This window comes from Phlebotomus papatasi, chromosome 1 (assembly GCF_024763615.1).
Source record: "Phlebotomus papatasi isolate M1 chromosome 1, Ppap_2.1, whole genome shotgun sequence".
In the NCBI taxonomy this organism is placed as follows: Eukaryota; Metazoa; Arthropoda; class Insecta; order Diptera; family Psychodidae; genus Phlebotomus; species Phlebotomus papatasi.
Window position 1 is genome coordinate 25,093,125 of NC_077222.1, and position 111,404 is coordinate 25,204,528.

General features: G+C 34.3%; 1 protein-coding gene across 1 annotated transcript; it reads right to left on the bottom strand.

Moving 5' to 3' along the window:
* Nucleotides 1-3,755: 3,755 nt before the first annotated feature.
* LOC129798293 (uncharacterized) lies at nucleotides 3,756-69,436 on the bottom strand. Its single transcript, XM_055841353.1, has 15 exons — nucleotides 69,181-69,436; nucleotides 37,844-38,204; nucleotides 30,344-31,107; nucleotides 29,329-30,271; nucleotides 28,155-28,824; nucleotides 24,834-25,521; nucleotides 13,381-13,595; nucleotides 13,032-13,169; nucleotides 10,680-10,985; nucleotides 10,392-10,622; nucleotides 9,980-10,166; nucleotides 8,775-9,910; nucleotides 8,277-8,555; nucleotides 8,088-8,205; nucleotides 3,756-4,555 (listed from the first exon to the last, which is right to left on the bottom strand). The coding sequence occupies exons 2-15, from the start codon at nucleotides 37,873-37,875 to the stop codon at nucleotides 4,431-4,433; spliced, it is 5,832 nt and encodes a 1,943-aa protein (XP_055697328.1). The 5' UTR covers nucleotides 37,876-38,204; nucleotides 69,181-69,436; the 3' UTR covers nucleotides 3,756-4,430.
* Between the last annotated feature and the right edge of the window lie 41,968 nt (nucleotides 69,437-111,404).

A 111,404-nucleotide genomic window follows, 5' to 3' on the forward strand; every position in this document is an offset into this window, starting at 1 on the left:
AAGAGCAGAATATTTTAATAGAATTTTCTGACACCTTCATGGAATGTCTATTGACTGGGAAATTGACTTAATGGCATTGATTTTGCCGTAATTTATAAAGTTCGTGCTGAAAATAGTGATTCATTCTTCACAGTGAACTTATGTAACCTATGCAGAAAAGACTTCAATCAACATAAAGCCATTATCATCAATATGGCGGAATTCTTTTTAGATTTGGGAACCCCATTGCAAAACAAAGCGGAAAAGGAATAACAAGCGAAAAATTCCTTGGAATTTTCCACTATTTTTCCTTAAAAAATTCCATAGGAATTTTCCATAATAGGTTCCAAGGAAAATTTCATGGATTTATGCTGGATTTTTCTATAGAATACATCCATGGAAATGCTCGTGGAATTTATGTGGATTTTTCCACCAAAATAAAATGGAGAAAAAATGAAGCTGTCACATGCACTTCATGATTTTACTTCCGAATTTTATAGAAACGGCAAAGATTACGAGGATTATAATATGTTTTTATAAACCAGCAATAACGAATTGACACTTTGAGCAATAAAAAAATATTTTATTAAAAAAAAAATTTTTTCCTAAAATATATATTAATTAACATAAAAACAGCATTATTTTAGGTTGGCGACCTATTTAATGTAATCACTTCATTATTATCTACACGAAACGCAGCATCGCATAATTAATTATATTATAATTGCCACATGAATCACTAGAAATGTTTGCGGAATGTTTGGAAACAAATTCTAAAAGTTGTCGCAACACCATTTTATTTGTTTGACATTTCAGAAAACTAGTGGAAAAATCCATATAAAACACTATGGAAAGATAGTGGAAATTTCCATATGTTTTTTCCAGCTTATCCCGCGGACGTTTCACGTGTGAGTTTCCATATAAATCTTCCGCGGAATACCGCGGAATTTAACGCTGGAATTCCAGCATGTCGTACTAGTAAATTCCATGGAGCACTATGATTTCCATGGAATTTCCGGCTTTAAATTCCATAGGAAAACTTAGTGGAATTTTAGCGTCAAATTCCAGCGAATTTAGCCATTTGGACGCAAGTTTTCCATTGGAATTTTTGCGGAATTTTGCTATGGGGAATAATCGATTAATCGATTGACTGAAGTTTGCTGAGTTTGCTTCAATAGCGAATTCTCAACTGCCCCATAGCAAAATTCCGCAAAAATTCCAATGGAAAACTTGCGTCCAAATGGCTAAATTCGCTGGAATTTGACGCTAAAATTCCACTAAGTTTTCCTATGGAATTTAAAGCCGGAAATTCCATGGAAATCATAGTGCTCCATGGAATTTACTAGTACGACATGCTGGAATTCCAGCGTTAAATTCCGCGGTATTCCGCGGAAGATTTATATGGAAACTCACACGTGAAACGTCCGCGGGATAAGCTGGAAAAAACATATGGAAATTTCCACTATCTTTCCATAGTGTTTTATATGGATTTTTCCACTAGTTTTCTGAAATGTCAAACAAATAAAATGGTGTTGCGACAACTTTTAGAATTTGTTTCCAAACCTTCCGCAAACATTTCTAGTGATTCATGTGGCAATTATAATATAATTAATTATGCGATGCTGCGTTTCGTGTAGATAATAATGAAGTGATTACATTAAATAGGTCGCCAACCTAAAATAATGCTGTTTTTATGTTAATTAATATATATTTTAGGAAAAAAAAATTTTTTCAATAAAATATTTTTTTATTGCTCAAAGTGTCAATTCGTTATTGCTGGTTTATAAAAACATATTATAATCCTCGTAATCTTTGCCGTTTCTATAAAATTCGGAAGTAAAATCATGAAGTGCATGTGACAGCTTCATTTTTTCTCCATTTTATTTTGGTGGAAAAATCCACATAAATTCCACGAGCATTTCCATGGATGTATTCTATAGAAAAAATCCAGCATAAATCCATTAAATTTTCCTTGGAACCTATTATGGAAAATTCCTATGGAATTTTTTAAGGAAAAATAGTGGAAAATTCCAAGGAATTTTTCGCTTGTTATTCCTATTCCGCTTTCTTTTGCAATGGGGTGAGCAAATTTAGCTACAAGCCTTGCGCAGCTAACTTCAAGTCCTGAGAGCAGGTGAAAGGAGGAAGGATTCTTGTGACAGTGACGCTAGTTCAATTAAACAATTTCTGTGAGACAGTGAATTTTAGATATTAGACTCACTTATAAAAATACTTAATACGGTCCAAGTATCCGGGTTATCGAAGGAAATCTGTTGGTTTCTTATAGATTTTTGTGTTGTCTAAGGGCGTGAACCTTATGCGCTTCTTAGTCTGATTGATTCGAATTCCCAATAAGAAAATCCCACGATAAGAAATATTATAAATAAAACTAAGTATAATCTTGTCTTGAATCGTCATGGATTCGAATCCGAACATCTTCCTAAGTGCCAGTGGATCGATGGACATGGTTCAAGTTCAAGTTAAATGATAACTTCGATAGTATGATCATGTGCGGCGCATGAATGAAGAAAGATTCCCCAGAAAATCTACGCAAGCCCGCGCAAGCCATTGTGAAGAAGCGTTGACCTCGGGACGACCTAGAACAAGGTGGCTGAAACAACTTCAAGATTTTGCCTTGAAGCACCTTGGAATCGACTGCGAATAACTTCTAGAGGCGTGTGCTGCTAACACGGGTGTCCTAAATATAGGATCATGATGATGATAATCGGTTGAAAATTAATTGAAGGAACGATTGTTTCGGACTGTAATAGGAGAATTTGGAATGACGAATGAGGGATTGGCAAATTTATGAAGTGCCTCACTGAAAGTACAGCATATATCGCTGTAGTTGTTGGAAATGGCGCCACATTTTTGGCGCTTGGTGGCGCTAGTAAAAAAACTATGTTTTTCGATGAAGTTCGATGTAATGGGATGCCGTGACAGAAGGGAAAAAAACGTGAAAGAATAAATGGTGAAAAGTGAGAAAATTCTGAATTTTATTTGACAGTAGTCGTCCCCCTTCGCCTTCAATTTAAAGGTCACCGGGCCAAAAGTAACCGAGAAATCTGGCCACCATACCAAATTACTGTCAAAGAGAGATCAAATATCGAATATCACTGTCAAAGAAGATTTTCGCAGAAGCAATGTAGATTAAAGACTCCTAAGATCAATTCAGCTTCCCGAATGGTTAATTTTTCTTCAAGAATTATTGGAGTCTTCAGATTTGATCCGACAAATTCACCTTCTTGAAATTGATGGAATTGTGTTGATTGAAGACATTTTCTCGTATAATCCAGGGTTTTTGTATTTTGAGTTCGAAATCTAAGTATCTTTCGAATTCGAAATTCTCATAGTTTGAACCATTAAAGTCCCTCACTATCTTCAGGGTTGTGCTGTTCTTTGTTGTTAAAGGATTGTTGTTTAAGTTCAAATGATAGAGAAAAATATTATTTTCTTCAATTGATGTCATAGTAACAGTATAGCACCGAAAAAATATGTTTACAATGTCATAGAGCATGGGAGATTGAGACTACTCGTAAAGAGAGAGCACTCGGCATCTACATTCTGTCATAGAATGCTCAAAAGCTCATCTAAGAAGCTTCAATGAAGAATTATTGTGTCTGAAAGTTTTAAATTTGAATTTTTCAGTCTGATATACAACAACTTCATCTGGCAAATTTTAGCCGTTTAATTCTGCTTTTAACTTGCAATGGCCTTATCGATATTGATAAATATTTTGTCCAATAACTTTTTTTTATGTTCTCTTAAGTCAATAATTTTGTAAAGCTGTATATTCTTTTATGTGATAAGATTATGTATAGGTTGATATGCTGGGTAAGAGGGGATTTTTTTTTAATCTTATTTTTTTCATCTAAATTTCTCTATCGAAAGCCCTTATTTTGTGTTTTTCTTCTTCTTCAAGAGTAACACTTTCAAATTGCACGGTTTTTTCGTTTTACTAAAGCAAAAGCTTCTCGTCTAAATAAGAAATAAGATGTTTTGAAGTTATAAATGGTCAAAAAAGTTGTCGGAAAGATGTTTTTAGGAAAAAGACTAAATAACGATGGACGGAGAATAATATTGATCAAAAAATCAGGAGTTAAGGAATTGTTAGAATAATCGTTTGAAGGATTCTTGGTATCTCTGCTGATAATTTCTTAAGCACAGAACTTAATGCCTGTTTTGTTTGTCTAGATTAAAATTTGCACGAGATTCGGATTTAAATATTGATAAATTGTCACAATTTCTTATCGTCTAAGTCTCTCTCTAATCACTAAATATTCCTTGTTCCTGGCTAAATACATTTTATGTTGCGAATTTGTTTTTTTTCTGTCGAGTGGATAAAAAGGTTTTTGTTTTGAATAAATACATTTTTGTAAATTCGTTTTTTTTTGTAATTACAGTAAATAGCAATAAAATCTCGTAGAAATATTGTTGGTGTCTTATTACAATTAAGTGAAATAATTATCCCGTTGTTGATACAATGGCAGTGGTTCTGGTGGAGATGGTTGGTCATCTTCAGGAATATTCTTTGTGAATTCAGCTACTTTCGATGGTAACGTGGCCATGGCTTTTTCTATACCATTTTTTCCGGATTTCAACAAAGAAAAGCAAAGTTTTAATTTAAAGTATTCATATTTAAAAACAATTCTTCATTTTAAAAAAGAAATCCTAATGGAAAAAGTTAATAAATTAATTAGACCGAAAATTAGCATTGTGCAAATTTTTAAGACCGAAAATTTTTCTAATTTAAAAAATAAAGGTAAAAGTGAAATTTTGGAAATAAAATATAGAAATAAATAACATAATCGGTGCAGCCAATACAAAAAAAAACATAGAAAACATAGAAAAGTCCCGAAGAGCAATTCCAATTAAAAAAAAGCACCTCAAAGTAATTTTTGAGCCACTTTTCCTCACTCAAAAGTGCATCACACAAAAGAACCATACAAATGATAGAAGATGAGGTAGAAAATGTGATTATACATACCTGCTAATATCTGTCATTTCTTCAATATGGCGCATTTTCTAGCTTTCGCCATCTGGCCATTTTTTTTTCTATGTATTGTCTTTAATAAAAGCAATCAATACACATCCATCAACAATATTTCTTACTTGGAACTAGACTGGCTAGGGTTTCCTAAATTGGGAAAAAGAACAACAAACACAAGCCAAATAACACAACATCGAAATAAATGGATCAAAAAAATACTCAAAAAATGGCAATTATTGAAGGAAAAGAACATTTAAAGAAATTGTATTTGATGATATTGCAATTATACTATGAATCTAAATTTACTCTCTGATTTTTATTAAGTTTAGCAATTTAATTTTTAGCTCAAAAACACTCTCAAATGGCGCAAAAATCTACTGGCAAAAATAAGAGAGCAAAAGACATCTAAATGACCTCTATGAATCTCAATGGAGGTGTGGCTTTCGACTAAAAAATTTTTAATGAAAGATAATTTCTTTTGAATGAAAAATTAAATACAACTTTCGAGAATGAACATTAACTAGGTATGCACAAGTGTTTTTGCTTTGTAAACGTATTTTCGAAACTGTTTGGAAAATAGAGTGAAGGAGAACTGGAAGTTTTGGTCAGTTTAAAAGAAGTGATATTCACATTTTCTGATGTTTGGATAATTGGATTGATCGATTTTCGGATATTTGGATAATCGGATATTCGAATAGTCGAATAATATAAGAATTTTAGGGAACTCGGATATTTAAGTATTCGGATTTTCAGGTATTCCAATATTCGAATAGACTGATTTGCGGATATTTTAATAATCGGATTTTCGGATATTTAGGTCTTCGGATATTTGGATATTCAAATGCTCGAACGACCAAGTATATTCGGATAATAGGATATTTGGATACGCAGATATTTGGATATGAGAACCGTTAAATTTTTCAAATATTTGGATATTAGGATTTTTGGATATTCCAATATTCGTATATTCGAATATTCATGTTGTGGACAGAACGCCATCTGACGGAAATTTTATGAATTAATTTTATTTTGGCATTATAATTTAGGCCCTACCGGCATTCTGTCTTTTCATTTTGTGACTTCAATGGCGAGACACGCGTGACGACGACTATAGGATTTGCTTATTTTCTCGAATAAGTTATGAAAATGGTGTAAAATTATGCTATCTATTAAATCTAAGAGGGTACTTCTTTTCTTTGCGATAGGTTGATTAAATAGAGACAGACGGATTTAATAGATATTAAGCGATATCCAGAACAAGATTGAAGTCTTATTATGTAAAGACAAAGACGATTTATTTAGTAATTAAGACGACTTTTAATCAATTTACTTATTAGCTCTACTAGATCTGCTCAGAAATTGGCCGTGTCTCGCCGGCTGTAAAGACGACGGCAAATAAAAAGTATTTACAAAAAATACAGTACACTCGATTTGACGACGACCACAATAATCCGATTATAGTTAAATTTTCGGATATTTGGATATTCGAATTTTTCAGGCATTTTCATATTTGAATTTGGGAGTATTCGGATGTTCGGATATTCCAATGTTCAGATATTCGAATATTCTGTTAGTTAGATTTTGGGATGTTTTGAAATTCCGATATTCGGACATTCGAATATTCGGATTTTTGAATATACGGTTATTTTAATATCCGTATTTTCAGATACTGGAATATTCGGGTAGTTGGATATTTTAATAATCCGATTTTCGGATTATTCGGATCTTCGGATATTTGAATATGCAGATATTCAGATACACGGATTTTCGTACATTTTAATGATCAGATATTTGGATACTCTCAGTTACTTCGAAATGTGAACAGTAAAATTTTTAGATACTTGCACATTCGGTTCTTTGGGTATCTCAATATTCGGATTTCAAATATTCGTTTGGTTGGATTTTCGGATATTTGGATATTATAATTTTTCGGACATTCGCTTATTTGGATTTTCGACTATTCGGATATTCGAATATTTCAATATTCATATAACCGAATATCCGATTAGTTGGATTTTCGGATATTTTGATTATTAGAATTTTTTATATTTGGATTTTGAAGTTTTCGGATCTTCGAACATTCAAATATTCAGATATTCGAATATTCTGTTAGTTAGATTTTCGGATATTTGGAAATTCCGATATCCGGACATACGGATTTTTAGGTATTCGGTTTTTTGATTATTCGGATTTTCAGATACTCAAATATATTCGGATAGTTGGATTTTCAGATTATTCGCATCTTCGGATATTTGAATATTCAGATATTCAGATACACGGATATTCATACATTTTAATAATCAGATATTTGGATACTCAGTTACTTCGATATGTGAACAGTAAAATTTTCAGATAGCTGGCCATTCGGTTCTTTGGGTATCTCAATATTCCGATGATCAAGTAGTCGGTTGGTTGGATTTCCGGATATTTCGATATTACAATTTTTCGGACATTCGCTTATTTGTATTTTCGACTATTCGGTTGTTCGAATATTTCTATATTCATATAACCGAATATTCGGTTAGTTGCATTTTCGGATATTTGGATAACCGGATATTCAGATATTTAGATTTTTGGGTATTGAGAGATACTTGAATATTCGCATTTTCAGATATTCGAATATTCGGATAATTGGATTTCCAGATATTTTAGCAATCGGATTTTTGGATATTCGGATATTCTAATAGTTAAATTTTCAGATACTTGGGTGTTCGAATATTTCAATATTCGGATATTCGAAATTTCAATATTCATATATTCGAATATTTGGATATTCAGATTTTCGGATATCGAAGAACCCCGAACTACAATAAGAAATCCAAATCCGTTAACCTAAAGCCAATTAACTCCAGGTTTACAAAACAATAGTAATTGTGCATACCCCATAAGATGAAGAAACACCACACATTGAATCACGCAAAATGCGCATCAAAACATCAAGAAAATTGAAGTATTGTGAAAACAACAAAATTCATAGTGAATTAAACTCTCGCAATTCTTTGCAATTTAGTCAAAGTCTCTCAATTTGGAGCGAGTTATAGAAAAAATTAATCCATCAATAAAAAAACTCCAAGTTATGTAAGAGGAAAATAATAGAGAACATTTTAGTGGAATTTACCCGCAACAATTTTGCTCATCTGCATCACTTGCTGGGCCAGGATTTGGTTTAGTTGCAACAAATGTTCGCGTTGCTTCTTCTCAGCACTAATTTGACTCGGAGGAGCGGAAACGTTGTCCTGAAAACAAAATTAGAAGGGATGGAATTTGATGAAAATTCATTTGTTGGGGGATTAAATAGTTGAGTTACATTTGAAGGATTGAGAGGTGCTTCAGAGAGCATCTTCTTGATGGCCTCCACTTTCTCCTGGCGCCTCTTCTTTTCCTCTGGTGACAATTCTGGTGGTTGTTCGGGAATATAGCGTTCTGGGATGAGAATTTTGCTAGGGGCTGCCAAAAGCTTATCAATTGTGTTTTCTGAGATCTTTTCCCGCGGTCCAAGAGCTGACCGCACAACATCAGGTGCATTGCTTCGTGGTCGAAGAGCAACTTCCATGTCAAGATCATCTCGAGCTCGCCAATTTGTGTTCTGAAATTGAAAGGAAGTTTAGCACAAACGGTATTTAGGATATTTCTTCTTAGATTCGAAGCCAACTTCAGAGGAATGGGAAACCTTTCAACAGTGCTGTCAAAGCACAGTTGTGAGTGTTGTCAAATCAAAAACTAAGTGTGAAGTGAGTTAAGTGAAATTGAGTTCTTCAATTTGGTTACTTTGAGCCGGTTACCACACTAAAGTGTTTCAACTTACATTGCGATTCATGTCGTTCTCCGATTGAATTTGTTGCATGGTCTTGACGATGACATTGCTGGGCGCTGTGTTGTGCCTCCTCTTCTCTTTAGGAACTGCTCTCCTGTGCTTGCTAGCCAGGGGAACTTTCTCCCCATTCTCTTCTGATGCACTACCAGACATTTCGTATATTATCTGCCTGGCTGCTTCACTCTGAAATACCGGACTGAGTTCCCCGATAGATTTTGTCAGGCTCTGGATAGACTCTGTCTTATTTTTCAGTCCAGAGAGTTCCCCTGTGCTCCCAAAAGAAGCTTTGTAGGTCTTGTCTGACGTCGACTGATTGTAATACTTTGATGAATCATCTATTCTCTCTGTCATGGACACCGGGTAATGGTTGGAGATCGGAGTATGGTTGTAGAAGTCTGAGTATTTGCTAGTGTTTCCAGGAATTGTAGGTCCGGCAGCATAAATAGTGTTCCCTTTACTGGTGACGCGTGGGGATTTGAGAGATTCGCCTCCCTTGAAGGGATCATACCCGGTTTCGTACCCTCGTGGCAGAGACTTGCTACGGGCATAGTTGAGATAGTCGTCCGGATGGTGGGTTTCTTCCTCGAGCACCTGATCGAGATTCTGACTAGATGAATTTGTGCGTTCCCGGTCACGCTGTCTCCTTTCACTCTCACGCTTTACAATTCGCACCGTTTTGATCTCCTGTTTGTCCTGTACGGAAAACTCGTTGACTTGATTCCCCTCCAGCAAATCATCACTCTCCATTCCGCTGGATTCTACACAATCCGATGATTCTTGGTGATTGTTGAAGTTCTTAGACGTTCTGGTACCATTCTCGATCATCTTCCCCGTTGAGTTTGTGTCCACGTAGAGACTGTGATTGAGGAAGGGATTCGTCGAGACGTGCTCAATATGAGCCATCTGGTTCGCTGAGTGATCTGAACTGATCATAGAATCCAAATCGGTTTCCATCCATGAACTATTTTGAGGGCGCTTCTTTGAATTTCCCGGATGATCATTTGGACGAATTTGCTGGTAGAGACTGTTGGAATTTTCAGTAAGTTGTCTAACTGCTTGACTCAGTTCCTGCCTCTGCCTCTGCATGTCACCAACCAGTTGTTGCACACGCCTCAATTCTAGAATATCTACAAGAGTGCATTTCTCAGTTCTTTGCATCAAAATCTGCCGATGTTCTCCCTATGGGAGATACTTACCAGACTCGAGGACAGTTGTAGCACCTCCCGCGTAAGTAATACTATCCGGAGCACCAGTATTGCTTCCACTTCCTGTACTAAGTGCAGTTTGAGAACCACGAGAATCCCTGGAAGCTTGCAATTTCTGCCTAAGTACTAGCAACTCCTGCTCTAATCTCGCATTTCCAGCCACTGTCTGTTCCAGCTTCTGTTGAGTAGGTAAGTTCTTGAAGATGTGGGGATTTGAAATGGACTTTGTTATGCAATGGAAATGAGACTCTACTTCGAAAAACTCGTGTTCAAAACCAAAAAAAATTCACTGTGATTAGGATGATCGTGATGTACTAGTCTATGTTTTACTTTACTGTGTTATGATTGGTCAAAAGCAAAATTTTGTCAAAGAAAAGTCACAACAACTAGGCACCTGGTCTACCTTGGAATTTTCAGCTAGTAGCTGATGAACCCGAGACAGTTCTCGCTCAAGAGCATGTTGCTGCTTCCTGGCAGCTTCGATGGCAATTGGAGGACCTACACCATTTTGCATTCTGGCTCTGAGTCCACCCAGAGCTCGTTCCAAATCTTCCTTGTCGCGCTGCAAGCTTTGAAGTGTTCCAGACTCCTCCTGAAGCAACTGATCGAGTTGGTAGAGTTGCTGTACCTTTGTCTGAGGGACAGATTTCTTAGTATCTGAAGAAGTGGGCTTGTAATTTAGTAAACTTACCTGCAGTTCTGTATGATTAGGACTCAGCCTATCCCAATGCCTTCGTTCTTCCTGCAGCAAACGCCGTTCCTGAACCCGCTGATTGAACTCTAACCTATCTAGGGTTACGGACTCGTTTCCTTGATGGCGATTTGCGCTAGGTGCACCACGATAAAGTGAACCTAGCTTCACCATGTTGTCCACGAGATTCACGAGTGGTTTACTTTTTTCGTACTGCTTTTCCAGGTCTACAAGTTGCTGCTTAAGCGAATCCAAGCGAGCAATATTGTCCATCTTCGTCTGACCATCCGATGTTCGGATACGATTCTGTAGGATTAAGGACTTAAATCAAGAAGTGATATTTAGTATATTAGTATTTTAGTAAGTAGCCCAAGAAATTGTTAAAGCTTTTCAAACTGAGTTGTTATAGATGAAGTAAGAATTAAGAAAATTTACATGTAAGGGATATAGGCCTAAGTCAGAATGTTTGAAAAAGAAGCTTAGTGTAAATTCAAAGCCTTATACAGGGCTTTCCCAGGTTAATCATTAGGCTTACTTCTGAGATATCTTGTTTTATAATTTTAAATAATGTTTAATAATTTTAAAATCTTGTGTGTAAATTTAATGCAAAATTCATATTTTTGCATAGATTGTAGCTCTTTCCTTTGGGATTGTTAAAATGATGTGTTAAATTTAAGCTTATTTGGAATATTCCTTTTATTTTATATTCTATGAACGAACTTAATATTGAATAGGCAACCGAAAACTATAAATTGGCAACCCACATAGTTTTGGAGATATCTTGTGAACTGTGTACGAAAACAGGGAAAAATTTACACTAAAATCAGTCGCATTTTTCAGAGCTAATGTCATCCCCTGCTATGAACGATATTCTAATAATTCTGAATATAAGACGGAAAGTGATATAGTTTGATAAACTTGAGGGCTTCCCCGTCTTTTTACTGCTCGAACTCAAAGAGAGAGGCAATTATAATCGTTTTTTTTTCTACTTTTCACTGTTCTGGAGCTTAAACGGTGAGAAATATCGACTTCCAGTCGTAGATGACCCCCAATAAAAAAAACAATATCTCTCGACGTTTTTCCCCCTCCCAAACCCCCTCTAACCCCTCCAAAACCAGGTTTTTCTCAAAATTGGCCCAAGCTGATTTACGGCTTCAATGATTTACGGATATGTTTTAGAGGTAGTCCAGGCGAACATTTCGCCCAGACATACTTATAACCGGAAAAATCGCCATTTTGAATTATTGAAGGTCAAAGGTCAACTACTTTGGAGGGCTCATTTTTCAACCGATTTGGTTAAATTTGGATTTTTTGGAAAGGTCTTGAACTTCTAAACCCGGATGTATCGGTCTTCATACTGTAATGAACCGGTTAAGTACCGATTTTGAATAATTTTTCGGAATTTTTTTTACTTGACCTTAAATTTATTCTCGAGCAAGAGGTCAAACGGTAAGAGATATCGACTTCTGGTCGTCGATGACGCCCAATAAAAATATAATATCTCTAGACGTATTTCGCCTTTTTCCCCTGTTCCCCTCCCATCCCTTAAAAACATGTTTTTTCGGTTTTTCTCAAAATTGGCCCAAGCTTTATCAATGATTTTTGGATATGTTTTAGAGCTAGTCCAGGCGCACATTTCGCCCAAACATACCTATGACCGGAAAATTCGCCATTTTGAATTATTGAAGATCAAAAGTCAACCACTTTGGAAGGGTAATTTTTCACCCCATTTGGTTAAATTTGGATTTCTTGGAGATGTATTGAAATTTCGAACCCGGCTGCATCGGTCTTCATCGGTAATGAATCAGTTAAGTACCGATTTTTTGATTTTCAAATGCTTTTGTGATTTATAGTAGATCAGTATAATACCAAAAGATCATGCAAAAAAACTAATTCACGGTGAGCTCTATCTCGTGAGTTCGAGCATTCCGCAAAGCTGGGACGCTTTGCCATCTCTATTTTTATGAGAAAACACAAGATTAAAATTCTACAGATAGAATGCAGTGGCAAAGATAAATTGAGTTTCAGAAGTACCAATTGAGCCTTGAAAGCTGCTGAAAGAGAGATTGGATTTATCGCAAAGTGAATTGGGAGCATGGAATACATCAAATCAATCCCTGAAGATGAGTTAGAGGGTGAGAATTGCATGTAGGGTGAATGGTAGATAAAAAAAAAAACGGAAAACATGTGCGAGAAATGTGAATTAGTGGAGCTGAGAATTGAATAATTCGTGTTAACATGTGAAATGCAAATGTTATGGCAGAAGCAATTGCATGAGACTCCCCAACACCATTAGACGGGTGGTGTGATAGCTATTTAACACCCCCTATGAAACTTCTCACGCTACACCACCTGAACATCATGGATATCCGTGCAGCACTGTTCAATGGCGCGGGCTGTAGCACTGTTCTGTCTTCTCAGCTGAATGAGCAGGAGCACCAATTCTTCATGGGTTCGACTCAGTAAATCACCCGCCGACATATCCAAACTCTGAATAGTGAATTCGTGTGTTTGTGTTTTTTTTTTGGTGTGGAGGGTGTCACAGAAAAAAAAGATATAAAAAAACGAACATTCGTGATAAGAAAAAATAACGAAAAAAATGGTGTCTCGTGATAGCACACTCGCAAAATGATGGAGATAAAATCGTGGGAAACACATCTGGTGGTGGAGAATTTTTGAGTATCAATATTGAGACACATACCCTAATGGCATTCTCTCGCTCCAGCTGGTCAATCTCCCTCTGACTCGTACTCTTCTTCATGGGCCACTGATGCTCATACCCACGTACCAAATTCGCTGGGAATCTCTCTTCGTGATTATTGCTCATGTGACTGCGTTGGATGTCAATTGAGTCATCTGGTTTCACAGTCAGCCCCGATGATTGCACATTCTTCACATTCTGCACTGAGAGCGATGCTATAAGAATCAATCGAAATCAGAAGTTAAAGCTAAAGGCATTAGCTGCAAGGGGTTGGGGTTAGAGATATTGTTTCCGGTCATGGCATTGATAAAGATATTTCTATTTGCTTACTGGTTGATTCTCTTCCTTTCTTTCATACCGTTCCTTCCTTAGGACGATTGATAAATTTATTTAAGAACCATGTCGAAATTTCCGTGTTTTCTCTATTACCTTTAAAATGTTTACTGTTTGTCTTGTTACAAAACTAAAGCTTCGCCCAATTACAAAAACCCTATACAGCTTGAAGATAAATCCGGATTCATAAGTTCGAAAGGCTTCAAACGAAGAACTTGATTTTTAATCTAAGAACAGACTCTGTATCATAGAGTCAGACTCAGACCATTGCACTTACTTTAAGAACTTTAAGTTACTTTAAGAACCTAAGCCCTGAGTTGTCGTAGATAAAACTGGATTTAAAACCTGAAACAATTTCAATTCGATCCAAAACGTTTATAAAAATACCCGTTTAGAAAGATTTAATCTTTAAATTCGAACTATAACCCTGTTCGTTTCGCAACTAAGACCTTATGAAGTCCTAGTCAAAACCGAATTTTTAAGTTTAAACAATTGACATTTTATCCAAATCAATCTAGGTAATACTGATTTAGAGGTGTTTCACCTACAAATTAGAAAATAAACTCCTTGTCGCAAGGCTAGAGCTTTCTTCGTTTAGAAATTAAGAAATTAAGTCGTCAATGAAACCGAATTTATAAGTTCGGTTACAATTGAAGAAAATCTACTTGAAAGACATTCTAAATAACTAAACTGTATAAGCGGTATGCTCGGAAATATTGAGCTAAGATCCCTGTTTTCCCTGTTCTTGAAGTAAGGAAAGCCCTATTAAGTCGTTAATAAAAGCGAACTTATAAATTCGAACCATTACGATCTTAGTCAAAACTATTTTCAGAAATCCGACTCAAAGAAATTCAAGCCTAAATAATACTTTAACGGAATAATAGACTAAATACCAATTAGTTTAGACCCCTGTACTTGAAGTAAGAAAAGCCCTATTAAGTCGTTAATATAAGCGAATTTTTAAATTCAAACCATTACGATCTTAGTCAAAACAATTTTAATAAATCTGACGAAAAGAAATTCAAGCCTAAATATTGCTTTAACGGAACAATAGACTTAATACCATTAAGCTAAGACCCCTGTTATTGACGTAAGCAAAGCCCTGTTAAGATTGAAACTACATAAGAAAATTTGAAACTGTTACAACCGTCAGGGAAATGAAGGCTAATAGCCCAAAGACAACACGCGGGGATGTGTGCCTTCGTCACTAGAGATTCTCCCAGAACCCTCAGCGCTCCTCCTAGCCTGCGTTTTCAACTCCTGATGATCTAACACGAACTGAACTCTCATCGGCTAACCTCGCTACGATACTCCTCGCCGAGGAGTAGATGTCTTTCTAACACTAGGAGCGCTCTTAGGGAAAACCAGTACCACACTGGGGACATCTATGATCTCAATTTGAATACCAACGGGGGTTTAACCGTTGGGGAGAAGCTAGTGCTAACAAAACTAATAAATTAGATCTTTCGATCCTGAATACCCAAACTGAACAAAAAACTCTCGGTGATAGCCAGTCAACTCCAAGACGCTTCAAGAAGAAAAATACTTCGTTAATCTTACCCAGAACTTCCGTTCCTGAATGTGGACCTTTTTGAAAGGTCGACTAAAGTATGTTTTTTTTACCTTTAATCGACCTCTGAAAAGGGTCCACATCCAGAATCGAAAGCCCTGGGAAAGATCGAAGAAGTGTTTTTATTCTTGAAGTCACTTGAAATAAACTTTCTACCACCGGGCCTTACTTATCCGACTCATCCACTTATTGCACAATTACTGCTTTATTCAAAGCCGTAAGAAAGATACTAAAGTCAGTAAACCTTTTATTAGAATCTCTTTATCAACCCTGTTTTATCGTGTTTTATACTTAGTCCATATGACGTTAATCTTAATGCTAAGACTAGGAGACTGACAAGGAATGACATGTTAAGGAAACCTCTTCATGCAGAAAGAGGTAACAATGCATTTAACACATAAGGCTTGGTGGGCTAATTTTTAAAAATAGGCATTAAAATAAAAATAAAACGTTGCCTTGAACGAAAAAGTTAAAAATTAAATTTACAATGTGTCTTACCGTTTTTTTCTATCATGCGAGGAATCGGAAGTAATTTAGGATGGGATATCACTCAATGAGGGATGGGATGAATCAAGGGTTAAATGTACAGTGTCTCAGTAATGTTTTTTTTTGCTCTTGCCAGTTCCTTAGGAACTGTCATGTGCACGATCACAGAAAGTGTGCTGCTGAGTGTGAACCTCTATGAGGGTAGCACTCGGTGGTGGTGGTACGTTTTGGTGTTGGTGCTGATGGTTGTATTGGGCGTAAAAGTGCGACTACAACCTGACGATGTGCTACCTTGAACGTCAGTCGCATCGGATCCACTACTCAGTTGCCCTCGTGTGCCCTTCGTGTCGCTCAAATGGCCCAAAACACCCCCAGCTGTACCACTCGACATTGCATCCCACTGTCTGATCTTCTCGCGATCTACGTCACTTGGTCGAGCAACCCGGTCATCCCTAAGTGTTTCGTACACATCGCCACTCTGCTCATCTACGGCCAATTGGACGTAGACGTCATTTTCGTCACTTTCAGTGGGAATCACCGCTGAGGGTGGCTGTTTGGAAATACCCTTTCGATCGGATGCTTTCTTTCGATAGACCTTCTTGCGCAAGCTAGATCGACTTTGTGTACTCGAAGCTACATTGTCATTTACATAAGTGACATCACGCGTTAGCTGAACACGGGACTTGGTGTCCTGAATGAGTCTCTTAGCATGGCATATCCTATCGAGATCATCGAGTGATCTGGCATGACGATGCGATACTCGTCTCAGACTTTCACGCCACAGTGTGTCCTCTTCCCACAGCTGATCACCCGCCGACACATCTGGCGATTGCAAAGGAGTCATATTACAAAATGTACCATCAATTGTGTTAGAATTGCTTGATGAGTCATTGTGTGTGTTATTGTTGTTAGCTTTGTGCACCCGTGAAGCATTTTCGTGCTCACCACTAATGACCCGACTATGGAATTCATTGGAATTGAGTTTGGTGGGGAAGGAACCATCCTTGCATATATTTTTTTCAATCTTCCGACTCTCGTATTGCTCCACCCCAAATAAATTGCGTCTGTCGATAAATTGTTCTTTTGTAGCCACATTGAGGATCTCTGCCGAAATTGACCTGCCATCTTCCGTAACTAGACCATGTTGTTGCTTATCCTTCATCATCCCACCGGATGGTGATCGTTGGTGAATGGGATTGTGAATGTGAGATATTCCGGTCTTCCTCATAACCCCAACATCGCGTTGGTTATTGAGCTTCTGCCCAATCGATATGTCCTGATTTGATCTGGACACAAGGTCCGAGTAGTAGTACGGTGCCGATCCATCTGAAACATTGCTGTTTCCACGACTGTGAACTGGAGATCTTCTAGTTAAATCGAAAGCCGTACATGTGCTTTGCTGATCAACATCAGCCGAAGACAAAGTTACGCTATTACTGAGATCAATACTAAACTCAGACTTCAAATCTTCCGAAGCGCATTTAGCATTATGGATACTTAGATTCTTCTCCTTGAGCGGAGAAACATTAGCATCAGTCGTAACAACAGGAAGTTCTTCTCCTTGAGGTTTGTCCTCCAAGGAGTCATAGTACGTTCCATTTGTGTTTGACAGCGCACTATCAGGTCTCAAAGGTACGGCGATTGAAGATGGGGACACTAGTTGACCAATTTGGAAAGAGTCACCAGGTTTATCTAATCCTTCCTTCCTCATTGCATTGAGGTTTTCGTAGAATGTATCGTTTTCTGAGCAAAATACCTCCGGAGGCTTAATGTAGTGAATATCACCAATCTTACTAAGGCTCTCATGCATCCAATTAGTCTGTTCAGAACTGTTGTAAATGTAGGGGTTGTTTGTAGTCAACTTATTGAGGTACTGATCCAAATCAGTATTGATAGCCTCTCTGAAATCATTCTCTATCGATTCAATCTCACTGAAAGAATCTTCCGACAAAGGTCTGCGCTTGAGCCTTCGTTCCATTTCTAGGTCTACTATTCCACTTCCTGAATGCCTAAGCTCAACGGATTCCGTCTCACTCTCACTGTTTCTCTGACGTGGTCCTTGGTGGTACTTTGAAGGTAGGGATGTGTCTGAATTGTAAAGGACATCGCTGCTAAAGGACGGAGATTCCAGCTTGAGTTTGTTGTAGAGATCATAGTCAGAAGATGTGTTGGATCCGTCATCAGTGTTACAGCTGTTGACAGATCCTGCATACATCTTCCCTTCGACGTTGTAAGTGCTGAGTGAAATGTAATCCGGCATAGCAATGTCTATCTTTTGCTTCTTCCCACTGAACTGATCAGGCAAGCTTAGGCGACTGGTCTTGTGACCTTCAGTTTTGTTCAGATGGAAATCCGAACTACTAAGTTTAGGGATCTGATCGTATGAGTTATTGAGCGTTTGTTTCTCCTTGCGTTTCACTGTATCGTAATTTTCTGACGAGAATATCTCTTCTGTATTGAGTTCTTCCATGGGCGGGGGAGATGTCGGGATGGGAGGAGGACTTGCAATCTCACTGTCTGAGCTATCTGCACACTCGGCTAATGGTGTACTAGCTCCTAGGTAGTACGAAGCTGGTCTGAAGGTGTCAGACAAGCTGAATCTAGTTCTGGATTTCATTTCTAGGGCATCGAAGTCTTTGGAAGCCTCATCGTCGGCATCAGAACTATCGCTTTTGAGGACATTCTGGGAAGCTTTGAGGATGTCAGGAAGGTCCATTCGATTGGAGAACTTCTTCCCATCGTTCTGATACTTCCTTAAGGTACTCTTTTTTGCACTTATGTCTGGTTTTGATTCTTCAGGATCATGTGAACCTGTCTTGAGCTGAGACAACTCCATGTAGACAGGTTCGGATTCTAGTTTGGGATTGCTTGTTAAGCACATCAGTTCGTAGTTGGATTTGCAGTCGTCAGCTAGGATGGAGTCAATTTTGCCCTTGGTCATTTCGACGTAGGTGTTTTCGTCGGAATTGTCGGAGACGGAAGTTAGGGTTTTGACAATACTACTTTCTGAAGCACTTGAACTTAGGAGGGACTTCTTCGGGGTCATTGGGAGGTAGTGACCTTCACCGAAGTCTTCAGTATCGGGAATTGGGTTTGTAGGTGTTTTAGGTTCATCCAGTTCGAGTGGTTTCGGATCGGTTGGATCAGTTTCAGCCAGGAGAGCCTCATCTAAATCATCATCTGTGTATTCAAAGGCCTTGTCTGTGTCACTCGGCACAGTTTCGTCAGTTTGGTTGACTGGGTCAGGAACGGTGGGTGGTTGGTTTGACAATGGTGTCAAGTGGTCTAGCGTGGTGTCGCTTTCATCTTTTTCGGTGCTTTCGGTGTTGGGGCTATTGTCTCCCTGTTGGCGTTTGAGGGTGAAGGACCCTCCAAAGGTGGGATCGGTTCGGGTGCTAAAAAGTGTATCAGTGACAGATTTCTGGGCATATACGGGCGTATATGTGATTGGTGATTGACATGTGTCGGCATTGAGTGGCAATATTCTACTATTATTGCAACTATTTGGCTGTGCCACCGCAACCGGGGGATTTTGGACATTTTGCGACACGAGTGCAGAAGAAGAGGACAAGGTTCGAGGGGATGACGACCTTCCTGCCGGCGAAAAGTGAGCCCCATCTGGACGGATATAATATACAAAGTTTTTGTGTCATATTTATTAACAGAGGACCTTATTAGTAATTTTCATTCTTTTCACGTATTCTCTTTTATTTTCCTTGAAAAATATCCATATTTCTTCGAGAAGATAAATCACTTGTCCATTTTGTTTGAAAATAGTTTTGATTTTGATTTTTAAAATGGATTTGTGATGGCATTTCTCAAAGTTTTCTTACTTATTCCTTGAGTTTCAAAGCTAAGGATTCCCTTAAACCTGGTTTTTCAAATAAAATTACTTTCAAATAAAAACTATCCTCATGCAATTGTAATAAGTTAACTACTTCTGTTTTCACTTCAAATCCACTAAACCCTCAAAACTAGTTTTAATTCCCATTTTTCCAATTTTTGTGTTAAATGTGCAGATTTTCCTGAGTGTATATTCCACAAAATATACACCCAAGGTGTTAGTAGGTATTATTAAAAAAAAAAAACAGGAACACAAATATAGAAATTATCGTGAATATTTCTGTTTAGTGATCATACAGGGAAGACACACAATTAATAAACCCCACCTTGAAGAATTTTATTAACAAGTTAATTGTCCAATTTCGTGTTATACTGGTGAGAGGCAAAAAGGTGAGAGAATTTGTTTCTTTTTCTAACTTTGGTATTTTTTTACGCTCGGCAGGAAGGTATTACCGACTGATTTTCATTCTCAATATTTTTTTTTATTATTAAAAATAGAAGTTTCTACACTCACAAAACACCTCCAAGAAAACATACGAAAATTCGTATGTACAAAGAAAAAAAATCAATAAATGAAATAGACGAAAAATTCCTCATGTTAAAGCAAAATTTCGCGTATTACTTTTTTTTTGTCCATTTGGTTATCAACGATGATGACACAGGAAAAAAGATATTTTTCTTTGGTATTAATCTGGAAAGAAGTTTTTGTGATTTCTTGTCTAACATACACGTACATACAAATTTTCATATGTCCAAAAAGCATACAAGAACAACACTAAAAAGAACATAAAACAGTTGCAGGATTAATTAATGCAAAACTAATCTATGCTCTAGACTAGATGATTACAAGAAAATACACACAATTACGGATAGATTCATAGGTTCTTACTAAATCGATAGAAGAAGCAAAATACAAGCCACAACCTGCAAAAAAACCGACTCTAAATCTCTCTGAATATTCCCACAAATACTCTTCTAAAAGTTTCAGGGCGCAAATTGAGGTGAAAAATGACTTCTAAAGTTTCATTGAATTTTCCATAAATTTAAATTCACCAGACTCATTTGCAAATAGTAATATTTTCAGTGCAACAGCCAGAGTTCCAAATGGTAACCTAAATATATATTTTTCCCCATTAAAACTTGCAGATGAATTTATTCTTGACAATTTCCAAATGAAGAAAATGGAATTTTTATTCAATTTTGTGTTACACAGAGAAGCTGAATATTCAATAAACGATAGAGATAATTACAGGAAAACTTTATAATTTGTCGCTCAAAAGTCTAATTTTTCAAAGTTTGAAGTGAATTAGAAAGATATTGTGGTAGCATCGAAAACTTTGTGAAATTGAAATTAAAGTTAACTAATGAAAACTAAAAGAGGAAAACTTTTATGCTAGAACTCTGCTAAAGCCTCAGTTTAATGAGTTTTTTTTGCGATTTAATTGCAGAATATTCTGAGAAAAGTCTTAAGCTTCAAAATTGAATGAGAAATAATCAATGTATTAAACTTTTTTAACAGAGAAGAAATGGAGATGGAAAGTTAGACATTCTTTCACTGAGAAAAAAAAAGAGGGTGCGATTAACTTTTTTTCCTCGTAACTTTAACACTCTTTAGGTGTAAAAATATATCAACATTTTTTAATGTTAATTTTACACCTTTTTAAGTGTAAAATTAACATGAAAAATGGTAACTTTAACCCATAATACCCCTAAAAAACATAATATTTACAACGATTTCGCATCAATAATGCAGGGTAAAATTAACATTTCCGGAATGTTATTTTAACTTTTTCGGATTTCTCTCAGTGTAAGTGAGCGACCGGACGGACTTACAGCATGATACTTAAACCAATAGACGGCTTAACGTAATTATAATGAAAATAATGATAAGGTTATATTCTCAACAGTTTCTGACTAAACCGTGTCTCTGCCTAAGCCGACAAACGGCTTAGTTAGTGAGTAACTGATGAGGATTTAGTCAAATTATTATTTTAATTATAATTATGTTAAGTCGTCTCTCGACTGTGTCATAAAGCGGTCTTCAGACTAATAGAGGCTTAACAGAGTTCCTAAAGGTGTCAAAATCTTAAATAGCAAACAATTATATTGATTTTTGACAGCCTAATTATAGGTCAATTACCTTTAATAGTCTATTACTAAGTAAAATTTTTCCAAATAAATCGTGATGGAAAAGAAATAACAGTAGTTAAGCCATATGGCTATGCCTTAGGTCTGAAGCCCATATAAGTGTGTCTAGGGGATGACGGAGGGATTATATATATTGCTCTCTCTGTGGGCCCTGTGGAGTTTGAGCAATAAAAAAGGTGAAAGGTAAACTGAATTGACACAGCTACCATCCGAAAAACAAATACAGTGCCCGCTTCGTAATCCGGATGATTGGGAGACAATATGACAGATGAACGCTTCGTAATCCGGATGAATTTTTTGAATTTGTTCAACGTCTCGAAAATATAATACAAGTTTTTTTCTCTAAAATTATAATAAAAGTTTTAAAGAAGTTTAAAAGACATAATTATACAATTCTATGCTATTATACTTCATTTATTAAACAAAAACATCACAGGATAATTCATTTTCATTCCTGAATACTCGAGCATACATAACCTCAAAATGATTTTAAATGTAACCGTCGATAACACGTCCGGATTACGGCGATCCGGATTAGAGAGCGGGCACTGTAAATGAAATAACGTTCTTTTCGAAAATCATTCGATAGAGGCCATTTACATTGTTGCATTAGGTTGAAATTCATTTTAATTTTGTCGATATAAACGGCAAATCCAATGCGACTCTTCATACCGAATTCGTGTGAATTTAACCTGTCCCAGTTGTCCCAAAAAATTTCGGAGCGCGCGTAAAGGAATTCGGAGTAGCATTCGACGTTCAATCTAACCTCATTTTATGGTTTTTGGTGACAAGGCGGCGACATAAACAAATTATTTTTATGCATTTTTTCAGCTTGTTTAAAAAAAATGATAATTTCAAAGAAATACGAGCCAAAGAGACTAAAAAAAATAGAAAAGATAAAACTTTAGCTCTTTTTCAAATATAATATTACAATATATAGTGATAAATTAGGTGATAGACTATTAAAGTGATAAGATACAGTATAAAATTTTATTTTTGATAATAATTGAGAATAATGTAGAATAAATTTTAGACTTAAGTTACTAGAAATTAAGAAAAAAGGTACATTTCGAAGTTTAGAACAATATTTGCATCGTTTCTAACCTCATCTAAAAGTTATCCCTCTAAAAATATAAACCAGTCTCCACATTACGATGTAAACCCATAAAATTAGATTCGGACTTTGGGAAAATTCATTCTCAATCAACTAATATTTTCGATAATAATCCAGGTTCTGCTGGTTAGAATTTGCAATGAGTTGCGTTAATTTTTGTAAAACACACGAATTTCGGAAAATAACCGCAAGATGGCACGAAAATTATGTGTCACTCAAATTCTGAAGAGATACTTTCGAGGTGGAATTGGAAATTAATTCACAGGAAACACAAAAAAAATATTGATAAGCTGCAAAAATGTAATTTTTGACGAAAATGTGGTGAATAGTATTAGTGGGGAGTTTATTGTAACGTCAGAGTGACAGTGATGTTTCCGGTCACTTGAGTTCTGGCATCTGAGCGATAGTGACTAAAGGTGCGTGCAAATGTAATCTTAAGTGATCTCTAAATATCCGTGTTTTATTTGGATCATCCATATCCAAATACGACAGAAAACTGATCCCAATGTGTAGGGATCTTTACAGATCGACATTATTTATTATTTTTGGTCCTTCTGTCCAAATTTTAAGTGTAGTGTTCGACGTCGCATATTTGTAAGCTTTTTCAGGCAAACGATTAGCTTAAGTAATTGTAACAGCACTGACGTAAGACGTATCGTGAGAATCAAAGAGATAAGCTCCCTCCGGGTGAGTCAGGGGTGGTTGTACTTACAGGACAGAAAAACACAAATATTTTTGCCAAAGATTTCAACTCTACAACGCGGCTTTCTCAGTGGTAAAAATTGTGAAATTTCTCTAAAATTTGTCTCTCTCAATTGCTGTACTCCTAATGAGCTACTCCTATTGATCGACTGGCCTCAATCCGATGTTTAAAGAAGTGTTCCATCATCAAAATCCCAAGTTTTCCCGAGGCTGCACCGGGAAAACTTGGGATTTTGATGATGGAACACTTCTTTAAACATCGGATTGAGGCCAGCCGATCAATAGGAGTAGCTCATTAGGAGTAGAGCAATTGATAAAGACAAATTTCAGAGACATTTTACAATTTTCACCACTGAAGAAGCCTCGTTGTAGCGTCAAAAGCTTTGGCAAAAATATTCGTGTTTTCCTATCCTGAAAGGATAACCGCCCCTGACGCACCCGGAAAGAGTTTATCTTCTTAATTCTCAAGATTAGTCTAAGGTTTTCTTTTTTTAAGTTAAAGAAAAAGTCAAGAAAAGACAATATTTCCCACCAGAGCTTTTAAGCCACACTGTACTGAAGAAACCATAGTGCAGCGATGAAAGCTTTGTCTTTGTTTTGTTGAACTCTTAAAACTTAAATCATTAGAATCCCTGACGTGTCCGGCAGAAGTTCTTCTCTATATTTTAATCAACGAAATATTTTTTCAAAACTTCCTTTTTGTTAGAAGCTTCAATACGAAAACATCCTTAAAGCATAATGGGAGCTAATATTATAATAACTTGACGAATGCACTTTGTATGTCCCAATTAATATTGCAGACACTTTTAAAAATACAATTTCTCTTCAAATCCCCCCAGAAACACCCTTGAAAATAGCTGGAAACTGTCAAAAATCGATAGAATCATTTTTCAGAATTGCTACCAATTACTAACCTGACTATTTGCCATAAATAACTTTTTGGTGAAAAATTACAATGTAAGTTCCGTGTTTGAAAATTGAATGGTAAACTTTAGAGTCATTTATCACCTCCTTCGTCAGGTTACAGTTGAATATATCTCATGCTACTTGCGCTTCTTGGGTGAGAGATGCTCCTCGGAAGCAAACGACCAATATACAAAAAAAATATGGCCCACATACAGTACGAAATTGACAAAATAATCACAGAGATACACACAAGAAACAAACATAAATCACTTGAGGTGCGACATTTGGTTAAATAGAAGAATGGGAAATGTGTGTTAGGAAGAGAGGGAGGCGGTTGGGTTGGGGACTTACCTTCGTCGTCGGATGAGTAGCTATTGTAGCCGGCATTGGTGTGGGTTTCGGATCGACTTCTCTGGAGGCCGGTATTCATGGGTACCGGAGACTTGGGTTGAGTCATGGTTGAAGTGGCAGACAGAGTGGCACCTTTGCGAGTTAGCGGGGATTGTAGCATACGCTGCTTCCACTCTAGCAGCCTCTTCATTGACTCCTCGCGTCTCCTTTCGCTGTCTCGTCCATTGGCCTCTTCTTCTTTTCGGGGCAGCCTAGCACTTGCCGAACGCAGAAACTGATCCTGCTGCGGACTTATGAAGCTCTTCTGCAGTTGCTGAATCTGCTGCTGCCGGTAAACCCTTTGACCGTACTGCCCGTAGTCCGCTTCTCTGGGCATCGTGCTGACTGCCATTTCGGCAGCGAAGGGATTTGCACTGTACCGCATGGGCATCGTTGAAGGTTTCGTCTGGTACAGAGCACTCTGACGTAATTTCTCAGCATAGCTGGCTTCTGAGTAGTAATAACTGTCGGGAGCACGATTGATATCCAGGCTGGACTTTGGACGAGGTGCCCGGGCTGGTTCAGCCTGCATCTGAGCAGCTTCACTGCGAGCCTCGTACTCCAGGAAGTCAGCTGAGTGCGGCCTTGGCATAAGGGTGGATTGTACAGGGCGGGCACGCATTTGAACATGCTGGGCAGCAGTGTTGGGCTACAAATAGGACGGGGTGAGAATTCAGGAACAATCGTTCACCATTTAACAGCAATATGAGTGTATACCAAAAAGAGTTGATCAGGGAAAAGATACGAGATTTATCGTTAGGGAATTTATATGTTCAAAATGTGACATTTCAAGGGCCTCGAGTGGGTCAGTGGATAGAGTAGTAGCTCTATGACTGCGAGGTCTGGGGTTCAAAGCTGAGCAGCAGCAGAAAAAGATTTCTCATGCCATATCGGCTTTGAATTCGTCCAGCGAATGAATGAATAATAATGTCAATGGTGCTTGGTGCATATTGGCAAAAAAGTGAACCGCCTAAAAACAATAGAGGCTGGTACGAGAACGAGTTTCGACATGAAAGCGGTACTTCAGTCGATACAAGTATTCGCTGTCACTGATCCCAAACACACACCGAGAAGGGATGCTGTGATATAGTAACGGCACTGACTGCTCACAGAGCTGTGATATAGAGCGGCTACCCGTATCGGGAGATAAGATAGTATAGGAGTGGGGAAGCATAAGGGGCCCAATTGGTGGCCTGGATGCATCGGAATATCCGAAATGGAGAACTGACCCCTGGCAAAATCTTATCTTATCGTTAGGGAATTTATATGTTCAAAATGTGACATTTCAATCTGATTCGTTGCCAACTTCATGCTGACAGTGCCGATCAAAATGGCGGAGAGATTTCACAGCGTCTTCTGAAGTGCTAGTGAAAAATTCTCAATAACCCTTGTGAAACTTCTCAATATAGTCTATTAAAGTATCTGAAGTAAGAATAAAAACTGTCAAGTGAAGATTTGTATAAAAAATTTACAAATCTCAAATATGACAGACCTTCTAGAGCCGGAAGAAGACTCAGTCGTTAATAGAGCGGAAAAAGCAGATCAAGAAAGTTCTTTTATCTTCCTTTCATAGAAGTCTCTTATCATTTGAATGAGAAGATAAGCAGACACAGGCAATAGAGTAAATGTCCTAATTCAAAACCATTTTCCAGACGCTTTAACTTTGACAGAAGATTCAACACATTAAATTCATATTTTTTCCGAAGAGAATTACATAAATTTGCTCCTTGACTACTAGAATGCTACTGTTTAGTGAAAAGTCTTTAGATATAATTTGAAAACTTCTTAAATACAAGAAAAATACGCGAGTGTAAAATGCTTCTATTGGAAACAAATTAATCCAAATGGAGACAAGGGAAAGTTTCTAATTGGAGACAAGTGTAAGTGAAACCGCGACGAAAGGCTTCCAAAACCTTGTTGAGGAGCACCTGAGTGCAGGATTTGTTTTTATTCCTGGTCTTTTCTCTTTTTCCATCTAAAGCAATAGGAAAGTCTCTACAAAAAAAAATCATATTTCCGGTGTTTCCAATTGAAGCATTTGCAGACACTTCAGAAAAATCCTTTTTGTTCACGAAATAGGTAATTATTTCATTTGAAAACTTCACGTATCGTTAACAATAACGACTACCACTTAATTTAACTAAAATTAGCCAGAAATATGACATAAATGTTAAACAAAACGAATAAACAACAGTCACCTCATTGTGTTTTTCATTGGAAAACCTGGTCAATCGATGAAAAAATCAATGGTGAAAAGGTACACTTTTAATTTTTCTGAGAAATTAACAAATTAAAATTTGTGAATATGAATGGATTTTTGCTTTATTTAGAGCAAAATTAACTAAATAATGAAACTATGGTGTAGAAAATATATAAATATAATAATTTAGCACTGTATTTATCATGAAAACAATAACGTTTCCATTTAGAGTAGCGAAAAATTTCCATTTGGAGCAGGTTTTGAATTAGCTTAATTTACCCTATTGTCCCCGTTTGGGGTTTTTATCTTCTGTAATTCTTTCTCACTGTAACGTTTTTTGGACAGTACGCATGTTTAGAGAGAATGTCTATTCAGTCAGTTCAGGATTCACTCCAAAAGTTTCCAATGTAAACAAAAAAATCGTTAAATTTCAAACAATTTTATGTGTATCAATCTCAAAATCCGTGTGACATTTCGGTCCCGCTCTCACGGATAAGCGAGAGTCTACTGTAGCCAAAAATTCAGGACAAATAATGTAAGACTGAAAGGACTGTCAGTTAAACATCAAAAAGACGTCATTCAGTCTATCTTTTTCATTTATAAATGACAGGAAAGCTTCCATCGTCCTATCCGTTAAACAATCTCTGTCATGACATAACCTCATCTATAATTCCGATAAAATGACCATATCAACTCTAACATTGAATGGATTATTCCAAATTAAGGTGACCCATTTACCAAAATTATAATTACACCACATCCTCGCTAATTATTCTTTTTGTTTAGCTCATCCAACTCAATTTCTATCCTGGCATAACTATTAATCACCCAAAATAATTGCTTGCATAGGATACTAACACAGATAGATGAGACCTCATTAAAACCGTCATAAAGTTGGTGGAAAAAAAATCTGTGAAAACGAATTGACGGGATTTGTGCATATGAGTGTCAGTTTTCTACCCCAAAAATTCCATCAATCTAATTGGGATAACAGGATGAAAGGTCGAACGAGAGGTTTGTGGTCATGACTGATTGATTGATTGATTGATTTTAATTTTCAGTATGTCAGTAGGTTGTCATACCTCGAGATAGTTTGGCGTGTATCGTCCTGGGACGCTCTTGTTGGTGTTCTGGTAACCAATAGGGCTCATGGGACGGCGGTAGGAGCCTAGGTCCCCAAGAGCCTGTTGTTGTAGGTTGTAGATGTCTTCGTAGTCAGAGAAGTTTCTTCGATCTGTCTGACCAGATCTAGATCGACCGTAGGTGTCAGGTGTTCGTCGTTCGTTGTTAGGGTATAGGGCTTGTTGTCCTGCTACTTGCCCTGCTTGATGGTACTTCTGTTGGGCCATTCTCATCTGCATTTCGCGTTCGTCAGCTTCGCCATAGATCTGTCGCCCGGTGTAGTCATCGAACCTATGTGGTGCTCGGATGATGTTTTCCCTTCCTCCATACACATCCTCAACGTTCTCAACTGGGTGAACGTGTTGACGCATTAGAAGACTCTGATTGAGATCTTGCCCATACCCAGCTTCACCCGGGTACGGCGACCGGACCTGTTGTCCAGGATTCGGAGATTTGCTTCCTTCTAGCCGGACTTGCTGCATCCTTGACGCTAGGGTTGGGTCCGGTGATTTGGCCATCTGTCGACGCACTTCATACAGTGAATCAGGTGATTGATGACTCAGAGGCGACTTTACATCCATTCGCCTCTGATTGGCATCCATGTGATGTGCCTCAAAATTCCCATCATATCTGCAGAGAAATTCAATTGAATTAAATTCAATACATCAAAGGTCCAAACTGATAATCAAAGCATTCAAGAGACGTATGCAATGAAATTCATAGAATGTTTCTCTCAAAACGCCTTCGATACAGTTAATTAAATAGTTTCAAGAAAAACCTTCTTGAGTACATCTAAGAGGAGTTTTTTTTTTCAAGAGTTTTCCCATAACAAGTCTTACGAATCACATAATGAGGGATAATTGCGAAACAAAACAGAGGCGGTGCTCAAAACTAGGTCACTTGCGAGAAAATAGTGAAAACTTTTAATAAGATTCCTCACAGTTCTAATTTCTAAAAGGGGTTGGTAGTATATTAAAATCAAGTTCAGTACCGGTGTTTGGGTAGTTCATTAGTGTTCTTATTTGTATATCATAAACATGTAGTTATTTTTTTTGTTTCAAAATTGATTCATTTGTGAAGTAAGTAAGAATTGTGAAGTTAAGTGAGGCAAGGACTTGATAGGTCGTAGCTTACCTTTCGACTGAATGTTCAGGACTAGGCGAAGAGTATCCTCCATCATTGGCCCTTTTTGGTTTTGGAGGAGCATTTGCATAGAGAGGCTGTGGTCCTCCACCCGTTGCACTTCCTCCAGCACTGCTTCCCCCACCCATGCCATCAGATGCTGGTGTTAGAGGTCCATGGCCGACAGGAACGCTTATCTTACTCTGCTGACTCTGGTAGGTATGGATACCGGAGTCGCTATTTTCACCGCTTGGATTCAGCGATGACGACATGCTAGGCTGGGGTGTTTGATCGGACTCACTACTGCACTGCATCATTGTTGCAGCAGTAAGGGCCCTAACCCACTGCCCCATTGATTCGGCTGTCTCAGCTGACAACCAGTATGTGCGCATATTGACGTGTTCGCATTTAAATGCGTACTTACGGTAGATCTTGTCTTCGGGAGAACAAGCAGCAACACGGTACGATGGCAGAAGTATGGACCCCAGTAACTTTTCCTCCTCAGGACCCTTATAGTAGAACAAACAGTACTCCGACAGAACAAACCATCGCTTCCTCCAAACCTTGAGACCATCCGAACCCTGCTTATAGAGCCACCCTGAAAGGGTTACTGGCGAAGAAGCTGGACGCTTCGTTACAGGAGACTTTAGAGCAATGGGAGTACCTCCGCTCTTTTTCCTGTCCAACGGAGCATGGGAAGGCGATGGTGTTTTGTCAGAATTCTGCTGTTGCTTGGCCTTGGGCACTTGGCCTGAGATCTGAGTCTGACATGCCTGATTCATCACGGAACCCGGATTGTTCTGCTGAATTATTATCTGATCCTGCGGACTCTGCTGCTGTTGCTTCTGTTGCTGCAACTTGTTCTGTATCATTTGCTGCTGAATTAGCTGATTCTGCTGGTATATAGCCTGACTCTGTGCTTTGTGGTTCTGGAGCAAAGCTGCGTTTGTCAAACCTGCAGTGTAATCAGGAAATGTCGGCAGTGTAGATGGGCTCTTGGATCTAACAGAGATCAGTGGTCCCCTACCTGACTGCGGTGACAACTGATTCGCAGTTTGCGTTGTACCATAGTGAGAGTCTGGTGGTAGTTTTCCCGTTCCTGCGGGCTGGAACTGATTAGTGAGATTTAGACTCGAGGGTGGAGCACTTCGATGCATGGACTGTGGTTGAGGTTGAACCTGCACGGGGATCTGATTGAGGGATGTCTGACTCTGCAGATGGTAGTGCGGTATGGGAGGGTTGAGCTGTTGCCGCATGGCAAAGGTACGCTGTTGTTGGATCAGAGCATCACTCTGGGTCTGCAGTTGAGCCTGCAACTTAGCTTGTTGCAGCTGCTGATACTGCTGCTGCAACTGAGCTGATGGACTCATGTGTTGATGGGCCTGAGTGTAGTGCTGCCTAAGTGGAGCCTGCTGATACAGCCGCTCCCGGGTGTTGTTCTGATACAACTGCTCCCCATGGTAGTGATTGAGATGCTGAGATGGCGTCTGAGGTTGACTGAACCCTGTTCCACCGTACTGTGAACCCGGACCAATGGGTTTCACATGCAAGTGGGGCTGCTGATGGGTAGTCATGTTGATCTGAGCGAAATTTGATGACAGACTCTGGTACTGTGGATGATTCTGGAAGACTGGTGAATGCTGCGACCGGTAGTCCCCTGTTGCTGTATGATATGACGGGGCCTTGGTTTGTGGCATCGGTTGTGGCGCCATATGAGTATTGGCCTGTTGAAGTTGTTGCAACTTCTTGCTCTCCATCGTGGCGGTGGTGAAGAGTGGCGGAGGATCCAGCCTAGAAAGAATACAGAAACAACGTTAGGTTGCTTGAGAACAAAAAGGACCTTGTACAGTAGACTCTCTCTCAAATGGGCATTTGGCGCGAAATGTCATCCGGTTCATCAATAGATTTGGGCGTCAAAGCCTTTGTAAATTCCACAAAAAGCGCTCAATTATAAAGAATCACGATAAAATAGGAAGAACTACAGCGAATTTGAGCAAATTAGCTTCATAAGAAAAAGAGCCGATTGAGCGAGAGTCTACTGTAGTAGGATTTACGTTCAAAATCAAAAATCAAAATGCATCAACAAAGTCATCAAAAATCAAGACTAAAATAGTCAAGCAAGTGCAAAAATGAATGAGAATAAACCGGGTCTTCTGTTCGCAATTCACTGTAACAGAAATTATGAAGATGAGGAAGACGGTTGTATACGGCAGAAGTCGTGACCATTCCTACTTCCTGTTTCAACAAAAAAATCAAATAAAATCGAAATTGATCAATCGATTCGATGCATCGAAATATCGAGCTGAAAACTCAACGACTCTTCGTAAACAATCCAGCAACTATAGAGTTTCCTGTTCGACATGCCGCGATGGTAGCGGCCTCCCAAATGTTCAGAAAGTGGTGGCCATCAAAGAGAACTATTGCTTCAACCGCGTTCGCTTTTTCCCAGCCCGTAAGAGTTTACATTGGACCGAATCCTGTTCCGAACGCGTTTGCTGAACGGTGTTCAAACAGGGAACTTTCGTTGCTGGGAATGTAACAGCCAAGACGGCCGACAGGAATTTGTAACTTATCATTATCACTAGAGTTCTGTAAAAAAAATTGCTTCTACTATTAAGGTTTTGACTAAACTAGGTGTCTTTTATGTGTCGAAATTCAAGATGTAGAACTTCGTAATTATCGAATAAGGTTTTATTGCAGAAATTGCTATTTTGTATCAACACCAAACGACTTTAGTTTATGACTTCTGGGCAATAAGCGCGACAAAGCATGACAAAAAGAATAAATTTGAGAGACACTTCCAAACGTGGGAGCTAAAAAAGAAATACTAGAGATATAGTAGAGAGATAAGTCTGTTGTAATTCACGGTGAAAATTCTACTGGAAATAGGTAATTCCCACGACCCACACATTCGATGATTCCCTCATGGATTGCATTTCTTGCTGTTGTCTCCGCGAACGTGTTATGCAATTGAACATTGCGCACCGTTCCTCATGCCCTTTTATTTTATACTTTTATTAATAAAACATAATTTTAGTACAGCGTTCTATATCTTCCATGTGCTTCATTTCCTCTCCAGGGTATCCATCGTGGTACATTGTTGGTGGTGAGGAGCGTTAGGGTCTTTTTTTTTCTTTCCTACAAAAGCCAATAGAGCTGTTCTGTTGTTCTTGTGCGGCAGAATGGTGAATTGCGTGAAATGACGGTATATGGCATAAAAAAGAGGTGCGCATTTGTAGGTAAAAAGATGCTGGAGCATCAAAGAGGTCGAAGAACTAAATACTCGCTATGTTTTTTATGCCCATCCTACATCGCGTTTTTCGCAGCAGCATCCCAACGATATGCGAAAAGAAATGCGATTTATATCCACGGGGCATGAATTTAATGAGATTCAATGATCACAAGAATTACGTGCAATTGTCTCTAAGAGATGGTCCTCCATCCCGCCATCAAGTGCTTTTCACCCAACTTGTTCGCTGCCTTTTTTCACCTATGCCTAATGCATACTCATCAGCCTCATCACAGGGTTTCTTTGCTCTTGATCGTTGTTGAGGCATAAATTAAAATTAAATAAGTTTGAGACTAGTTTTATACTATTATTTCCACGCGCAGCATCCCATTAGGAGGTTTTCTCTTTCATTTTATGTGAGCATCTGCTTTTTTTTTGCACTTTCCTGAGCCATGGAAGAGTGTTCTCACTCTGACCCAAGGCACTGTCTCCGCGATGATGACTCAAAAACATCATCTCTTGCATTCCACTGTGAAATTTATCTGCAGCTTTGTAGATAACATTAAGGATAAGAAACTGCGGAGTATCATCTTGGGAAGTCAGTTTGGGGTTCGTACTTTTTAAAGTGATAGTAGTATGATGTTAAAATAATTAACAAGAATCTCGAGGAATTTCAGACTGAAGGACTAGTCTCCTTCCCGAGAGATGGTCAATTCCCAACAGTGTGCAAGTGAAGTGCCTTTAACGAATAACTTCCTTTATCTGAGATTTATTTCTAGAAGTCAAAACATTTATTAATCCGGAACACAATAATATTTTTCATTGAGTGATCATCTAACCAGGAGCATTTTTATTCGAAACCAACCCACAGGGAGTTCCTGCTTGAAAGAAACGGACTGAAAGAATCCAATACGAATTGCGATACTATTGGGAGCTCATTTATAAAATAATTATTGAATTAAATATATTGACGCCGAAAATATCTTGCATACATCACAGCGTTTCCATAACTTATCCCAAAGATATCTCCTACAGATATGCAATTTTACTGTGTCAATAAAATTAATTCGGGGGCTTTTTTCGGTCCCGAAAAATTCTTTCAAAGCGAAACTCCCTGTATTTTGAAAGAAATCGTCACAGCTGAGCTTTAGTCCGGTGCATTTTTGCCTATCTTACGGAGCACAAAATCTCTTCAAAAACTCCGTTTTATACGTTCGAAAAATTTGACATTCAAGCGATTTAAAATCAGCTGTTTTTTGGTTTTCGAGAGATGTTTCTTTATTTACAGATTTTAGAGAATTTAATGTCTAATTCTAATGTATCAATAAATTGCAAGCGCTATATGACTGGAGTTCGAAACATTTCGAAACAAAATAGAAAACCCACCAGACTTTCTATTATATATTTTAGTCAGGACACATTTGCGAAACTTGTAACAGGGAGTGGAGAAAATGTATCTCAGGAAAGAACCACTAGAGAAGAAACAGATAGTGAACGGATAGACCTCTTTTTATATTCTCACTCTAATTTTTCGTAACGGTTCAAGGATAGTTGTCCTCTTCATCAGGTTTCGAATTTGGAGGAAAAATCATAGCGCTGACACGGCTGACTCGGAATCATCTGTCAATCCACTTAATGGTGAACTCAAAGGAGAATAACAAGGAGAACCAACGTATAATATATTCAATTTTTGAACGATAATCCGGTGTTCGTTGGGTGGGAGCGGACTAGCCCAGAATAAAAGAAGAATAATTATTGTGTTCAAGCCCAAGCGCAACACAGCAGCAAATCTTTCCGCCCATTTCCGCCTGCATGTACGTGATTTTACCTCCAAATTCGAAACAGATAAAAACGATATCCCCATCCTCGAAAGATCATGAAAGACTAAAGAGAAAATATAAAAAGATTTTCCGAGACTCACCGATCTACATGGTACAACGAGGTGTATTTCGAAATTCTCCATCAAAGACACCTGACATATTATTTATAAAATGTATTTTGATTCGAAATAACTTAGGTGCCGCTATGTTCCATTGAGGGATAACGCTTCTTGCATGACCATTCGCCATTCTTTGAAATTGCTTTTTCGAAATTAAAACATCCCACTAAGTTTTTATTTTTATTTCAATTCGCCTAGTCAAAAAAAATTTTTTTTCGATAGCTCAGTAGTATGTAATGTTCGAATTTTCGAACATTTTATTTTAGCCAGGCCACATCTGTAGGGGAATTCTGTAGTATTTGTGGCATTGTAACTCATGAGTTCAAAATCTGGAAATGCCAATCTAGCTTTTATTTGCTATATCACATGAGATCGAAAATGCAATTCGTTAATTTTTTAATGAAAACTTATATAGTGATTTGACGGGGTTTTAATAATACATCCCAATTGTGCTATTCACGAGTGAGTCTTGGAAAATCTCCATTTGCGGTTTGTGTCTGAATAAAATTGCTCAAATGTTGAAATACTCCCACTTGTGTCTTGACTGAAACAGGAAATCTGGCTTTATTTCGAAACATTATGAACTTATTTTTGCGCATTGGAAAACTTGAGAAAACTGCTCTGAAAAAAATTAATGTTTCTATGACAAAAAGATTAGAAAGAGCTGACTCCTTGAGAACTTAGATGTTAGAAGCATCCGAATACTTTTGATTGAGCTTCCAAAGATAGTTTATTTTATACGCCAGAAGGTAGGCAATTGTCACTGACTGAGAGAAAGTTTAGTAAAATATTTTAATTTCGAAAGGATAGTTTCGAATTAAAAGTTTGCTTATTAATGCCGATTGAAAGGAGAAGCTTATAATTTAGTGTTGAAATTCCTATAGCAGCTTTTAGGTCCCTAAGAGTGCGCCTTTTCACATTTAGTAGTCTCAATAACGGAATCAAGAGAGCTAGTTTATTTAGAATTTTGGGTCTATAACATTTAACTGTGAGAATTCTACAAGACTAGGAGACATTGATTCTTTTTTTTGTTCTGTCAGCTAAGATTGCTAAAGTATTTTGAATATACTGGATTGATAACATTTAAAAAATGTTATTGTTATTGAAAAAGTACTTTGCGATTACTTTTTAATATAAGATAAAACTTTGGAAATGAAAGTTTATGTGTCAAAAATTGGCAAAATTGTAACGCGATATAATAGTTTTATTGTAGAAGGGAGTTTTTGAATAAAGGTATCCTAGTTTAAATGTGCTCTTAAAGAATTGTTCCTTCATAGTGGTCCAGAAGCTAGTATAGCAAGGCTAAAGACAGCCATAAACACATTGAAATGGATATTGCACTCTGTTAAATTGAAGCAAAAAATTATCCAATCAATAACGTTTTAATAATCTTTCTCATCAGAATTCCATTACTACCGAAGTCTTAAATCTTCAGGACTTTTAATTCCATGCCTAATTGCGTTATTAATCATTCTTCAGCGAACCCCCTAAATTGCATTTTTATTGCTAAATATGCTAATCGAATGAGTTAAATCAACTTTTCAGGCACTATTTTATAATTCATCAATTAAACCGTTAAATATTCAATGATAATTAATTTTACGTTAGACGACGCCGACGGTTTGTGCACGTTTCAACTAAATTGCCCCAAAAGCTCTCTTCAAAACTTTGCTAGAGAGGCGTGAAGATGTGTAGTTTTTTTTTGTTCTTGTGAAGAGATAAATATACTGAAGCAATTTCTTGAGAGAATCCTTTATTGGACATTTTCATGGTTTGGAATTCAATTAAACTGGCATTTTTCCGGTTGGAATCTCTACAAGACAATCCAGTAAGAGCGACAGTTTCAATTAAACAATTCCTTCTTGCTAGCAAGACACAATTTTTTTACCAACATTAATTTCCAGCTGAAGGAGAATTGATGCACTTTCCTGGAAATTGAGTGTCTGCTTCTGATTTTCCCCTGCTATATACATTATTGTATACATTGCATTCCTGGAAGAGAACGAACCCTCTCGTGACTCATCCTCTTGATATCTAAGCACTCAAGTAGTAGCACAATCGCTACCATCGACCACTTGAGGTTGATGTTTACGCCGGAAATTGCATAATTGCCCACAATGATTCTTTTTTTGCAACACTCTCATGCATCAATTTGCATACTATTGCTAATAGGGATGCTAATGATTTTTCAGCGGGAAATCGATACTTAAAGTTGGACGTTTCATCATCAATGATTTTAAAGAAGGGTAAAAAAAACATGAAGTAAATTGCAATTTACATGGATATCGTCGGCAATATTCTATGTATTACATTGGCAATTCAGGAGCAGAAAAAAAGAAAATGTGTAAATGAAAGTGAGGTGGTAGGTAGGAGACTACATCTTTTGTAGCAATTTGCTCACGATGAATATGAGAAAGTTTTTGTAGAGCAAGTTTTTTCTTCGTAGTTACGCCAGCAATCTTATATAGCGAATTATTTTTTAATGAATCAAGGAAAATGTAGTGAGAAAATCTCAATGAAATTTTACTCTCAAAGGTTTTTTTTTAAAATAATTTATCTGAGTTAAATTTGTATTTTAAAAAGAAACAATTATCCATGGATTATTGTACTTTGAGCAATGAGAGATAGTAGAATCTACTACAAATATAGTCGTATAGATTATAAATTTATGCAAAAACTATTGTTTGTTCGTGAACAATTCTTTCAATCCTACAACAGGATTAAAATGAGTCATCATTCATCTATATATTACCCATAAAATAAATTAAAATAATATCAAAAAAATTATTGATCTTTTTGCATTGAATATTAGTAACTGTCTTATATAGTTATCTTAAATAGTTAAATAGAAAAGAATTAATTTTTTTATATCAACAATACGGTAAATAACTAAACAATTTTGTTGATTTGAGAAAAAAGATAATAGAAATAATTTCTATAATACATATTTTAATTTTACACATTTGTATGGCAAAATCGACTGTTTATATAGTAGAATCAACAATAATACCTTCTACAGGAATTATACCAACTTTCTCTTTTTTATAATAGTAATTTTTATAACTCGTAATAGTAATTTTAATTAACTAACTTTTTTTCTGTGTGCATAGCAAACGAAAATCACATAGCAAAAGAAAGTATATATTTACCAAACATGCAAATAATCTTCAAAATAAATATTCATAAGTAAACCTTCGAAAAAAAAAGAAGAAAACACAGTGCAAAGAGAATCAAATGAATTAATCATTGAGAAAAAGAGGATTTTGGGAGAAAATTTGGTCTCGAGTGATAAGAAAAACACAGTGAAGAAAACCAAACCATGCAACACACAAAATGATTTCTTTGTATATCATTCTTACCAATCCCACAATTGCCAGAGACACGTGAACATCTTGGCAGGTGATTTTGTGCTTCTGCTCTATGGTGGTCTGTTGGGCAGAAAATCTAGATATTTGCCCACGAAATCGTGATTTTCCCGCCTCTTTCTCACTTGTCTGACCAGAGACTTCTTCAGGTGAGAAAACAACCAACAATTTCACTAAATACCGTCCAAGTTATCCACCCCTTTTACTAAGTCTTTGACGCTGAGGAAAATCGTAATATTTCTGCATTGTTCATCTTAGCTTCAAATTGACACAGTTAACCATCTAAAACAGCAGTCTTATGGGCATTTCAGACAATATCATCACTTTCTGCCTCCCCAAGTGCTCTGTGGATTCCCTTAAAGGAGAGATGAGTTGGAAGAAATAGTAATAGTGTTAAGGAAGCACGTACAACTTTCAGCAATATTGTCTCTCACCACCATCATCGGGCCCCTCTCTAATACAGAATAGGAACATATTGATCTCAAGATGAGATTATCCCTCAAAGGAATAAAACTTTTATCCAAAATGGCAATTACAGAACTTTGATTCGCGATTCTGAATTGTCAACAAATTCATATTAATTTGCAAATGGGGAAGATAATGCCTCAAGTCTCTGCTAATTAAGTTGTTAGATACTCAAACTTCTAGTTAAACTTATTTTGCAGATATCAAAAATTACTAATCTCTGCGAAAATTTGTTTTTTAGGGGAAAGTGGGGTAATTCGAAATTATTTCTAATTCGGAATTTTGGATTTTTCTCACAGTTTTAGATAGGCGGAGACAAAAAGAAGATTACGAGGAAATACAAGCTTTAAAGAATACTTTTTGTGTTTTTCTGTCCATTTAAAAAATTATCGGTAGATTTCAAAAATTGGAAATAAGAATGATTCAGAATTACACTATTTTACCCGAGTCCTTAAACCAGTTTACAAAAAAGGGAAAAAAGAAGAGTGAATAGGTAAAATGATTTATTTTGTTTCTTATGCATTGATTTTGTGCCAAAGGCATTTTTTTAAAATTCAACTACTTTTAAAAAAGGTTTTGTCAAATTAACAAAAAAAGTTTATCAAAAGGATGTTCTTTGATACGGAATATGGAAAACTTCTACCAAATAGGCGGACAACCAGGTTTTGCTAAAACTTTGTAAAAAGGATATTTTTCCATATAAAATTTGGCACAAAGGTTTGGAAAATTGGTTAACCTGGTTGGCACCTAAACAAAGGTTTGGAAAATTGGTTAACCTGGTTGGCACCTAAATAAATGGTTCACATCTCTAAGGGTACCAGATTTTTACAAGATGACCTAGTTGTCATCTTGATTTGAGTTTTCTGTCCGTTTATTTTGAATAACTGTCAAAATCAAAACTCGTCCGTTTTGGTTGAAATTTTAGTATGTTATAGCTGATGTCGAAACCTTTTCAGGCCATATATAAAAATCGATCTAGGTCAAACAGCAACGTAGATAATGGGGCTCATAGTTGAAAATTTTGAAATTCTATTCTTTGTAAAGAACAAGATTTTGTGTAATAAAAATCTTATCGGTTTTTTGTGCTTGATCAGACCTTTCTTTTAGGCTTCAGATTATTACTATTAATCGTATTGGAATACTTGTTACAATGTAATCATGTTATATTGCTGTTGATTCCGTAGTGGAAGGATCCGCTAAGTCCGTGGGTAGGCCGCCTAGGAGCGCCTTCCCCATAGTGTGAATACTTCTTCAATACTCACAGAGTGTTTTTGAACAGAAGCGGTGCATTTTATTACATTTTATTACAGTGAAAATGTCTTTTCCTGACATTCAGTTGTTTGCACCGGCCTTAGGTCAACTAATTGAATTGAATTGAAAATTGAGATAAAGTAACCTAAAAGTTTAGATTTCAACAATCTTGTATTTACATCGTAAAAAAAAGATTTACTACGATCATTGTGTGCAGTAATAAATAGTAGTATGATTCTCGTAGAAATATTTCCCAATCTTTATCATAGCAGAGTAACTGTTTCAAACGAAAGCTGAATTTTACAAGGATTATGACATTAGTTGACGTAGTGAAAATGCATTGTAAGAACCTATTTGAATTTCTAAAAATCCAATAACCATACCACAAATAAAAGTAGACTAAAAGTGTATTGAATAATCGTTTTAATATTCTTCAAAAAAGGGTGATTACCAATGCAAGATTATTGCGATTATTCTTTTCATTTTAAGAATTTAACATAAACTTCAATTTATTTTTATTATGTAGACAACAACATGACCTAGTTTGGATTTTCAATTTTATTATTGGTTATTTAAACATATTGAGACAAGAAGGAGATATTATTGTTATGAGTTATGTTTAGATGTATGAAAAAAAATTGTATAAATTTTAAAAGTGCACTGAGAAAAAAAGAGGATGCGATTAACTTTTATCCTCGTAACTTTAACACTTTTTAGGTGTAAAAATATATCAACATTTTTTAATGCTAATTTTACACCTTTTTAAGGGTAAAATTAACATGAAGAAGGGTTAATTTAACCCCTAATACACCTAAAAAGGGTAATATTTACACCGATTTCGGATCAAAAATGCAGGGTAAAATTAACATTTCCGGAATGTTATTTTAACTTTTTCGGATTTCTCTGTCAGTGTACCGAGAAAGAGATGTACACATATTTCTGTAATTCTATTTTTTGATAATTTGTGCTTAATTTGTCTTCTGTATATGGGACAGTAGGGCTCTTCGAAATGGGGCACCTTAAAAATAAGACCTTCCCTCTTATTTTTGAATAGAGCTGATCCTTACCATTATATAACAGAGCTAAACAAATCAATTGTGAAGCTAAATTACATTTTGATAAGGCTGAATTCAATTTAAAACACGAGAAAAACCCTACTTCACAGCTATTCTCACCCCACTTACCCCAATTTGAAGAGGTTTTAACAGAATTTTTAATTGTAATGGTACGAGTGTCAAAACTCAAAACCAAATTGACAGTTACTGTCGAAATAAATCAGAACCGTGCAATATTTGATTTGTTCAAACTTCTACACAGATTTATTTTTTATTTATTTGGTGCAATCCAAAGCAAAAATTTGAAATTATAATGGGGAGTGATAGAAGTAAATTTTCTCTTATTATGCTTAACAGCCTGGTTATCCTCAGAATCAATAGCTAAGTAATTGCAAAGTGAATAGCCACCTCATCCATTTTTCCAGTTGACTGCCGTCTGGTTTTGGCATTAATCCAACGAGATTAGCCCCAGAAAGGCATTCTAATTCCATTTTTCAGTGTCATAATTTAAAATAACACACACACACACGTGATATTTTAGTTCCAAAAATGCATCTAAAAAAATGGAAACGATAGGAATATTAAAAAAGTAAACTTATGCATCGAGTTTAATGGATATGACCAGGCGAAAAAAAATGTAATGAATGCGAGATCGAATGAAGATTTATAGTTTGCCCTATATAAATTTTTATACACACCCTATAAAATATGGGTCCAATGCCCCATTTAATTATTCCCTTCAGTTGGAATCCGCCCACTCACCTCAAACATCACTTTTCCCCTTTTGGATTTGGTTGTTATGAGGGAAAATTCATTCATTCACTCTACGTGCAAATCGACTCCGGATGTGGGTCAGATACAAGAATCTCTGGTCAAGATTGATTGATTTACGCAATGTTGGTGGGTAGGGAAGGGGGCAAGTAGCACCCAGAAAGCAATATGTTCCACTGGGAAATCATGTGCAATTAACAGAGAATTATAGCCACTATTAATAATCAATAGATTCACTCACAGCATATTTTATTCTATATTTAGTCATAGGCAATCTTGTACTTGGTGCTTTCTGGTGCGACAGCGAGAAAACCATTTAATGAGGCAACTTTATGACGATGGGAGCCCTGACTTTTTATGCCCAAATAAAATTCCCACGGAACAATTTGACTCCAACGATGTTCAGTGGTAAAATATCGCGTAAAATGATATGGAAATCACTGCCAAGTTACCGTCTCAGGAAGGGTGATTTTCCTGTTATTTTTTTTTTGCTTTTGCAACCCAACCACTGAGACTAAATCAAATCCATCATATCTCCGTGAGACAGTATCAGAAATTTTGATATCTATTCCCGCGAGGGTTGAAGTTTGGGAAAATGGATGAGGTTTTCACTGGAAAATCCCAGATTTTCACGTCATAGCTCGTTGCACAAATTTACCGACAGTCAAAGTGTCAGATTGGCAATTTAGAGAGATGTAAAACCAGGATTTTCAACCGTTTGATATGCCAATTTCTTTTAGGCTTTGACTAAATGAAAGAATTCTTCATTTTTTAAACGAAAGGAGAGATACTAAATATGATTTTTTAAATTAAAGAAGTAGCAATTTATTGTGTTTTTTGATGAAAATTTATTTAGAGGTATAGGGGAAAGCGCTCAACTATCGGACGACTTCGAAAAATTCATTTTCTTCAATGTGATTTAAATTAATGTGTTTTAAAAATGAGTTGTCTGAATCTTTAATCGTCTGAAGATAATGCGCTTTCCCCTTATATAGAATAAAAATCATGATCACTAGCTTAAGGTTTTAGAAAAGGTTCTGTGTCAAATTTATAAGTTTACAGTTTTTGGGTAATATGGAGTAAATTGGAATCATTTTTAATCTGAACCTTTGAGACTTCCTAATAGGTTTAGATTGCAATACTCTCGAATGTAAGGTTTTGTTCTTCTTCGTGTTTTTTTTCTCTTTGACTATCAGAAGCAATGAGAAAATTTCAAAATTTCTAAATAGATATGGTTCCGAATTACCCCATCTTACCCTATAACCGATTTAAACCGATTTACGAACAAAATTGTCTTGTAGTATATGTTTAAAATATTTTCAGGTAGAGAAAAATATGGTAAATTTGCAGATTATCTCAAAATCTTAAACAATATTATGTTCTCAAAATTTCCTTTACAATTCTTAGTCTGAACTGAACTTCAAGTAAAAATAATTACCCGTTTATTGTTGATCCGGATCGCTTTATGGATAATCAACAACAGTTCCAAATTCTTTAGTCATCAAAGACCTTTCAAATGAATTCAAACTTGCCCCAATCGGTAAAGAATTACACTATCTAGAGCTGATTAATCTTTAACTTTGAAAAATCGAATTAGAAATTATTGTAAAAAATTTTCATGTCCATAACATGGTTTTAAAGGGATTAGAGAAAACTGAATGAGTGTTTATAATTCATGAAACGATTTAAAATGAGATCCCTTGGAGACCCCAAGTCGTCATTTATTACCTTTGGTGTCTAACTATGCTACAAACTAAAAGGCCTGATGAAAAAACAGCGTAATACAATTTTTTTTAGGGGTATTCTGATTCTGAAAGGTATTGTTTTGACGTGAAATTCTCTAAAAAGCTCTCGAGGGAGTATACTAAGGTTTTACCGTCGAAAATCGGTGGATCACATAATTATATAAGGCATTTGTATTCAAGAAAATACTAGTAAAGTTCAAGTCTATCATTAGCATATGGAATGCCCGGATGAATTTTATCCTTAGAAGTAAATATGATATTTAAGTGCCTAATTCAATTCAATTTCAATTCAATTCAATTTATATATTTCTCCTCAATTAATGCTTGGTTGCGTCTGCCGCCGACTTACCACGACCGATAATTATCGGATTTTATGGCTTAAATAGACTCAGGCTGATTTACGATAATATTTAGCCTGTAGAATCTGGCAGTAAAGGATAAGGTTACGCAAAGGAGCTCTAATTGATGATCGGACGCCTTTAGTGTACGATAAATCTGGATTAAATCTTTCCTTCTAAATTTGACCGGCTAAATGTTCACGAGGTTCGGTTTCAGCCTTGAATCTATTTGAGCCTTTAAGAAATTTTGTATCAGCTTTAGGGCAGAATCACATTGCTCACCGTCACCGTCAAAAGCCTAACCGTATTTCGTTAATTTACGCATTTTCTTTGTAATTCTCAATTACCGTGTTACCTTATCTCATACTTGGTGACACAACGAGGTGTCATGACCACTAGACGATCACGGCCATACTTGGTGACACTACTCTGAAAAAAATATCTTGTTAAACGCACAAATGGATTTTGTTGAAATTGTATCAAAAGGATGTTATTTACCAATTTGACAAAACTTTTTCTTTCATTTTATATAGAAAAATACCCTTTTGACAAACTTTTGACAAGATCCAGTTGGCCACCAATTTGACAAAACTATTCCATATTCTGTATGGAAGAATACCCTTTTTACAAAATTATCTTGTTAACTTGAGAAAACATTTTTTCAGAGCAGGTGAAAATAGTATAAGAAAATTGAATAAATAAAACGAAAATGCGATAAACGGTGAGCAAAAAAACTTTACGAAAAACTGTAGCAAAAAAAATCCTACAGTTTTTTTTTGCTCACCATTTATCGCATTTTGCGAGTTCCACCGAGTATGAGATAAGGTAATACGGTAATTGAAAATTTGCGTAAGAATTGCTATGAAAATGCTTAAATCAACGAAATACGGTGAGCATGTTACTGTCAATGTGATTCTGCCCTTAGTGATGATTTGTGAAAAATATGAGAGTGGAAGATACAAAGACTCTAGCAGCTTGGGTAGTGTTTGGGTGGGTAAAATAAACCAATAAAAATGAGAATTAGTAAATAGTGAATTTTTTTCGGAAAAGAAAAATTAAGAAGAATCATTTAAATTTTACACTAACCAAACTGATTCTTTTACTCACCAAAATTGATATTTTTAATGACCGTTTTGCATTATTTACTGACCAAATTTTTTTCACAATTTCGTCTAGCGTCAAATCGAATATCAATTCATGTTTTAGAAATTTTCAATTTTTATTCAATATTATTCAATATTTTATTCAATATTATTCAATTTTATTCAATATTATTTCACATTTCTTGTACCTTTCAGATAAAGAGAATTTCAAGAAATCGAGATTTCATTCCCTTTCTTCCTGAAATGTAATGTATATTACGAAAAAATAGGATAGACATTGCTTTGAAACATTATTACGCGAGTAAGATGGGGGCGTGGCTTATTTTTTGAGAACCTAAAAAATCTGAGTTTTTACCACAAATGGAATTATATGAGTGATACATTGTTGAAAATCCATACAGTATGCAACTTACTTTATATTGAAAGTTATAAAACATAATTTTAGTCAATTATTATTTTTCAAAAAGGCGTGGCCTAAATTTATTTACGGGTGGAGCTTACTTAGTATCTAAAGCATTGATTTTTATCCATAACATGGCATAAAAATGAAAATAGAATAATATTTTTGATCCCATAGTTAGTATATCCACATGATATAATTTTCCTTTCAATTATTTGGTTAATAATAAATCCCAAAACCACAATTTACAGTCCGAAAGTTCTTCATTAGTCACTGAAGGGTTAATGTGTGTCCATTTCCAAGAAGCGCATGTTGAAAAGTTCCCTGTTGAAAGGGATATTTTATTAATTTTCACATCATCAGTCTTCCTCTGTAAGCCTTTCAAATATTGTCAGAGGGCTTACCATGATCCCCAAAAGGGCATGTGGAATACAATATTGGATTTGAGCTAGGAAAATCCACAAAGGATCCACATAGGAAAGCCATTGAGAAATTTAATCCCATAATTTAAACTGTGTCAACTAGGTCTCCACATGTGCTATTATCGGTGAATGAATGGACAATACCTAAGAGAATATAACACCAAAATATCGAATTTGCATGTCGAACCTGAGACATTTCGCCTAATTGCATATTGCATAGCTCTATTCACATGTCCGACCAATTTAATCACACCAAAAGATGTCGATGCCGTTGAGGCAGGAAGTACTACAGAAGATTTAATATTAAAATTGGCTTTTTTTTATATCTTGGAGTTTCAAAAAAAAATAAATAAAGACAAACGCAATTTAGGTTAAAATGAGCGGAAAAAGTTGGTGAATTTGATGATGTGGGACACATTTGTGACTCAAATGGAGATTATCAATGCTTTGAATGTTCCTGGGATGAGGTTTTTCCGTCTTTCAGGATGGCTTTTCACCTCAGTGTTTTACGAGATGTCGCCTGAAAACGACATGAAGTTTGGAACTTTCCACGAACAATAGCAATAAGTTTAGGTTGAGTGACAAATTTATGGATTTCATGCTTTTGAGAAGGAATAAAAGTTACAAAAGCCATCTTTAACGAGCGAAATTTAAGTTAGCGTCCTGGGAAAAATCAATTGAAATTAGTTCGAAAAAAACTACTAAATATAGTTTACGTCGTTCTCAGAAAATTGATATCCTGTAAATTGAATAAAACTACCAAATAATATTCTAAATTGAGTTTAAAAAGTTGGAATGAGAATTTTTGATTTAAAATACTTGTAAAAAACTATAAAGCTGAATTTAGATTTAGTCTGACTGTTACCAATATTCAAAGATGAACAATTAAGTTTTAAGAAGAAAATCAAATTAGTCGTAATTGTCTTTTAGCTGATCTCACTTGAATTTCTACTTACTAAATTTAGTCACGTGTATTTCGCATTTTCATTTTTGAAATTTTTACTCACAAAGACTCACAATTATTTCGAATTTTAATTATTATGGCTCGGGAACACCTTTTAGATCAAGAAAATTTCATGAAGTCGAATTTCGGATCCCTTTCTTTTTCACATGCTTTGCATATGTCTATCTCATTCTCTCGCACTCTTCTTCTTCTCTTGAACATCACTCCAAATTCAATTTAGCTCAATCGAATTTGGTATGCGAAGGAATGAGATAGTCATATGTAAAACATGTGAGAAAGAAAGGGTTTAGAATTTCGAGTTCATTAAATTTTCCTGATCTAAAAGGTGTTCCGGAGCAATTACCAAGAGTTTTACTTGTCAAAGTTGAAATTTTACTGACATAATTTTTCAAATTCCTGATTATTTTGGTTAGCACTATTTGGAATTTTTATCTTTGCTAATCAAAATTGAAATGTTGCTTGTCAAATTTTAAAAATTACTGTACATTTTAATGAGCAATATTTAGTTTTTTTTCTGATCAAAATTGAATTCCTACTGACAAAATTTATTAAATTTTGACCACATTAATCCCAATATTTCGAATCATGGTTTCCGCACACCATTTAGATCAGAAAAATTTCATAAGTACTATATATTGACATCCATTTCTCCCTCAAAAGTTCTTCATTTATCTATCCTACTCCTTCGCGTTCTTCTTCTTGTTTCGAACGTCACAGAAAATGAAATTTAGATCAGTTAAATTTGAGTCGAAAAGAGAAAGATAGACATACATATGCAAAGATGTTCCAGAAAGAGAAGGATGTGAATTTTGATTCCATGAAATTTTCCTAATCCAAAATGTGTACAGCAACTATTACACTTACTCATCAAATTTGAATTGAAATTTTATAGCGCCCGCACAGCTTTTCAATTGAATGAAATTCAATCAATTGAAATTTTACCTCTTACTCTTTTAAACTGAAACAACATATATTTGTCTCTTTCTATTAAATGGAAATTGAAATTGAAATTTGAATTTCAAAATTCCATTTGACAGAAAGAAATAGCTATATATTTGATTTCAGTTTGAAAGAGTAAGAGGTAAATTTTCAATCGATTGAATTTCACTCAATTAAAAAGGTGTGCCAGCGCCATTAGTAACCAAATTAAAAAAAAAATACTGACAATTTTAATCAGAACCATTTTGCATTTTTCTCTTTATGTCCAGCGCACAATGACTTTTGTTTGTAAACATGTTTTTAAAATTGTCCATAAGAGTGAGCGAGATGACTAGATCTATGTTTCATTCATTCTCACTGAAAAGTCAAAAACAAGTTTACTAAACAAAAGTTATTGTGTGTTAGGCATTACTCATTCAATTTGAAACTATCTTGAACAAATTTAATAAAATATTGTAAATTTTAGCCATACTTACACTTAGAAAAAAGGGGGTGCGATTAACTTTTTTTCCTTAGAACTTTAACACATTTTAGGTGTAAAAATATATCAACATATTTTAATGTTAATTTTACACCTTTTTAAGGGTAAAATTAACATGAAAAAGAGTAATTTTGACCCATAATACACCTGAAAAGGATAATATTTACACAGATTTTGTATCAATACTGGAGGGTAAAATTAACATTTCCGGAATTCCGGAATGTTATTTTAACTTTTTCGGATTTCTCTAAGTGTAACTGTTTTGGATTTTATTTTTTGATAATCGAATTTGACTTTCTACTGACAAAACATTAAGAATTAACTGACAATTTAGTGATAACTAATTAAAATTTCACTTATCAAATATAACATTTCTTTGATCTAATTTAATTGAACAATGAGCCTTTACTCAAATATATCAACTTATTTTTGCAAATTAAATTTGACCTTTTGCTGAATAAATTTAATACAATCCAAAGCATTTCGTTCCAGAAATAAATATCTAAATCAGGCTGTCATCCCCGATTGTTTTCAAAGTTTCCATTAAATCCTTTTGAATACTTAAAGCTTTTCTTTTTCTAGGAAAACTGAACGATATTTATGGTAGAGAATATATCCCATTTTCCCCCCTTTTTTCCTTTTAAAATATTTCCACCCGTCCCTGATAATAAAATTCGACATTTTATGCACAAGTTGAAATTTCTCCAGACCGGAAACAGCACAGCAAACAATTCAATTTAAATATATAGGACGGTAGAGAGGAAGGAAAGTATCCTTAAGATTTGCTCCACTTGCTGCGTCCCAAGTCGCTGACTTTGAATTTCAACAATGCCCCAAAAAGAGAAAATCTCCTTCCTAGAAGGAACATTTGAATTTGCTCCAAATCTCCATGGGAATTTGGGAGACTGGAGGGAGATACTAAAGAATAAAATAAATGCAAAATTATACCATTTCCCAACTTGTCTCCGAATTAATGCATTTAGTGGGAATTGCGTCAGTTCCAGAGAAATTTCTATTTATTTAAATTCTCGGATGCAAGAGATTTTCAATGAAGGTCCAAAGCCACTCCAAAGTGAATATCACAAATAATAAATTCCATGGTGTTTGAGTGCGTGAAGGAGATTAGTAATTAAGGGGCACACCTTGTAGTGTTCCAATTGTAAATGTGTGCCCACTAAAAATCAATAACAATCATAATAATACCTTTTGGAGCACAATTTAAATTCATTTGGATTTTTTATCCACCTCACTCCTTTCCCTTTTCCTCAATTTTCTCATCTCGCCATTTTCGTCAAATAAACACAATCATATTAAATATTTTATCGTACAGAGACACAAAATGAAAATTGGTGTACAATTTATATGTCCTCAACAATGGCACTACAGGTATTTTTGAATAAGTGAGAAAAAAGGAGTGGTGACTAACACAGTTGTACAACAAGCAACAGAGTTGAGAAATGCAGGAAGATTGGAAAGATAGATAGGGATTCGAAGGATTTAATTCGACTTGGAACGGATGATGGTGCTATTCTTATTAAAAATGAACATTTCTCTCGTACTTATTCTCAAGCGTTTCTACGTAATCGACTTTTCTTTGTGTTGGTTCCTGTCACGACTGTTTGCTGTTTTAAAACACGGGTAGAACTGGAATAAACAGTCGAGATAGGAACCGATACAAAGAAAAGTCGATAATGCAGAAGCCCTTACGAACAGTCAATTACTAAAAAAAAAAATGTTCAAGAGAAAGATTTCCCCTTTTCAAGTGTATTACCGTGGTATCACACTAGAGAATTTCACATGAAAATTTTCATGTGATTCACATCAATTGTTGCTGATATATGCCCAATTGTGCAATTTTCTTCAAGAACTTTTAGAAATCGATTCATTTAGTGATAAAAAAGTAGACTCGAGTCACAAAAAATGGTTTAAATAGATTAAAATAGCATAAATACGATTGATAACTAATGAGCAAATAATGAGCAAAATTTGCTCATTACATTTGCATCTGGTACTACTTTATTGCAGTCATTCGGGTAGTTTCTGCACCACAACTCTCCCACCAGTTTATTAGTGATGAAATTGTGATTAAAAGTAGTGCCAATTTATCGTAAACGAGATGGAGAAGAAAGGGCAAAAGGCATTGAAAAAGATCGATGAAGAGGATAAGTAAGAAAAAAGCTAAACAAAAATATGTTCGATCTACATTTTATATTCGTTCATAAACTTCTAGGATTTCGTGATCAAATGAGATGGTGGCGGAATTGATTGAGGCTGTACATCAAGAATGCGTCATTTGTTACTACAAATGTCAAGAATACAAAAATAGAGGCAGCCGATCTGATGGTTTTCAGTCCGTTTGCGACAAATTGAGTCACAAATCGACTTCTTTTGTAGATAAGGCCATACGATTTGAAGAAGCTCTTCAAATTCCTCCGAAGTCATCCGGAGAAAATCATTGTGTCCAAAAAAATCTCCACTTGCGATGTTGTCATAAAGATTTTCAACGAAACTATGTGAAGGTCGCGTTAAAAGCTAATCTCTCGCCCACACCCTCCTTCTTTTCGCTTGGCGGGTCCTTTTGCACAACACAAAAGCAGTGTACAGGATGAGAACTTCCTCTTCTTCACTAAAATCACACATTTTTACTCAAACGACTGAAATGCTTCAAAAACAAAATCACTCATCTGACAACCCATATGTCATCGTGACATTGAGCAATTCTAGCAATGTGTCCTGGCTAAATCAGCGATTTCGAGTGGTTCTAGAAGTTTTAATTAGCAACTTTTCAATGAGAAAATTTTCTAGTGTGATAACACCGTTAGGTATAAAATATTTTATATCGAATGATGTAGTTTAAAAAAGGATCTTGTCTACGCTTGAATAGGCTTTTTGTTCTTCAACTCGATTTGTATTCATATTTTGCGCACAATGATAAATTGATGTATTTGTCTTAAGGAAACGTTTTCGTATGCAATAAGTCATTGTAATAAGTAAACTAATTTAAGATTAACTAATTTCAATGAAATCTTATGCCTTCTGGATTATCCAGGACACCCAAGGTTGGATAACCCAAGAAGTCACAAAATTTGATAGAAATTTTAATCTCAATTTAATTTACTTATTGCATTGACTTATTGTACACAGAATTTTTTAAGAAACGTTTCTTTTAAAAAAGCGATATTAATTGCAAAATCGTGTATGTAACTTGAAGTTGTCAGAAAATAATGAATAATTAAAAAATATGGGAAGTAGGGGTAGGTAGGGTTACTTTGAGCTGTGGGGTTACATTTTTATAGGACTTTTGCACATATTTCTAAAGGAAACTGTGCTTTACTTTGATCTAATTCGGATAGACAAAACAATTTTGGATCTTAATAAAATATTTGTGCGGGGCAATCTTCTTTAAAAAAAAAAATTTGTGAAAACCTACTTCATTTAGAAATAGGCAAAAAATCATATAACAATGCAGCCCCACCCCAACTAATCTTTCCTTTTAATTAAGGAATGGATAATTTTATTTCTAGTTTTCTCCGTTCGTAACGTCCAGAAGAATGAGGAAGGCCTATTCAAGCCGAGATACAATCAACTTCAGACTTCGAGGTAAGTCTTATTAGTTTTGATCATTATTAAAATCGAAATGGTAAAATGTGGAAAGATAATTTAAAGCTACGAGTACAAATATAATTTAGAAGGCTACTGATTAATTTTATCAGTAAAAATGCATTTTTAGAAAAATGCATCAGCTTTTTCCAAAGCTTTCGGCTCAGTCTAATCCTTCATCAGTGGTCAAGTCTTTAAGTTCTTCTCTGAGTTTCATTCAACTTGGTCAGACTTATTTGGACTAGAGAATGGTGAACTTCCTTGCTAATTTAACAATTTTTACTAATCTAGGCAATAACAAATTTTATACTAAATTTATTTATTACATATTTATTTAAATTTGTTTTTGCCTAGAGTAGTGAAAACTGTTAAATTAGTAAGGAAGTGTCACCATTCTCTACATATGCCCAGTACAAATATGTCTGACCAAGTTGAACGAAACTCAGAGAAGAACTTAAAGACTTGATCACTGAGACTGAGCCGAAAGCTTTGGAAAAAGTTGATGCATTTTCCCTGAGTGATTTTCCACTTCCAGCGATTTCCGGACCCGCATTGATAAAATTAGTTTCAAGTCAGTTTTTCTTTAAAATGAGTTACTGATTAAATTTTAATTTATCGTCTAATAGCTGCTGAATGGCTGTGACGAAGGGGCAGAATAATGAAAAAAAAAACGTTATATTACTTGCATTCTATGTGATACAAATTTTGAAGAAATTGCCAATAGATATACCCAGTCGAACAAGTATTTCGTAGACCCTAACAACCCTAACTCTATATAAGTGTAACTTGTTACGAAAGGTTGTGTGCGATTTAAAGACCTTTCATTTGCGCCCCAGGTGATTAAAATCGGTTATGTAGAAAGAAAAATATGCTCATTCAAATTCCAAAAATTAGGAAAATGTTTTTGCCTATATCACAGGCGCAAAGGCAATATTTCAAATGCTAATTGGTTTATCTACCCAATTTGCAACTCTAATCCTCACGTCAATCCTCTCTGAGGCAAATTTTATGAACTGCGTGACTTTGAACTGAATTGAAAATCAAGTTGTGCAACAAAACATGTTTTCAGCTCGGTATTACAACTAATTTAGCATCCCTGTAGAATTCCTTTGGCACAGTCTAGGGATGGTCTCAAACAGGGGTCAGTAGTGTTGGAGCAAGAGTACAATGTAAATTAGATAATGTCCTCTCTTCGTATGACAATGCCATTAAGTGTGAGGAGCAGGAACGGTAAAATGGAGAGACATTGGCCTGAGGGTTTGTCTTTATTTATTATGGCTATTGTCACCAAGAGAATGAAATTAGTGGAGTTCTTGCCTTTGTGGCATGCCGATGGAATTGGAGTGCAGGCATTCGTTTGTCAAGTTGTCAGCCTCTAACGAACCAATATCGCCCACAAATTCAGCCACTCACACAAATTTTCCAATGTGACGGTCACTGCCTCGGATTGAGGTGAGAAGTTCAAAAACAGAGCAGAAGAAGACACATAACCGTCTACAATATATTCCAGGAAGTCGCCAATAGCCATTAGAAATGTTCCAAAATGGGAGCAAGGAAGTGTTACAAGTAATTTATGTAACCACCATCTAAATTATTGTATCGAGAAACTTCTCTAAATTTTCCTAAATAATTGTCATTCGATTTTATTGGTATAGAAACTTCGTCAAAGTTTATCGGTGATGCTGCAAAATATCCGCATAAAAGTCATTTGATTCTATTTGCCAGGAAGAATTGGAGAACGCAAATATTGAAAAATCAATAATAAAACGACTATAAAACTTTTCTGAATTTTTCACGATTCCAGCAATTTTTGCTTTTGAAAACTTTTGCAGATATTTTCATGAGTTTAAACGAGATTAACGTGGTTTACATTTCCTCCAGAAGAATTTTCATCAACCTGGCAAAATTGTATAAATACAAGAATACAACCATTTATATAACAAAGTTCTTGGGCAAAGAATTTGAGAAGTTGTGAGAAGGAATAGGAGGGTTGGTAAGAGATCCATTGACACACCCAAGAATTGACAATTGAAGTGAGAATTTTCCACTTTGATACTCAGGGATTGACTTGTAGCATAATTTGAAATTTTCACTGAAAAGACCGTAATGAGCCCAAACAGAAGTAGATTTTGATTCTCCATTAGTATCTGGGATAAAAGGTAAATGGAACTCTATTTGCACAAAAAGTCGTTGAAGTTCGAAGAATTCAAATTCAATTTCGAATTTTCGTACTAAATTTTCGAACAAGGTAGGGAAAATTTAGCAAATATCACACTAAAAAGCTGGCAAAAGGGTTACTCAGTGATTATGAAGTGATTAAATAATGGGACAAGAACAATAAGAGTCGTTGTTCTGTTTTTTCCTTACAACAATGTGAAAACCGTCACAATTTGAAACTTGAGCACTTTGAAATTCGAACGGGATGAAACTTCCGCCGCCTTGTGAAAGTATTAAGAAGTAAGAAAATCCCGTTTTTGTATCTTGAAAATAGATTTTCGGATTTTTCAAGATCTACTTCTGTACGGAAAGACTTCAGTTTGACGTACACTTTTCGGCTGGAAGAAAAGCAGAAATTTTAGTGTGAAAAATAAACTACGAATCTTGTTTTCGATTAATGGTCCGAAAATATTTACCTGAGTATAAAAACCTCATATTCACAAAATACTGCTTGAAATTAGAAAAGTTTTCGAAATTATATTCGAAGATGCGTGACAGTTCGAAACGTAAGTTCACAAATATGCCAGTAAAACTCTATTGATAGTCTTCGAATTTGAGATATTTTTGGCAATAGACTGACTATACAGCTTAACATTTTACTAGTCTTTCTACATTTGCTATATCTCCATTAGTTCTATTGTGAACTTTCGAGTAACAAAAATTTTAAACTTGAAACTGAATCATTTAAAATTTTATAAGAATAAATTTCGAACTGAGCAGGTGAGATATAATCGAAAGGGAATTCGCATAAAGAATATCTTAAATACATCACGAACTTTTTTTAAAGCATTATTTGAATAACTTGACATAAAGCTTAAAACGAAATTTAATTGGCAACCTTCGATATTCGAAAGTTTTAATCTACAAAGCTTGTAAATGTTAAAGAAAATTAAGAATATTTACTAACTATTGTTTTCCTTTCAATGAAAAATATGGAAACTTTTAGAACAATTCAATTCTAGCAAACATCAACAGGGATTACTCCCATTTTCAACAATCTATAAAATTCGAAATTCGAACATGAAATAGAATGAGCTTCCTTACGAAATCACAATAATTCAACATGTCTTCTATATAGTTTCAATATTAATCTCTTTTTCGCTTGAAAAACTATAGTTATATGTTGTCAATATTGCTTCCGAACTTTTCGAAAATATCACATATTCGAATAAATATTACTACATTTAAATATAGCAAGCATATGAATTGTTTTGTAACTTCTAATGTTCTTGTAGATCTTCGATTGAATTTGTTTAATGATTTATTTGTCAATTCCTGAAAAATGCAAGAATTTGCAATTAGAAAACACATTCGAAAAACCTTTTCGAATTAATTTCGAAGAAATAAATTTCAAAATTATACTGCAACAACAGATGTTCATGTAATACTAATTTTAAAGTTACTTTAACTATTTTCTCAAAGATGGATTTTCCTTTTCAAATAAGGAAGCAGAACGTATTCTTAATTTATTATTCAATTATACCATTTAAATTTTCGGACTTAACTCTTTTTTCGAGCGAGCCAATTTTTACGATTTTTTTATCAAAAACATCGTATATCAGGAATAAATATAGCTTCTGAATAAAGTATCCTAGATATGGATATTTGTTTTGTAGTTTGTAATCATCCAAAAGAACCAGATTTTTAACGATTCTAAATAGTTCAAAAATTGTTTTTCCAGTGTATCAATTTTTCCGAAAAAGTCAAGGAATTTTGTTATTTAGGTTCCTATTAATTTTTTCAAAGTAGAAGAATAACAAACTGTGAAATCCTCCTATTTTTCAGGAAAATTTCTCAATTTTAAATGTTTATCAACTGTCCGAAGATTATTTAGAAAAAGAAACCGTTGAATGATCGAAAATTTGAATAAAACAGATTTATTTTGAAATCAGTATGAAGTTGGAATAAGTATTTCGGGGTTTATTATGAATATAAAGCTGGAAATTAAAATAAAAACCACCCTAATTTTCGATTATTCTGGAATGTCGAAAAACTCTTCCACTTCGAATGATGCCTCCTGATTGGAAATATCAGAAAGCTCTCTTAGGAAAGCATGGGATGTTTGGTTTATCTTATCGATTTCCATCCGAATAGACATATACCTTTTTCTTTTGGAAATGAATGCTGTAATAAAAACATTGTGAAGAAATATATCTCATTCTCTATATGGATTTCCGCTCAATCTTGGAAAAGCTCGACGATAGGCATTGTCATAATAAGACAGACAAGCAACAAATTGATAAGAAAATGTTAGCAATAAGACGAATTTCCACCATTCGACTACATTTATCCCCTTCTTACGTATCTCCTGGAGTAATCCCTTGGAGAAATCATCTCAATAACTATTCAGAAATAGAATACAAATCCCCCCAAAATATAGCTCCATGAATCTGGATTATTTGCAAATGCGTCTGAATCCCCAATTTGAGGCTCTCTCTGGTATCCTTTTGGTGTGGGAAATAACAAAAGCATTTTCATTTCATATCCACAAATTTATTTTACTTTTGAAAACTCTCTCTCTACTTCCCACACAGTTCTAAATGAGCTTTTTCAGCAATTACTCCCACCAGTTTTGAGATATCTTTTCAATTATTAATCTTATTGAATGATAATAAGGGCGTTTTTGAGCTCAGTGGGAATAAGGGTATCAAAACGGATTTATTGATAGCCTTTGTTGCAAGATGTCATAAACATTTTTGGTCTATCGGAAATCTCTATTAAAATATCCAATTGAAAACCATTCAGGAAATATTCGAGGATAGGTGGAAAATGCCAATTTCAAATGATGCTCTTAATTGTGAATAATTGAATATTGGTTGGGGGGGGGGGGTTATTGAGTAAATTGAGAGGCTACCCATTTCAATGCTCATCGTAAAATTTACCCTGATCCTCTCACTTTTCCAATTCATTGCTCCCATTTCTTGTGTCGAACAGGATATTCTCATTTTAATTCATTGTTATAGACGGAATTGGATAAAAGTCCATTCAGTGTGCTAATATGAGGTGAAAATCAATAAAAAGTTGAAGTGGAGGTAGAAAGATTAAACAAATAAAGTAGACCGGACCCTCATGTATTTATAAAATTAATTACGTGTTATTTAAAATAAATTTAAAAAATGAAAAATAAATATTTGAAAACATAAAGTAGGATCAATGGCTTGAGCCAGAGTTTTATTGATATGAATATTTTATTGTATTATTTATTTGTTTAAATAAGTTAAATCAATAAAAGTTTTAAAAGTGGATAGAGAGTTTCTGAACTTGACGAAGCATAATTTTATTTCAGAAAAAAATAGAATATTGACATTTAGAGTTTAGGAATCGAAATTACGAATTACGAGTTTTTGTTCAAAATATTTAATTTTGAAAAATTTAAATGTGTACAGACTTGCTGAACTTGATTTATGCTTAATTCTATTAAAAAATATATTTAAAAAACATAAAAAAAAACACTTGTAAATTAAGAAATCAATTTCAAAATTCTGGTTTTCGAGGTTAGGCTCAAAATATTCAAATTTAAGAAAGTTCAACTGTGCGCAGACTTATTCACGAAATCTAATTAAAAAATTAATAAGTAAAACTTTTGGGAGTTAAGAAACCAATTTCAGAATTCTGGTTTTTGAGGTTCTGTTCAAAATACTAAAATCTAAGAAGTTTACAAATGTACAGATACGTTGAACTTGACTAGGCTTAATTCTAATAAAAAAAAACTAATAGAAAATATCATTGGGGACTTAAAAAAACAATTCTCAATTTAAGTTTATGAGGTTATGTTCAAGGGTATTTCAGAGTATTTAAGAGTTCTCAAAATTTTACCTAGAATAACTTAGCTGGACTAGGGGAAGTGCTCATAATTTTGGACAGTCTGCATATAAGCATAGAAGTTCCAAGTTTGAAGTGCGATATTTTCAATACTAATTGACTTTTTTTGTTACTCTCTTTTCAGAAGGATCGTTTAGAAACTTGGCAAGCTATTTATCATCTCATTTGTACTAAAATTAGTTTTAATACGTTTAAAAATGAATTGATATGTAGAGGTGAATTTGACTCTTATTTTGGACAACTTGGTTATTAATTTTTACAACTTGTCTGTAAATTTGGACAGATAATCCGCCTCAACAGGATGCCCATTGTTCTTCATTTTATGAACCAATCTTACCAAGTCCTCTTCCTGTTCATGTAAGGGAAACGTAGAATGTCACAGAAGCCCGGAAACTTTCCATATCATTCATTAAAGTGAGTTGACTTCGATACTCCAAGTACGTGCAGATTCGCTCATTCCCTGACCTTTCCGGGAGCCTTTCAAGGCATTTCTCGCTACATCTCTTTCGTAGAGTTGATGCTCCTTTGTTTCTACAGGCATTTGTCCAACCTAGTCATCACAAAAGCTAAAACTTCACGAAATTTCGTGAGAAAAAGACCTGTCCAAAATAAGAATCATCACCTCACTGGTGAATGTCTTAAAAAAATTCCCATTTTTCACACGAAAAATATAATTCACAAGGCAAATCTCACTTCAGGTCAAATGTACAAATCATCAGTAACGTGAATCAACACAATATTCAATGAATATTCAATAATATCACTCAAAAACAGCGAACAAACTTTGTTAGTACTTCACCAAAACTAAATAAGACTGAAGTAAGCCACGAAGTTCTGTCATATTTCTCGTAAGCAATTGCTCACACTGAATTTTCAACAAAGCAATTTCAACTCAAATCATATTCAAAATTTAACGTATTTAGTGTCAAAATCTTCCAAAAAGAACAAATATTTAGATAGAAATCATTTTTCATCAAATATTGGAATAAAAATCCATCATTTTAATCAATTTATATTTAGTGTCCAATTTTACCCTCAAAGTGTCCAAATTTAGAAACTGTCCAAAATTATGAGCACTTACCCTAAATCTTATTATACTAAAGAAAATTATTTTTAAAAAATCTAACAGGACTAAGAAAACTATTCTTAAAATTATTATTTGATGTTATATTCAAAATGTTTGATTTCAGCACTGTCTAGCGATATGCTAAATAAATTTAAATTACTTTTAATTAGTATTTCTTTTAAACAAAGAACCACAAAAAAATATTATTAATAAAGAAATGTTTAAAATACTTCTGGTGATAAATTCTTAAGCGGTTTTATCGAATTCTAGTTGAAATGCCCCTGAAGTAGTTCGTTCAATGTGGAAATCCTTATAAATACGGTCCTCTTGCGTAACCGACAGAAAAATTCCATTTGGGAAAAGTTGAGAGGAAACCGAAAGGAAATGAGTTTCCCGTACAGTCCATTGTGAGAAACAATAAAACAGTAATGAGGATGAAAAATTTATGGGGAAAACTTTGAAAATGTCCATCCTGCGTGGATTTTCAGTTGGAAAATTTCTCTTTTTTGCGAATGAGGGCATAAACCCTTGGTCAACTGGTGGCCAATTCAATGATATTTTCACCTTAATTGAGCGCGCAAAGGGTTCGGCGTCCTTTTCCAGACACAACAAAAGTGTAGAATCCTTTGCGTGCTTGGAGTAGTCTCTTGTGGACTGAAGAATCCAAAATTTACATTTCTCATTGAATAGTCAAATAACCATCGTCAGCACATTGTATATTGTGAAATATTTTTGGGGTGTGCCTATTTCTTCTTCGTTTGGTTCTCTGCACCCTCGACCTCATCTTCTGGCCAGCAGAGTGGAGCAATGAAAAAAAAACCGTGGTTCGAACAAACAAATTTTCAACTTCCGGACCAGGTGGATATCGACTGTATAGTTGGGGTGTGTGTGTGTTCTAAACCTGGGAATAACCATCATCAACTTTTCCCTCTGACACTTTCCCACCGAGAAAGACTCACTGTAGAACTCCCAACTTGGTCATGTTGAATAGAAAGTTTTGCAAAGTCCTCTGCAAACAACATTTTCAATGATATGAAATTTGAGGGAGGAGATACCAGACTCCCAAATTTACCGCCCATGACTCAGGCAGCCCCAGAGAGAGGACAAAATTTATTAAAATCACACATACAATGTTGGAACTTGGCACATATTCTTCCTCAGTCCTCCCTCATCTTTCGTTTCTCAGGCGAAAGTGATTTCGGAGTTCGATACAACGGAGAAGAAAAGTCATGGGCAAAAGGTCAAAAACATTTTTCGGGGAGAATGACAAAGCCCCAAGAAGCAAAAAAGCTGACTTGAAATTGAAATGTTAATGGAAAATTATGAGATGCAAGCTAAAAGGTCTTGTTGCAAGTGAAATAAATTTTCTTCAAGCAGTGTCTTAAAATTCCAAGTTTATGATATGTTTAAGATATTCATATACGAAGAGATAAGGGTGGCAAATTTATCACAAACTTCACAGAATGCTCAAAATCCTTACTTCACAATCGCACTTATGACTAGAATTTTAATTAAAAATGATTTAGCATACTTCAAAATTGTGCAGCATTCGAAGACCTATCAAATGAATTCAAACTCGTCCCATTCGATTGAGAAATTTTTTAAAAGGCATTTTAACACTTAAAATTGAAAAAAAAAAGATCGTTATAGGTTACGACCTAACAAATCCTCAGGAAACGTATTGCCATATTTAAAATTTTAAAGTAATTTGAACATCTTTATTATCCAGGACCCTCGAAAAAGGTTGTGGCGTTCCTAAATAGTAACGACATTAGAATATAACTTATATTGATAGACTTGATAGATTTTTATTAAGGACATTTGTTTAAATGTTAAGTGTTTTAGTTGTAATAGGATCTTGGTTACAATAAGCCGATAGGCTTCAGGCCAATATCAAGGGTAAGGGGGGGATCAAAAAAATCTTTATCATAATTTAAAATTTTCACAAATTATAAATTCTTTCCAGGAATTCAAAAATTCTGATATGCTGTGAATCCCCCCAGATTCCAAAAATCACAAAAATTTTGGATTTCCGAGAATCCCAGGATTTTGAAAAACTTTTAAAAGATTACTTCTTTGATTTACTTGTGCTTTTGCCATCGTCAATATTCTATCACAGATTCTAAAGAGCCTGGGATACCGAAAATCCGAGAACCTCAAGAATTCCTGACGGGATCCCGGAATATAAGGATTGTAGTACTTCGGAAATCTGGGGTTCGAAACCCTATTTTATATAATGCTTTGATCCTGGGTTTGATCCCAATCCTAAAGCAATCAAAATCCAGGAATTTCCAGGACGATTATAAATTTCAAAATTTGAAAAATAAATCGAGAATTTGCGAATTATAAACTTTTTTTTAACCCCGAATATCCCTGAACGCTAAGAATTCCTTAATATTGCAAATTCCAGGATCCCGAATATCCGGGAATTCTAAAAATTCCTGAATCCAAAAAACCTCAGAATACCGAAAATCTCAAAACTTCGGAAAGTCCGCGCAAGATCCCTGAATTTACAGCCTTATTTTTTTAATGCTTTAATCCTGGTATTGATACCGATCCTAAAACAATCGAAATCCAGGAATTTGCTAGAAAGATAAGAAATAATTTCGTTAATTCTATCTTCTTCTATTTCATTATACTTCTCATCTTAGAATTTTCAGACACTGAAAAATGAATCAAGATTTTCAGAAATTATTAATGTTTTCCAGGACATCGAATATCCTTGAACGTTGATAATCCCGGATTCCCGAAAATTCCGAGAACCTGAAAGTCCGGAAATTCCAAGTATCACACAGTCCTGAAAGTCCCGGAATACGTAAAATCTCGGGAATGGATTCCGAGATTCCAGGATTTTAATACTTCGGAATTCCGGTGTTCGGAACACTATTTTATTTACAGCAATTCCAGGTTTGATTCCGATGATGAAATTCATCGAAATTCAGAAATTTTAGAATCGTACACTAGGAGTTCTAACCGTACTTCCTGAACTTATTACATTCATTGTCTCTTTAGTCCAAAAGCAGTTTGCTTATGAGAATCACGAGTACCTGTAAGGAACTTATGATAAAGTCACATAAGCGTTCACATAAGCATTTGTGCATTACACCCCCTGTGTTCCGAAAAAAGTCGTAATTTTTCTCATATTAAATGTACAAGAAAACGTATGACTTTTTTGAACTGAGAGAGTATATATTTTGTTTTTTCTTTAGAATTCTGCAAGAATATTTTAAGAGAATGTATGATAGTAAAACATTTTGTTCTAGAACCTTTGGTTTTCATTATGGAAAAGTGATATAAGTTGGACATAGTGTTACAAGTTGGACAATTCGCCGGTACAAGTTGGGCATGGTTTTTTTCTTGATAAATACAGTACAAAATTTATTTTTTAGTACGAGAAACCAAATGATAATACTAAAGCAATAAAAATATACAAATAAAAATGAAGTACTAAATTTATAAAGAAAAAAACCCTGTCCAATGTCCAACTTGTACCACTTTACCCTATCAGAATTCCTTGTAGAACTATCTCAGTTTTACAAGAAACCAAGAAGAATTAAATGTTTCTTGGGGGAGATCTTCATACTCCCACATACACTATCCCCAAAGTTTCACCGTTCCGATAACTTATGGAAATTTGCAATTATACATTCCTCAAGGCACATGACCATCGACTCCCTGACACTATGACCTTCTTGAAAATTCAAATTTCTCTCGGAGAAAATAACCATCGCATCGATTTCCAAGCGCTACATTGAAAATGATCCAATAGGGATTGACTTGAATATAAATTATGGTGGTCCTTAATACAAAAATCAATGGGAATATGTGCTGAAATATTACGCGTCAAACTACAATACCCAATATAGGTGAAGTCTCTGGGAAATATTTGATGGGAAAATTCCACTTTTAATCACTAATTCTTTAAGTTTTGTGACCAAATATTGTCACATCACAAAAGCTGTGTATTTAATATGTCTCTCGTTTGGATTAAATTACATTTTTTAACAGCTGTACTAAAATACATCAAACCGAAAGATGGGCTTAATGCTCATGGAGAAGTGTTGAGAAAAATGTCGTAAGTTTCATAAACGTTGATGGCAATATTCTCTCTGCAGAATCCTTTGCAGGGGTAGAGCTTTTTTGGCCAATTTCCAAAACAGGGAGCTTCGTGCCACCCCATTCCATTCTTAACTTATCAAGCAAACACTCGAAAGACGAGCGATAACATCTTGATGATTATTGTAGTTGTGTTGGTGGCATATCGTAAAGACGATAATCAAATTTTCATTAGTAAGATGAAAAATAAAATTAGGCTTTTAGTTACAATGCTTCAGATTTTATTTGAGACGCCCGTTAGTGTTGGTTCAATAAACCTATAACCTTTACGACAATCCTAAGATTGAACTTCCAAGATTGAATTGACAATAAGTACTCTCCGTTCGAACGTTCATACCTTCGAATAATGTGAATTTTCTTTTAGTTTTCCTAAGAGACTTACGCATTTCTATTAAATATTATTTGGCTTATCATAAATTGTTGATAATTTCATGATAATTTAGTATAAATCTCTTACGAAAAACAAAAGAAAATCATATTATTCGAAGGCATGAACGTTCGAAGGGAGAGCACTTTCTCCTACCATATTTTAGTAGGGAAAGGCTAGGCTAGGTTTTGCAGACACTCTGGTTTCGTACACTTGATAATTTTCTCTTATTCCTTTAATGAATCAGTTTAAACCGTACTTTATTATCAAACTCAGAAAACTCGCTTAAGTTTGCCTAGGAATTTCTCTTACGAGAAAGCCTAGGTCCTCTATAAGATTTTTTAATATTCTTACTGTTCAAACTCAAAGATAAAGCAGTATATACAATCCGGTTTTTTTTAAACCTCTCACTGTTCTGTAGCGGAGTTAAACGGTTATAGATATCACCTACCGATGTCCTGTGACCCGCTCGCTAAGTTGGTAACCTCCTCCAACCTGTCCAAAACCATTTTTTGTTTTTCTGAAAATTAGTCCGAACTTTTTCAATTATTTTCGGATGTATTTTCGAAGTCGCTAAGGCAAACATCTCGTTCATACATACCTATGACCGGGAATTTCGCCATTTTGAATTTTTGAAGGAGAAAGTTCAACCCCTAAAGAAGATTAATTTTTCAACCGATTTGCTAAAATTCGGGTTTTTGGAAAAGTTTTTAAATGCCTTACCCGGCTGCATCGGTCTTAACCAGTAATGAATCGGTCAAGTAGGATGAAATGGGGCACCTTTGAATAGGGCGGTGGCAGCCAAAATCCCGAAAGCCAAAATCCCGAAAAGGCCAAAATCCCGAAAGTCAAAATCCCGAATGTTCAAAATCCTGAAAGGGATTAAATTATATGGAGGAAAACGTTTAGAATAATTTCCCAAGACACAGAAGATTTCCCTTTGCCTCCAGCAAGCGCGGATGCAATCGCAGATGTAGCTATGACTTTTAAGAATTCGGGATTTTGGCTTTCGGAATTTTGGCGTTCGGGATTTTGGCTTCCGGGATTTTGGCTTTCGGGATTTTGGCGTTCGGGATTTTGGCTGCCGGGATTTTGGCTTTCGGGATTTTGACCGGGATCCGAATAGGGATTCCTTTGAAATTGGTATTTTCAAAGTCTACTACTAATTCGATTTAAAGGTACTTCAATTCAAAAGTGCCCTACTTCCGCCTAACCATAATTATTGATTTATGTAAGATCCTGCGAAGAGATAGTTCACTGAGACATCTATTTCATAAGTTCGAGCATTTCGCAAAGCTGGGACGCTTAGACATCTCTTTTTTCTATGTTCGATGAAATTAAAGCGTCTTTTTAAAATCAATAAGTAGAATATTGCCTACATCCTTTAAAATGTCGTCAGATCAAATTAATAGTTCTAGAAAATGTTTTAGTGAAACTGAGCTTTTGTGATTAAACAGACCGTAAAGCCCGATCAAGCATCATCTTACAACGCTCTTGACTTGAAGGAGAGTTCTCAATGATCCATAATATAGGGCTGTGATATGATGCCGCACATGACAAGTCTTGAAGGGTTATTGTTTGGGGTGAAAATGAGGATGAAGGTATAATGCTGTGCCCTTAAATTTGTGGTTTGCTGGATGTTTCTCTGTTAATATACTTTATGTACACCTTCATGGTTTCGAATTCCATTTCTGTCTACCAGCTTCAACTTTTCTTTCTTATGGTAGTCCAAAAAGTCCCGAAACGAATAGCAGAATGGACTAAACCATTTCTCTTGAGAGCTTTTTTTTCTGGAGTGGGAACATCACCTCTAAAAGCGCCCTGCCCTAGAATTTAAGCAATGCCAATCTCTCTTTTGCCAGGAAATCGAAGTACAATATATAGGCACGATGGATAGAGAATATATATAGCAAAGATGGCAGGATATTTGAGAAAAATATAGAATAAATCTTTGGACTCTCCTCCCCTCAATGAATTTATATTTGACATTTTGAGTGCCGATGTTTTACTTTTTTTTATTTTCAGCATTGTATCATATTTTGTATGTATCTGGGAAAAGTTGACTCTCAAGCATGAAAAGTGTGACTTTGAGGGGGAGTGTAGGATACGAAGAGTGACAGCCAGAAAAAAAGAAGAAGGAAATTAACACTTCCTATGTACAAACAATTTTTCACTCCCTTATTCTTCATTGTCTTCTGGAGAAGTCCTTGACTTTAAGTTTTCCACCCTTTTTTTTCACACTCTCAATATTGCTCGAACTTTAACTTCCACGAAGAAGCGTGAACTAAATTGTATTAACTATGCATATCAACCTAGATTTACAGACCTACAATTGTCGTCTTCTTTTAATAGGGCAAACCACAAATTCTCATGATAGAGCATCATCTCTTGGCACGCAAAATTGGCACTCGCATCATTCTCGATTGCACTGTAATAAATCTTCTTGGTGGAATTTATAGTAAATTGCATGAGATGACGAGAGGAATTTTGACAAATATTTTTCTCATCCGCGGAGAAAAAAAAGAGAGAAAGATGAATCGGAAAAAGATACAGCAAGGATATCAGAGGGTAAAGCTCTAGTAAAGCTTCAGCGCCTTAGCAAAAAAAATGCGTCAACGCCCGTGTTGTGACCCATTTAAGGATTTCACATGGTTTAGTGTTGTGAAATCCAGTAAGAAGTACCCAAATGGTAGATTCTCAAGTACTCTAAGAAGTATCTCTGTATACTTTTCACTCAAAAACATCTCATAATCTCTTCCATAATCTTACAGCATCATGTAGTCACTTAAATGTCTCATTCTGTATCTTGTTACTTTCTCACCACTCTGCACAATTCCAACCACTTATGCCATTCCTTTGAATCTCAACAGAAAGAAAAATATTAGTTGAAAAAATATCAACTTCATCGATAAAATTCCAGCCAACGAAATTGGATGTGGAAAGAGCACAAACTGAAGATAGTAAAAAATTTATCAGTAATGTGTTATGGGTGGATTTCTCATTTCAACAGTTCTCACGCATCGAAAGTGAAAGCTGAGAATCAATAATCAAAAAATTACTCTCTGCGTTCTGGATTAATCCAATAAAAATATCTGGAAAGATGCGACTTGTTTGGGGAAATAAAAACTTTGATAACAATTTATGAACAAGGGATAGGTTTTTCAATGCCTGCACGTTGTTAATAGGGAAATGTACTCTCATTTCGAAAGTTCATGCCTTCGAATAATGTGAATTTTCTTTTATTTTTCCTAAGAGATTTTACTTAATTATCACATAATTATTAATAATTGATAATAATTTAACAAATATTTAATAGAAATGTGTAAGTCTCCTAGGAAAAGTAAAAGAAAATTCACATTATTCGAAGGCATGAACGTTCGAAGGGACAGTATTTTCCCCTAACTGTTGCCTTATGCTCTTATTACATGGAGTAATATTTTAGGATAGAATAAGTTAATCATAACTGAGCAAGAAATATCCAAAAACTATCAAAAATTTCTATGCAAAACATTTCTTATAAATAAGAGTTTAGTACATGTCTGTACTAAATTTATGATAATGCTTAATATCATTTAGAAATTGGAGAAAAACTCAAATTTCAAATTCGTCCCATTTCAAAGGTACGCCACTTCCCCCTAAATAATTCTAACATAACCTAACAAAACAAATTGTATTATACAACATAACGTAAATCAAACCTTGCCTAGGTTTCTTTTTAGTACATTTTTATTTCACATTGCAATAACATTTCTAATAAAATTGGAATTCAAATTGTCTGAGTGTATATTATTTCTTTATTAAAAGAAATGAAAAAGAACAATAAAAAAATTCAAATGTGTTATAAATGTTTTATTGATAAAGAAGTTAAAAAAAGAATCTAGGGGAAAGTGCGCTAGGTGCGCTACTTTGAGACGGCTCAAGGTTTGGACAATTCAATTTTTTTCGATACTCCTAATGGATTTCCCTTTAGCTCTGTTATGGAAATTTAAGGCATTAGACTTGCTATTAAAATATAACACTAAATGGGTCAAATTCATTTGTAACACGTTAAAAAATGAATTGTTCGAAGCTTGAATTGTTTGAGCTATCTCCTATCTCATTAATTTCTTGATTAACCCTTTAAGGACGATTGGAACACCGGTGTCCCATAAAGAAAATAATTTTTCCTGACTACCTAAAGTTATTTTTTTCTTATGTCTGTACATAATTGTAAAGTAGAAGTTTGAAGGAATCTAGAATATTTTTTGCAAGTCTCTAACTATTTGCTATATAGTAAATATTTAAGCTCAAAAATGGCGAATTTTTAAATTATCAAATTCATAATTGATTTTATTTATTTTTTATACTTCCAATTTTTTTAAGCACACCCTTTTGGCAATAAAAACTACAATACTCATACGTAATATTTTTCATTAAAGTGAAAAATATTATTCATTGATATTGTCAGAAAAAAATACTTAAATTTTCGGGCTATTTTTGTCCCTATCGTTCATAGAAGCACAAAATACACGGAATCAGATTCTATTGGACTTTCCAAGGTTGGATGTAAGACTTCTCATTGATTATGTTTCTCAGTTTAATTTTTATTGTTGATTTTCAGTCCGTAAAATGTGTCTCGTCGTTAAAGGGTTAAAGAATAGCATAAAAAGTGAATTATTTAAAAAAAAAAATACAAAATTTACTTGTTAATAATTATTTCGAATATCAAAATTTATGTGCCACATTATTTAAATTTCATCACAATAAAAGAAAGTGATTAAAGCAACTGAGCTATAAATTTCTTCAATTATATCCAGGATTTAGTACAGATTTTGGGCTAGGTCTCTGATGAAAGTGTCACGATAAAATTACTAAGTAAAATTATTCTTTTTAATAATCATTTATTTGTGTTGCTTTATTATCAATTTACCTTCAAAAGTATATTAAGTAAGAATTTTTATCATAATTTTAGTACAGACTTGATCTTAATTTCCAATTAATTCTGTAAACTAAATTTTGACATGTGTAAGTTTATTTAAATTTCAATAATTCAACTTGGAATAGTCTATATTCCTAAATGAACCGGAAGTAATTGAAACTTTCTGGATCTTGTTATAGATCACAGGTATCAGACCACTATTTTAGTACTAATTTTAGTACAACATAAAAAATAGAGTAAATAGAAAATAGTGTGAAATGTTTGATTTTCAATTTGGGTAAAAATCTTTCTTTATTTTCAAAAAGATATGACTTCTAAAAGTTAGCACATGACTGTACTAAACCGAATTGTAATAAAAATTTTAAGTTTAGAACAAAGTATGATAAAGCTGATAAACAAGGTTAATAAACATGTTTTAGCTCTTCATTTATTTTTATAATTTTTGCGGGGCATAAAAAATATATAGATTAAATTGTTGTACTAAATGTACTAAATCTTAGAGGTGTTCAAGTAAATTCCAGTCGATTTCTATGAACGGAAAATTGAAATATAATGTAAATAAATAATAATATTGCAATAGAGAAAAATTAAACTATTTTAGTACAATTAATAAAGGCATTATATAAACATTTTAAAATGTAATGTCTACATTAGTCGGTAATAACACAAAATCATGACAACAAATTTCCTGTTGTCAAAATGAAATAAGGACCTTTCAGTTCAGAATAATTATAATTAAGAGAGTTAATACCAAAGAGTATTTGTAGAGATTTGATAATAACTAAAATTCATGAAATAATCGTAGTGTAATCCCTTGTTTTCATTCATAACTATCTCCATAAAAGGTTTATTTTGAAATAATTGAACAAAACTTAATTTTGTAGGATCATTTTATCCATTCTTAATACTAGATAATCCTGAATAGTAACACCTGCAATTTTTGGTATAAACCAGAAATTTGAGAATCGATTTTATCGTCTTTTATGGTTTGTTTTTCAACAACAAATTACCCCACACGCAGTTTCCTTCAAGCTGGGTGAGAAATGATTTTTCTTTTTTGCTTTTACTTGAGAATTTTCTTACCCTCACAGTGAAAGTACGTCACGCACACATCTCTTGACAAGAAGTAAAAAAGAAAACCATCAACTTCTGAGAAAAAGCCACAGAAACTTTCCATTTGGCATTTAAATACACGTGCCAAAGCACAAATCCTAATTACAATTCTTCCCTATTTCTCCTGAGTACATTTTCCTGGTGGGAGAGAGACATTCTTTGTAAAACATTGCCATACTTCCTAAGAAAATTGACTCCTACGCGAAAAGTGGTTCAAGTGGTTGGTACACTTTTAGGTATAGTGAAACTTGTTCCATTTAGCACTTTTCTCTGAACTACTTCACACAAAAATAGTCCATGGAGTATAAAAATGTTCATTAAGTAGTATCACTTAAATATTATGCACTTAAAATATTTATTAGGGAAAAAAAGTGAGAGAACATTTTAAACAACACAGTTCCTATATAAATTTTGAGGGTGGATTATTTATAAAATCGCTCGGGGTAACCGGTGTTCGTTTCGAACTCAACTGAGAGTGACGCTTTTCGTGGGAAAAGTCAGAACCCCTCGGTTGACAAACACCAACGAAAAATCCCATTATGTATGTATTGTGGAAAATGGGTCCCAAGTATCCAAATATCAATGGTGCGCATGCCAATATTTTCCCACTTCTACTGAACCAACAACTTTCCCCTCGACACCTTTTGCAGTTCAACTTAAACTGAATTAATTACTAATTAGGTTAAACAGTATCGAACAAGATGAAAATGCTGCGTGAAATACTTCAACTCTGAAGCATTAAAGAAATAGTCATTAGATTGGTTTGGCTTATGGGGATTGTGATTCTTATTTCAAAAAACTGTTTTTAAATACAAAATTTAAAAAAATAATAAATATTAAAAAAAAAACAAGAGTAAATCGATTTTCAAAAAAATCTTTTTTCTTTATATTTGCAGTTTATTTATTTTTTTAATTTCAAAAACCAGACACAAAACTAATTTATTTAAAAATAATTATCTTAATATCGGTTTTGGAATTGAAATTTTAACATACTGTGTACAGCTATTTCTTCTTAAAAAAATAACAAAGACAGTTAGGAACGAAAAAAGAAAAATAGTCAATAAGAATTATACTTCGAAAATATGCTCTTACGGTTTTGCAATATAGCATCATATTGGATAGGTTTTACTCGAATAATCGTAAGAAAAACTTGTCCGTTTCGATTTTGAATAAAGATTATAAAGCTAACAATACTGGTTCAAAATCGTTCTATTGTTTTAATTTTCCTTTCATGAAATCACGGTTTATTTAACGATTTTTGAACGGAATCGCTTTAAATGAGTTTTGAGAAATATTACCGACTGACTCAAGTTATCATCATTGTGTACTATGCTGCAAATTTTTCTTTTTAAAATCTGTATAAAGATCAAGCAAAATAAGATAATTTTATGAAAACTAAATTGAAAAACAAAATTTTACCGTGCTATCACACTAGGATTTTTTCAATTTGCAAATTCAATTTAATTTTCAAATGATTTGTTCCTATGCGTTATTTTGCACTAAAAACCAATTGAATTGATAGATCTTCACTTATTTATTAATAAAAACTATAACTTGCGCCAGAAAAACCTGTTTAAATATGTTAAAATAGTATAAAAATGGTTGCTCAAATAAATATGAATTCAGCAAATTAAAATGTTAAAATTGCTCAATAATTTCAATTTTATTGCAGTTAAATAAGTAGTCCTTTGAAGAAAATTATTCTTATGAAATTTGTTTACTCGCAATTAATATTATTTGTCTACAAATCTTTTTTCTGGCTTTGGTGATCCTTCTGAATAGCAGATAAGTGAATTAAAGACATTTTAAGTACTATCACACATTTTCCGGAGTTATTATTCACAATCAAAAATCTCTCGGCACTATTTAAAATTGAGGAAATTTCTTGCAAATTGTGTCCTTGCTGTGAGAATTTCCAAGTAAATTCTAGAAGTCCTAATGATCAATTGCCTCAATTGAATTTAAAATTAAAACGTGAAAAATCCTAGTGTGATAGCACCGAAAAAAATATATTTTTGTAAATTCTTTTATTAATTTGTTTTAATTTCTAATTCACTTTCTTTATTGTTTATATTATTATTAATATCGTTAATTTGTAGACTATAAAAAAAAGTCAGATAAAGATTTTTGAACCAAGGTTACTGACAGCCTTAAAGATTATACTAAAAGAAACACAAAATCGAAAACACTAATAACAATAATAATAATAGTTTGTTAAATGCTCAATAGTAGGGTCATCCAAGCTCATACAATAGTGTAAAAAGAAAAGTAATAATAAAAACAATTACACAACAACAAAAAAAAGAAAAAATGAGCAAAAAAGAAAAAAGAGTTGAGCTTTGATTTCTCAAAGGTTCAGCCTGAAAAAGGCTCTCGCATAGCATTAGCGCAATTCCGACTATTATTCATAATGGTATTATCGTATTATGAAGCACTATGCCCCTCGCAAACAGCGTACGGTAAAGGCAGTCATTGGTAGATTTTGGTACTATAAGTCCTCGAAACCTTACCGAACCCCGCCTAACCAGAGGATTCGATAGGTATTCAAGATGTCCAGAATCTAATCTCTAAAATCTGTAATATTTTTAAGCATAGGAAAGTTTCTTTTAAGGTCTCTAAATAACCTACATTTACAAAAGTATTTATTCAACGTACAGATTTGCTACTGAAAATGAAAATGAAAAAAAGTAGAAAAAGAGCAGTTACTAACTGGCCTAGTTCAAAATTTTAAATTAATTGTTATGTACTACAAAAAAAGATCGTCAATAAGACGTTAAAAGGCTATACAACTTTAGAACAATCATTTCTGCTCTTTTGGATTTAGAGGTTGGTCACTAAGGCTAAGACGGCAGAGGACACATGTAGAATAGCCCGAACTAACGACATGAAACTGGTTTAGACAGTTGATCAAATTCTAAACCACGGAGATTCAAACACACGCTTCATAAATTATAAGCTTGATCATCTCTAGTTGTGATTATGAAAAAATCTCATCTAAAAAAAAGTCAGAGGAAGTGAAAGTTTTCCGCGGAGAAGATTTCCCGACCCGACTGAAGAATGCGACAATCGAGAAGATAGCGATCTACATTCTTCCGTTCAAGATGGAAAAATTCCGTATTATCTCGATATGGATGAGAATTGATTTTTTCTCTTATTTCTTAACCACTGAACATTATTAAACGGCTCAATTGACTTATTGGAAAAATTAAGCCTGATTTCTCAAGTGACATACTTCAAAGCCAGTTCGGCTGCACCACACGCAATTAGTCATCTTATTAGTTCGACGCGATCATGGCCAAGATCGTACAAAGCGATCGAGCGTTGCCGCAGAAGAAGACAAAAAGGGGACAACACAGCTATTCTTATTCGCTAAATTCATAGTAATTTTCTTGTCTCGGAGAAACCTTTTTATTTTAAGATCTTGTACCTTAGTGCTAAACACCAAAATCCATATGATTGAGTTGAGAGACAGTTGGAAAGGTTAATAAACTGATTTTACGGCGATGAATAATTATAATGTTTCACAGGTAAAACTACACGTGATGGTTTTTTTTGTCTTCAGAGAGACTCCTAACGGCTTATTATTGTTCCGCCTCTCAGCTTCTTTCAATTTTTACCATATTGATATTGTCTTACCATGTCACAGTGTCTCATTTTCAAACCAAGATCACCATTAGTGGCTTTTCCGCCTCAGTTAGCTTCCCTCAAAAACCACGGCACGATATAAAATTTCTCTAATATTCTCCTAACAATTTCCTGTCTAGCTCTCTTTGTGCAATTTATTTGATTGCTTTTCCTATTATAATAAAAGATCTGTCTGGGATGAAGTTCTGTTAGTCACAGGGCTTAAATGGGCTTCTAAATGAATTATTCAATTTAGAATGGAACTCCAATGCACAATGACTTTGGAAAGATTTATATATGTCACTTCCTTTTTAAGAATTACTAAAAGAGCTTAAAGAAAATTTGAGAAAAAAACTTAGGGGAGGGTTTGCCGAAAACCAAAATCGATATCTCAAACCATTTGATTTCAGACTAATAAACTTAAGCACAATCATGCCATTTATTAAGCCATAAGTTTAATTGAAATAAGAAAAATGGAAAATTCCAATATTAAAGATCTTGAAATAATTAATTAATTAATTAACTATTAGAATTTTAATGGATTTGTACAGTAAGTACGCATACATATTGCATTGCAAGGTTTCGAATCTAAGCAAATGTAATGGAAATGAATAAATAAGAGAAGAGCACTACGGATCGGAATGTTAAGAAACATGCTCCATATTTAGTTAAAAATATAAGGCTTAAAACACTTTTTGGTATTTTTGTTTTTGCTTTAGTCTATTAATTGTCCATTTAACTATTTCTGTTCATTTCATTTTTAAATATTTACAATAAAGTAATAAAAAATAGATGTAATTACAAATGTGCACTCTGTACCTCGGATCGTCATGAATTTTATCAGGTGTCTTACTGAAAATTAGTTTTATAAATTAAATCTGAGTTAATGCAGTGTATTTCTATGAGAGTTAAATGGTAAAAAAATAGTTAATAATTTTTAAATATTCATTTTATTTGGAGGAACGATACGGTATTAACCTGACGATCTGAGGAACACTGCCGATCGCTGGTGCTCTTCCCTTATATATATTTTTATTTTTTTTTTATATTTTTGTTTTATTTTTTGTTTGAAGTTTTCGAAATAATCTAACCGAGTACTTAACAAATTTTCTTTTTCATTGTCTAAATATGTCATTTTATTGATCAAAAAGTTTAATACGTTACAAAGCAGATTTCAAACTTTTACAACTTTGACAAATCTCTAATGGTTCTGACGTATTTCAGTCGGTGATGAACTTTAAATTAATTTATTAAATTCAAAAATTCATTTGAATATATTACCATTAATTTTATTTTGGGCATGTACAAAGGATCGAGGTAAGGGACAACAAAGCGACATTCGTAATTAAATTTAGCATAATTTCCTGTATACATAAAGTTATTTATTCAAAATTCTTATATTACTAATTTTTAGAAGGCAATTTAAACCTCAAAGTAGCCCAATAGCACATTCAGTGCTTTAAATACATTTTTTTTTTAATTTTTAAAAAGATCAGTATCTCCATGGAACAAATATCTATATGTTATTGGCTTTTCTTCTTGTTTTTTGACCCATAAGTAGTAAAACCGTAATGTGCTTTCTTCGATAGGATAGGGCCTCTTTTCTCTTCCTATTTTAGGAAGTTGTAGTATAAAACTTTAAATTTTCACAGTGAAAAGCCAATTTCAATAGGTAAATTTTATCGCCAAAGACTAGGTCAATAGGCACGTTTGGATAAATCACTACAAAAGCGTAACGCCAACAAATTCCGGAAGTAGGGCTTTTTGGAAGAACCGTTCAATAAAATCGTATAAACGTGCCTAAAACCAGGAAAAGCCCAACCCCAAAATCTAATCCGGTCAACTCTATTGTTGGAAAAATTGAATAACTTTCAGTTAATGTAAACGTGATAAGGGGTCTAATCTTGGGTTTAAGAGGATGTTGTTCCTCCCCATCCCTAAAACATATACAAACACATTCTGGATTCCTTTTTGTATGCTCCTCTGAATGAGTCATGCAAAATATGCCGAATCTTGCTGGATGCTCTTCGAGAATTTTTCATTCACGGGGATATTTTGCCTCAACAGAATGCGCAGAAATTCCTCTAAGGATTGACGTTGGTATGCTACAACGGACCTGCGTCCCCCGTAGATCGATTGAGGGAGTCAGTGCGCAAAATCTGCAATTATCCTGTGACTGTATACATGCCGAAGGGGTGTAAAATGCCTTATTGGGGGGTATAGTTTCTAAATCACAACTCCAACATACATTGACTTGGATACATAGAGACTTTTCTGCTACATGGTGAAGACTTGGTGGTGTAGGCCAGCTACCTCTTGAAGGTACAGTGGCCGAGGGGTAGTGGCGTAAGACGGAATGGAAGAGCGTATAAGGAAAAATTGGTCAGGATAGAAATGGATTCAATTTCACTTCTCCAACTTCTGACATTCAACCACTCTTTCATAATGCTGAAGATTTGGGGGGGGTAGCAGTACACCTACTAAATATTTGTACATGGAATTGAAGTTGAATGAGGGGTGCAGGGTGGAAAAAAATTCTCGACGCGAGCGGGCGGTAGACCCAAAGAATAATGGCTCGAGAAAACGCACGGAAAAGCGGAAGAATTTTCATGGATTATACCCGTCTGATGGGGATGATGGGAATCAAGAGGAAAAAATGTACGCAGCAAACGACTAAATAAATGCTACCCAATATGTATTGTGCCCTATGTGGAATCACCCTTGAGCAAATATTTATTTCAACTTTATCGTCATAACACTCGCACAACACAAATTGTATTAGTTTCTGAAAGGCGATATGTGAAAGAGAATGCTTCCTTTTATTGCACATTCATGGGATACTTTAACACAGGCTGGAAAAAATTAATAATTGAGGATAAAACCACATTAACCGTCGAAGTCTTTGCGTCAGTACAGCGTCAAAAGCCTTACTGTTTTCCTCGTTTTATTAAATACAAATTCGAGAGTGAACTTTACATCTCAATTTCTTTAATATATTTGACCGTTCTAAGGTTAGATTCCTATACAAAAATTAAAAATATAAAGGACTTTTTTAAAATCTTCAAAACACACTAAATCATAGTTTTCAAAGTCTTTTTACTTGCATTTTGTTTTAGGTCAATATAAAATTTGTCTAGAGATCCAAGGAATATTTCAAGGTTAGGTTTACCATAACCTCACATTCCTGATTAACTTCTTAGCTAAACGAAATGAAGCCCAAATCCTGTTCCAGTTGTGGTGTTATGAATATTTATTTCCAAAGTAAAATTTAAGGTTATGTAGGATTTAATCCAAAAAAAATTTAACATGGAATTCCTTTAAAATGATTCATAAATCTGTTATCATCTTTTTCTTCTGAATTCAACAACATATACTCTGAAGGTATTTAAAATTTAAAATATTTAAGATATCTTAAGTTTTGAGTTTAGGGGAGACTGGGGCAAAATGCCACAAATTGAAAAATTCAAAATTCAATGTCTTCCAAGGTAAAAATTATAACGGCTCAATTTTTTCTATATATAACCTCCATAGACCGTCTTCGAAGTCGTAAGATTCTTAGAATTCGAACAAGGAATTTACAAAATAAAAAATATCGAAATTTTTAGTCCTATTTTTGAAATATTTTCCTTGCAGAAGATAACAATTATTACCTACTTATTTTCCAAAATTGATACACTGGTAAATATTTTCTAAATATTTTGGATTTTTTGAATACGAAACCACTATCTATTTTAGAATTTCACAAGTTCTTTTCTCCAAAAATCCTTTTATTAAAAATGTCCACTTGGGGTAAAAATTAACACAAGGTATAGAGCAAAAAGTAACAAAAAAGCAAAGCAATTTCTGATGTCTCACGGCGAAAAGAACCGTCATTACCATGTCTCGCCGCTTGTTGTTTGCATTGGTCAAACGATTTGCAGTCTTTTGTGTTTTTCTTTTCTAAAATAGCTTGAAAAGCGCTTTTCTCGTTTTCTCACTTTTCTCGTAGAGAAAACGGTGTTTTACAAAGGTGTAGATGAATAATTTTTTATGAAAATATGTCCTCTAGGTATTTTTTTCAAATTTACGGATACCTGTAATAAAGCGAATCAAAATATGATAATATCCAATGTCTGGTACTATTTACCCCAGCATTTTTGAGAATGGTCACAAAATTACCTTTTAGAAACTGGCTCAATAAACGTATTTCCTTACAAAATAGAGGAAAATTACTTTCATAAAGTTGTAGAGCGGTAAATTTCCTAGAAAACTGCGCTAATTAGAAATTTTTGAAACGATCAAGTAGCTTGTAAAAAAATAAAATATCCGTTTTGTGACTTTTTGCCCCAGTCTCCACTACTATTTTAAAATAATATTAATGAATTTTAAACTTATAAACATTTTTTATATGTATTTTATATTATTTCTTTAGTATTATATCATTATTATTTATTTATTTTCGTCTTATTATTTAGGTTATGCATTAGGAATACATAACCTCGCTTTGCAAAACAGTTTATTAGTTAAACAAGAGAATTAAGTACAATATTTATTATTTTTATTTATTTTAGTTTATTTATATTTATTAATAAGCATTCTTAAAAGTTCAGTTTCTATATCATTCTTTTTGTTGTTTATCTTTACACAAATTGGTTGTTATAAAATCTAAAGTTTGTATTAAGTAGAATGGAACTTTATGAATGTTGGCTTTCATATTTAATTCCAGATAATATACGCTGACTCAGGATTCGAACGCAAGACACTTACTATAAAAAGCGAGTGCTCTACCCCATGATAAATAATATACCTAGAGTCTAACTTCTCTTTTTTATATTTTTGTGCTCTTTACTCTTTGAAATTTAATCGAACCATAAGAGAATGCTAGATCTTCTAATTCTTTATTTAAAATAAATATTAATAGTGATATTAATACACTGAGAAAAGTATCAGCTTTATCAGGACACAAAATGAGTGTTGTTACAACTAAAACCCCATACTCGTATCAATCAGCCCTCAGGCGAGGCTTGATATTACGTTCGAGGTTTGTTCCAATACACATGAAGTTAAACTCAAGCCTTATCGAGTGTGAGAATGTCTGAGTCTTGATTCAACCCTTACTGAGTGTTATAAAGCCTTGTCGTGAAAATTGTGTTTTTCTGCCTGTGTTATTATAATTATTAAGTTTTTTTTTTGATAATATGTGATTTACGAGAATTTATTGAAAAGGAAAGTTTAAAATTCTCTTCTTTACAATAATAGAAATTGAAAAATAAATACTTACTATTTTCTTTACTTTTTCATTTTTTCAATTTCTTTATGATTTTTTTCTTTTATATCTTTACTTTTATTAACTTCTTTGATTTAGAAACTTCTTTAATTTAATTTACTTTTCAATTCTTTTCTTTTGAACTCGAAGGCCTTAATTGCAAGATCCTCATGAGTGTTCATGCAACAATCGCGAGTATTTTAAAGAACGCTCGATGAACACTTACTTGAGTGTTGAAGTTAGTCTCATTTTAGAAATAAAAGGCTTGATCCAGCACTCAAATGTTCAAGCATGATTAGAGTTTAGCCAAACCTTAGTCCAATTTGTCGCAACACTTATTTAAAAACAATGAACATTGATTCAATATTAAATGTATAATAGGATTTGAGTGTAATATCAAGTCACATTCTGGGCGGAGTTGTTTCAACACTCATTTATTTAAAGACCTCCTCTCACTCAGTGTTAAAAAAGTTTTTCTAAAATTTATGATTTTCATGGCAATTATTAGTTTACATTGCTATGAAAATTATAAATTTTACACTGAGAGAAATCCAAAAAAGTTAAAATAACATTCCGGAAATGTTAATTTTACCCTGCAGTATTGATCCGAAATCGGTGTAAATATTACCCTTTTTAGGTGTATTAGGGGTTGAAATTACACTTTTCATGTTAATTTTACCGTTCAAAAGGTGTAAAATTAACATTAAAAAATGTTGATATATTTTTACGCCTAAAAACTGTCAAAGTTATGAGGAAAAAAACTTAATCGCACCCATGTTTTTTCTCAGTGTAGAATTTTTTTTTAGAAATTTTGGTTCCAGTAAATATTTGACGGTCAATATGATTCCCCCTTAAGTCAAGTTCTTTTTTTTACCATAAACCCTTTTCTAAATCAGCAACTAATCCAAAAAAAATTACCAAGAATGGGATTAATTTGCCAGATAATTCTCTTATAGTAGATTGTCTACATTTTTCCTGAATCCAAAAAAAGGAATCCACCCAATTGACTTATCAGTAAATTGATTTTTCCACCCAGGAAGCCACTGATTTCATTATTTTCATCACGATGATTCTCGACCAAGTGATCTCACTCATCCTCTCTGTGTCATCTTCCCATTTAATTGCACACGAAGCCCACGAAATTGGGAGGTATTCATTTATCCATCCCATTGAGTTTAAGCAGCTATATATGAAGCAATTGAGTGACGAAAATTCGCGCAATACACAAATAAACTTTGACCTTCTCAATTCGGAGTTAGGCAGGTGTGATAATGCCAATGGGAGTCATTGATAACAAAATTTCACGTATACTCTTCAGGATAATGACTCTGAAGAGCAGCCAAAAAAGTCAAATAAAATTAATCGTGAGTGAATTTTAAATTAGTACACAGTATCATCATGTTTTAATAACATTTTTTAGGTATTTTTTCCAAGAAGTACTCTTAAATAAAATAATATTTAAATAAATAATTTAGTGTACGTAATCAAGACTTCCTTTAAATCTTGAATATTTCATTGCAAAAATAAAGAAATATTACGTAAGCAACTGTAAATACAGGTTATAAGCATTTATTTTAGCATCACCGATCGAAATTGAGAAGCATCCCATGAATTATGCAGTTCGCAAAAATTTAATAAATTTCCGTTTTGTAGGAAGAACATTGTGTTATTCTTTTAATTGTCGTTGTGAAAAATATCACTTGGTGGTTGCATTCAATGCAGAAATCTCATTAAATTTCTCTATTTAATTAAGTATCTCATTTGTGATAAATATTTCACGAGCTGAAGCCTGTAAATATAATCTTAATGCAACTCCACTAATGATAAAACTTTAGAATTGACAGAGTGAAAGGAAATGGCACGAGTCAAGCCATTCTTGCAGAGATGAAGAGGTCAATGTAACTCTCCACAATTCACGTTGGACAAATAAATTTGCTTTGATGAGGAAAGATGGTATAACACGTGAGATAAATTATAATTCTTACCAATAATTTATGTCGTCCTATGATAGTTTTGTCTCCTCTAATCAGTAACGCTCAGCATAGAGTCATTATTGGCTTCCCTCTTTGAAACACGAACATGCACTCCAACTTTACCGCTGGACTCTATCTCTCATGAGAAATCTGCAAGAAGAAAGTAATAGATGAGTTGAGTTGGTTATTATAAATTGCTCAAGAGAATTATTTTATGACACTTTTATGAACATTCAGTTAAGAAAACAAAAATGCAGAAACTTTGACTGGTACCAATGCAAATAGCATTTTATCGCAACACTCCCAGCAAAACCTCACCAAATGACGTTTTTAACTCTCAATAAACACAGTAATTAAATTATCCAAACCCATTCATATCATTCAGGCACGTAACAATGTTATAGCCTAATTTTAGTGAAGTACATTTTGATTTTGAAAGGATTCCATTAGTGGTTGAAAATTAATTTAAATAATATTGAATTAACTGAGCTTTCGTGACGGAAAAATTAATGTTTTTTTTTTGACCTCAAAATGTAACAAATTTAGGATGTAATTAAGTAAAAAATGATTTTTCATAAAATTTAGGTTGTAATAACCTCAAAAGTACATGCAGAAGTTTATTTTTATTTCTCTGAATTGAAAATTTAAAAAGAAATACATTATGCAAGCAATGAGCAGATTAAAAGTAAAACAGATGAGTCGCTTTGATCGTCTGATCAGTGACGATCAGTCGCTTTAATCGGCTAATAAGTGCCGATAAATCGCTTTGATCGACTGATCAATAACGATCAGTCAGTCTGATCGACTGATCGGTATCCAAAGTAAGTCGACATTGAGTGCCGATCTGCCGATCAGAATTAATGATCGTCTCCGATCAGCCGATCAATTTAAATGATCAAAGCTGAAAGCCAAAATTTACAAAAAATATTAATAATTTAAAGTGTGGAGGCACAGAATTCCATGCCTGTAAACTTCTACATCAAATAGGCAAATTAAAGATACGGCTTCTGATGAACACTTGAAGTCCAAGCCGTAATATTTGGGAAAATTCGACTTTTTTTAAGCTGCCCCATCTACCAACGCTCAACGGTTCCCTATAATAATAGTGAGCGATCGTCACTAAACAGCCGATCACAGCGAATTACCGGCGTAGAACAGCCGATCAAAGCGACTTGTCGGACCGTTTAGCTGATCATATAGACTGATCAGTGTGGTCAGCCAATTATGCAAACTGACTGGTGCGATAAACCGATCATATTGACTGATCGGCGCCAATCAACCGGTCAGGATAATTCATCGGTGCGATCAAAGTGACTAATTGTAGCGACAAGCCGCTCACACTAACTAATCGGCGTCGATCACCCAGTCATGCAGAAAAATCGATGCGATCGGCCGATCACCGTGCCTGATTGGCGTTATTATCCGACCATGCAAATAGATCCATGCGATCAACCGATCAGAATTACACATTGACTCGATCAGCCGATCATGCGGGCAGTATGGGGAAATTAGACTTTTTCCAAGCTGCCTCATCCCCGATGCTCAAGGATTCTCTATCATTAAAACGAATGATTGGCACTGAATAGCCGCTCAGAGTGACTTATTGAACCGATCAGCCGATCATACACACTGATCGGTGCAATTCAAAAGCGTAACGATCAGAGTAACTAATTGTAGCGATAAGCAGATCACAGTGACTGATCGGCGCCAATCAGCCGATCATGCAGATTGATCGATACGATCATCTGATCAAACTGACTGATTTACGCCCAAAAACCGATCATATAGATCAGAGGCGTGCAAGAACAGTTGAAATCTAATAAACGTCAATTGAAACATGTATGTCAATGGTCAAAACGCTACCAGAACAAACTTATTTTGACGTTTATTCAGTTTCAACGGTTCTTGCACACCTCTGAGATAGACTGTGAGAATATTAGACTTTTTTTAAGCTACCTTATTCCCCGACACTTAACGGTTTCCTATCATTAAAACGACTGATAGATACTGAACAGGCACTCGGAGTAACCTATCCAACTGATTAACCATTCATACAGACTGGTCGGTGCGATCAGCCGATCAGAGTGACTGATTGTAGCGATAAGCCATTTACAGTGTCTAATCGGCGTCGATCAACCGACCATACAGATGTGATCCGCGGATCACAGTGGCCGATTGATGCGATGAGTCGATCATACAGATAGATCTGTACGATCAGTCGATCAGAGTAACTTATCGGCGCCGATCGGCGATAAGTTCCAAATAAATGCTCTTAAATGGTTAATAGCGCTTAAAATACTTCAGAATATATTTTTTGTGACTTAACTGTCTTTACTGTTCATTTATCGAACTAACAAAGTTCTTTTAAGTTGCATAATTCAGTTTTAAAGATTTATTTTTTAAAATAAACAATCTACTTTACATTTAATTCCCTAATTCGAAACGCATTTCAAAATTTCAAAAATTTAAAGTTCCTTTTAAATCAATATCTACACTGAGAAAAAACGGGGGTGCGATTAACTTTTCTCCTCATAACTTTAACAGTTTTTAGGTGTAAATATATATCAACATTTTTTAATGTAAATTTTACACCTTTTTAAGGGTAAAATTAACATGAAAAAGGGTAACTTTAACCCCTAATACACCTCAAAAGCATAATATTTACACCGATTTCGGATCAATACTGCAGGGTAAAATAAACATTTTCGGAATGTTATTTTAACTTTTTCGGATTTCTTTCAGTGTTGTTTTTAAAAATTTACTTATAGCAGAATAAGCAATTAGTTGCTCTATATTTCAAAAAAAAAAAAAAATTTAATAATAATTTGTTTATCTCAAGCCTGAATTATAACCAAATTGGGAATTTTTACCAAAAAAATTACCATAAATTGTTCACATATTTCCAATCTGGAAAAGGAATAAAAATTGCTATGAACATAAAACAAAATCATAAAAATATAAATATCAATTCAAATTTAATTCAAAAAACTATTTCTTTTAGTCAATTAAACCGTAAAATAGACGTGTCATCATAAATAAATACCTGCAATTCAGTGAAATGCAAAAATAGCAAACAAACGATCCATCAATTAATAAATATTTCCGCAAAAATAATTATGTATACAAATGTTAAAGTAATATTAACACCTTGTTACATGAAGTAATTTTGCAATATAGCAGAAAATTGTAAACAAAAATGCCACCACATTCCCTAAGCAAATAACAAAAAAAAAATTGAATGCAGAAGTTTCAAATGGCTATTGTGAAATATTAAATGAATATTTTATGCAATATTTTCTGTCTGCTGGAATTAAATTATGTTTGAGTTCTATACATCAAAATAGCTCTTTTTTGTATCTCTCTCTTTGTCAATTGTGAGTTAAAACCACAGAACAATTTAAAATAATATTGGGATTTATGATCTACAAATAGCAATGCTTGGTGCAACGTTGAAAAATCACGCATTATAGTGTTTGAGTTAAAAAATTCTTTTATGACAATTTGTAGGATGGAAGATTATATGGGATATTTTGTGCGAGATCAATTGAAAATTGTGGAATTCTTTCGCATATTCCCCTTGACATTTGGGTGTGTCTCGTGAAATTCCATTTGCATAGTCATTTTGAAAAGACAGCGACGTGCAGAAAGGTCCCAATCCTCTCCTAGAGGCCTCTAACAATGGCTAAAAGAGCAATTCACGGGCATATCCATTGTGCACTTCACCAGCATAAATTCTATGCACATTGCATTAGAGATGAATCTCTTTCTCCCTCACTTCTTCCACCTTGCATACAAAACCATGAAAATGGACATCGTGTGTGATTCTTGGGTGGAACAACAATTTGATTGACGTCGAAATTACGGTGGCTATTGGAATCAATTTTGCATTCTTGACATGAGCCATCTCAATATGACACATTCTTCTAAAGTCTCCCAAGTGGAAGATGAAAATCTCTTGAGAATTCTATTCTCAAAGTACTTTTATTCCTCTATTTCTCACTTGCAATTTGCGTTATCTATATGCTCTACACTCAGGAAAAACATGGTAATACGCTTGTTATGGTTTTAAGAAACAAAAAGAGGGGCATAAAAAAATAAACAAGAATGGGAATGGCTTTCTAAAAGCAATTTTTCAGTCTGATAGAACTGATGAAATGGTCTGGGATTTTCGGCGGGAGCAATATATAAAATGGGAGTGGCCTAAAAGGTCAAGTTGAAAGTAATTGTTTTACCTTCCCTCGTTTTTATAGGGTTCATACATGATTAGATACTAAATCAAGGACTTTGAGTACTGCAGTGCACATACTCATAAGTAAGAGTGGCTTCATAATAAGCATGATATCAAAGAGAGCGTGGTAAATTTGACCGCTTTTCATGGCTCAAAACTATCAAAATGCGAATTTAAAAATTAAACGATAATAAGAACGACTTTCTGAAACAATTTCCTATAGTGTAATATAAAACGGTTTGGAAATTTAGACGAGATCAATATAAATAATGGGCGTGGCTTAAAAGGCGAAGTGAAGAATACACTCAGTCTCGGCATTAAGTCCTTCGGGATTATGCACCTGACGGAATTATGCACATACAATTATGCAAGTTTTCCTACCCTTGGGAGTCAATTTATAAAATCATTTTTGAAATACACCTGAATGTATACTATGTTGCGACGCGGGAAATTTGAATACGTTTTGCTACTTTTTCAGAATAAAACTTTAATTTCTTTTATTAAGGTAAATTTTTTAAATATTCTAATTCTAACCAATTATTGAAGAATTCTGGCCAAAAAGTACTGTTTGTTAATGTATTTCTATTAAACAGTTGAATCTTTTTGTTTGAACTACTTTTACTCCGCGCGAAATTCGTTCTACGGTCGATTTATTCAAAAGAAAGCCCCTGCGAGTATGCAAATTTTCTCAATGCTTAATGCCATTTCACGAGTTTTTTCGGTCCCGAAAATGTGCATAATGCCGGGATCTATTGTAATTGCCTCACTTTGCCAAATTTTTACAGGATTCTTTAAGGATTAGAGACAAAATCAGGAATTTTGGGTACGCTGGTGCATATACTCAGAAGTGAAAATGATTTCTTATAAACATGATTTTAATAAGGACGTGGAAAATTTGATCCTTCCTTCCTCTTAAACGCATAACAATCGTTGGAGGAAAAGCTCAGAATTAAACCATTGTATCGATTGTATCGTACTATTTGGATGTATGTAATTGCTGGATACTTCAAAATTCATGTTGTATTTAGCCCCACCCTCACAATTTTTAATAAACTTAACATTTCTAACCTAAAAGTCTCTTGAAATGCATTTCAAAAATTGGCATGACGATTTGCGGTAGATTTATTTCAAAACGCTAATTTAATGAAAAATTTAATACAGTCCAATAAAAGTGTTATAAAATTGCCCTGCAAATTCTGGGCGTGGTTTATTTTTCTTGTAAAAATTATGGGCGTGGCTTGCTCTAGGAGCTTTACATTATTCTTCTAGTAAAATCTTCTAGGGATTGAGCTTACTCAATCAGGAGAATCTACTTAAAAATTAAAATTTAAGTCTCGACAAAGTGAAGAGACTGGGTTTCGACCATTTTCTTTATCAATAAAGTCAAAGGTGAGGTATCGGTTTAAAACATCAAAGCACCAAGAAAAACCAATTGTAAAATTTACAAAAGAAAATACAAATGTTTTTATTTTGTACTTTAAAGCTCTCTGATCCAACAACTGTTGAAGACTCTGTTACAGAGCATAAATTAGACCGCAAACGCTACCTTTGACTTTATTGTAGTACAATAAGGGTAAAATCTAAATTTGGAGAAAATTTGAATAATTTCTAATTTACAGTCAGTTAACGTGTTATCCTATTTTCCGAAAATAGAACGGAATTATTTGCACTTAAAATTTAATTTTATGATTTAGGAGGAAGAGGGGCACCTTTGAAAAGGGGGACCTTTGAAATTGGGATTTTTCACCATCTTCTAAATAAAATTGAGCCTTATTGTGATTTAATTTATCTGCACAAACAGATTGAGAAGCTAAATAACATTATGATATGGCTCACTTCCACTTAAACATACGAGAAAAATCCCAATTTCAAAGGTGACCCACTTTCAAAAGTGCCCCACTTCCCCCTATTGATGTATTTAGGTCTGTCTAAACTTACAATACGAATTAGTGGAAAATGAATGAATATCTTCTTTGACTGCTATTAATATTTCGCTCTTTAAACTTTTAAACGGCTGCCCTTTCAAGAAAAAATAGTCACAAAAATGAGTCCAAACAAATCGCTAAAAATTCACTGATAGTAACAACTTCTTTTCCCGCAAGAGGGCTCTGTTTTTTCCCACTAGAGGTGCTGGCAACAGTTTTTAATTTTATTTTAAAACCTTAGTCAAAAAGTGATACCAAAATATAAATGGAATTGATAAAGGTCTAATATCCCATGGATTTTTAAATAAAATTTCTTCGTCTGTCGTACGCTATTATATGGAAAACGTGTCTTTGCTAATACTTAAAAACACTGTTGCGTCTTCACTAATATACAGAAAGATATTTTGTGTAGAAGTACTTGTGAACTGTATTAAAATACATTTTCTTTTTTATATAAAAATAGAATTTTGGTTCAACACAACGCGTACCAAAATTTCTTAAGGATGCTTATTCTTAAGGATGCTTATCTTCCATTTATATTTCTATTTATAATTTATAGTTTTTGTTATAAAAATATGCATTTAGTATCTACAACAAACGGTCTTTCATTTTCATTCACCTTTAAGTAATTGCTGTATCATTTTTTTTTAATTTTTAAAGCAAGTAAAAATAAATGGGCTGACTTAAGAGGTCTTCAGATTATAGTTTTAGCCCAGGTCTAAACATTTTAAATAGCTAGGTCTGAAACCCGCATTAACCATCAAACAGTTAGCTGAGACACACACTAGATAGTTTAAAAAATTGAAAGATGCTTTAATCAATTAGTTTAGTAAGTTAAAATTATTGTGTTAATTCTTAAACATATTTTCCACAGTGCTTTCGACATTACTTTCAAGTCGATGTAATGTTATTGATCTGCTCACGGAAGTCAACCCCAATAGCACAGACTATAACTTATATGGTATGTGTCTTTGCTGTTTTTCTAAATCTTACTCTTATAATACAGTTAAAATTATTCGAATTTTGTTCGTTCTTGATTTTAACCCTTATGATACGGGATAAATCTACTACAATTTTTCTGAGTGCATATATTTCTTTTAGAGTTTCACAGGCACCTTTCACGTTGTATCTCAATTGAAAGAGATGGCAAAAGTAGTCGGCAAAGGCTATAGAACCTCCTTTGAGAATGCTCAAAGATTGCCATTGAGGAAAATTCAATATTCACCTATGAAGAGGTGATGACCTGAAGAATGTTCCTCTTTCAAGAGCAGAATTGCATGAAAAATAGTCTCTCTAGGGACATTACCCAAAAGGATTTTGCATTTATGGAAATATTCCAGGACAAAATGGGGATATTGTGTGTATAAGTTGAACACGAAATTGTTCGTGGACGAAAGCATAAATGCAATAAATCCCTTGTCTAGGCAATAAATTATTCTAGTACCACTTAAGGGGGTACTCCATGACTATACAAAAAAAATAGAAATGTTGGGCAACAAGGGGGTGTGGCATGTGAAAAAAGAGGCACAATTAAAAAATTCTCAAGCAAATATAGGTCAAAATATTTATAAAATTAAAATTATCACGAGAGGCAATGGAGAAGGAAAAGTTCTTGGTGCTCAAGTGGTACAACATCAAATTGTCTGGCCATGTGCCAACGATAATTTTCTAAAGAGCTGAGGCATTCTGCAGCAAAGTTTTTCGGCTGTTTTAATTAGTTAGCCCACAAATACCACAATAATATGCTTTGACTACAAGGGGGCATTTTTACCACAAAATTTCCTGATAAAAAATTACTCTCTTGGGTTCACTTTGTCTCCCTAAATTCTGGTCATTTTTCACTGAATGTCCAGCAATTCCCTGAGGACACAATTGGCTAGAAGAACCTCTGATCATAGCTAATGGATCATAATTAGCTGGAGTTTTAGGAGACCAAGTGCAAAGGCGTGATTTGAGGCGGTTTGTAAAATTAATTAGATTTCTGTGATTGCCTAGGGCTTCTATAGAGATTGTGGGCATCCCGATCCATTAGGAATACCACGATTTTTGATTTCATGCCGTCAAATTGTGTCATCCATAATTTATTTGGAAAGTTTTTAGCAGTCACGATAATCCACCTAATCTCTACATTTCCTCACACTCCAATCATTCAGACGCTGTTCCGCCTCATTTTCATCTCCAAGAGCATCCTCCCACAATCACAGAAGATTTCTATAAAGGGGATATCAAGTGCTGAATTGGGAGGAATTTTTCCACCTTGTACACACAGAAGTATCTTATTTTATATCCCGTGTCAGAAAGTCTCTAATGACGAAAACAATACTTCTCTTAAGGAAGTGCTTTTCCATCACAATAATGTGCTCATTTTGATGGAAAATTCTCAATTAGTCTTCCCTTTCCAAATTCATTTTGTTTCTGGAAGTTTACTACCCTCCCACCTTTCTGGTTTGATAATTTCTTATAAACATGAATCAGGTATTAAATTGTGATATAATGAAGGTATGGAGTAATTGAATTCAACCCTTAAGATATGATATAAGGTTTCTGTTATATTTATTTTGTATCAAAAATTGTTCTGAAGTAAATGTTACGTTGTAAATAACATTTAACTTTACTCTTGCACCCGTAATGTAGGCAAACGTATTTCTTCTGCTTTTCGTACTTAGATGGCTTATTTCTCGGATCCTACTGAACCGATTAAATTCTTGACAATGAACAAGTTAAAGGCCTTTGAATGTACGTTAATTCTCTAAAACCAGTACAGTTTATAGGAGTAACACCAAAAGCGTTACAGTATAATTATTTCAGAACAGACGGAAACAGTTTAAAAATCGCGAAAAAAAGATCATCTGTATCTTCAGCATTTTCAGTTGAGATTCTTCACAATCTCATCTCACTCTTGTGGTTCGAGGTGAAATCCGATCTCATCAAAACGGGCCCAAGTTTTGGATCGAAACATTTTGACACTCATGGATCACGTATATCATCATATGCGCCAAAAATAAATTTTCGTGGACGTCTCGTTCTATCCTGTCCAGAGTAAAAACGCTTCTGGAGAGATAACGGAAAGAAACATCAACAAGCGGTTTTCGGCAAAGGTTAAATGTCGATCGGCCGCTAAAAAGAGATGATATCAGGATATACTTCCGCCCCCCTTCTGGCATTTTAGAACATCCCCAAATTTTGTTTTCTCAATTACTCAGCCCCTATGGCATCGATCGGGCACAAATTTTAATATCTTATAGCTGAGCCTAAGAGCTTTTGACTAAAAAAAATAAGCCCCCTCCGGCCCGACTGACCCGAGCCATAAGGGGTCAAAAACTTTATTTTGAAACAGTCATATAAGGTAAAGTGCCCTCAAGTCGACCGGTTCCTCAATTCAAACGGTTCCTCAATTCGACCGGTAAAGTTATTTATTCAATTTATTTATATTTGCACTAATATTTGACGTATGATCTAACATTAATAGGTCAATTACTCCGTAAGTAAATACGAATCAGGGACAATTTTATAGAAATTCACCATTAAAATATTCAAATATTGACCCACCGGTCGAGTCGAGGAATCGGTCGACTCGAGGGCACTTTACCTTATCTATTTGCAATTGTCGGAATTTGATCAATGATGGCGTTTTGGAAAGATCTTGTGAAATGCTACAACTCTTCTGAACACGCCAATTTCATCCGGTTTAATAAAGCGTCTGACTCAGGGGCATGACTTTTCCTATGTTTCCCATATGTTTTTAGCGTGCCGAAAAAACTTTTGAGTTTATTCGGTATTTTCTATCATTGTGGAATGAATTAGCAAAAAATACTCATACAAAATAAAAGCCGATTTAATATAGAATGGGCAACCTAAAACCCCAAATTGGCAACCTACGTAGTTTCGGAGATATCTCGTGATATGCGTACGAAAACAGGAAAAAATTTACACTAAAACTGGTTCCATTTTTCAGAGCTAATGTAACCCCCTTGATCTACCTATCGAAAAATCGTTTCGATAGGTTCGAAAGTTTTAAAATTCGATTTCGAATATTTCGAAAACTAGACGATGCTTTTTTTATTTCAGTATGTTGTAAAAAAAATTAATTCGAAGTCGATTTTTTACACATTCCATCCAAGTTGCATTCATTTCGAATCTCAATCACTCTGAGGTTCCTGTAAAAAACCTCAGCTACCATAAGCTGAGCTGGCACTGGTTATTTTTTTAGAAAATGTAACGAGCTATATTTTCCACATTAAACTAAACAAGTTCTTAAAATGTTTAGGGAAATTTTAAAGGTCCATTACTTAAAAATATATTAAGCTATTCTAATCCTCCGTCTCAATTGATTTTTATAAAATATTTTTAAGAATATTAATTATCATAATTTCGATATAAAAAACTGTAATACTTGAAATATTTTTGAGTATTTGACTCAGGCTTGAACTCAGCCTGCAGATATACTATAATTATATTTTTGGCAGACTGTTTTTTTCATTAAACCGACAAATTTTTAATTTTTAATTTTCGACTAAAAAATATTTCTAATTCTTTAGAAATTAATAACGGTAAACGTAATTAATTTTAACGTTTCAGGATCAATAAAAAATCTTGGAATTCAAGCCTTAAATTAAAAAATTTTTGGGACATCTATCAGTCTCAGGAATTTAAAAAAAAAATCCTATTTATAAATATTTATAAAAGTTCCCAGAATATTTGAAAGTGTTGCTTTGAATACTAACAGCTTATAAATTCTCTAAAATATTATTCTCCCGAAGTATATGATAAAATAAAAATATTCTAATAGAGGCTCTTTATCACTTAATATTGTTTTGCTATCCTAGGAATCAAAATAACCAATTATCCACTCTGAAAGACCTAGGATACAGAGAGCAATACTCCATTTGCATGGCTTTTCCAAGGCTGTTATCTTCTTCACGCGAACACTCTAATTTCGGTTTCGCTCTAGTGAAGGCAATTGACCAGCGAATTTCAAATTGTGACTGCGTAGTTTTAAAAGAAAAATTGATATCTACTGTTCTAATTTAAAAAAAAAATATAGGTATTTTCTAGCGGTTTTCCAATAAATGCAAATAAAATTATAAATATTTTCAGCATTTAATTAAAATAATTCTTCATTTTAACACAACCTGTAAAAAAAAGTAATTCTGTGTGAATTAAGAAATCCATTATCAATAGTCCAATACTTAGTTTTCTCCTCTTATTTTTCGATAGATATTCGCTATTAAGAGGTCAAATGAAAATTCCGTTTATCGTTTTATTTATGAGGTTAAATGAAATGCTAAGTCGGCAATGGACGGTCTTGCTAAGCATTCTACCTTCGGACGACTCAACTTTCGGACAACCCATGGCTCTTTTCAGAAAAATTTAGACATTGGACTAGCTGTTAAAATATAATATTATAGTGGATAAAATTTATTTAAAAAAATTTTGTTCTGTGCTTGTGTCGTCTGAATGTAGCTAAAAATGATAAATAATTACAGAATATTAAAATAATAAGAAATCTAGGCTTTACTTTATCTAATAGCTCCCCAGTTTATTACCACAAAATCGCCCATCTTAAAGAAATTGTGAACCTCCGAAAAAGCAGAAAGTTATGAAAGAGATTGATACAAATAGTGAAATGTTGTATGCACCGGATTTCCTGCTTCAATGTCCAATTAGGTTTAGCATTCTACAGTACCCCATAATATTTCCAGTGATGTACGTTACACCTATAGAACCAATAGGACTTGTCACAATCTGTTAAGCTGATATATTAACAACGTATTCATGGTACATTCTGCATTACATTGCAAATTCTATCCACCAGGACAAATGAGCGAATATTAATGGGTGGTTGAATTTGAAAATCTTATGGAGATTTACTGAGTAGCTCTCAAATGTCCCCGTACACCATTAATTTGGCCAATTTTGACGAATGAATGCACTTCAGCAAGTATGATGAAGAAATTAAGGCAATTTCTGGATAAAATTTACTTTTGACACTTGAAATATGTGATGCAATCACTTCGAGTCTGTTGTTTTGAACCACAATATGTGTGCTTAGTGCATTAATCTCAAAAGTTGAAGGGAGAATTTCACGGAGTTGAAAATGAGATTGATTATTGCAGTTGGAGAGATACAACCTTGTGATTTAGCAATACTTAAAGCAATGCTAAATGCAGAAAATTGCCCACTTGGTATACTTTGGCGTAACACGAGGTGTTTCAATTGGTAAGAAATTGGCTACATTTCCCGCCATTTGGCTATCAAATGGCTTTCTCCTGGAAGCTGAAGGAAGGGACATGAGAAGAAAACCGCAGAAAACACGGAAGAAATCACTGATTAGCTTTAAGTTTCTTGTTGAGTGCGATAAATAATATTAGAGGAGAGCAAAAACGTTAAAGTATATCTTAAAGTTGCAGATGTTGCAAACCGATAAATTTATAAATCATAAAAGAAAAATTACACTGGATAAATATTGCTCAATTTTGTGTTGAGAGTTATGAAATAAGCATTTTGATAATTTTCAACTTTGTGTATTTTTGACATTTGTCAAACAAATGTCATTCAGATAGTTGTCATTTGTTATTTTTACAGCTGTCAAAATTGATAAATTAAAATAATAAATACATTATCGATCCTCTGAGATGTTTCAGCACCTGTGAATTACTAGGTCCTTAACTAATTTGTGAATTCCGCTACAAGTGTGACATCTGTCATATGACTTGTCAAAACAGTAAATAAGAATTTTTATTGATGTCAATTAAGGTCATATTAAAATATGAAAGCCACGTAATTTAACTTCTGTTATAATATTATATACAAATAACAAAGGGAAAATAATTCTTTCGATATAATAGTTCACGTCATTTTGACAGCTGTTTTTTTTTAATTTTATCTGGAGCTTATTATTATTAATCGTATCGAGATATATTCATTACAAAGGTAATCATTTTTACAATGTCCATATCCCGTGTTAGAAGAACCTGCTAGTCCGTTTGTAGACTCGCCCAGGAGCGCCTTCCCCGTATTGTGGATGCTTCTTCTATGCTCCCGGAATTGTTGGGCGTAGGCGGTGCATTATATTACGTTATTAACATATGAAAATTGTCTAAATTAGACATTCAGATCTTTGCACCGGGCGGGACTCGAACTCACAACAGTAAGTCGAGCCAGGGAATCGATCCGCCCAAGAGCCAACGGTCTTGCCTATTGCGCCACTGATTCCCCTATCTGGAGCTGTCAATTATTCAATTGGACACGCTTTCATCAATTAGATTGTAAACTAACTTATCTATTTTCTGGCGTCTTTCATTTAAGTTTCCTTAGCTGCTGTCTAGGTAATGAATAGTTTTATTCTATTAAATGAGTAAATTTGGCAGCAGACGTCACTTTTACATCTGTCAATTCTTATTTGGCCTATGGGTAATCCATTTGTCTTATTAATTTATAAAATAAAAAAGGTTGGCAAATGCTCACTGTCATTTCGTTGATAAAGACATTAAACCACATTGTCAAAAAGGGATTTTTATTTTGACAGCTGTCATACGTTATTGGAATGACTGTTATCAATCTTCTTGACAGTAGGGAAACTCATTTTTATGGATATCATTATTAAGCTGTTATTAGGTGAGATTCTTAACAATCTCACCTACTATAATCCTAACAAAATTTCATGTCGTCCGATCGACCTCAAATTTGGCCAAAATGTGTTTCAGCACTTCCTGATCACGAATATATATGTGGCTAATTTACGTTCCCGGCCGGCCGGCCGGCCGCTCTTTGGAGCTTAATAGCTCCTAAACTAAAAAAGATATCGACTTGTGGTTTTCGGCAAAGGTTATATATCGGGTAAAAATTGCAACTTGGTGCATAGACCCCCCACCCCCCACCCCTCCTTCCGCCATTTTGAAGACCCCCCTTTTTTTTGTTTTCTCAATAGCTCCGTCCCTATGGCATTCAGCGGACTCAAATTTTAGTATGTTATAGCTGGGCCTTAGAGCTTTCCATCAATACCAAACTTAAGGTCCCCGACCCCCCTGACCCGAGCTATAAGGGTCCAAAAAAAATTTCTTAAAATGGCCATAACTCCGGTTCTAATTGTCAGAATTTAAAAAGTGAGGGCTTTTTGGAAAGCTCTCGTGAAATGCCACTTCCCCTTCTAACATCGCAAGTTCATAAAACCACCGCTAGGGGCGCTTTTTTTAAAAAGAAAATTTTTAAATCTTAAAAGTTAAATAACTCAAAAATTCCATTGTGCATCGGGCTGAAATTTTAGTATGTTATAGCCGTTGATTATACCTATCAAACAAAAAAAACCTTAAGTCGATCTAAAACCCCTGACCCGAGCTATAAGGGGTCAAAGTTCGAACATTGACCGGCCTCTATCTCCGGTTCTAACTAACATAGCGACCTAAATTTTACCTTTTTGGTTTCGTCTCGATGAGCACTTTCAGATGGAAGTTCAAAAAGTCACCACAGGTGGCGCTGTGATAGCGTCAAAATTCATCGAAATTCAAAGTCACTTTTCTCAAAAACGGCATTGTGCAAGTTAATGAAATTTTAGTATGTTGTAGTCCAGTCTAGGACGTTTCCAAAATGGTGCGTATGCGCGCTGTGGTTTCAATAGAACCGGAGATATGAGGGGTCAAAGTTCACGAAATTCAAAAAATCATATCTCCGGTTCTATGTGACCGATTTTGATGAATGAGGGCTTAAACGAAAGATCTCACCAAATGCTACAACTTTCTTGAATATTTGAACTTCGTGGGACCAACACCAGGGGCGCCACAGTCGAAAAACCAATTTCAATATCACATAACCTCAATTATCTCGACTGTCGCTGAACCGATTTTGATGATTACTTCAACATAATTGTAGAGCACATTTGTCTCTACATTTCGTCCATACATCATTTTCCGTTCAGACTACGCTATCACTCCGATTTTGCCGTTTAAGTGTGAAAAAATTGATTTTTCCCATAATAACGCTTTGAAATCACTCAGATGCCAATTTGACTGCCTCTACTCCACCAAGACACTTAAAATAGGGTTTTAAATGGAAAGTCCCGCAAAATACAACAATTATCTGATTTAGTTGAAGTTCAACAAATGAACACTTGGGGCACTCTGGATGAAAAAACGAGTTAAGAAACAAAAAACCTCGCTTATCTTGGCTTCTGAGTAATCGATGAGTTCAAGTTCTGCGGCAAAATTATAGAGAACATTCTGGTCTACATTTCACCCATATAACACTTTTCTGTCAGTTCATCCAAATCCTTGACATTTTGGTTCAAATACAAAACTTGTATAATTTCACGAATTTGGTTCAAGATAACTGAATGGCGTCTCCCTACTTCAGCATCAAATCGAATTTGCATGCACTCCGAGTTAGCTCACGTTAAGAATCTCACCTACATAAGCCGGTTAGGATTATCTGTCCCTTTATGTAACTACTTTTACCTGTGCCATATTTTAATAATTTTAGACAGTTAATAAAAAAAGAATTTTGACAGTTGAAAGTCATTATAAGTGTTAGTGAACTAATAAATTTTCTGTTTCGAGCTATTATTTGACAGTTGTTTACGTTGTCTATTGTTATTAAAGCAGTTTTAACTATGTCATCCTTAAAATATTTAAGAAGTTGTTTACTGAGTAACTATAAAAACACATAAAATATTCTGACAGTTAAATTATAGTGACAACTGTCACAAGGTTCTTTTCTTTTCTTCTGTATTTTAAAGTGTCTGTCAGAAACACTCAGGTTCATACACTGAGAGAAATCCGAAAAAGTTAAAGTAACATTCAGGAAATGTTAATTTTACCCTGCATTATTGACCCGATATCGGTGTAAATATTACCCTTTTTAGGTGTAATATGTGTTAAAGTTACCCTTCTTTCATGTTGATTTTACCATTAAAAGGTGTAAAATTAACAATAAAAATGTTGATATATTTTTACACCCAAAAAGTGATAAGATTATGACGAAAAAAAGTTAATCGCAGCCTATTTTTTTTTCATCAGTGTATGGATTATATACAAAGTATATAATTTTAGTAGTTGTCAACTATGTCACTTTGACATCTGTCAAATGCCTGTCAATTAGTTCTCAATAACCAGAAACTTATGCAAGAACCTTGGTTGAATTTTAAATATTTAATCCGTTTAAACGAAATTTTAATTTATTTTAAACGAAGTTTATGAAGATTCTGCTGCATTATCGGATAAAGATTTCTCTTGTGGACTTCATACTTAACTGGCGTAACTTCTCTAATTTCTGATCAGTAAAGATTTATTGATAAAATTTGATTCAATGTTGGATTATTAAGGACAAATGATTCATTAGATTTTGAAAATAAAAAAAAATGGTTACCATTTAGGATTATGTTACTTTCAGGAACTGAGCTAAACCTCTAGCCTGAAGACCGCTTTACCGAAAGTTTCCTGCATTGATGAACAATTGTATTCTTGACACTACTCGAAAGACTCATTGTATTGGCAATTTCGTAATGCAATTCGTGCAAGATTTAAAGGGATGACAACTTCACCTACATTCCCAATTCCAAAGGTATATTCCGGTCACGTCCCACGATAAGGATGAAGATGATATAGTTTCACACATTGCCTGAATTGAATCGTCGAAGGTGAAAATGTATACCATCAAATGTTATGCAGTGAGATTGCAATTTAAGGAATTCACATGCCATTCTTAAGCATCTCTGCAAAAGTCCGTTACCAAAAATAAAAGAAACAGATGAAGTAAATGATGAAACTCCGCAACTCATGAAAAATACAATGTTGCCACAAAATGCTGCTGTTTCTTTTCTTGTGATGGTCTTTTTGCCCATATAAAGTTGCAATGTTTGAGATAGCCTCCTATACATACATCACGATATTCTCGCAATTGTGGAAAAGGCCATGGAAAATAATCTCTCACTAGTAATTCGATTTCAATCGTCTTGGAGAACACCAAATACCGCATATTTGCCCATGATCTGCGATCTAAATGTAAAAATTTTCAATCACACTTTTTCGCAATTTTATGCTCTATTGCACCAACTTTGTGATTTACGATACTTTTCGCCATACAATTAATTACCTTTTTCGCTCAAGTGAAAGAATTGGGTGAAAAACAGGAAAATGTCTGTGCTAGAGCAAAATGGGTAAACTACTGTGAGTTTTGCGATAAACAACTTTGTTGTTCGGGTTAAAAGTTGCGAAAAGTATTTCAGAATGCTTTTGGGGCTCAATGCTTATGTATATATAAGCATTATTTGTAACATCAAAGAGTTTTATACAGTTTCAGAGCTATAAACACTGCACACTTTGTAGATTTAGATTGAAATCGATTAAGGAGAATAAATATATTATATCAATATTTATAATGCATATATGATTTAAATTATATTTAAATAGTAATTTAAATAAAATTTAACCCATCTATCCTGATTTTAAAAATATTATCAAGTTTATTGGAAGGGAAATTTGTAGAAAAATATTAAAATCATAATAGGGGGAAGTGGGATACCTTTTAAAATAGGGTTTTTATCCTATTTCTAAGTAGAACTGGACCTTATCATAACATATTATACCAAAAAAATTGTAGAGCTATACTACTCTATCATAAAGCTCAGTTTTATTTAAAAATACGAAAGAAAAGCCCTATTTTAAAAGTTCCCCAATTCAAAGGTAGCTAATTTCTCTTAATTGATTTTAAATTTTTAAATATTTAAAAAAACCTTTTTTTTTAATTCAGTTTTATTATATTAAGTTAAATCATACCTTTAAATTAACTGTTTAATTTTTTGCATATTTGAAAAAAAAGATCAAATAGATTTTTCTAATAAAAAGCACGGAATAAACTGGAAACATCTTTCAAAACTTTGTAAAAACTTAAGTGAAGCATCCAGAAAAAAGAAATAAACCTCAATCGGTCAAGTAGAACTATCAAATACTAAAATACTAAATTTTGATACTCTCATTAGAATTTTACAAATATTTTATTCTTTTATATTTGATAGAAATATTTCCTAAAAGATTAATTTGGTAGAGTGTGTTTTACTTAAATATTAATATAACTAACAGAAATATACTTTTCATTTAGAATAATTTAAAAAAAATCGTGTCTAAATTTAATAAAACACGTAAAAATATTCTTGCAATTTTTCATATTTCAAAATATATCCCATAAATAAAGTCCTATTAAAACTCTGTGAAGAAAATTAGAAATATTAAATAAATTTATTTAAATAAGAATTAATATAAACAATGAAAAAAATATTTGAAAGTGTTGCTTCTCAAAATTAAAAAAAAAGATCAGTAATAACTTTACATGAAATTGAAAAAATAAGAAACATATTAATTAAGATTCAAATCTTTGCAAAACCTGAAAATAATATCACTCAAAAAAAGCGAAGAAACATTGTTAGTAGTTCACCACAGCACAGCTAAATAAGACTGAAGTAAACACGGAGTTCTGTCATATTTCTCGTAAGCAATTGCTCACACTGAATTTTCAACAAAGCAATTTCAACTCAAATCATATTCAAAATTTAACGTATTTACTGTTAAAGTCTTCCAAAAAGAACAAGTATTTAGATGGAATTCATTATTCATCAAGTATTGGAATAAAAGTGTCCAAAATAAGAAACTGGTCAGAATTATGAGCCTTTACCCTATAATCTGAAGAAAAGCTATCTATTTATTGATCCATTTTGAGCTTTAGCTTTTTTTTAAGCAGCAACTTTTACTAAAACAATTTATCATCATTTGTCATGGAATTTGCTGCAGTTGATTGATGCTGAGCACTTCTGCAAAATCTCAAAGACTATTGATTTTTCCAGTGATGCTTCAAATACAAAATTTTTATTTGCTTTTTCCCCCATTCTTCAATATCTGGCTTTCCATTTGAATCTCTTCTATAAATTCCTGCAGAAAAAATTCCTTTGAAATTTTAACAGCACAATTTCGTGCAAAACACGCCTCAATAGCGGAAAAAGGCCAAATTTTCCCAGTGAAAAAAATAAAATAACTTAACTTCCACCTATAATTCCGCTGTGGGAGTTAATTAGGTGAAGAATATCGAATAAAAGAAGCGTAGCATTTTTCTCTCTCAATGGACTTTTTACGAGCGTAATCACCTGTTTTCTGAATGATACCTTTTGTTGTTGCGATGATGTCAATTTTCGTTGTCAGAGACGCGGAAAAAAGAGTTCGGAAAATATGCCAAATACGGTGTGTCTCCCACCTGATGAGTTTCCACCCACTGATTTCGTATTAAAATGACACAGAAATTGTGGCCTGGACAGTGAATTCCAAATGTTATAAGCAACATCCAGTAATCATTTTCACATACATTCCACACCATCCTAAAATTAATCTCTACTTGTTAAATTGAAAATCATTAAAAGTTCATCCAGATGATGTACATGTAGTTTTTGGGGGAGAGAATACATGCAAAGGGGTGAGGGGGAACCAATGTTGCATAGTAGTTTCAGGATTTTAATTAAAATTTTGCAACTTTAAGTAGATAAACCACAAAGTTGTACTATTAGGTGAGATTCTTAACAATCTCACCTACTATAATCCTAACAAAATTTCATGTCGTCCGATCGACCTCAAACTTGGCCAAAATGTGTTTCGCCACTTCCTGATCACGAATATATATGTGGCTATTTTACGTTCCCGGCCGGCCGGCCGGCTGGCCGGCCGGCCGGCCGGCCGGCCGCTCTTTGGAGCTTAATAGCTCCTAAACTAAAAAAGATATCGACTTGCGGTTTTCGGCAAAGGTTATATATCGGGTGAAAATTGCAACTTGGTGCATTGACCCCCCACCCCCCACCCCTCCTTCCGCCATTTTGAAGACCCCCCTTTTTTTGTTTTCTCAATAGCTCCGCCCCTATGGCATCGAGCGGGCTCAAATTTTAGTATGTTATAGCTGGGCCTTAGGGCTTTCCATCAATACCAAACTTAAGGTCCCCCGACCCCCCTGACCCGAGCTATAAGGGTCCAAAAAAAATTTCTTAAAATAGCCATAACTCCGGTTCTAATTATCAGAATTTAAAAAATGAGGGCTTTTTGGAAAGCTCTCGTGAAATGCCACTTCCCCTTCTAATATCGCAAGTTCATAAAACCACCGCTAGGGGCGCTATTATTAAAAAGAAAATTTTTAAATCTTAAAAGTTAAATAACTCAAAAATTCCATTGTGCATCGGGCTGAAATTTTAGTATGTTGTAGCCGTTGATTATACCTATCAAACAAAAAAAACCTTAAGTCGATCTAAAACCCCTGACCCGAGCTATAAGGGGTCAAAGTTCGAACATTGACCGGCCTCTATCTCCGGTTCTAACTAACATAGCGACCTAAATTTTACCTTTTTGGTTTCGTCTCGATGAGCACTTTCAGATGGAAGTTCAAAAAGTCACCACAGGTGGCGCTGTGATAGCGTCAAAATTCATCGAAATTCAAAGTCACTTTTCTCAAAAACGGCATTGTGCAAGTTAATGAAATTTTAGTATGTTGTAGTCCAGTCTAGGACGTTTCCAAAATGGTGCGTATGCGCGCTGTGGTTTCAATAGAACCGGAGATATGAGGGGTCAAAGTTCACGAAATTCAAAAAATCATATCTCCGGTTCTATGTGACCGATTTTGATGAATGAGGGCTTAAACGAAAGATCTCACCAAATGCTACAACTTTCTAGAATATTTGAACTTCGTGGGACCAACACCAGGGGCGCCACAGTCGAAAAACCAATTTCAATATTACATAACCTCAATTATCTCGACTGTCGCTGAACCGATTTTGATGATTACTTTAACATAATTGTAGACCACATTTGTCTCTACATTTCGTCCATACATCATTTTTCGATCAGACTACGCTATCACTCCGATTTTGCCGTTTAAGTGTGAAAAAATTGATTTTTCCAATAATAACGCTTTGAAATCACTCAGATGTCAATTTGACTGCCTCTACTCCACCAAGACACTTAAAATAGGGTTTTAAATGGAAAGTCCCGCAAAATACAACAATTCTTTGATATAGTTGAAGTTCAACAAATGACTACTTGGGGAACTCTGGATGAAAAAACGAGTTAAGAAACAAAAAACCTCGCTTATCTTGGCTTCTGAGTAATCGATGAGTTCAAGTTCTACGGCAAAATTATAGAGAACATTCTGGTCTACATTTCACCCATATAACACTTTTCTGTCAGTTCATCCAAATCCTTGATATTTTGGTTTAAATACAAAATTTGTATAATTTCACGAATTTGATTCAAGATAACTGAATGGCGTCTCCCAACTTCAGCTCCAAATCGAATTTGCATGCACTCCAAGTTAGCTCACGTTAAGAATCTCACCTACATAAGCCGGTTAGGATTATCTGTCCCTTTAGTTTCGATAAACAGATTTTAGTTATGTTTTTGTGAGAGAATCTCATAGATTATTGATACTATACAAAATTTTGTAGTTTATTTCACAAAAATACATTTTAATTTAAACAGTAATACTAAATATTTATATTTTTAATCTGATTTTGCATTTATTTATAGTTTGCAGAAATTTATTTGCCTCCAAAATCATATCAATATGGCTCAATTATACACCAATATGGGACACTGCACAAATTTGTCGGAATGACCTATTAAAATTAATTGATAGGATTATTCAGATTGGTTCAGAGACTTGTATATATATAAACTCGATAATTGACCATATTATACTGATTAATTTGTGTCTTTAATCACTATTTGATGCGTATTATGTCGTACTGATTTGGCATTGTATACGTATTATTCAGCTTTCATATCAAATAATTCGTTTTTGTAATTATTGTTCCAATCAACAATTCAGTGAACAAAATACTCAATTATTTTACAAAATGCAATAATATGTTTTGATTAATTTTTTTTTTACTAAAATCAACGAGTAAAATGAATTAAAATAAGTAGAAGCATTAAAAGCTTTTACCGAAAGTGTCCTATCCGTTCTATCAATGGCTGGAACTTGAAGCCTTTCACTGAAAATTCATTCTGATTCGTTTGAGTTTCAATTTTAAAAGCTATCACAAAAGGTATTCTCTAATTATGTAAAGCTTGAAAGGTTTCAAAAGCTGTAACTTGAAAGCTTTGATTGAATTTTGAGTGCTATGTGATTGCTTCAAGTTTTAGAACTTTAAAAAATTTCACTGACATCTCACTGGCTTGCTAGGGCTTCAAAGCTTTTAATTATTTTATTGAAAATGTTCTCTAATTGGCTCTAAAGCATTTAAAACTTCAACTGAAAGCGTTCTTAATTGTTCTTAATTTGATTAAGTTTCAGAACTTCTATCCAAGTGTCTGCATCTTGAAAGCATTCAAAGCCTTCACTGAAATCGTTCTACAACTGGCTGGATCTTGAAAGATTCCACTGAAAAATTTACTGAATCGCTGGAGCTTGAGAGTTTTTAAAGCTTTTATTAAAAATATACTCTAACTGTCAGGAGCTTTAAAGTATTCACAGTTTTTATAGAACGTACTTTCTTATTAAAGCTTTAAGACATTTAAAATTTGTGCTGAAAGCGTTCTCTAACTGTTTTAAGCTTGAAGGTTTTTGAAAGCCTTAACAAAAAGTGCTCTGTCATTGGCTGGAACTTGATAATTTTTAAAATTTTTAGTGAAAAGTTTCATTTGCTTGCTGGAGTTTGAAAGCGTTAATTGCTTTTACTGAAAATGTTCTCAATATGGCTAATGCTTGAAAGTATTTAAAGCCTTCACTGAAAGCGTTCTACAACTGGATGGATCTTGAAAACTTCCACTCAAAAATTTACTGATCCGCTGGAGCTTGAGAATTTTGAAAGCTTTTATTATAAACGTATTCTAATTGTCTAGAGCTTTAAAGTTTTTTAAAGTTTTTACAGAATATACTTTCTTACTAAAGCTTTGAGGCATTTAAAATTTGTGCCGAAAGCGTTCCCTATCTGTTTAGAGCTTGAAGGCTTGCAACAGCCTACACCAAAAATACTCTATCATTGGCTGGAACTTGGTAACTTATAAAATTTTTAATGAAAAGTTTCATTTACTTGCTGGAGCTTGAAAGCTTTTAATACTTTTACTGAAAATACTTTTTAATTGGCTTTGAAAGTATTTAAAGCTTTCCCTGAAAGCGTTCTTAATTTGTCGAAATTTTATAGGTTTGAAAGCTTCCATTTAATTATCTGGATCTTGAAAGCATTCAAAGCTCTTATTGAAAGCGTTCTGTGATTGGCTGGAGTTTGACAGCTTTTACTGAAAAGTCTTACTGAGTCACTTTTACTAAAAGCGTACTCTAACTGTCTGGAGCTTGAAAGTATTCAAACAGTTTAATGAAAGTATTTTTTTTTACTAAACTTCAATGCATTTAAAATGCGAGTTGAAAGCGTTCTGTAAACGTTTAGAATTTGAATGCTTTCAATGCTTTCACTGAAAATTCTGTGATTAGCTGAAGCTTGAAAGTATTTTAGGCTCTTACTAAAAGCGTTGCATAATTCTACATGAAAATTTTCAAGGATTTCTCCGAAAAATCTTGCTGACTTACTAGTGTTTGAAAGTTTTCAAAACCTTCACTGAAAACGTTTTTTGATTGACTGAAGCTTTAAAGCATTTAAATAATTTATTGAAAGCGTTGTATGAATGGCTTAAGCTTAAAATCTTCAAAGCTTTCACTGAAAAGTCTCGCTGATTTTCTTGAGCTTGACAATTTGCTAAGTTTCACTGCAAACGTTGGCCGCTTGGCTCAAGTTTAAAAGCAGTTATAGATTTTACTAAAAGGGTTTTCCTATTAATTAAAGCTTTAGGGCATTTCAAACTTTTTACTGAAAATGTTCTCTCAAATCGTCTTAAGTTTGAAAGCCTTCAAAGTAATGACCAAAAAACATTAATTGACTACATCTTAGAGCTTTCAAAGCTTTTACTGAAAACGTTCTCTAATTGACTGGAGCTGAAATGCATAAATCTTTTTGAATAAACTTCCAATTTAAGAAATTTAAGACACGCCTTTTTAAGTATTTGACTAAAGAAAGTTCAAAAAAATATCAAGTTGACAATAACGAAACTGAAAGTACTTATCTTTAGATAAAAGTTAAAGTAATGAAAAAACGCAAAACCTCTCACAGTTTTGTTAGGAATTTTACAAGACATCTATTCGTACCTTATACAAGTTTGTTTAGGGAGTGGCCTAGTTTATTGTGGGCGGAACTTAGAATTTCGTCCAATATAAACGCATACAATGATCTTAAAATATTTTGTATTTACCGCGAAGGTGGCGCTGTATGCAGAAAGGAGTGAAAAGCATAAGGTCCTTATAAATAAAAACTATGGATATTAGTGCTGAATATAAAGATAATTGTATATAAATTAAAAATTCATAAATAACTTCTTCTTCCACATACTACAAATTAAATAATATCTAAAACATCTATCAATTTCCATTTCATCTCAACTAGTGCATAGCAATGTAGTAACAATTGTCTAACTTCCAGCAATATTGTGTTCCTCTAAGCATTACCTGTGTAATTTCATCCATATTTTAAAAAGGAAATTTATTAATAGCATTCAAGTGAGCATAAAATGAACGTAAATTTCTAATTTTATTGTGCTGAAAATTACCAATTACTTGCTGGTGATTTCTACTGATAAAATGACCTATACTACGGAACATTGCGTGCACGAAAGTCGTCAACAAAAAATATGCTGTACAAGAGTACCGAAAAAATTTAAATAATAATGTGGGAAAAAATTATGTGTCAGAGGACGTAGGGGAAAAAAAGAATCATGGAATGTTCATCTGAAGATATCTCTTGGGCGACGAAGGCAGGCAGATAAGACAACTCTCAATCCATTGTTAATTCAATGTAAATAGCCAGGAAGGCGTGGAAAATATCATGAGGCACAAATATATAGCGATAAATGCACAATTGAATGCATTCATCATCGTGATCATCATCTGTCACTCATTTGAATAAATGCAGAAGAGCCACACAAAAGTCCAGGCTCCACTGCGAATGGGGCATCTTTCTTCCATGGCTCCGGAGGGAGAATGCACGAGACAACAACATTATCATTGTTGCAGAAGATGCGTGAGTGACATGGTCAAGGGAGAGATATTCTGAAGAGAAGATAAATTTACCAAGTCCAAGGTTCGCTATCAAGGAGAAGTTTACTTAGGTGAATTTACCACTTTTGGCTATCTTAGTACCACTGTCGCGGCTCTTAAAATACTTAGAACAATAAATAAATTCTTGTTGCGAATTGAATTCACATCTTCTTTGAAAATTATAAAAGAAAACGGTTTTCAAGGTACTAGAAAGCGTATTTCTCTACCGATTGAAATTAAGTTTGGACTAGTTGGAAAGGTCTTGGAATTTCTGACAAGCCTGAACCGATTCCAATTGGTTAGAGATCGGTAATAAATCGATTTTTAACAGATGACTAACTTTTATCCGAAATTCAATTATATTAGGAATTAGAAATTATATTATATTAGGGGCAAAATTTGTCAAAACGATAATTTGAATATTCACTATGTTCTAAAATAAAAGAGATTGAGGCTCGAAATTTTTATTAGCCTTCATGAACCTTCTTGAACTACTAAAGTTTCAAGGGATTCGAGGAAGGAACTAGGAAAATAGTTAAAGGAAAACAAGTAGGGGAAAGTCGTCTGCCTTCAAACGAAAAATGGAGTTCCAAATTTAAGATTTTTTTCTGAAGAATCCACAAAATGGATTTTATTTTCTACTACACCAAAAAATTCTCTTGTTCATTCGGCGTATATGATTACCTCATTTAGCACTCGCAAGTCCTCAGTTTTTCCTTTTGAGGAAATTAAAAAAGTGATGTCGATTTGTATGAAGGCAGCTGGCATAGTCTGCCTTCAAATGCGAGGCAGCTGCCTTTAAATGTTTTTTTTTTCACTGAGAATATTGAATCAATAAAACTAAATGGGCTATAAATGATTAGATTGAAGCCTAACGCACTCACTAAAATCATCACTGCAGTCAAAAGACATTAAACAATAACTTTTCTTCACATTTTTCTGAAGCACTGTTTTGCACATGAAAATTTGGAAGATAAAGCCATTGAAGTTGAAAATTGTCAACTTGAAACATCCCGCCCGGAGCAAGATAGCAAGTTATAAGTTTTTGTATGACGTTCGTCAGAGAAAAGTAGGAGTTCGATTTCACATGTTTTGATGTATGGAAAGATAGGATTTAAAGGCACACGACATTAGCATTTAAAGGCTGCTGCAGGGTGATATTTGCAAATTTTTGCCACCCACAAAAATTGTGTCATCTGAACCAAAATGTATTTACAGAAATATTAAGCCTGATTAACCTTCTATGTGTCACAATGGAAGATTTATTTGTAAAATGATTTTTACTATGAAAAATCACATGATTTGTGGAACATCAAAATTACAGTTTAGAGGTCATTTTCATTTTTTTTTATCTAGCATCTAGTAAATAGGAGCTAGGCACTCCATTTTTTGATGATTTGTGAGGATGATGGATAGCTACCTAATAGTTAATAGAATATAATTTATGCTTTTGAGAACAACGAAAAAATCGCAACATTTGAAGGCTGCTGCATTTAAAGGCAGACGACTTTCCCCTACCATGCAGTTGTCGTAAAATCAAACAGGTATCCGCCAATGAATTCAAAACTAAAAGTGTCACAAGAATCTACTCGCCTATTTGATGATGATGATTCCAATATTTAGAATAAAAAAGCCAAGAAAGTTAGGATAGTAAATAATAACTCTTTTGTACAAATACGATTGATATAAATTTCTAAGTATGAAATAAAACATTAAACATTTTTATTTCTGTTAGAAATATTTTAATCTAGCATTTAAAATTAATTAACATGTTTCAATAATGAAAATTATGCGAAAAAAATGCGTCCCAAACATCCCCTTTTGCGTCCCATACTGCCCCAAATCGGGGAGGTTTGGAACAAAGCGTCAAGTTAAATTTCAAGACGTCAAGACAAGTCAAGTCCAAGAAAATTCACTTATTTTTCAAGTTCTATCAAGTACTTATTATAAAGTCAATACCCATAAGTATTCCATAGACAACATGAAATTTTAATACATTATTGTGATTTTTTGGAATGTTGTCTCAAAGTCAAAACATGAAAAAGTGTCCAAAACCTCTCCGGTCTCCCCTATTTGATACTTTTAATGTTTGCGAGAGTAAAACGTCAGAAATTATTCGAAGAGTGACAAAATTTGCCCCAGCAATTTTGAGAATCTCCACAAAATCGACTTTTGGAAAATGATTCGAAAATCACATTTCTTTCGAGATAGAGGAAAATGGTCTTCTGCAATGTTGTAGAGCAGTAAATTTCCTATAAGAATATGCTAATTCTAAAACGTTTAATTTTTCTCAGAGCTCGTGAATGATTAAATATGTGTTTTGACAAGTTTTGCCCCAGTCTCTCCAACTCATAAGGTATTTTGGGCAATATTTAGAGTGATTTATAAGTCCGTTCAAATCGGTTGTGAACCGGAAATGCATTGGTTAAGAACCGAAGAGTTAAGTTTCGTCCGAAAATCAATTCTATTACTCATAACTAATTTGAGGGATCGTTTCAGGGATTTATGAATCAGTTTAAATCGGTTGTGATCCGGTAAACGGTAAACGATACGGAAACACTTTTAAGGTATAAGGGAAGAGTACCCCGAATCGGAATGTTAAGAGACATGCTCCATATTTAGTTGAAAATACAGTCCTCAAAACACTAATTGGTATTTTTATGTAAGCTAATGGACACATTAGTGACCCCTTTTACTATATCTGTGCTTTTGAATTTTTTATTTTTACAGTAAATTAATAAAAAATATGTGTAATTGCAAATTTGCACGCTGTACCTCGGATCGTCAGGAATTTAATCAGGTGTCTCAGGGAAAATTGGTTTTATAAATTAAATCTGAGTTAATGCACTGCATTCTTGTGAGAGTTAATGGAAAAAAGAAGCTAATAATTTTTAAAAAATCATTTAATTTGGAGAAAAAATGTGGTATTAACCTGACGATCCGAGGAACACTGCCGATCGCTGGTGCTCTTCCCTTAGCATCTAAGTAACGAGTTCGAGCACTTCGCAAAGCCTGAAACACCTTGACACCGCTTTTAATGCAATTTTTCATATAGGGGATTTTTTTTCAGTTTTGCCAGGATAAATCCCCCTTGGATAATCTTCTGGCAAAATCGCAAACGAGGAATTTTTGCAAATGATATATTCCATTTGAGTATGTGGCATAAAAAAAGAACGATATTGATGATGGATGCATTTACGAAAGTCTCGAGCACGTCGTGCCATGGGCATCCCCTTTTCCCTGATAATACTCATGGCTCAAAAATGTAAGCGCAAATCCACAGAGAAGAAGCCACAGGAATAAAACATCTCTGGGTGGATAATGATTGGAATTAGGCGGTCAGGCAGTAGTCTGTGTAGTGGTTGTTGTGCGAGGTCTCCCCTCAAAATACTAAATTGATTAAATTGACCTAAAACTTGCAAATTGCCCGAGCATTGATATGCTCTGGCTATATGGCAAATCAAACCACTTTTCCCACCCACGTTGGTAAGGGAGGTGGGGTACTATAAATGAAATTGCTGCGTGCATAGCGTTGAGAATTTTAAAGAGGAAAATTATGGACGTAAATTATGATGACACTTGAGGGCACTTTATTGAAATCTCTCTTCGTGAATATTTGGCCCTTTTAGGGCTTCAGCCAACCTCAGAATATTTCACTCCCTCCAACTTTCTACATCTTTTGGTCTGAGGTATTAAATTTCCTCCATCAACGAATGAGGTCAGAGGTGATTTTACACTTACACGTACAGGGCAAAAATGTTGAAGATTGTAGCGGATTTTAACCCAGTGAAATATAAAAGCTTCTTACATCAAATTGATCGAAAAATGTGCACAAGATGTTCTGAGTGGGTGACCTAAAGACCTTTGTACGAAGATTTTGTGCAGGTCAACAATCCGTTTAACCGTTGAACTTTTAAATTCAAAATATGACATTGATTTGCACCCGAGCACCTCCGAAATCAATCGAATACGATCTGTCGTTCATAATAAATCATTATGTCTTCCAAATTAGAGGTTGCAACCAGACTCTTCTTCTAAATGAACTAAATTTATCTTTCACTTATCGTGTCTCAGATTTTACGACTTTTTTTAATAGGACCGCGTTAAAAGGAAAAAATACCATTAAAAAATTTACTGCCTTCTAATGTGTCTGTCTCTGTTTACTTGAATACTTTTTCCTTGCTGAAAAGTTTCCCTAAGAGCTCGAATAACAAGCTCGGTTGCCACAAAATAAGCTGTTCACACCTTTTGGTTGCACACTGTGGAGCCAAGACGAAGACACAAAGTGAGAGGAAATGTTTACAAGATTTGCATATCGATTGTTTTTTCTGCAATCGAAAGTACGTGTGGTTGAAATGATGGGAGATTAACAGAAAAATTGAGAGAAATATCCCGATTTATGCGATATGGGGAAGATGGGAGCAAAAAAAGACGCTAAAAACACAAAGTTGTTTACAATTTAGCTTGTTAGGTTTCATATTACACACATGAAGGCCTTCATTGAGCACCACGGAAATTTTCACGTGTTTATCCCCATGTCTCTCGACAGTGGGAAATTTTTTTCTTCACATAGAATATCATATTCTGCTGGATAATTTTTAGCGAAGTTTTTAGCATAAGGGGTTCTTGGAGCAATTTAACTGATATTGCAAGTCACTTGGAGAAGGAGTCAGAGGTTATAACATAGTGGGGGTAATTTTAGAAAAGAGGTTATGTTCAAAATTTATGTTTGGTTAGAAATGACATAACCTAGTAATGACGAATTTAATTATGGAATAAAAATTTCAATCTCTCAATATGCTTCTATAATATTCTGTTACTCCTAAGCAAGAAGTCAGTTTAGGACAACCTCACATTATAACTTGCAATTTTTAAAGGTTATGTTCAAGTGGATTATATAACCTCAAAATTGAAACTCTGAAAATTCATGAAACTTTTACCCAGTATTAATGGAGCTAAATATAAGAAGATGTTTTCAATCTTTTAAATCTTAAATGAAGAACCAAAGAACGATCAACATCTGTAATCACTCTAAATAAATATAAAAAGTTTAAATTGCTTTGCATTATTTTCAAATAAATAATTAATAAAGTACAGCAAATACATTTTCAAAAATATGTCCATGAATGTTGTGTTATTTTCAAACAAAACAGCAGTGTATATCTATATCATTCTCATATAATTTCTGATAATTTTAAGGTTACGGTTACGTGATTCAAAACCTCAATATTCGAATTTCGATATTTGATGGCTTTACTAGCTTTTTCTTAACATTATGAGATTAAGGAAGGAAGATGTTATTAATCTTAGAAGAAAAACTAACGAAAGATCTGCATCTATGATCACTCTGACTAAGCAAACTTAATGGGATAATTACATTCGATTTATTAATTAGAAGAAATAATTTTATTGTCTTCAAATAAAGAAAAAAAAACAAAATACAGCAAGTAAATAAAAAAAAATAGATAGTAGAAGAAGTGAATTGAACCTTGCTGAGCTCAATCTTGCAATTAAAATTGAATTAATCCTTCACTTTTTTCCCCAATGTTAATTTAAGATTATGTTTACACTATCTGGAGTTTCACAGTGACTCTAGCGATTTTTTCTTAAGAAAGATGACTTATTTAAAAAATATTAAACTCTTGAAGTATTTTATTCGCAAGATTTAAAAAAAAAAACAGTAACCGGTAAAATAAATAATTTCACTACAATTCTTATAGGGTGGAGCCACCAATTTAGACATTATACATACTTATGAACAGCTTGTAATAATCTTAATTTCTTACCTAAAACAGATTTCGAAAACTCAAAAAATTGCTAATTACATCATAAACTAATAATTTTATGATTTTTCTAAATTTGTTTTACGTAAGAACAAGATTTTTGCACGCTGTCGTAAGTGTGCAAGTGTATAACGTTCATAAGTGATGACTACACACTACTTATTCTTAAAAGAATTATCCGCTTAGACTTTTACGTGAAAATTATATATATATATATATATATATATATATATATATATATGTGGGAAATAATTTATGTTCGTGAAAATGTAGTAGCCCATTTGGTGACAAATTTAGTCCTGTGCAATTAATCAAAGAATGAAGACGCATTTTATTCAATTGTGAATTACATATCCCTGAAATATAGTTATTTGTGAAATTTAAAGAAGTATTACCTCAATATTCAACGTTGTTTCGAATCCTACATGGGGGTTCAACCGGGATGGGGTAGAAAATTGCTGGGAAAGAAAACGAAGAACATTGAATATTGAAGAAGCTGACGAAAAGTAAGTGGAGAAAAACGTTG

Excerpts from the sequence above, each read along its gene's own strand:
- LOC129798293 (XM_055841353.1), bottom strand. The coding sequence starts at position 37,875 with ATGTTCACGTGTCTCTGGCAATTGTGGGATTG. Across the intron at positions 8,556-8,774 it reads AGAACGACATGAATCGCAAT|AACACAAATTGGCGAGCTCG; the intron begins GTAAGTTGAAAC and ends TTTCAATTTCAG. Across the intron at positions 4,556-8,087 it reads GATGAGCAAAATTGTTGCGG|AAAAAGCCATGGCCACGTTA; the intron begins GTAAATTCCACT and ends AAAATGGTATAG.